At 42.0% G+C, this 102,367-nt stretch overlaps 17 protein-coding genes and 3 non-coding genes across 41 annotated transcripts; 13 read left to right on the top strand and 7 right to left on the bottom strand.

Moving 5' to 3' along the window:
* The first annotated feature begins 2,496 nt into the window (after positions 1-2,496).
* Positions 2,497-7,497, top strand: LOC120446192 (endoplasmic reticulum metallopeptidase 1). 2 transcript variants are annotated; one of them, XM_039627040.2, is made up of 11 exons: positions 2,497-2,781; positions 4,306-4,964; positions 5,027-5,387; positions 5,448-5,831; positions 5,890-6,070; positions 6,131-6,459; positions 6,520-6,619; positions 6,675-6,777; positions 6,840-7,032; positions 7,090-7,182; positions 7,246-7,497. In XM_039627040.2, the coding sequence occupies exons 1-11, from the start codon at positions 2,749-2,751 to the stop codon at positions 7,411-7,413; spliced, it is 2,604 nt and encodes an 867-aa protein (XP_039482974.1). In that variant the 5' UTR covers positions 2,497-2,748; the 3' UTR covers positions 7,414-7,497. The 2 variants fall into 2 exon arrangements, with proteins under 2 accessions (XP_039482974.1, XP_039482973.1); XM_039627039.1 differs by lacking the exon at positions 2,497-2,781 and adding an exon at positions 3,462-3,631.
* Positions 7,498-8,760: 1,263 nt separating this feature from the next.
* On the top strand, positions 8,761-12,491 carry LOC120445820 (endoplasmic reticulum metallopeptidase 1). Its single transcript, XM_039626437.1, has 7 exons — positions 8,761-8,828; positions 9,493-10,178; positions 10,251-11,182; positions 11,247-11,431; positions 11,488-11,631; positions 11,695-11,897; positions 11,957-12,491. Exons 2-7 carry the CDS (start codon positions 9,493-9,495, stop codon positions 12,405-12,407), a joined length of 2,601 nt encoding a protein of 866 aa, XP_039482371.1. The 5' UTR covers positions 8,761-8,828; the 3' UTR covers positions 12,408-12,491.
* LOC120445821 (endoplasmic reticulum metallopeptidase 1) lies at positions 12,435-18,541 on the bottom strand. 2 transcript variants are annotated; one of them, XM_039626438.1, is made up of 11 exons: positions 18,301-18,541; positions 15,199-15,875; positions 15,005-15,089; positions 14,824-14,944; positions 14,595-14,749; positions 14,149-14,532; positions 13,905-14,085; positions 13,516-13,841; positions 13,244-13,455; positions 12,904-13,186; positions 12,435-12,842 (listed from the first exon to the last, which is right to left on the bottom strand). In XM_039626438.1, the coding sequence occupies exons 2-11, from the start codon at positions 15,867-15,869 to the stop codon at positions 12,675-12,677; spliced, it is 2,586 nt and encodes an 861-aa protein (XP_039482372.1). In that variant the 5' UTR covers positions 15,870-15,875; positions 18,301-18,541; the 3' UTR covers positions 12,435-12,674. The 2 variants fall into 2 exon arrangements, with proteins under 2 accessions (XP_039482372.1, XP_039482373.1); XM_039626439.1 differs by lacking the exon at positions 18,301-18,541 and adding an exon at positions 18,150-18,168.
* A 2,747-nt stretch (positions 18,542-21,288) lies between these two features.
* Positions 21,289-26,036, top strand: LOC120446256 (endoplasmic reticulum metallopeptidase 1). 2 transcript variants are annotated; one of them, XM_039627128.1, is made up of 9 exons: positions 21,289-21,845; positions 22,900-23,567; positions 23,630-23,987; positions 24,043-24,607; positions 24,671-24,855; positions 24,918-25,061; positions 25,123-25,222; positions 25,286-25,680; positions 25,741-26,036. In XM_039627128.1, exons 1-9 carry the CDS (start codon positions 21,840-21,842, stop codon positions 25,906-25,908), a joined length of 2,589 nt encoding a protein of 862 aa, XP_039483062.1. In that variant the 5' UTR covers positions 21,289-21,839; the 3' UTR covers positions 25,909-26,036. The 2 variants fall into 2 exon arrangements, with proteins under 2 accessions (XP_039483062.1, XP_039483063.1); XM_039627129.2 differs by having other exon boundaries at positions 21,296-21,845; positions 25,744-26,036.
* Positions 26,037-27,244: 1,208 nt separating this feature from the next.
* On the top strand, positions 27,245-30,518 carry LOC120444865 (endoplasmic reticulum metallopeptidase 1). Its single transcript, XM_039624831.1, has 11 exons — positions 27,245-27,265; positions 27,336-28,030; positions 28,135-28,219; positions 28,278-28,398; positions 28,458-28,612; positions 28,665-29,048; positions 29,113-29,408; positions 29,467-29,536; positions 29,605-29,751; positions 29,809-30,294; positions 30,357-30,518. Exons 1-11 carry the CDS (start codon positions 27,245-27,247, stop codon positions 30,516-30,518), a joined length of 2,622 nt encoding a protein of 873 aa, XP_039480765.1.
* Positions 30,519-31,611: 1,093 nt separating this feature from the next.
* Positions 31,612-33,343, top strand: LOC120444817 (cytochrome b5 reductase 4). Its single transcript, XM_039624773.2, has 2 exons — positions 31,612-32,987; positions 33,039-33,343. The coding sequence occupies exons 1-2, from the start codon at positions 31,672-31,674 to the stop codon at positions 33,334-33,336; spliced, it is 1,614 nt and encodes a 537-aa protein (XP_039480707.1). The 5' UTR covers positions 31,612-31,671; the 3' UTR covers positions 33,337-33,343.
* A 5-nt stretch (positions 33,344-33,348) lies between these two features.
* On the bottom strand, positions 33,349-37,635 carry LOC120444816 (succinate dehydrogenase [ubiquinone] flavoprotein subunit, mitochondrial). 2 transcript variants are annotated; one of them, XM_039624772.2, is made up of 5 exons: positions 37,518-37,635; positions 37,293-37,383; positions 34,345-35,942; positions 34,139-34,289; positions 33,349-34,080 (listed from the first exon to the last, which is right to left on the bottom strand). In XM_039624772.2, exons 2-5 carry the CDS (start codon positions 37,347-37,349, stop codon positions 33,901-33,903), a joined length of 1,986 nt encoding a protein of 661 aa, XP_039480706.1. In that variant the 5' UTR covers positions 37,350-37,383; positions 37,518-37,635; the 3' UTR covers positions 33,349-33,900. The 2 variants fall into 2 exon arrangements, with proteins under 2 accessions (XP_039480706.1, XP_039480705.1); XM_039624771.2 differs by having other exon boundaries at positions 37,472-37,544.
* A 182-nt stretch (positions 37,636-37,817) lies between these two features.
* LOC120445378 (protein CTLA-2-beta) lies at positions 37,818-38,396 on the bottom strand. The gene is made up of 2 exons (XM_039625760.2): positions 38,239-38,396; positions 37,818-38,175 (listed from the first exon to the last, which is right to left on the bottom strand). Exons 1-2 carry the CDS (start codon positions 38,275-38,277, stop codon positions 37,975-37,977), a joined length of 240 nt encoding a protein of 79 aa, XP_039481694.1. The 5' UTR covers positions 38,278-38,396; the 3' UTR covers positions 37,818-37,974.
* Positions 38,397-39,718: 1,322 nt separating this feature from the next.
* Positions 39,719-70,597, bottom strand: LOC120447008 (protein hu-li tai shao). 10 transcript variants are annotated; one of them, XM_039628319.2, is made up of 13 exons: positions 69,261-69,650; positions 60,540-60,588; positions 53,028-53,154; positions 52,457-52,940; positions 51,677-52,388; positions 51,492-51,615; positions 50,346-50,456; positions 49,986-50,280; positions 49,842-49,922; positions 49,708-49,779; positions 47,872-47,940; positions 40,719-40,786; positions 39,719-40,519 (listed from the first exon to the last, which is right to left on the bottom strand). In XM_039628319.2, the coding sequence occupies exons 3-13, from the start codon at positions 53,121-53,123 to the stop codon at positions 40,406-40,408; spliced, it is 2,226 nt and encodes a 741-aa protein (XP_039484253.1). In that variant the 5' UTR covers positions 53,124-53,154; positions 60,540-60,588; positions 69,261-69,650; the 3' UTR covers positions 39,719-40,405. The 10 variants fall into 10 exon arrangements, with proteins under 10 accessions (XP_039484253.1, XP_039484254.1, XP_039484255.1 ...); XM_039628320.2 differs by having other exon boundaries at positions 39,719-40,513; XM_039628321.2 differs by lacking the exon at positions 47,872-47,940 and having other exon boundaries at positions 69,261-69,649.
* Trnas-cga lies at positions 56,411-56,492 on the top strand. Its single transcript has one exon. It is a non-coding gene; the product is annotated as a tRNA-Ser (tRNA).
* Trnav-aac lies at positions 56,806-56,878 on the top strand. Its single transcript has one exon. It is a non-coding gene; the product is annotated as a tRNA-Val (tRNA).
* Positions 57,231-57,303, top strand: Trnav-aac. The gene has a single exon. It is a non-coding gene; the product is annotated as a tRNA-Val (tRNA).
* Positions 70,598-70,694: 97 nt separating the features above from the next.
* Positions 70,695-76,200, top strand: LOC120445880 (calpain-A). Of its 2 annotated transcripts, none has more exons than XM_039626525.2 (15): positions 70,695-70,814; positions 71,693-71,877; positions 72,308-72,484; positions 72,547-72,623; positions 72,681-72,805; positions 72,870-72,990; positions 73,045-73,285; positions 73,344-73,574; positions 73,629-74,021; positions 74,092-74,210; positions 74,862-74,904; positions 74,957-75,098; positions 75,158-75,385; positions 75,442-75,771; positions 75,831-76,200. In XM_039626525.2, the coding sequence occupies exons 2-15, from the start codon at positions 71,704-71,706 to the stop codon at positions 75,914-75,916; spliced, it is 2,487 nt and encodes an 828-aa protein (XP_039482459.1). In that variant the 5' UTR covers positions 70,695-70,814; positions 71,693-71,703; the 3' UTR covers positions 75,917-76,200. The 2 variants fall into 2 exon arrangements, with proteins under 2 accessions (XP_039482459.1, XP_039482460.1); XM_039626526.2 differs by having other exon boundaries at positions 70,814-70,906.
* Positions 76,201-76,296: 96 nt separating this feature from the next.
* LOC120445137 (focal adhesion kinase 1) lies at positions 76,297-82,901 on the bottom strand. 4 transcript variants are annotated; one of them, XM_039625288.2, is made up of 16 exons: positions 82,860-82,901; positions 82,195-82,290; positions 81,428-82,130; positions 81,259-81,368; positions 80,963-81,198; positions 80,406-80,901; positions 80,212-80,344; positions 80,015-80,147; positions 79,809-79,953; positions 79,549-79,753; positions 79,350-79,489; positions 78,234-79,285; positions 77,933-78,022; positions 77,421-77,875; positions 77,256-77,366; positions 76,297-77,189 (listed from the first exon to the last, which is right to left on the bottom strand). In XM_039625288.2, the coding sequence occupies exons 2-16, from the start codon at positions 82,241-82,243 to the stop codon at positions 76,733-76,735; spliced, it is 4,515 nt and encodes a 1,504-aa protein (XP_039481222.1). In that variant the 5' UTR covers positions 82,244-82,290; positions 82,860-82,901; the 3' UTR covers positions 76,297-76,732. The 4 variants fall into 4 exon arrangements, with proteins under 4 accessions (XP_039481222.1, XP_039481223.1, XP_039481225.1 ...); XM_039625289.2 differs by lacking the exon at positions 82,860-82,901 and adding an exon at positions 82,695-82,848; XM_039625291.2 differs by lacking the exon at positions 82,860-82,901 and having other exon boundaries at positions 76,298-77,189; positions 82,195-82,847.
* A 221-nt stretch (positions 82,902-83,122) lies between these two features.
* LOC120445754 (transcription elongation factor SPT5) lies at positions 83,123-87,579 on the top strand. Of its 3 annotated transcripts, none has more exons than XM_039626334.2 (12): positions 83,123-83,167; positions 83,630-84,017; positions 84,083-84,207; positions 84,266-84,403; positions 84,461-84,911; positions 84,970-85,040; positions 85,097-85,263; positions 85,324-85,496; positions 85,553-85,806; positions 85,866-86,061; positions 86,119-86,842; positions 86,901-87,579. In XM_039626334.2, exons 2-12 carry the CDS (start codon positions 83,646-83,648, stop codon positions 87,467-87,469), a joined length of 3,240 nt encoding a protein of 1,079 aa, XP_039482268.1. In that variant the 5' UTR covers positions 83,123-83,167; positions 83,630-83,645; the 3' UTR covers positions 87,470-87,579. The 3 variants fall into 3 exon arrangements, with proteins under 3 accessions (XP_039482268.1, XP_039482267.1, XP_039482269.1); XM_039626333.2 differs by having other exon boundaries at positions 83,139-83,236; XM_039626335.2 differs by lacking the exon at positions 83,123-83,167 and adding an exon at positions 83,244-83,269.
* A 478-nt stretch (positions 87,580-88,057) lies between these two features.
* Positions 88,058-89,251, top strand: LOC120445872 (60S ribosomal protein L11). Its single transcript, XM_039626515.1, has 5 exons — positions 88,058-88,076; positions 88,141-88,187; positions 88,328-88,450; positions 88,532-88,829; positions 89,045-89,251. Exons 2-5 carry the CDS (start codon positions 88,182-88,184, stop codon positions 89,170-89,172), a joined length of 555 nt encoding a protein of 184 aa, XP_039482449.1. The 5' UTR covers positions 88,058-88,076; positions 88,141-88,181; the 3' UTR covers positions 89,173-89,251.
* A 138-nt stretch (positions 89,252-89,389) lies between these two features.
* On the top strand, positions 89,390-90,813 carry LOC120445870 (ADP-ribosylation factor-like protein 6). 2 transcript variants are annotated; one of them, XM_039626514.2, is made up of 4 exons: positions 89,390-90,181; positions 90,239-90,370; positions 90,428-90,556; positions 90,621-90,813. In XM_039626514.2, the coding sequence occupies exons 1-4, from the start codon at positions 90,004-90,006 to the stop codon at positions 90,785-90,787; spliced, it is 606 nt and encodes a 201-aa protein (XP_039482448.1). In that variant the 5' UTR covers positions 89,390-90,003; the 3' UTR covers positions 90,788-90,813. The 2 variants fall into 2 exon arrangements, with proteins under 2 accessions (XP_039482448.1, XP_039482447.1); XM_039626513.2 differs by having other exon boundaries at positions 89,390-90,370.
* Positions 90,814-90,877: 64 nt separating this feature from the next.
* On the bottom strand, positions 90,878-92,168 carry LOC120445873 (elongin-C). 2 transcript variants are annotated; one of them, XM_039626516.1, is made up of 3 exons: positions 92,060-92,168; positions 91,766-91,977; positions 90,878-91,164 (listed from the first exon to the last, which is right to left on the bottom strand). In XM_039626516.1, exons 2-3 carry the CDS (start codon positions 91,975-91,977, stop codon positions 91,023-91,025), a joined length of 354 nt encoding a protein of 117 aa, XP_039482450.1. In that variant the 5' UTR covers positions 92,060-92,168; the 3' UTR covers positions 90,878-91,022. The 2 variants fall into 2 exon arrangements, with proteins under 2 accessions (XP_039482450.1, XP_039482451.1); XM_039626517.2 differs by lacking the exon at positions 92,060-92,168 and having other exon boundaries at positions 91,766-92,045.
* Positions 92,169-93,150: 982 nt separating this feature from the next.
* Positions 93,151-97,471, bottom strand: LOC120444282 (tubulin beta-1 chain). The gene is made up of 2 exons (XM_039623797.1): positions 97,302-97,471; positions 93,151-94,584 (listed from the first exon to the last, which is right to left on the bottom strand). Exons 1-2 carry the CDS (start codon positions 97,356-97,358, stop codon positions 93,298-93,300), a joined length of 1,344 nt encoding a protein of 447 aa, XP_039479731.1. The 5' UTR covers positions 97,359-97,471; the 3' UTR covers positions 93,151-93,297.
* Positions 97,472-98,181: 710 nt separating this feature from the next.
* Positions 98,182-101,414, top strand: LOC120444281. Its single transcript, XM_039623796.2, has 4 exons — positions 98,182-98,478; positions 98,535-98,903; positions 99,254-99,908; positions 99,961-101,414. Exons 1-4 carry the CDS (start codon positions 98,378-98,380, stop codon positions 100,879-100,881), a joined length of 2,046 nt encoding a protein of 681 aa, XP_039479730.1. The 5' UTR covers positions 98,182-98,377; the 3' UTR covers positions 100,882-101,414.
* The last annotated feature ends 953 nt before the right edge of the window (positions 101,415-102,367 follow it).

Below are 102,367 nucleotides of genomic sequence, written 5' to 3'. Positions count from 1 at the left end.
CGCACAGCGCGTTTATCCCATGAGCCCCAGCTTCGATGCGCTATTAGCAAGGACTGAAATTCGATGAAATCCGGTCCTTTGTCTCCCAAAAAAACAGCAGCAGATGGAAAACTTTCCCAGGAGTACCGCCCCCCTTAAGGACATGAACTTTTCCCTTGACATTTTCCACGGTTGTAAACAATTGTCGGCATTCCGTTTTCCAGATCGCACGAAAAGTTTTTGGAAATCTATTCAAAGTATAACTAAGCAGATCCTAATTATAACAAAATTGTTTCGATAGGTGCCAATGGAAGTGAGCAGGCTAAATTGAAAACCAAGGCAAATTTAAATAAAAAACAAAAAAGGTCAACCCAAAAACTGGAAATTGTTTTCTTTTTTTTGTTTGTATTTAGAAAAAACTCTCCCTTGAGCCAACTACTTAGAACTTTAACTGGAAAACTTTTCTGGTTTTTACCAGTTTTTGTTTTGTTTTTCGTCCTTTGTTTTCCTTTATTATTCCTCTCATGTTCCACTTCCTTGCGTGCGCTTTGTTCTCTCTCCACATCCTGCCACTGATTTGCCGCTATTGTGTCATTGTCCAAAAATTTTATTATGACCCACAAAAGTAAACGGAAAAAAATAAGGAAACAAGAAAAAACTTGGCCGCTTTGTGGTGTGAGTTATTGTCGCATAGAGGACATTTTTGCATTGGGGGAATGGGAGATTTTAACGGCAGGCTAATGATAATCGCCTTGGTCAACGACCTGTAATCCCCGCAAATTACGGTTTTTATTTGAGAAGCCAAATCCGATTGGGGATATTTAACAGGAATCAATAAATTGAAACTATCATGTGCAAACCAATTTAAAAGTTGCAAACTAACCAATTTCGCTTCACCGAAGTTGGTTTTCGTAAACTTTTGATTACAACTTTTAATTGATTTGCAATAAATATCGGGCAGCTAGTTAAAGTTTGAATTCGAACACAACCCTCATTGTCTTTGCCGTAGAATTTCGTTATTGTTTCATTGGATGGCATAGACTTTTGGGTGAATTAGCATTAAATCACAACAATTTGCATGCGCCATCCGCGTTTTTAATCCAATATTCTCGCAGACACGATGAAAGTCAAGTATTTGAATACAAATGACACGCCGCCCTAAAGTAGGCAAGCATTTCACGTGTTTTTTGGCCCAACAATCTCGCGGCTGTTACTCACAAATTCAGTTCGTTTTCTTCAGCTGGCTCCGCATACGATTTGCATTCGCTGGGTGCTTTCCGCTTTTTGTATTCTTTTTTGTATTAAAAATTATATAATTTTATTTTTAGCTAGGCAAACGGAACAGGCAGAGAGATAGACGCACACATACACACACGCGCGCACATAGATACGCGGCCCCTTTCTTTACTCCAAGCACATTTTTAGTACCGTTAGGGATCCCACTTTGAGTCCTAGTTTATTCTTTGCGTTCTGCTTGAACTTTTTCCTTTGTAGCGAACACGACCAAAAGCTTCGAGCGTTGAAACGCGACTGAGACTTTAGTAGCAGCGGGACAAGCGGCTCAACTCAACGGTGGAGAATGTGGAAAGGAGAGAGGGAGAGAGAGAGAGTAGGCGGCAGCCCCCAAAATGAACGCGCAAAGAAGAAAGGCGCTGGATGGGTGGTGGTGGTGGTGGTAGGTACGCAATGCACGAGGACGCGCGAATTTGTGTCGAAAAGGCGGGCGAAGAAGCAGCTGACACACATTTCGCTTTGTTTTGGTTGTGGCCCCAAACCGGCAATTGATCTCACACGCATGCGTACTTTCTTCTCTCTCTCTCGCTTTCCTTTCGACTTAAACTAGCCACAAAAGACGGCAAAAAACTAGCTGGTCAGCTCTGATTGTGAAACGCTCAGGGAATTCCCTTACACTTGTTCCTGGGCATTCATTCTATCGATTATCCTTTTGGGCCGTGTTCCGGTGAACGCTTTGTTTACGAATTTCAGTGCCACAAGGCATCAATGAAGAAGTGAGTGCGCGAGTCAGTGTGTTAGTGAGTGAATGAATTCGCGAGAGCAAATGGCACACACACACACACACACTAATAGGTTACACCCACTTGGGTCATCCTTTTTAGGTTGAATGACACTGCGCCTAAGTGCCCCTTCCTGCTCTTCTTCCTTCGCCATTATTGCATTTCCCGTTTTATGGCACATGTTTTCCACGTTGTCCTCAATTCCAAACGGGATGCTCCCTCTGCACGCGTGTGTGTTTCTGCGTTTTTCACGTCATCGTTTTCTTATGCACATGCAGGCCAGAACTGTAAATGAGCAAAATTACCGTTCTTAGTCGTAACCTTTCATGTGTTCTGCTTTTCCGCTATTTGGCTGGCCAGTGTGTAATTGATTTCTTGTAGCCGCCCGAAAGTATGCAATTACAAGCAGATAAAAGCCGCTTCTGGTGCGATAGACGATCGAAACGATTGCTATCTTTATCGAGTGCCGCACACAATTGTTTTGTTTACCGCACACACACACATTTGGCCAAGTAAACACGAAAATATGCGCTGAGTGAAAAGTGTAAATAAAAACAACTAAGAACTGTCAACAAAACGCTGACCATTATTCTGAATAATTCAGTTAGTGCCGCAACGCTTTGTGGTCAAGCGGTATTAAAACCGCGCTTCGGGAACTTTGATCCCGCATTCGGCGGCCAAAACTCGCAGCGGCAAAAACAACAACGGCGGTTTCGCTACTACATAGATACCGGAAGAAGAAGAGCGGATCGGAATGAGCAGCGAAACGGAGGAGAAAAGATCGAAGGTACGGATGCAGATTTAGAATGCGCTTTCAAATGCGCAAAGTGCACTTAGAGAAATGAAGTACAAAATGTCAGTCGGTTCACAAAATCGTAGAAACTTAAAGAAAAATTCCGACTGAGTTTGCATTAAAGATTGCTCTCATGAATTTTTTTCAATAAAGAAAAGTATATTTTTCAGTCATCCAAGATAATATTAAAAAATATTCCTCATGTTTAAATATGAAGAGTATATACAAATATATAAGACATTAGATTATTTTCATAGTTCGTTAGAAAGGTGTACTAAACTGAAGCCATATGCTTTTGTCATACAAAAATAGCAAATTAATGTATTCATTTTTGTTAAGTGTAAAAAATAAGATAAGATGTGGGAAAAAGTTTGCACTCATAATGCTGGTGCTCTAATTAATTGATATATCGAATTGGTCAAGTTCAGAATTATGAACAATCCAAGCGGATGTTATGTAGGCATTCCTCGCAGTCCACTGTTAATGAAAATCCAGCCCCCACAACCCCCCTTTACCCTGAGTAGTTATAAACATAATTCGAACTGCGAGCCCAAAGATAAGATACGTTTTATAGTGCCGGAGAGAATAGAAAAGCTATCTCTCTCTGGAAAGAGGGAATTTGAGACCGGTACTTTAGGATAACCAATGCAGTGGAACGGTTCAGTAGAGCGTTGGACGCCGGCGCGATAGGTTCATCGGTAGATCTTGAGCAAAATACCGGACATCGTAATCCGGAAACATGAGTGGCAGTGAGAAGAATGTGCGGCGACGCGTCATTACGCCGACCAGCGATCCTACGAATATAGATCCATTGCTACGACCCCGCGGCTCCCAACAGTATGAGGTAAGCACCCACTTTAGGTCCTTGATTAGATTGCTCTTGGAACTGGAACTGGAATTGGGTGTGCTAATCAACGCCGATCAAAACAGCCGCAACATGAGCATTACCCATGGCTGCGATCCCAAAGAACCGAACGAATTCGGCGGCATGAGTGCAGTAGTTATCTGGAAAAAGAGCCGATAGTTAACGCACAGTGGATACCCTTGAGATAGCACCGCACCATTTCGCCCCAGTTGCACCCTTAGTCTACCTATCTGTCTGGCCTCGATTTAGTGAAGCAATTGCCAACACAAGGAGGTATACTATCCACCTATAACCAATTCGATTTTCGGTGGCAACAGGTTTTGCAACTCTTCCAACTGGCGGGCTGACCAGCGATAAGATAACCGTTGATGGATTAAATCTAACTTTCGACTTGATACCTATAGTCGATTCCAATTTCGAAATTGACTCATGTCTGGGAGCCAAACGTAGGTGTATCTAACTACGAAGTTCTGGGTAATATCCATTCGGTGTGAATGAAACCGTGCCGAAAGTGAGCTATCTTTAGGGTTCATTGGTAAATGTAAAAGGAATATATATATATAGTAGTTCCGAAAGAGATAAGTGCTCAAAGCCCACACAGGCATACTTATTCTTATTCTTACTTTATATAATCTATATCAACTCCATTTCAGGCTCAGCCCAATGGCTGTGAGCGAGCATTTGTCCGGGGCAACAAGATCAAGTGGTTCTGGGCACCGGCCTTCTTTGGATTCTGGCTGCTGCTTTATGTGACCATCTCGATCCCCGCCTGCCACCGCCTTCCCCGCCCGCTGACCATTCAGGATGAGGCCACGCACCCCGACCAGTTCATCGCCGAGCGCGCAGAGAAAAATCTGCGGGAGCTGGTGAGCCTGGGACCACGAGTGGTGGGCAGTCGACAGAATGAGATGGCCGCGCTGAAGATGCTGTCCCAGAAGATGCAAAAAATACGCTCCGGCACCGCCAACGATATTGAAGTGGATGTTCAGGTGGCCTCCGGCAGCTATGTTCACTGGTCCATGGTCAACATGTACCAGAGCATTCAGAATATTGTGGTTAAGATCAGTCCGAAGAATTCAAACAGCACGACCTATCTGCTGGTAAACAGTCACTACGATTCGGTGCCGGCGGGACCTGGCGCTGGCGATGACGGCTCCATGGTGGCCACTATGATGGAGGTACTCCGTGTGCTGGCCAAGTCCGACAAGCCACTGAATAACCCTGTTGTTTTCCTGTTCAACGGTGCCGAGGAAAACCCCCTCCAGGCCTCCCACGCCTTCATCACCCAGCACAAGTGGGCCAAGTATTGCAAGTAGGGCAAAGGAGCGCTTTTTATTTAGCCATCTCGAACTTACTTTCATTTCACCCGTACAGGGCACTTATCAATCTCGATTCGTGCGGCAATGGCGGTCGAGAGATCCTCTTCCAATCGGGACCCAATCATCCCTGGCTGATGAAGAACTACCGACGTGCCATCAAGCATCCCTATGCTTCTACCATGGGCGAGGAGCTGTTCCAGCACAACTTCATTCCCTCTGACACGGACTTCCGCATTTTCCGTGACCACGGATCGGTTCCCGGCTTGGATATGGCCTACACCTACAACGGATTCGTCTACCACACGCGGCACGACACCGCAGAGATCTTTCCCAGGGGTAGCTTCCAGCATACTGGTGATAATCTGCTGGCTTTGGTCCGACAGATTGCCAACTCTCCGGAAATAGAGAATTCCGCGGTAACATGACTGATGAAGATTTAAAGAGTTAATTATTAATTACCTGTTTCCTTGTTTTAGAAATACGCCAAAGGTCACACCATCTATTTCGATGTCATGGGCTGGTTCCTGGTTTTCTATACCGAAACCGAAGGTGTTATCTTGAACGTCATCGTCTCCTTGGTATCCATCGGTATTTGTGGCTACGCTATTAAGTTGATATCCGTCAACTCGGGCATAAAGCTTGAGAAGATCCTGAGGAAGGTTGGACACACCCTCCTCGTTCAGATTCTATCCGTTGTTGTGGGAGCCATCCTGCCAGTTCTGCTCGGTCTGTTCATGGATGCGGTGCATTTGCCTCTGTCGTGGTTTTCGAACTCCTGGCTCATCCTGGGTCTCTACTTCACCACATTCTTCTTCGGTTTGGCCATAGTGCCTGCTTTGTATTTCCACTGGACTAAGCAAGTAAGTATTTTTCGATTGAGATGTTTAATCTTTTGACTACATTTAAATCCTTTTTCAGGATAAGGTTCCCATTGGCCAACGGATTCAGCTTTTGCTGCACTGCCACTGCGTGCTTCTGTCCGTCCTTACCCTGATCTTCACCATCTGTGGAATTCGGTCTGTTTTTGTCCTGATGCTCAGCTGTTTGTTCTATACTGTGGGTTTGATCATTAATATTGCCACCAAACTGCACACCAAGGGTGAGTTGAACTCAATTTCTGCGTAGATTGCTTTTTAATAAATCTTTGTATTCCCATTAGATGTCGCTTGGGTTATTCCGCACATTGTTTGCACTGTACCACCATTTGTATTCTTCGCTTATTTCTCGCACGGATTCTTCACCACGTTTATTCCCATGTTCGGTCGTTTTGGAGAGAACCTTAATCCGGATCTGGCTGTGGCTGTTTTCAGTGTTGCTGTGGGCTTCCTGTGCTGCGGCTTCATTATCCCTGTTCTGCAGTTGTTCAATAAGTCGAAGACTATTATCTGCGGCCTGATGGGCATCACGTTATTGTGCTTCATCATTGCAATGACACCAATTGGATTCCCGTATCGTCCGGAGACGAATGTCCAGCGTTTCGCTGTCCTGGTAAGAAACTATAGTTATTTTCCATGGATAAGTAATAAGGATTTCCATTTCATTTTAAAGCACACCAAGCGTACCTTCCACGACGCCGAAAACAATGTGCGCCGTCAGGAATCTGGTTACTTTATTATGCCCCAGGACAGACGCACTTACACTGTGAAAAGTAAGGTTTACTGTTCAAATTTAAAGGGTTATTAATGGATTTGTTGCCTTTTAAGATGCGGTCATCAACATGACACAAGCACAAAGGATTGGATCCGATTGCGATAAAGAAATTAACTGCGGATTGCCCCTATACAATCAGCGTTGGCATAAGACCAGGTTAGTTTCTTATTCAAAAAGGTTGTATGAATTGGTAAACTAATGCATTGGGATACTTATAGAAAGAACAGCTTATGGATACCCGCATCGCCACCTGTTCTTGGCGAGAATGTGCCGACTGTTTTATTGCTAACCAAGAACACAGTGTCGGCCACCAGAATTCGCTACGAAATGCAGCTGAGTGGACCCAATCACATGGCGCTCTTTATTCAGCCCTTGAATGGAGCAAAGATGATGGACTGGTCCTTCCATCAGGTAATAATTAAATCCATGTCAAGCCTAAGTTCCATGTTTATATCGTGCTAATTACAGGCTCCCTTACGTCTGAGCTTTGAGCCACCTTACTTCATCTACTTCTCCTGGGGTGTCAATGGGGATCCCCTCAAATTCTGGCTAGAACTGGAGGTAAGTTATAGAAAACTGGCAAATGTTATTTGTTTACAAATATATATTTGCCATATTTACCAGAAACCCAACGGAAATTGGAACTCTACTACGGTGGAACTCGGTCTCGGAGGCCATTGGACCCATCACAAGGAACTAATAACGCCCGACTTTAAGAAGTTCCTCGACAGTTTTCCCCATTACGTGGATGCCACACCCTGGCCAGCTTCGTTTGAGAGCCGGATCTTCTAGAGAAGCTATCTAATGTATACCTTATTGTACCTTAGTAAAATAAATATCGTGAGAACTTTGTTCTTGAGATACGAAAAAACATAATGATTGATAAGCGTCACTTAAACCTAATAAGTTTTATTGGGCTATTGATTTATCGATAATTAATAATAACTAATCCCCTAAGCTATATGCGGTCAATATCAAAGTGTTGCGATTGTAAAAGTTTCGCCAATCTAAAGTTACATAACCCCTACACGTAGAATTTATTTTCTACATGATATGAGCGTAGAAATGAGGAATGCCGGCTATTCGATTAAGAAGAGTGTTTGTACTCTCGGTGTCCGTAAACAAAGTGACCAAAATTCCTATTGACTCGAATTTTATGACACCGTCGGGGAATAATCGGCAATAGATTTATAATTTATGGTCCAAAATGTCAGCCAGCTTGTGCCGCACGCAGAAAACAAATGGCAAAATCGCTCATCGCCCCCAAAAGAGAGTTATTTTTCATAATGTTCATTCACGGAAAGTGTGATGCAGACTGATTTTTGATTGTCAGATTAGGATTTGATAATTTAGTAAATACAAATTTAATAAACGTGGGACCAACATGTTGTTTAGGCTCTAATGTTCACAGTAGTAAATCATGAGCTGTTCCAAACTCGTAGTACGTCCTGCTAAGACATTTTTATTAGTATTTAGCCCCGCTATAAAAAAAAAAGAACCTAAGTTAATAAGAAATAACCAGTGCCAGACAGGTATTGTTATCAAAGCCGAAAATCTAATATACAGCGCCAAAAAAAGTTATAAATTTATTTTGGGTCAGAGGGGTTTACCACCGAGTCATGAATTTAATTCATGAATTTTAATGCCATTTTTTGCATTGTCTACGTCTCTTACTAAATTACTAACTTAGTACTGTAACTTAAATTATAATTACAAATTTGTGGGATTGCTTAGAAATTCCCACTTATATTTAATGTGTGTTCTTATCTAACTTACACGTTTGGAATTTATGTGATCCGATAAGACGGTCGCATATTCCAAATTAAAGGAGCAACCGATCTAAATTATTTTACGTACGTTTTATGTAGATTTTTTAGATTTTGGACCCCACCGAACGATCCACGCCGAACGTGAGTCCTAATCGCGTAAGAAACGGGGTCCATAAAGAAGTTATAAAGAGAAAAGGCTTCTGGTATCGCCTATCGCTGGATGTAATCGTTTTATGCGCCAAATTCGACGATTATAATCATAATATTTAATTATTATCGCTGCCATGGTGGCGATAAGAAATCCACGGCGCCGAAACTGGGCCCTACTTAATTCTTGGGAACCCGAACGGAGCGTCTTAGTTGCCCAACGGCTGGGCTCTGGTACGGTTGTATTTCAAAGTTTCGAATTCCGGTCCGAGAGTCGCGTGCGATCTGAAGGTTAGTGGTATGCCTAACCATATTTTACCGGACTTGAGCTGATTAAGATCGCAGAGTGTCCTCAAAGTGGTTGTGTTCCTTTCAAATATAAGGCTTGCTGTCGAAAATGTGAAGTCATGTCTGCTGATAAGCTGGCGAAAATCAAGGAATTCCTTACAAAGTGATATAATATAATATTTCCAAGAAAATGAGCCATTTTTCCTGAGCTTCGAGTATCCACAGGCGATAAGAAAGTTTATATCGGCCATATAATAGGACCTGGTCTTGTTATCGATTGCTGTATTTAGAACAAGTTTTCGTGACATTTTAAATTTTGGAGACCATAAACTTAAGTGCTTTGTAGGGAGCTAATGGCTTTACGACCTTTCTATACTCTCCAACTGGAGCAATTTATGATATTTAGAAAACTTTTATGGCTTCCATTTATTCGATCGAAAGACTACGATTCGGCAACCACTCATATAGCATGAGATAATTGTAAATTATTCGCGATCCTATATCGTAAGTGTGTGCCACGCGCGAATATCGTTTTGTTAAGTGCCTAAAAGTATGCAACGTTTTCTTAATACTCGAGTTAGATTTCCTTTGCCAAATTTTCAAGTTGAACGTCTATTTCTTGCCATGCTAATCTTGCGACCTATAACTTTCGCATTTCAACTTCCAGATGTCTTTCTCAATCCTTGACATCACAGAGGAGAAGGATGGCGGCAAGTCCAGGGATAAGAAGTGGCCCTGGTTCGGAGCACCCATTTACGCAGCCGCCGCCTTTGCTCTGTTCTATGCCGCCGTACTGCCCAGTTTCTACAGCTACCCGAAGATGCTGTACCAGAGTGAGGAGGCACTGCATCCGGATGAGTTCATCGGCGAGCGGGCGATGCGCCAGTTGGCCGAGTACTCGGCAATTGGCAACAAGATGAGTGGCTCCATCAACAACGAGGTGCACACGATCAATTTCCTGATGCGAGAGATCCAGAAGATTAAGGACGAGGCGCGTTTGGATCTCTATGACATTGAAGTGGACACACAGTACTCTTCCGGTGGCTTCCATTTGTGGGGCATGACCATTTCCTACACCAATCTCTCTAATGTGATAGTAAAAATATCGCAGAAGAGCTCAGACAACGAGAACTATCTGCTGGTCAACTCCCACTACGATTCGGAGGTGCAAACACCTGCTGCTGGAGATGATGGCGTCATGGTGGTTGTCATGCTGGAAACCCTGCGCGTAATCTCGCGCTCCGAAAAAACCCTCACACATCCCGTGGTCTTCCTTTTCAATGGCGCCGAGGAGGCTTGTATGCTGGGCTCCCACGGATTTATCACACAGCACAAATGGTCCAAGAATTGCAAGTAAGTTTTTTGTATGACTTCTAAGAGTAAAAAACGGAAATCACTCATCCATTTCCTCTCTACGAATGTCAGAGCTTTGGTGAATCTGGACTCGACTGGAGCTGGTGGCCGTGAGGTGCTCTTCCAAACGGGTCCCAATCACCCTTGGCTGGCGAAATACTACCAAGCCAGTGTTCCGCATCCATATGCTCAGACTTTGGCCGAAGAGCTCTTCCAGCACAACTTCATTCCCTCGGACACCGATTTCCGCATCTTCCGCGATTACGGCGGCGTTCCTGGCCTGGATATGGCCAGTGTGATGAATGGCTATGTGTACCACACCGAGTTCGATAACTTCAAGAACGTGGAATACGGCACCTACCAGTCGACCGGCGAGAACGTATTGCCCCTGATTTGGGCACTGGCCAATGCTCCAGAGCTGGATAACACCACGGCGTATGAGAAGGGTCACACCGTGTACTATGACTTCTTGGGCTGGTTCATGATGACCTATACGGAATCCGTGAGCATAGCCATCAATGTGGTGGTTTCTGTGGCGGCCTTCGTTTGCATCGGCACTTCTCTGTACATCATGACATTGGACAATGGTGCAGATGCGCCGAAGGCTGTGGTCATGAGATTTGCCATCATCTTCCTGGTCCAAGCGGGCACTCTGTTTGTGGCCTGCGGCTTGACCCTCTTGGTGGCGGTGTTTATGCAAGGTGTGGGTCTAGCCGAATCCTGGTACTACGGAAAATGGATGGTCTTTGGCCTGTACTTCTGCACCTTGTTCTTCGCCTTTGGCATACTTCCGGCCACTTATATCGGATATACGAAGAGGAAAACGAACATGAAGTTGGATCAGACCATCGCCTGCTTCATGCACGCCCAGTGCATCCTGCTGGCCCTGCTCTGCATCATCATGACCATCATGGCCATTCGCTCCAGCTACTTTTTCATGGTGGGCATCTTCTTCTACACGCTTTCCGTCCTGTTGCAAATAGTACTGAAGCTCACCCTGAAGAGTGAGTATTTGGACAAGATTTTCTAGACATCAGGATTTTTAAAGGATTTCTTTTGCCCCTTTAGAGAGCTACTTCGTGACAGTTCACCTGCTGTTCCAGCTGCTGCCCTTCTTCTTCTACACCTACATCTGCTATGCAACTCTGGTCACCTTTGTGCCCATGGAGGGTCGCGATGGCCCCGAAAGTACACCCGATATAATGATATCACTCTTTATCATTGCTACCACTATCAACTATGCTGGCTTTGTCGTAAGTTCATTTAGTTAACGATTTTGTTTCAAGATATACTAAGCATATCCTTGCAGATTCCCATCATGCACAAGTTCCGAAATCCCAAGATTGTGTTTTCATCGTTTGGTGTGATCACAATTATTTTCATCATCTTGGCTTGCACATCAGCTGGTTTTCCATTTGCGAAGCAATTGGCGCCTCAGCGTTATTATGTGCTGGTAGGTTTAAAGATACACATGTTAAGATACATTTATGAAACTTATCCTTTATTTTGCCATCAGCACACTCAACGCACATTCCACAATTTGGATGGCACTAGTAAGCAGGACTCGGGCTATTATATTCAGCCTGTGGATACACGACTCCATGAACTGGATGACACAACATTCAAGAACGCCGAGCCGGAAAGCTGGACGGCAGCCACCTGTGCCGCTGAGCCCTACTGTGGTCTTCCACTGTACAGTGGCCGCTGGATAGAATGGAAGTGAGTTGGTGATCTCAGCCCGTCCTAAGTCGGTAGCTCAACTTGTTCTTTTATCACAGAGACTCTGCCCGTTGGATCTACAGCTCGCCTCCCGTGATTCCATTGAATATAAACCTTACCCAGGTGTCGAAGAATTCCCTGGTAGGCAACAAGGTACGATATGAGTACAATCTGAGGGCCAGCGATCGCGTTATGATGTACATAGATCCGCTCGAGAATGTCAAGGTGACCGACTGGTCCTTTGACCACACACCTTTGCTGGAGGAGCACACACCTCCATACCTGATCTATGCCATATACTCGCAAACCGAAGAGCCCCTCAACTTTTGGGTGGAGCTCGAGCACGAGGAGAGCAACACAGATGGACCATACATGAAGCTGGTGGTATCCGAGCACTTCCAGTACCATCCCGAGCACTACACCGAGGAATTCAAAGAGTTCCTCGCAACCTTCCCGGATTGGACGTATACCACCGATTGGTTCTCGGCCCTCGAGAGCTGGATTGTATAGGCGGCGATGAGAATATAGACTCCAAAGTTGGCGTATCTTAATAAATAATTTATAGTATATTTTAATAAAATTACAAAGTAGTAACTACAGTGTTCTAATCGTTAATACTAATACAATTTAGGACGTGCCATGCTTATCGACACTTTGTTCGTTGGATTAGGATAAATGGTACACTTCATCATTAACAGTACCAGAATTAGGAGTAGCTGAGGTGTCATGGCAAAAATGGGATTGAGTTGAGTTCGCAAAGGAACTTTGAGCCTGCACTTAAAGCTGCCAACTGTTGTAGGATCCAAGCCAGGAGCTGACATGCGCCCACGGCGGAAACGTGGCCAGAAACTCCCGGAAGTCCTCCGTAATGTACATGTCGTCGTGTATTCGATGGCCCATCAGAGCTATTTTGAAAGTGCCACCCGACCAATTTGGATCATCGTGCTGGAAAAGAGGAATGAGTTAACTATTCCACTTATGCATAATCTGTAAGTATTTGTATTACCTCGAATTCCAGTGAAAACTGCAGCGGCTTGGGATCTAATGCATATGACCAGTACACGTAGTATGGAGGCGTTACATTCGCATCCAGCGGATCTTTAGTGAAGGACCAATCCACCAATTTGCTATCGTTTAGGGGTAGAATGAATATACTGGTGTGATCTGGCCCTGAGATCTCCAGATCAAATTTAATATTTGTATCCGATTTGCTCGATTTATCCAAAATAGTCAGAGTGGGAATATACTCCCTATTTGGTTCGGGACCAGGCACAAAATAACTATTGTCACTGGAATCAATTAAAGTAGTAAGTAAAGGTAAGTTATTTGATGTTATTAGAACTTACACTGCATTTAACCAGCGTGAGCTGTAAATGGGGAATCCGCACATGAGCTCCGAATCACAATCGATGCGTTCTGACTTGGTAAAGTTAGTATTCTCAAAGAGAATGTCATCCACGGTGTGTGGACGCCGATCGACCGGAAGGACGAAGTATCCCGAGTCCTTATGACTAACTGTGCTTGCAGCATCGCCATTGTGGAAGGTTCTCGCTGTGTGCTGTAAGTAAAGCTCATATTTAGAAGACTGGAATGTAACAATCAAAAACAAGAGACAAACCACAGCGAAGAATCTTTGGGGAGCCGTCTTCTCGGCGTAAGGAAAGGCAATCGGTGTTGCGGCAAATATGATAAACACTATCGTACAGATGCCAAACATTGAGATAATTGTCTTGGACTTGCGGAACAAACAGAACAAGGGCACCAGGAAGGGTGCAAATAGCAGCACCATCAGTGCCGTAAAGAAGCCCATCAGAATCTCCGGATTGGTATTACACTCGCGTCCCTGCATGGGCACAAAAACCACATAGAAGGCATAGCAGCAGTACGTGTAGAACATGAATGGCAGCACCTGGCAAATGCAGTGCGGTATGAGCCACAGGAAATCTGAATGACAATAAAGAGGTATTTAAAATAATAAAAAAACATATATAAGGTAGTGGGACTCACTTGTTTTGTGTGCTTTAGTGACCAAATTGAGCAGCACGGACAGAGTGTAGAAGCCGATGCAGAGCATTATGACAAAGGCGGAACGAATGCTATAGCTCACCATTATGGCGGTGATGATGGTCAGGATCAGGCAATGCGAATGCATCAACAGCTGAATGCCATAGCCCAGGGGTAAGCCATGCTAAAAAAAAAGAAAGTAGAATTACAAATTAATAAAGTTAAATTAACACTATCTTAAACTCACCTCTTTGGTTCGACTAAAGTAAATAGCTGGGACAATGCCCATGCCAAAAATCATGGGGCAGAAGTACAAGCCAAAGAGCATCCAGTTTTGCGAGAACCAGGACATCGGCAGATTCACCGCGTCCAGGAACAGGGCTATCGATATGACCAGACCAATGCCCAGAGCAACTCCAGCCACCTGGAGAGCGGCCAGAATGCCAAACTTGGCCCAAATCCGACGACGGAACATGCCCGTGCTGCTGGACATCATCCAGATGTACAAAACGATGGTGACGCACACCAGGACACACACAGTGATGTTGATGATGATACCCGTGGTCTCCGGATAATAGACAAAGAACCAGCCCATCATGTCGAAGAATATCATGTGTCCCTCGGCGTATTTCTAAATGAAGAAGATTCCTGTTGTAAAAGTATACTTTTTAATAGTAATATTATATAACCAACCGATGGGTTCTCCAGTTCCTCTGCGTTGGCCAGTGCCTTCACCAGAGCCAAAATATTCTCGCCAGTCAGTTGGTAAGTTCGTCGCGGGATGAGATTAAAGCGATCATATTTGGTATGGTACACATAGCCATTCAAAGTCTGCGCCATATCGAGACCTGCCGCCACCAAAAGACCAAAATACCAAAAGTCTTAGTGATTAGGCACATTTTCGTACTTCACTTTATATTACCGGGTATATGGCCGTAGTCGCGGAACACGCGATAATCGGTCTCTGAGGGAACAAAACCATTTTGGAACAATTCCTCTCCGATAGTGGAGGCAAACGGATGAACTATGTTCTTGCCGTAGTACTTAACGGAAATAAACAAGATTAACAACAATCATCATGTAAGAACTAATGGGAGATCTACCTTCATTAGCCAAGGATGATCGGGTCCGGATTGAAACAGGATTTCTCGTCCTCCACTGCCAGCCGAATCCAAATTGATGACCGCTCTAAAAAATGTAACATTTTCTATGGTTAAATAGGTGTAGTACTAAATATATCTAAAATCTAGCCTATAATAACTACAATACATCAATTTGGTACAAGGACTTCACTTACTTTACGTTTTGGGCCCAAGGATGTTGGGTGATGAATGCGTGGCTGCCCTGCAATGGATTCTCCTCGGCTCCGTTGAAGAGGAACACAACCGAGTAGGTGAGCGGGGTCTCGTACTTGGTGATAACCCGGAGAACCTCCAGCATGATCACACACATCATTCCGGCATCACCGGCACCCGAGCTACCCGGCACGGAATCGAAGTGGGAATTGATCAGAAGAGCCGCTTCACTGGTGGCATTCTTCGGCGACAGCTTGACCACCACATTCTGGATGCTCTGATAGACATTGACCATCGACCAGAGCAGATAGTGACCGGAGGCCACTTGGACATCCTTCTCGATATCGTAGAGATCCGTTCGAGCCTCGTCGATGATGTCACCTATCTCGCTGAGCAGAAACTGAATGGCCACCTGTTCGTTGGCCGCACTGCCCACGACCTTGGGTCCGATCTTGGAGAGCCTGAGAAGGGTGTTCTCCGCCCGCTCCCCGATGAACTGGCCCGGCTGCTGGCGCTCATCCTCGAGTGTCTTTAGCTGTGGCATGCGATGGAAACTGGGTATCACCACCAGATAGAAGAGCAGAAACCAGCATGACACGAACAGAGGTGCCCAGTACCAGCCGATCTTGCTGCGATTGTAGATGATCTTCATGTTTTCGTACTTTGATTTCATTGTGGCCTGAAAGGGGATAAAAATACAGTCACCAAAACTAAATATTATATTAAGAGTGTCGGAGTCAGTAACCTTCCCCCCACTAATTAAGCTCAATTGTCGAATTCCAATTGTGACGCATTCGGCTGATAAAGCTCTGCAGATATGTGTCACCACGGCTAATCGGTTCCATTTCTCTGGCGATGGGGAAAGGGCAGCCACTTGAGCGCTGAGCATCGATTAAATAATTAGGAGAGTCGTGATAAGCCAGTGCGATCGACTTGAAGCTGTCGGCAGAAGGACGGATTCCAACTGTTCAATATTCCATTGAAATCGATCAGGAAATATGTTGATAGCACATGGGCACAAACCTCGAAACATGAATGAGGTTCTTGTCTCGTGAATACTCCACATTATCGAATCAAGGCTGTGATTATTCAAAGCATCTGCCATAGATAATACTTATCGGGTATTCGAAGTGTCAAGTGGGCAGGAAATGAAGTAGGCTACAGAATCTTAAGTGCTCCAAAGCTTTTGTAATTCATATTTAAGGAATATGTTGGCGTTGAGTGTATACTCTTACTTTCAATGTTTTCCATTGCGCGTAGATACAAAGCGGAAAACATGTGTTCACCATTTGGCTCACAAAACAAAAAATGAAATAAAAGATCGCTGTTTAAATGAAAAGTAACGACAGGCGCAAATTAGCCAACGACATTGAAATGATGCAGCTTTAACCAAATAAACAATGAGTCCATATTTAAATTCGGCATTTGGGAATCTAACAATTTTGGGCGAATAAAACATAGGCATTCTGAACACATCAACATTGAATGAGACACATTTTGTAATTTTTCGGACGGTATTTCATGCTTATTTATAGCCAACTGGGCTATACTACATATAAGTATTATGGTTTAATGTTCACACATGTGATGCGGCTGAGTTTCTGTGTGGGAAATATTTAATAACAAATTTTTGTTTGTTTGCCAGTGCCGCAGTGAAAATACACTATTCCTGTTTTGGATGTTGGTGAATCAAAAGTGATTCTATAAATCATGATCAAATTCACATCTAATAAATACATCATTCTATAAATTAAGTCTTCAAAAATGTGTAGATTATTTATAAATCATAAATTTGTTCGGCATCATTCCCCCTTGTTTCACTGTAGGCTTAAGCCTTTTTTAGTATAAGCAACCCACCAAATATTACAAATGTGCGATCATCTCTTGAAATGGCCCACTAAACATTTCAAACATCGCATTTTCCGAGATGAATGTCCACCAAAATTAAAACTGACGACGAGTGTGTCCTAAAAACGAATAGGACCACTGGGTGGGAGGGGTAGAAAAACTACTGGCTACTGAGGCAATTAAGCGAAATGTTTTTATTTTCTCGATTTGCCGCAACTGAATGCAAAAATGTCATTGGGATTACAGTGCAACATCGACATCGCGACCCATTTTCCATTGACTTCTAGGTGACCCGCGCCGGCGGCAAGAAGAAGAGCACGATTAAAAGTGAGGCAAGTACAAAAACACGAATGCGATGTGCAAAAGTAATCTCCTCGTACTTCACCCCATTCGAAACGCTTATCGATTGAGCTAATCACTTTCCACCACAACAACAACAAACAAACAGAGGAAACTCTCTGTGCGGCAGCCACACCTACTTAATAACCAAAAAAAAATGTGGGGGGAGGTGGAATGTGGAACTATTTAAAGACAATTTGAATGGGGGGCATTGAAGGAAGTGGAGAATCCAAAACAAAACTTGCGTTGCAGAGGCGTCGGCGCAATCAACTGTGACAACAACAGCGGGTACGAAAAGCCGGCTAAGGCTACAAACAAATCAAAGGTCTGCGGACTATTGGATACCTTGTTAATGCCTACAGAACATTTGCAAAGTTCCGTTTGGCACTATAAAGTTCCTAATCGCGATTTCAGATTAAAGATTGAAAGAAGAGGCCGTTCTTGAGGCTTAACTGTTAGTGATAAAATGATCTTATGGGTGTCGAAACTACTTTTTCTTTCAATCTCAAACATTTCCACTCACAATGCAATCCCACAGTATAGAAACCACATCAACTTGCGACAAGAACCGCATTTGTTTGGACTCAACGCAGGCAGACGCATTGGAAAAAGAAAAGAAGTTGGAACGAAAAACAATCAGCAGGCACACAGGCACAGATACGGATACAAATGCGGATACAGATACAAATGCAGACGCAGATGCAGACGGCATTCAAACATAAACACACATAGAACGCGACACGCTGCAAGGGCTTGAGTCAATAACCTGCTGAAGAAAGGAAGTTGCGGCTGCACTTGCGGTTGTTTGTTGAAAGAAATGCCCCCGAAGAAGAAGAAGAAGAGGCAGAAGAAGAAGAAGAGCGGTAGAATTCTGGTCTCCTTCACTGCAAAGAAGCCTGGCAACTGTTGTCTGCTACCTTTTGGCCCGCTGCAAGAATCTTCCGCGTCTTCCGTCTGCGCGAAGACGATCACTTGCACTGTTGTAGAATCAGAATCGCCGGCACAATTAGTTGGCACTCGCGTTGTCTTATTAGCACATATGACCGAAAATAAACTGAAACTAGTGGGCGCGATGAGTCCAATGCGAGAATCCAATTGGAAACTGATTGGATCAGCTGATTGGATGGCGGGGCGTACGACTGTCCCCTTTGACGGTTGGCGTTCGTCTGCGACTGCGGCTGCTGCTGCTGCTGCGACTGCGGCTGCTGCACTGCGCTGCTCACTTGGCGACAGAGCTCTCTCTAGTCACTCTCTTGCTGCGGCAGGAGATTGGCATTGGAATTGGGATTGGGGTCACCAGATGGACGCTACTCTCTTTCTTTTCCGTTCGCTCGCACTCGCGTATGTCGCCTAATGTTTGATGTTTGACTAAAACTATCCAACTTCCCACTAACGGAATCGAAATCCGTGGTGGGCGTTCTTCCGTAGTTATACTTTCTTTAATCAAAAATTGGGGTCACCAAGGATGCATATCACTCTTACTCTCTCTTCAAACACTTGTATCAATTTTCTATAAGAATATCGGAATATCCTGGTAGACTGGAATATCCTTTCTCTCGCTCTCTTACACTCACTTGTAACTACCGTTGCTTGTGGCCTGTCTACAGATTAGTGATTAGTTATAAGTACGGAATCCTCTGGTAACCGTACTACCGTAATGGAACCACTTGCCGAACGGAGGCAAACTAAAACGCCGGACAATGCCACTGGCAATTTTATACGTGTGGGATTTGTTTGCGGATTTCGGTGCTCCAGGGCTCAAGAGCCACCGGGCTTATCACAAGTATCGAGTTATCAGTGGCGGACTGGCCAAAGGGGTGGGGAAAAAAGGTGGGGAGGACCATCGCCTGTTTCATCCGTATACGCATAGCGATTACATTCGTAATTGCCAGCAATCGAGACTAAGTGCAGGCGATTAGTGGGTATTAGTAGCAGCTCACTGTGATTTCACGGATTCCTCGAACCCAATTTGGAGTTGCGAAAAGTGACAACAGTACATTGGAGATAAGGATTTGCCAGACAAACGACACTTGAGACGAATTCCCCTTAGTCGACAAAAAAAAAATCGTTTGCTTTCGTTGCCAAATTTGTTTATAACGGGTGTTTTTTTTAGAGGTATAGAACTTTAAGTTGGCATTACTGTTCAAGATGGCGACCGATTTAACAGCTGTCAAGTGATTTATTCTCAGTTTGGTTTGGCAATTCGTCATGCGTGCTTACAAAATCCAACTCGTGCAAGAATTGAAACCAAACGATCATCAAGCAAGGCGTAGATTCGTCGAATGGGCCCAAAACGAGATTGCTGTTGTTCCCGATTTTTCATAAGCCTCCAAGATCTTGTGATTTAACACCGCTAGACTACTTTTTGTGGGGCTATGTAAAGTCATTGGTCTATGCGGATAAGCCACAAACGCTAAACCATTTGGAAGACAACATTCGCCGTGTTATTGCCGATATACGGCCAAATATTGGAAAAAGTCATTGCAAATTGGACGTCCAGATTGGACTACATCCGAGCCAGCCGTGGCGGTCATATGCCAGAAATCATATTTAAAATGTAATGCCACAAGATTATCTTTCATGTCAATAAAATTCATGTCAATCGAATAATCCATCGTTGTTTTATTGCAATTTAAAGTTCTATACCTCTAAAAAAAACACCCTATATTTACCCCACGGATACGAATCGCGGCTTTGTAATCTAAGGCAATTTGAAATTACACAAAAAAAACAAATTCACCGATATGAATAAATGGAAATTTCGTTGATAGGAATAAGGTTGCAGCACACTAATATTAGTTAAGAATTGTTAAGTTTCCTGGAAACGTGTTTTATGAAAACATAAGCAATCTAAACACTTGGGAAATACGCATTATAATTAAGTTGGTTTTCCAAAAGATAATGGAATACGTGCTGGGAGTTAGGTGATGAGATCAGTTGGGATTTTTGGGGTAAAATTATTTTGTTAAGTTATGTGTATCCTTATAGTTTCTATTTATAAGACTTACTGTAATATTGTATTATCTTAGCCATGAGAAATTACACGCGTACAACTTTTGAACTTATTTTCGGATTGATAAGGGGCATAACAACAAGTGGAATTCGTATTAGCTTTATTGAACCGTTTTTATGACTTTGTCAGCGATTAATTGGGGTGTTTACAAGTTTAATTGCCACTATCATATTGTACCTGGAAACCAACAGTAATGGAACTTAAAGCTATTTTGCCGCTTGTTTTTAAGATATATAGTACCTTTTTATACCATGAGCGTATGAAAATGTAATTAAAATACAACGACTTTCTCGTTCGATGTAAAATGCTAATAACACATTTGAAAATGCTAGCGTAGGGAAACCTCCACACTTTCTTCGTGGAATTCGTGGGTGTTTAGATACATTCAAAACTTGAGATACAGATAGGTAGCTAGGTAGCTCAATACTTCGGGCAGTCGAGCGAGAAAACGGTTGACATAATTTGATAGCCACCCGCCAGTTTCCCAGCTATCGAATCCACTCGGGCGGAACAAGCTGCAACGACAATTCAATACAATAGACAGGTGAATCTGAAATACATGCGAAAGCAATTCAAATACGTAAACAATCTGTTAATCAAGCGAAATCAGCGGAACCCAAAACCCTGAAGAGGATCTGCTGCTATTGCGATGTGGGGAAAAGCGAGACAGAATCTACAGCATACAAAGGTGGAATGACACATAAACGAAAATGGAATGAAATCAGCGACAATCGTACAACTGCCGGGCACAAATTAATTAGTAAACTCTCGTACACAAAAAAAAGGCGCAACAAGTGGGGCTGGAATTCGGATTGCCAATGGGTATCTGGGTATCTGGGTGTACCCGGGAGCAGCCATCTAATGCCAGTCAGTCGGAGGTACCGCCAGCGCAGAGTCACATCTCGGGATTACGGAAGCATTACGATATACGCCGTGCCATTAAGTTTCGCTATCCTAAAGTTTATGGACATCGTTCAAGTTCTAATTCGCAAGTGCCGCCGAAGCCGTGTATCTTAAGAATTGGTATCTGCACCCTTTACGATACAACTGGACAAGCTCCATTCGCCATAAAGATAAAAATCGGTTAGCAAATTGCTGCTGCCCCCATGTAGCTCAGTGAAATCTAATAAAAAATACCCGCCCGTTTTCCCCAGAACAACTACTTGTTTATCGTGCAGCTACTCCGATATCAAAGAATCACCATTACCACCAATATTTTTCCATCGTTGGCGAATTCCCCAGACCTTCAATGCCGCTGGCTCTCATATATCTTTAGGCGACCAGAGCGACTGGTACCTCAATTGGCACTCGAAGGTTGAGGTCCCCGGTTGCGGGAGAGCCAAAGGATTAGCAAAGCGGTGTTTAAGTTTTCTGGAGTCCTTTCGAAGGATATAACAACTGTGATATTCGAAATACCAGTGCTAACAAAAAACCTGTGGCAAAATGAGTGTACGTATTGCAAGTGAATATAGTGAATAATTTTATTTAGAAATTTGGTGCAAAAAAGGACGCAATGAAAGGATGCTGATAATAAACCAAGAAAGAAAGCTCTTTATTTAGCATTTGTACAGCTGCAATTAAAAAAGGAACTTAATAAAGTTTGTGATTTAAAAAACGTGAATTTAAATAACTGCAATCAAGGAATTTCAATTAATTAATGCAGATTACTATGCAAACAGACTCTGCGGATTTGTGAAGTGCACTAAATACAAAAATATTGTTAAATGCCAGGACACCAATCAATGTACAAAATATAGTCAAAAAATGTGAACCAAATTTAAAATATAAATTTAATAAAAATTTAAAATAAAAAGCAATAAAGATTGGAGATCGATTAAAACATGACCAACTTCAAAAAGGCCGCAACATAGCGAAAAATGCGAGTTTCCTAGCATGTCAGAGCGATAAACGCAGCTGTTACCTATTTATTGGGACATTATCGCTTTATGACAGCGACTTCGGCGGCTTTATGGTCCTTTACAATCTTCCCAATCTCCAAGTGACCACCCGTGAATCATGAATTGAACACGCGACGAAAGCACGATTTCTCCAACTCGAGCAATGTTTACTGAGGAAATCAAATGAGAAAATTAAGGAATCATGCCCGTGAAGAGACCCTTATCGATTAAGACGGATTGCGGGGCAGTAAAAGTTTATATTCCGGCTGATATCCTCGGCAATTCTCCGCCAATTCTGGCAGTTTGGAGGCGTCAGTAATGCCAATCGACTCGGCTTGCATAGAAATCTGCGGATTGTTCCAGATCGAAAGTCAGTTACCGAAAAAGCTATAAGTTAGCCGGGAATTTTTTGGATTCGGTTAGACAGGCAGCTGCCAGACCAAGATTAGATATTGCTTGGCCATAAAGCTTAGCTATTTGCGGGAAATCTTATAACTTATCCACTTGAACTTGAAATCGCACCTGTATAGTATTGATATAGAGACATGCTCTAGGATAATCCTAATTTCCAAAATGTACAAAAATTGATTCACTTTTTCTTCCAGTTCAACTCCAAGTACCACATCGACGTGGACTTCGAGGTGCCCAAGAAGCTGCAATGGTACTACGCTCCCGCCTTTTTCGGCTTTTGGCTTGTGCTCTACCTCTCGCTGGTCAACACCCAGATGAACCACATGCCACGCCCATTGACCCGCAGCGATGAGGCCAGTCATCCCAATTCCTTCATTGCCCAGCGGGCCGAGGACACACTGATTGAGCTGACCAGGATCGGACCACGAGTGGTGGGCAGCATGGCCAACGAGGAGACGGCCGTGGAGTTTCTGCGCGCTGAGGTGGCCAAAGTGGAGGCCGAGATGAGCGAACTGCTCGAGATCGAAGTGGATGTGCAGCAGGCCAGTGGAGCTTACATGCACTGGGAGATGGTCAACATGTATCAGGGCATCCAGAATGTGGTGGTGAAGCTGTCGGAGAAGAACTCGACCAACGAGAACTACCTGCTGATCAATAGCCACTACGATTCGGTGCCCGGAAGTCCAGGAGCTGGCGATGATGGTTCCATGGTCGTGACCATGCTGGAGGTGATGCGTGTGATAGCCAAATCTGGTGATTCACTGGCCCATCCCATTGTCTTTCTGTTCAACGGAGCTGAGGAGAATCCTCTGCAGGCATCGCACGCCTTCATCACCCAACACAAGTGGGCCAAGAACTGCAAGTGAGTGGGATCTTTAGCCTATAGTATTATATATATCCTTAATTGATTGCTACCCTCCATAGAGCTCTCATCAACTTGGACTCAGCCGGCTCCGGTGGCCGGGAGATTCTGTTCCAGTCGGGCCCAAATCATCCGTGGCTGATGAACTACTATCGGCATGTCCCACATCCCTTCGCCAACACCCTGGCCGAGGAGCTCTTTCAGGCTGGCTATATACCCTCGGACACGGACTTTCGCATCTTTCGCGACTACGGAGGTGTTCCCGGCCTGGACATGGCGTACATCTTCAATGGCTACGTGTATCACACCAAGTACGACAGGATCAACGCATTTCCACGCGCCTCCTTCCAGCACACTGGTGATAATGTCTTATCATTGGCCAGAGCTTTGGCCAATGCTCCGGAATTGGACGATACGGCCGTAAGTCTGGAGGAGATGTATCAAAAGGATGAATCTAAACACATTCCAATTGCAGGCCCACTCGGAGGGACACAATATATTCTACGACTTCCTCGGCTGGTTCATGATCTTTTACACGGAGACGACGAGCATCATTGTCAATGTGGTGGTCACATTGCTGGCTCTCCTGGGTGTCGGCATATCCATCTACTATATGTGTCTTCGCTCGGGATGCAGCTGGAAGGGCGTCCTCCTCCGGTTTTCCATCACCATTGCCATTCAGCTTGTCTCCCTGCTTTTGGCCATTGGTCTGGCATTGCTGGTGGCTCTGTTCATGGATGGTGTTGATCGTTCGTTGTCCTGGTTCACCTCATCATGGACTATCTTTGGCCTGTACTTGGCACCCATCGTATTCGGACTGAGCATCCTGCCCGCTCTGTATCTGGAGAAGACCAAGAGGGACCCCTTGGGCCTGGGATTCCGCATCCAGCTGTTCATGCACTCCCACTGCATCTGCCTGATTCTGATAATGCTCATCCTGACTGGACTCAGTATCCGATCGGCCTATTTGATAATGCTGTGCATTCTATTCGACATCGTGGCGCTAATTGTCAACTTGGTTACAAAGTGGCACCGCAAGGGTAAGCCATAGGTACTGTCTGAGATCTAAATGAGATACTTATTCAATCTAATCATCTGTACAGCCTATTTGTTTGCCATTGCCGTGACAGTTTGCCAGATCCTGCCCTTTGTCTTCTTCACATATCTGTGCACCGTGGCTCTGGTGACCCTAATGCCCATGCAAGGACGTTCGGGTTCATCGACAAACCCGGACATGGTTATAGCAGTTCTGGTCTGGGTATTTTCACTCATGTTTGCCGGTTTCATTGTAAGTTAATAAGCAATTGTACTAATTATTTAACCAAAAATCTATGATTTAATTTTGAACAGGCCCCGCTTATCATGTTCTTCCGCAAGACGAGAACTATAGTACTGTGCTTCCTGGGCATCACCATTCTGTTCATCATTATTGCTGTCACCAACGCAGGATTCCCCTACAAGGAAAAAACTTCTCCACAGCGTTACTCCTTGATTGTAAGTTTAACTTTCGTTAGTAGGTTATTATTAAGTAATTGTTTAAATATTGCTTTTGAAGCATGCCCATCGTCGTTTGCACAATGCGGATGGAAGTACTCGCATAGATGAGTCTGGATTGTACATTTATCCGCAGGACCGTCGTTTTGAGATTGCTCACGGTAAGCCTGCTATAAAAGGTTTAGATTTCGATTTTAAATAAGCAAATGAAATTGCATTTTTAGATGACATTGCTGCCATTGGAAAGGCGCACAAAGTGAGCGACTTTTGCGATGAGGAAATGTTTTGCGGCATGCCCCTTTACAATCACCGATGGAACAAAGCCCGCCAGTACAGCATGTGGATAGAAACGTCGGAAACGCCAGAGATACCCAGCGACTATCCATTGCTGGTGCTGCAGGACTCTAGCGAACTGGAGACGCCCACGCAGAGGAGATTCAACTTCACGGTGGCAGGACCCTCGCACATGGGCATATTCATTAATGTGAAAAACGATGCCAAGATACTGAACTGGTCCTTCAATGACACACTCATACGGGAGCAGGCGGAACCGCCGTACATGGTGTACTTCTCCTACGGACTGGACGACAGTCCTCTGGAGTTCACCATCGATGTGGAGGTTAGCGTGCTAACTACTAGTAATTATCTGCGTTACAGCAAGTTAATTGTTTATTTTCAGAAGACAACCTCAACGTTTGACACGCCGACCCTAGAGATTGGCATTGGGGGTCACTGGGTGACCCAGGATATCACTGCTATCGAAAAGCTGAGCAGCTACATCCAACGATTTCCGTCGTATGCCTACATTCAGGGTTGGGTTGGCACCTACGAGACCTGGTACTTCTAGGGCAATGCGAACATGATATTGCTACTGATTTACTAATTGTAGCCATTAAGCGTTAACCATTAACTGTATAGAATCTGATACAACATTACATATTTTATTAAACTACATTACGAATACTTTAATTACAATCGAAAGGCTTGATTTTTTTCCTTATCATTGCTCTAAGAGTTTGCTTGGCACAAATAAAACACGGAACCGTAAACAATATATATACATATGTATATGTTTAGAGAACATTTATTTGGGGACCATTCATTGTGTATATTCGCTCTCTGCCAGAAACAGAGGCCACTATCTATTGTTTTTGAAACGGAGAACTGAGTGGATTCCTTGAATATTAGCACGCATAATACGAGATTTTGTAAAGAGATCACTTTAGCGCGAGAATACGGATTTTTAATCGAAAAATTTAGAGCAAGATGATGCGTCTAAAGGAAATACGTTCTCAGTTGAATTGTTTACCTACAGAAGGGATGTGGCAAGCTGTGCGTTCCCGCTTCGATTCTTGTAAAAACAAGGTGTTTATATGGTGTATATACTTAAATTGTTGTCTGCTGTCCATGCAGGGCCAGCTATTACCAATCAACAGCTATTGGGTTGTGGTGGGTCTAGTTTGGGTCTTATCGCGGCGCATGAACTCAATAATCGTTTACAATCTTAATAGACTTTTATAGGTTCTATGCATATTTAAAATCATCAATTAAATCAGAATATTAGACTGCAATAAAGATAAAACACTAGGAAAAAAGCCAGATAGATTATGGGTGCAATCAGTAAAACCCCCGAATATTAAAAAAAAAAAGCAAATACACTTGCTTGATATAGAGAATTCTTATCACTGACTAATTGAAACATAAATCTATTTCCCAGTATCGAGGGCAGTTTTCAATGTTGGCCAAAAGTGACAAACCGAACAACTGATTTTTAAATTCATAGTATCATTTTGAAATTAAATGTATTATGTAATAACCGATTTAACAAAAAAAAGTAAAAGTGTGTAGTGATGTTTATATATACAAATTTCATTTAATTTTGAACATTTAACACATCTTAGCATATCAATCAATATCCATTTCCAATTCTCAAGCAAAAAAATGTATTTATTATTAGCCGACCTCGTTAGAATCTATCTTTATGATCTTTAACAGTTTATAGGTATTCATAATTTGCCTAAGCATGAACATTGCTCGAATGATAATAAATGCATTTTTATTTTTACGACTTTTCACTGATATCCTATGATTTTTGCGGTATAAAAGAACTTGAGCGCAGAGCAAGTAAGTCAGTTTGATTTTAAGGAGAGTAGTAACTTGAGCTCTTAAAGTTGATTAACAAAATGGGTGACAAAGACAAACTGGTAATGAGGAGTTTAAAAACAACGCGAAATTCAGAATTATCCTGAATACATTAACCTTTTTGTCCTACAGATTTCTGACGAGCCTATCGAAGATGACGTTCGATCGGTTTCCTCAAAAAAAATCCGAAACGAGGAGCCAAACCTGAGAGGTCCCTGGTATTTGGAAGGTGGTTTTCTACTGTTCTGGGCACTCCTGTTCGCGGCTGTGGTTTTGCCACTCTTTTATAGCATTCCCAGAGGTTTGACCATCGAGGATGCCAACAAGGGCGTCTTCATCGCCGAGCGGGCCCAAAACAATCTTTACAAACTAGCCGAAATCGGAACCAAAGTAGTTGGCAGTGATAACAATGAGAACAAAACGGTTGACTACCTGTTGGGTCTAGTGTCGCAGATACAGGAGAATTGCCTGGACGACTACTTCGACGTCGAAGTCGATTTGCAAGTGGTCTCGGGAGCCTATATTCATTGGACCATGGTCAATAAGTACCAGGGAGTGCAGAACATTGTCATCAAACTGAGTCCCAAGAATACGACGAGTACCACTTACCTGCTAGTCAACAGTCACTTTGATTCCAAGCCGACGAGTCCATCTGCCGGCGATGCTGGTCAGATGGTGGTCGCCATCCTGGAGGTCTTTCAAGTGATGTGCACCACCAAGCAAAACATCAGACATCCAGTCATCTTCCTACTAAACGGAGCCGAGGAAAATCCTCTGCAAGCTTCGCATGGCTTCATTACCCAACACAAATGGGCTCCATACTGCAAGTAAGCCCATTAGCATATCTATTACTTACAATTCTCTATATATGTATATTTGATTAATAACTGAATAATATATCTAATCAATAACTAAACAATGTCATTTCCAGGGTGGTTCTCAATTTGGATGCTGCTGGCAATGGCGGCAAAGATATAGTGTTCCAAACTGGGCCTAATAGCCCCTGGCTCGTCGAAGTAACTATCACTTACCAATTTTTCCGAATTCATTCTCTAACCATTAAACTTCTTATAGACATACAAAAGTAGTGCTAAGCACTACCTGGCTACCACAATGGCTGAGGAAATCTTCCAAACTGGAATCCTGCCCTCGGATACTGACTTTGGCATCTTTGTAACTTATGGAAATCTTATTGGTAAGCATTTGCATTTAAGTTTATTTTAATAGAATATTAATATACCATTTATCTTGAAGGTTTGGACACGGCCAAGTTCATCAACGGTTTCGCCTATCATACCAAGTATGATCAATTCTCCAACATTCCCAGAGGTTCCATACAGAACACGGGCGATAATCTGCTTGGTCTGGTGCGATCCATTGCTAATTCCACGGAACTGGATAACACAGCTGTAAGATGAGTTAACTCTCAATGAGTTATGGAACTAAGTCAATATATTTTAGGCTTATGAGACGGGACATGCCATCTTCTTCGATGTCCTGGGACTGTACTTCATTAACTACACGGAGAGCAATGGCGTGATTCTAAATTATGCCGTGGCTGGAGTAGCACTTGTCCTGATTTTCCTATCCATTTGGCGCACTGCTAGCATTTCCGATGTATCCCTTGGATACGTTCTCTGCTGGTTCATTTTGATCCTTGTACTGCAGATTATTGCCTTTGTACTGGGTATCGGCCTGCCCATAGTAGTAGCCTATGTGTTCGATAAGTACGGACTATCCCTCACTTACTTCAGCACTCCGGCCCTGTTGATCGGCCTCTACATTTGCCCGAGTCTCTTGGGACTGAGCCTGCCATCGTACTTTTACCTGAAGTTGCAAAAAAATGTAAGTAATAATAAGCGATTAGTTATATGAAATGTGCAATATACGAACTATGTTATCCTTGCAGAATAAGGTTGCATTTGCCCAGCAACTGCAACTGGTTCTCCATGGACACGCCACAGTGCTGGCTCTTCTGGGCATTGGATTGACCGTCTATGGTCTGCGTAGTGCCTATGTGACCACCTGGACACTCATCTTCTACGCCATTCCCTTGGCCATTAATCTGCTGACTACTCTGCACGATCGCGGCTTCTCGTGGACTGGTGTGCTCAAGATATTCCAAGTCGTTCCGTTCCTGTACAATAGCTATTTGATTTACTGTTTCATCGTGACTCTGATACCCATGATGGGTCGTTTCGGCAGGTGAGATTATACAGCATATCCATAGAGACAGTAGTTAATAAATCTTCTTATTTTCCAGAGCAACCAACCCGGATTTGATTATTTCGGCTTTGTGTGCTTTGGGAACCGTTTTGGCATTGAGCTTCGTGGTAAGAAAACTAAGCTTAAATACCTGTTTCAAATACCTATATTTATTTGATATTTTTGTTCATTTCAGATACCCCTAATTAACATGTTCCGACGCCCCAGCATGATCCTGTTCGCCTTGTTGGCCATCAGTGCTGTGACCATGTACACGGCTTCCTCCACTCAGATTGGTTTTCCCTACAGACCAAGGACCAATGTTCAGCGACTGCCCTACCTGGTTGGTAAACATAATTTCCTTTTAAGGATCGACATTTACGTTCTTATTGTTTCACAGCATGTACGACGAATCTTCTACGAGTACGATGGCACGGTTGTGAAGGATGACTCCGGCTATTTGTTCAACTTCCAGGATCGTCGGGGAGCAGCTCCCCTCAAGCTCTCCACGTTGAACATGACTGGATTGGTCAGCATTGCTACGGACTGCACTACGGTTATGATGTGCGGATATCCTCTATATGATCACCGATGGGTGAAGAATCGTCTGCAGATAATGTGGCTACCACGAGAAGAACAAATTGTTCCTCCCTCTGAGCCGAAACTTGAGCTTTTGGCCAAAACGGAAGTGGGAAACAATACAGTGCGCTTGGATTTCCGGGCAAACACTACAGATCACGCCAGTGTTTTCATCCAGCCCTATGAAGATGTTTCCATTGTAAACTGGACCCTACCTCTGAGTTACATTGGCCAACAGACGGCCTCCCATCTTTATTTCTCATATGGCAAGGACAACTCGCCATTGACTTTCTCTGTTGACTTTTATGTGAGTGCCGGGTGAATCCACATGTGTAGTACCTCAAGGTAATCTCTACTTATTTTTCATAGAAACTCGATGATGACTTCGAAGTACCTTTGGGCCAGTTCGGATTGTCCATCCATTGGATTGGCAACGAAGGCGATACAATAAGTCAAACTTTTGCCCAGAAGATCCCATCATTTGCTGCCCGAGTTGACTGGCCAGCTTTCTACCAGCGGTACATTTTCTAAGGACTTCGATCTCGATTCAGATAATAATTATCGTATTTTACACCGAACAATAAAATGAGCTGCTAGCATTGAATTATATTTTGATGTATCTAATTTACGGGTGGTCTACATTTAAAAATCATATTCAAGATTTTTTTCAATATATCAATATAAATATGTTCATGAATTTTCCTTTTAGCTGAAGCCATAAATAATTAAATTATTGGTATCCTCAAAAGCAATATTCCATTAATCAGTATAAGAGGTATGAGTGAGCTGGGACTTTCTTTATATATACATTATATATAAACATTAGTCATGAAACATAAACCCTAAAATTACATAATTTTTCTGTTTATATGTAAATAGCATGTACCCATATAATGCAAATTTTATGGACCAAATATATAGAATACATTTTATGTATTTTATAGCCCAACGCGTGTTCCATATAAAACTTTATGATAATTGATTTAACAATCGAATAGGTGACTCGATTTCTTTTGGTATCAACTAAAGGTGCGTTGCCCTGGGCCTGAGTACGAACCATATCTAATCATCTAATCACTAAGATCTGTGTGGGAAATCGAATTCGCTTATTTTACCAGATAGTCATATCTTTTAATGGTTATTGCACAAATTAAAATCCGTAGATTATTTAAGATCCATTTAAATTTTCATAAAGGAGGGTGGCTTGAAAAATTTGTTTAAAAAGGTAATACTAGAGATTAGTTATAAAATAATGTTAACTTTACTCGACTGTTACTCTAATAGCTAAATGGGGTGCATTAAAAAATTCTAAATCTAATATACAATTTTACTTTACGAGTAAAATTTTATAAGTATTGATTCCACTTAAGTGACTCTCGCAATGCAAATATTTTTTGTTTGCTCAAGCGGTTAGCCATACAATCAGTAAAAGCAATTAGGTTGTGGTGGGTCCGAAATCATAAAGATTTCTTATCGGCCAAGAAAAAAGGCGTGAGAAACTGCCGCAGACATTTAAATGACATGAATTTTTAAATAGAACCGCCAACATTCGTGAAACTAGTTCATTTTTATTCCGCCACTGGTTCCCGGAACCAAATGCAGAAAACAGCTGTTGTTTGCCTTCCATTACTCCTCACTAAACAGCTTGTTGATTTGCGCGATTGCCTTTTTTGTGGGCCTAACTATGTCCGATCCGTCCCTTAAACCACCCGCCAGTAACCAACCGCTACAGCCACCCAAACAGATGGCTCCTGCCGGATCCGTCGGTGGCCTCCAGTTGCCCGCCACTGCGCCGCAGAAGCTGAACTCCAATGGACCCACCGCTTCTGGATCGGCCACTGGTAATCCGCGCAACAAGTGCGCCCTGAAGCCGGGCCACTCCCTGATGAACTGGATACGGCTGTGTAACTCTGGAGCGGATCTCTCCGGCAACGGTGGACGTGTGGTGCCCGTATCGCGAACAGAATTGGCCCGGCACAACAAGGTCGACGACGCGTGGATGGCGATTCGTGGTCGTGTCTTCAATGTCACCCGCTACATGGACTTCCATCCGGGCGGAGTGGACGAGCTAATGCGTGGTGTTGGTCGCGATGCCACCAAATTATTTGATGAGGTGCACGCCTGGGTGAACTATCCACAACTGTTGGGCAAGTGCTACGTGGGACCACTAAAAGAGAATGAGACAAAACCCGCCAAAGATACTCCACAGATTGCCAATGTGATATTGAAACCACCACCACCGGAAATAGTGCCACGCTTTGACTGGATTCAGCAAAGGAGCGAACTCACCCTGATCTTCTACACACGCAGCCTGGCCAATCCTGGCCTGGTAGTTCGCCGGAAGGACCTCCAGCAACTGAGTATACGAGTACTAGTCCAGCACAATTGGCACAGCTTTGATTTTCAGCTGACCAACAGTGTCGAATGGCCTCCAAAGGTAGCGAAAATCGGTTCGGAGACGGGGAAAATTGAGTTGGTCTTGGTCAAGCAGGAAGCGGAACCATGGCCAACGTATGGAACACATGTGTCCAACAGATTGGATTCTAGCCGCTTACACGAAGAAACATTCGAGTATGAAGTAGTGTGCTGCAAGGATTTCAACACCGACTCCTTTGAGCTTAGTCTGCAAAGCGTTGGGCAGGACGTTCTGATGGTCCTGCCGGTTGGTTACCATGTAGATATAGAAGTCCCACTGGAAGGGCGAGTAATTCAGCGAAGCTACACACCTGTGGATCAATCCTATCTGCGTTTGGAGAACAACTTGTCATCGAGTTCAGAATGCTTACACTTTCTGATCAAAAGGTATCCCAACGGACCCGTCTCCACTCACCTGCAAAAGCTTCAAAGTCGTTCTCGCGTCCATTGGAGTGTGCCACGCGGATCTTTCCAGCTTTCGGATCTTACCGCACATAGGAACATTCTTCTCCTAGCAGCGGGAAGCGGATTAACGCCCATTCTGAGTCTAATTCAGCCCATCCTAAAAAGGAACACAAACCGAATGTAAGTTCTTCCAAATGAGTTTTGAAATGTACTTATTTTCTGCATTTGCAGTGAAAGTTTGAAGTTGTTATACTTTAACAAAACCACAGAAGATATCTGGTTAAAGGAGAAACTGAATGAATTGCACACCCACGACGAGAGATTCAGCTGCACAAACTATCTCTCCCAATCGGAGGATAATCCACAAAGAATATCACTGGAGCTGTTAACCCCTATGTTCCAGAAAAATCACCCGGAAAGATGTACTTATGTGCTCATCTGTGGACCAAGTGGCTTCAACACTGCTGCCGTCGATATTTTGAGTCAACTGGATGTCAGTGTCAATCAAATTCATGTATTCCGCGGCTAAGTGAAGTCATCATTTCGTTTCGCACTTAATCTTCAGTACATTTATTTAATGTATAGCAAATGTTTCGACTTTTGTTGTTTATTATTGTTTTTACACGTTTTCGTTTTAATAATTTAATAGGTTTAACAAATACTAGAAAAATGTAGTTGGATTTGTTTTCATTTGCTTCTAAACAGGCTGCGTCGTCAATATCGCCTCAGACCGAACTCTTTGTCTACTCACACACATTTTTCGCTTATATAATATTGTTAATAACCAACAACCAAACAGTAACCAAATGGAGGGCAGCGTACAGTGAAAATAAATAGAATCAGCGGAGTTATTTAGTTTTGTAAATTATATAGATATAAAGAAAAGCTGGATTTACATTTCATCACAAAATGCCCGGAACCGCTGCCGAGTTCCCAGTTACCAGTTGGTAGCATATTGCGACGCATTGGTTTGACGACTTGACAAAATTTATTTACTGGCGCCCACAAAGACGTTTAAGTAGACATCCGTACGAGTGATGCGTGATGGTATATGGGGTGTGTATGCGGGTGTTCTGCAACTCCAAGTCTTCATTTAATAGGAGCGAATCGCTGGTGGAACAGTAGAGACTTCGTTGTCCAGCGTGGTATCGATCACGTTTCTGTAGTCCAGCGTTATGTCTCCGTTGTCATTGCACACCCACGACAGCGTGTGCTTGCGCCAGTGCTGTTCCATGGGCTTCTTCTGCTGGCCTTCAAGGGGCTTGCTGAAATCCTGCAATAAATTTTGTTGCATTATAAACAGTTCAAGGGCTAATTGAATAGTAACTTACGTATTCATCCTCGCGAACCTTGAAGTCCTCACGGGCATGGGCACCTCGCGATTCCTTGCGCGCCTCAGCGCTCACAATAGTCATCTGGGCATTGGCCAACAAGTTCTGCAGCTCCAGCGTCTCCACCAGATCAGAGTTCCAGATAAGCGACCTTTAAAGTAAAGGAACGTTAAAAAGAAACCAAAATATACTTCATTAATATTCACCTGTCAACAACCTTGATGTCCTTGAACTGCTTGTAGATCTCCTTCATCTTGTTCACACCGTCCTGGAGGATGGGACCATCGCGGAACACAGCAGCATGATGCTGCATGGTCTTCTGCATCTTCAGACGCAGATCGGCGGTGGTGATCTGGCCGTTGGCATGGCGCAGCTTATCCAGGTTGGCCACAGAGGCCTCGCCAGCGTTTTCCTTGAGGGTGGGAGCAGGTGCACCAGGCTTGTTCAGTTCGGCGATAGTCTTGGCGCATGCACGTCCGAAGACCACCAGATCCAGCAGAGAGTTGGCACCCAGACGGTTGGCGCCATGCACCGAGCTGGAAGCAGACTCACCAGCAGCATACAGTCCCGGAACAATCACATCCTTGCCATCCTTGTCAATAGTGATAACTTGGCCGCGGTAGTTGGTTGGCACACCGCCCATGTTGTAGTGCACGGTGGGCAACACGGGGATGGGCTCGCGGGTCACATCAACACCGGCAAAGATCATGGCGGTCTCGGAGATGCCAGGCAGTCGCTCGGCGAGCTGCTTGGGCGGCAAGTGGTGCAATTGCAGGTACACGTGATCCTTCTCGGGTCCAGCGCCACGACCCTCCATGATCTCAATGGTCATCGAACGCGAGACGACGTCGCGGGAGGCCAGATCCTTGGCCACAGGAGCATAGCGCTCCATGAAGCGCTCGCCATTACCGTTGATCAGGTAGCCACCCTCTCCGCGGCAGCCCTCGGTGATGAGACAGCCGGCGCCGTAGATACCAGTAGGATGGAACTGCACGAATTCCAAATCCTGAGAGGGCAGTCCCTGTCGGGCAACCATGGCGGTACCGTCACCGGTACATGTGTGCGCCGAGGTGCAGGAGAAGAAGGCGCGTCCATATCCGCCGGTGGCAATAACCGTGTTCTTAGCGCGGAATCGGTGCAGTGTGCCATCTTCCAGGTTCAGGGCCAGCACACCACGGCACTCGCCATCCTCGAAGATCAGATCCAGGGCAAAGTACTCCACAAAGTAGTTGCAGTCGTAGCTCAGGGATTGTCCGTAGAGCGTGTGCAGCAGCGAGTGACCAGTACGATCAGCCACAGCACAACAGCGATGGGCCTGTCCGCCCTTGCCGAACTTCAGACTCTGTCCACCGAAGGCGCGCTGGTAGATCTTGCCGTCCTGGGTACGCGAGAAGGGCATGCCGTAGTTCTCAAGCTCAATGACAGCCTTGGGCGCCTCGCGCGTCATGTAGTGGATGGCATCCTGGTCGCCCAGCCAATCGGAGCCCTTGACCGTGTCGTACATGTGCCACTTCCAGTCATCTTCCTCCATGTTGCCCAGAGCCGCATTGATGCCGCCCTGAGCGGCGATCGTGTGCGAGCGGGTGGGGAACAATTTGGTGATCACCGCCGTGCGGAATCCCTCAGCCACCAGGCCAAAAGCCGCCCGCAAGCCGGCTCCTCCAGCACCCACAACGATCGCATCGTAGGCGTGATCCACCACCGGGTACTGCTTCGATATCTTGTCCGGATTCGCCGCCGAGGCCTGCTGGCGGCCGTGTGTGATGTGGTAGCTGCGCTGCACTCCAACGGCTGCGGCACGTTGCTGCAAGATAGAAATTGGGATGAGAGATCGATAATTGAAATTTTAAAATCGCACATTATCTTATTGCTAAGGTTTGAAAAGTATCTACCCCATTGTCATTATCATTGTTTCATACAGAATCTATATTATGGAACTGCAGATAGAAACATTTTCTTATTGGAAAGCCCAGCTTGTCAACAAAGCCATCAATTTATTGTTTGCCTTAGTCATTTAATCATAATTCACAATCGTTTGCGAAAAAAATTACGTAAACTCAGACTTAAAAGTTGACTGCCTGCGTTGTCATTACTCAAAATGCAGCCATAGTTTTAATAGCCAAGACTTTTAAAGTCACCCAAAATGTGAGTGAGTATGTTTACTCAAAATACATTAACAAAATTAAAATATAGTTTTGCGAATACCCACATTATTTACGTATCTGAAGTAGCTTAGTGTTATCTTATCAGAAATTCCAACAAATATTAAGGCCGGATAGTGCACAAAACGTAGTTGCAACCAAAAATCCGGGCATTAGTTAAAATTAAATGCAAACAGGTGTACATAATAATTAAGATGGCAGTTAAAATAGTTAAGATAGTATCAGGGAGAGTGTGAGAACTCTTCTGATGACGTCGACCAGATAAGAAGATAAAAGCAGAAAGAGCGACTTGCAGTGATAACGGCTTATGTAATAAACAAATTAAATAATTAAACTGGCATTTTTAGGAGGGGGTTTCTGGCGAAAGGGGGGCGGGGTAGATCAGCACGCTGATCAATTAGCTCCATTGTATAATCAGCTGTTAAGTTCCGTGACGTGCCTCCATCGCTCTCTCCCTCTCTCTCTCTCACACTCTTTCCTTTCCTCTCAATTGTTTTACTACATATTACTATCCTCTCTTGCACAAATCTTCCGATTGAGCGGTACTTATAAAGCTTTCCCAAACCAAGTGTTTCAACTGCATTTTGTTGCACGAAATGCCCAAATGCACGATATCGTTGATGCAAAGCAGAGTGTGGATAAAGGGGGGGCGGGGAGGCAACATAACATAACCTCGCTGGTGCACACACCTAGCTTTTCACCATAAAAGCAGGAAAATTGCAAAACACTTGATTGGAATGATATTCGCTATGTGGAAATTACTATAATCCGGCAGAGGGCACAGATTTAATGCATCTGGCCCCCACAATTTGCTCACAAATTACATAACACAAGTAAGGGCGGCGCGTTTTTGGCCAATTTGTGGGTCTTTTGCTGTTGTCACATCACGAGCTGCTGGGTTCTCTGTACAGCCGGTTGTATAACCACTATTAAATCATATTGTTTTCCACGGTGGAGCCGGGGGTTTCACTTCCAAAATGGTAAGTACTTACCATGGAGGCGACTGCATTTTTGGCCAAAATCGATGGCACACGCATGATTCCGGACATGTTTGGCTGGGTTGCGAGGTTCTACTGCTCGATTCTGCAAGAGATTGGACCGAAAACGATAGGTTACGCGCGTTGTAAGAAGGGGTGTTTGGTGTTGGTACAAAATAAAAATAAATAACTACGTGTATCGATGTGTCTATGTGATTGAAAAAGGAAAAGTTTACAAACTTTCAAATGTTGTGTGTGAACTGCCGCTCGTCGGCACTGCAGTTCGGTTCACTGACTCGCTCAATGAACGCTGAACCGGAACTGGTTCAGTGCGGCAGGGCGTTCATCGATTTGCAGTCCAAAAGTAAAAAGATACTGCGTACAAGCCTACATAAATTTTTGGAATGGAATTTTACCATCTCAGCTATATGTAATTATTTGCATTTTTCGTTCGGGAAAAGTAAACCATAGTTCATTGAACCATAACTCAATGAACTGTTTTTCTCCCAGCCAAAGTGGCCAGATCACAAAAAGACCAAATTCTTTGAAATGTATAAAACAGCTGATTTATTGTTTATTTGGGGGTGGATGAAACAAAAAACATTTAAAAATACAAATGCATATTTATAGAATTACAGAGAGATTCGTGTCTTTACAAAATGTCTGCTTAAAATGATATTAACTCGAGATTATGTTTCTAATGCGGCGGCACTTTTTTGCCACAACGCTGGGCAAATTCCTCGGGCGTGAGATCAGCCAAATGATTGATTCCCATTTTCCAAGTCACTTCGCCCCTCTCGAACTTCCGATTGTGTTCCTCAATCCGGGCTTTGGACTCGGCGTAGATCTTACGACGCATCAGATCCTCCTCCGCCTCGTAGTTCTTCTCGAACTTGGACTAAGGGAATCAAGTGATTTGTAGATATTGCGTCGCTTGCTAGGATATGTATATCGACCTCACCTTGTACTCCACCCACTCCTCATCTGAAACCAGGGACATCTTGACACTTGTAATTTTGGTGACCGACTAAATTTCGTTTTAATTTTGGGCTTTTATCACGGTTTCGCACTGAGTCACAGCATATAAACACAACAAAGGAATGATAATATATGCAGCTGATCAGAGATGCCACTTCGGTGAAAAACAAACGTAAATAACAGTGGGGCCTCGTTAATCAAAACCAAATATTCTTCAATTTGTTCTTGCGTTATATTCTTATTTCTCAAACATTTTAGATTCACCAATTTGTCGTATAAGCAAAATCTCAAATCTTCATCACTCGTAATTAAAATATAAAATATTTTCTGAGTTGCAAACTTTCCTATTAAGCTGATTGTTAAAATTGTGAACTAAATAAATTGGTCACTAATTATAAATCAGTCATCCTTGCATAATCGGAAAAGTAATTCCATTACAAAAAAATAATTCATTTCAAATACTTTTAAATTTTGTACAATTTTTCTTTATTATGTGTTTACTTCTTCGTGTGTTTCGTGTTTTTTCTTGTGTATAATACGATTTTAAATATATATTTATATGCATTTTCTTACACTCTAAACAAATTTTAAGAATAAACTTTCGGCTTTTCGTTCGCTTTTTTCAAAAGTTCTTTATTATTTGCACAGAGTGAGAATATTGACAAATTTCTAAGGTTAATCTAAGGACAAAATTATACAGACTTTTTCGCTTTAATAACGCAAAAAAGTTGCTAGAAATAAGCTTCTGTCGTTGCGCAAATATTCAGTTTAATTATACTTTATATTTTGCCGTTTTTTTCTTGTTTGTCTAAGGCTCAGCAATGCAAGTATTTTGTTGTAAAGAGAGTGTTTTTAATGGGAGTGGGTGGGTTTGGGTAGGAAAAGCAGAAACATTCGATTTATCTGGCATTAATTATCGGTGTTTTTGAGTTTTATGTCAGTTAATTTGAAATGTAAATGCGTTTAAATTGTGCCTTAAAATTTTACATGCTATGGCAGTCGTATATAGTTAATTGCAGTACTCGTTATTCATCGGTTTGAATATAAATGGGAAAGCGATTACAAATCAAGCACATCTACTTACAAAGGAAATGCTGAAATTTGATTCTTGGAGATAATTTTTGGAAAAAATCCAACCATTCTGTGATTGTGTTGTTTCTGCTTTCCTCAGAGTAATCGCATGTTTGAATGCGGGTGTAGTGTATTTTTTAATTTTCGTTTTCTTCATAATTTATTGGTTTTTATAAATATATATATGTATATGTATGTATAAACAATTTTACGTACATAAAAATATATAATTATTTATATAAAAAACTAATACAATTGCTGCATGTATACAATAATTATTTATTCGTTTGTGTGCAAAGTGTGGCTGCCCGGAATTTAAAACAAAACAAAACGAACACAAAACATAAAACGCGGTTTCACAAAACACACACACATATGCTCAGAATATCAAATTGTAGTTGTCATCGAATTTATTACGTTTATAAAAAATATTGCATTTAAATATTAGGCGTACATACGCATGTACCACGCTTGTATGTATGTATGTCTAAAAACAAAAGTTTGTCCTTGTTTCAAACAAATCTTTGTTTCCATCAGAGCTGCATGGGAATTTGTACCCTTTTCATCTGTTCATTTGCTTTACCATGTAATCATGTAATGTGTTTGCGTAGTTATTTTATAAGCTAATACATCTAGAAGATTTTTGCAAGTTACTTGTTTAGGACAAAGCGGCGTGTCGGATATTGCGTGTAAACCTGCGAAACTCCTCGTTATCATACAAATTGTTGTGTGAATAGCGTTTGTGTGTGGGGGGATAGGGGGTGGTGCTGCCGTGGCCATCGTATAAATTAAAAATTAGAATTATATTATAATAGATATAAGCTGTGAATGCGAATTGGGGCAGGGGATGGTTGCCATAGCCGGCATCCCCTTAGATGCATCTCGATCGATTTTAGCTGCTCATCCGTTGCTTGTGTAGGCCTCTCTCTCTTTTATGTAATTGTAGTGCTTCTCTTGCTGATCTGGCTAAAGTTTCCTTATTTTTGTTTCGTGGTTATCATTGTCGTTATTTTTCCTCGGTTCCCGCTGATGGTGGGAGGTGGTCAAGATTGCTACTCCTACTGATGGTCGGGATCAGTTTAGGCCTCGGCCTTCTTCTTCTCCTTCTTCTTTTTCAAAAACGATGGTGTGCGCAGACCCTTCTTCTTCTTCTTGTCTTTCTTGGGTGATCCGTCCGTGGAGACATCCTGGAACCGTAATAGAAATTTGCAGTGAGAATATCGGTTGCGCAGCGGTTAGTAAATCAAATGAGGTTAGCTTGAATCATGATGTTGTGCAATACTGGTTGTACACGATGAAGCGGCTACTTGCTAACCGTTTACAACCCAGCTTACTGCTTGTGAGAAGTTTGAGAAGTGATCGCAGATCTCGGATCCCATCAGATGTACTTACCTCTTTACTGCTCTGCGAGAAGGTGCTCAAGTGTGCCTCCGAATGATCGCCGTTTTGTACGTTTTCACCTGTTGCAAAGGGGTAAGAAAAAAGTCATTAGTACGATGTATAGCAGTGTAATTTGGAATGGGTCTCCTACAAATGTAACTCAGTGGACGCACACAAAATATTTGATATTAATTTTGTAATTACTTTCACCATATGGGACACGCACGAATAATAATCTAACTAAAACATGTACATGTACATGGTATTATATGTTTTGATTGGTGAGGGTGTATAAGTACATAAATGGAGTTTGGATAGACAAACAGTAGGACATGCAGCAGGATCAGCAATATATGTTAAAAAGCAAGCAGACATGCACAACCAAATACAGACATAAATAATAAATGAAATTAGGTTACCTGGGCACTGATTAAACTTAACTGATTGAAATGAATGCTTCGTGAGTATGAACACTTAACTTAAATCCTTCACTTTTATAATGAAAATTATATTTATTATATTTTAGTTATAAAAAACAAAAATCAAGATTCGACAAAAATTAAACTTAACAATTTCACAGATGTTTAAATGTACAATGGTTGGCTCAGATTCAGTTTTAACTTTGCATTTCCATATTGTGCTTAAGTTACAGTCTTAACATTTAAATTAAGAGAACAAAGAAGTAAAAAAATGCATTAGTTAGTTCGATTTTTAAATTTCCAAATTATCATCATTAAACTTAATCTAGTGGCTGTAAACAATCATTTCACTGTTGTCGATTTGTAAACATCATAACAAAAGCGAAGATGTAAATTATGTACATATCAAAATATCTAGGAGCTGGCCATTCCATCGGCCAGATGCGAAAAGCGAGCCCGACACTCGTGTATGATGGCCTTGTTGTGCAGCATGTGGGCCGTCACCACGCTGTTCAGCAGACGCTCTAGTTCCTTCTCCAGACTGCTGAGTATATCATTCAAAGGCTCACCCTCCGCTGGCAGTTGCGGAGAGCCTTGATCTTGTTTCGTCGACAGATCGGCCATTCCCACGGCCACATAGCTATAGGTGTGACACAACTCCGGTGCCGAGTTGCTGCGGTGCACCATGGATGATGTAGAAGCCGGCGCCGGTGGAGGCATCATTGCTGAAGAAGGCGTAGCTAGAGGAGCCCGCGATGTCGTCTGTTCAAGCAACTCTGCCTGTCGCTGCTTAAATGCGAGTTGCTGCGAAATGTAGTGGATCTCCTCGTCAATTACCCTCTCCAACTTGGCCCGAAACTCCTGCTCATGGGTGTGGACCGTTTGCACGCATTCGGCATTGCGCAGCGATACGTTGATAAGAATTTCGATGGTTGCCGGTGTGGTTGTCGGCGTGGGTGAGCTGCTCAAGGTCAACTTGACGTGCTTGCCCTGAGTGTAAGCCTCGGCCTCTTGACTGGACGAATCATTGCTGGTGGTGGTCAGTCGTGGGCGCCTGCCGGTGGAATCGCCAAGACCACTGTCGCCTGCACAGCGAAAACTTTCCTCCTGCTCGGCTTCTGGTCGCTCCCGATTCGTTTGATCCCTGTCATTGGCATCGGTATCCTTGGGAAGAGCATGGTTACTGGGTAGAAAGGTATAGCTGCGGTACAGACCGCTGTCCTGCTCCCGACTGCGCGGCATAGTGATGGCTAGGCCGCTCATCAGGGAGTCCAGCTCATCTAGACTGTCGTCTAGGCCACTGCTGGTGGTGGCGCTGTAGACCCGCTTCTTCCGCTTCGGAGGCGTAACTTCCAACTGAATGTGCTTCTCAGAGATGAAGGATTGCGATTGCGATGGGCACTGGGTTGGGTGCGTGGATGTCACCACATTCAGCAGCTTGCGGTTGTCCATGCTCAGTGTCGTGAGATCTATGAAGGATACAACCTTCTCGCGTTGCTCGGCCACAGTTTGCCAAATGGATTGATGTTCAGGATGCAGGAGAATGGTTGGTGACGTTATAAGCGGACAATTGAAGCCGAAATGCGAGATGGTGCGATACGGAGTTGATGAAAATCCCGAATTGGAATGATTCCTCTCTTCCGGTAACGATACAGATGCCATGGCATTGCGAACAGGAGTGCTGCTAATAACACCCGACTCATTGCCCATGAATCCAGCGCCACTTTCGTTATGCTGAATACTCATATTGCCATCGTGAACTGGCGGATAGTTGTGCTTGCTCACGGGCTCGACCTTGTGTATGACATAAACCTTCTGCATTAATGGAGCCATTTTGAAGCAGGCATGCATGTATTGACCAGGCGAATAAAGGAACGCATACTTTTGGGCCAGTTGAGAGATAAGTGCTAGAATCGATATATATCAAATGGCGGGTGTTGTGCATACAGAAAGTAATGTAGGTATGATTCCGAGCACCTGAACCTCCAAAAACGCTCACTATACAGACGGACACACACTGGACATACGACAATTGACGGGAAACTTATTCTAAAACATTAGGTTGGAATATTTACTACAAATACTTAATCTATGAGTTTTACTGCGTATATTTTATAAGTTATAAAATACAAAGTGAAAGAAATAATATACACCCGTAATAATACTTACACATTATATGTTTATGTATATATGTATATGTATGTAAACACCCAAGGCTATAACTATGTGTAATTGTTGTTAAAGTTAGTGAATACAAAACCAATAAGTCAGCCTTCTTTGAAAGTTCCTTTATGCCATATTACATTACAAAAGAAGGGGTTTTAATGATACAAAGTTAAAAATACAAAGGTAATCACAAGCGGTGTTAAATAATATAAAATGTTTTAAAATAAAGTATGTTTTCCGTTTCATTTCTTATTATTTTTAGTAAACTCTTCCTCAACTTCTGCCTTCACTTTTACTGGGACGTGGCCTCCTCACCACCTTCATCAGTTAACCCATTTTCAAAAAGTCCCCCAAACTCTGATAATTCCTCTGAAGTCTCATGCTTTATGGGCTCCACCTCGCGCACAAACATCTCCAGACCACGTACAATGCAAACCGTGTCCAGCGTCACCACATCCTCGTCCCCAAAATAAGGATTCTCTTTCGGTTCCCCCGCATCACCGAATATGCGAAGTTTTTCCATTGCCACTTTCGATGTCGAGGGTTGGTCGTCATTATCATCCGTATCCTGCAGCACACTATTTTCTTTTTGTGTTGTATCCAAAGGAATTTGAGGCGCATCTGATCCACCTGCTAAGCGTGTAAGTTCCAGCGATGATCCGTCTTCTTTGAGTTGACTACAGATTTCTGGACTTTCCAAAACGGTTGTACTCGGTTGTAGGTCGTTAACATGACCATCCGTTTTACGGCTAGTTTCCAAGACAACTTCTAGAGAATTATCGGAAGAACTATTATAAATCTCGGGCAAATGACGTCTTTCGGTGTCGCTCTGTGAAGATTCTCCCTCCTCTCGCGTGGTATCGTTGGCGCTATAGTACACAGAATTGTTAGTCGCATTCCTGTTACCCTGAGTTACAGGAGATTCTTTCTCAGCTTCATCCATTTGAAAGGTACTTGTTGAAATGTTATCCGAATTTTCACGATCTTCTTCATCGGGCACAAAGAACGTGCTACTGGAATGAGTCCTGTGCAGAAATTCATTAGATGAGTTTAGCTCGCGATGCTTGGCTATATTGCTACGCATAGGTGGAAGGATAACCAAGGGTTTGCGACGTTTGGCGAAGGGCGATGGTGGATTACCGCGAACGGCGTACACAGCCCGAGCACGTGGAAGCGTTGGCAAGGCAACCCATAGGCGGGCTCCGCTATCTCGCTGGCCACATTGAAAAGCACACACTGAGGATGGACTTGATTTGGCTCTAGGGGAAGTGACTGTGTTGCTGTTATGCTTTCTAATCGCACCGGATGCAATTCGTGGTCTGCTGGCATTGCGAATGTTCTCCTGAATAAAGTTGCGCTTTCTGTTCGGACGGCTTCTGCACACAAATGTTGTGGATGAGATGACTCGATCTAGGGGAGTGTTTTTATCTATATATTTCGGTTGTTCCTCCCCGTTCTTCTTTTGTTCGTCCTCCACACTTTGCTGATCCTCTGACCAGGATCGCGACATTCTGGGTGTTGGACGGGTAACAAGATGAGTATGCGCCATCAAACTGCAGGGAGCACTGATATTATGAGCGGACAGCGATGAGCCACTGGGAGTCAATGTGGTGTCATGTGGTGCATTTTTCGATATCGGTGTCCTTGGATTGGTGTATATGTGCGTATGTGTGCGAAATATCTCTTCGGTGACCAATTCTTGCAGCTTCTTTGGTGTCAACTTATTGCGAATACTATGATCAATCTTCCCAAATATAGGCTCCGATTCGTCTAGTTTTTCTTTCTCGATCCGCTGAAGAATCTCGCGTTCTAGAGGTGTGAAAAACTGGTTGTCTGCTTCTAAGGAGCGAACTTCTTTGAACTCTCTGATCTCAGTCTCAACCAAATGATCATTTTCATCTGAGTCTTTCACAACGTTATTGTGGTTGACGGTTACTTTAATTGTTTCGCCAGGAGCCTCTCGGAACTCAGCTTCCACGTGAAGATCATTTTCGTCCATGTCTTTGTCGTCGACACGATCCTTTTCCTTATCTGAGGGCTCATCTGGCTCCGTGGAAATGGGAGTAACAGGCTTTTCGTCGTCTCGCTTTTCCTCCTGTGCCAAACTATGGTTTAGTCCGTCATCTTCTTCGCTGCATATGGCGATACTTGGGCTTATAGACAAATCGAAAAGTGGTTCCTGTACGGACACAGTGTCATCGGCTGAAGTAATGCTCACAAAACTTATCGATCGTAAGAGATTGCCTATTTCGACTGGTGAACTACTGGAAGAAACGGGTGATGTTTCAGTGCGAATTCCTTGTAGTTTTTTGGTACTCTCCACCAGTTTTCCTAGGTTTTCGCCAGCTAATGTAAGACTTTCCTCGAACTTTTGCAGAATTTTTGGTAACTCATCACTTGGCTCAGTCATTCTTTCATCATTAACTCCGTCTACAATCTCGCCTATATCCTGGTGTAACCAATCATCAGTACTAAGAGTAACGACTTCCTGCCCATCGAGAGATATGTTTTCATAGGTCTGCATATGTTCTTTGGCTCGAATTTCATGATCTTGGCACAGCTCTTCGAACTCCGATTTGCGACGATGGCGCTCTTCGCGGCTCATCAATTTGCGGTCGATTTGATTGTCACCAGTCGAATCTCTTTCATCATAGACTTCGCCTAAAATATCGCCTTTATACTCGTATTCGCCATCATTAACACTAAGAGTCACGACTTCCCGCCCATCGAGAGGTACATTTTCATAGGTTCTTTGTTCTTTGGCCCCAAAGACATGATCTTGCCAAAGCTCCTCAAACTCAGACTTTCGACGCTGGCGCTCTTCGCGGCTCATCAATTGGCGTTCGACCTGATTGTCAGCAGTCGAAAAATGTTGATGAAACTCCGATGTGATGCAATGCTCGGTCAGCGGCTGTTGGGTAAACTCATCTGCATTACCCGTTATCATATTGTCCTGGGGCTCCAGCCAACGACCAAAGCTCCACACTTCTGTAATGTCCACGTGCTCTGCACGGTAAATTCTTCGAGGAGGAGCACTTGTTGCACTCGCTCCAGCGCTGGAGCATGCCTGTTCCACAACCAGTCCCAAAAGGCTGGTTTCGCTGTTAATGGGACGTGGAGTATAATTAATGTTAGTCGATTCTTCCGAAAAGTTAAACTTTTCGATTTGACTAAGGAAATTTTTGATGGAAGAGGAAGGGGAAGAGCTATTTGTCTGTGTGTACGCATTACATTGGACCCTCGGAGGTGGAGGCAACTTTGCCATTTGACCAACATAATCGTATGCCTCGGATAAAGTCGGCATTTGGCGTCGTTGCATGGGCGTGCTCCCGGCACTTGTAAGCTCCTCCGCACAACTACTAGCAGCTGTGGCAGTGCCAATCCTTTGCAGCTCGGGCTTGAGGCGCAGTAGTTTGTCGAAACACGCCTGGCACAATTGTTCATAGCGAGGCGTGGCGAAGATCTCCTCGTAGCTGATCCCTCGCTGCATGGGTCGGTAGCCCAAGGCATGATGGTCTCGCTCCTTGGGCACATGCTTATGCTCAGTGTGCGGATGCTGGCGTGGTGAATTGAATCCAAAATGGGAACCCGTGCGATACGGCTGTGGATACATAATATTCACATGTTGCAAAGGTCTGCGTGATGCGGTGGAGGAACCCGTGGCGCTAGTTATAGTGCATGTACTGGCGGTGGTGGCATTCGAGTGTCCAGCTCCTCCGCGATAGCAACTGGCCAGGTAGCCCAACTGCTCGCTATGTAGAGCCCGCAGCAAAGCGGAGCACACCTCTGGTTGGGCGCAGTGACTCAAAGAGCCAGCTGTCGCATAGACATAGGTATACAGATGATCCGGTGATGGTATAGGATCCGCGCCCTTGGTTGCAAACAAGTCACGTCGGCACTTGCTATTACCGGGTAAGTTTCGCTCATATAATTGGTTCTCCTTGTCGTCTACACATATCTGATACTCATTATTCTTATTTTCGCCTAGTTAAAGCCACATAAAGTCCAAGTGGGGGAGGTAAAGGAAACGAAAAATTGTAAGTATTTGTCACAATCTACAACAAGTACGGAGCCAGCATCTTAGTTAAGTGCGGCTCTCGAAATACATACATAATGCCAATACGTACTGGATAACAGATCCATAAATCTGAAAAACATATCCCATTTTTCAATGGCATACAGTCGCAGACCTATAAAGCATATCTCAAGATTAAGGAAACTGACAGTTTTATAATACTTTCGATTTGAAATAAGTTTCCTGTGCAAAAAAGTATCCTTTCTTCCAAAACCCAAAATGTAATGAAATTAGAAAACCGTAGTGAATTCTTTCAATGATAAATATCAACCTCATACTATAGCTAGTGTTTAGTTCTGGTGCATGAAAAATTTGCCATGGACTTGTGGATTATATAAGGGTTATATTGAGTATACACCATTAACAACGAACTGCGAGGGGGGCTAGTGGATTATATGGGGGATTATGTTGTATCAACGAGATTATATACAATGGGCGTTTAGCCTGAGTACATTGAAGGGTGTAAGTACTAGGGAGTATCTTTCAAATGGGTCTTGTTCGTTACCTCGGCCAGTTGGCGGCTTGCGATTTGTGGCTGTGTGAGAGCGTTCGCCGTTTATAAAACTAAGTGTGGCTAAAATAGTATTGAGAAATAAAATTATAAAATCATATTCAGCGACAGACGAATGCAAGTAAATCGCTAAACAAATGTGAAACAGACGTAATTGATGCCTTAAACTAGAAATACGTAGTGTTGCATGAGTTTTAGAGTTTAGTATCGATCAAGCATGCCTTAAACTATGGTATTTGGATTAGTGGTTGACTAATGGATGAGCTGGCTGCTGGGCAACTAAAGAAGCAATCAACAGAAAACAGCTGCAGTTTAAAACATAAGGATGGAAAATTGCAGTTAACACGGAGAAAACCGAACAAAACAGCAAGCTGCAATTTAAGTTCTTGGCTAACAGAGCATATTTTGATTCAGCTAAGAGCATTCTGCAAAAGTTGACATGGCATGTTGAATGTGGTTTAGTGTGCAGGTGGTTTATGTATTTGTTATACTGAACAAACTTTCTATAAACTATTGTCTTGATTTTTTGTTGACTACACACTAAACCTTTGGGGCTGCACTCACCTCCAACTCAAAAGGGTTTTCTTTTTAGACTGCATATTATTTAGTTATTTTGTTTTTGTGTTATAGAGCGCAGCAGCCGCAGAAGTAGTAGTAGAAAAGGTAGTATGTAGTAGTAGTGGTAGTGTAGTAGTAGTAGTAGTAGAATTTTGTGTTCTGTTGAGAGCTTCGGTTGCTTCTTGTTGTTGGTTGCTGGTCTTTCGTTTTTTTTTATACATTTTTGGTTTATTTTATTTTTAGCCTACACACACTTCACTTTCATATCAATACTAACTATTTTTTTTAATACACATTTTTCCTGTTCAATCTGCCAATTTATTTGGGTTTGGTTTTTTTTCCTATGTGAAATAATAGAAAAGGTCAAATTTTGATTTACAAATTGCCAAATTCAGGAAATGAAGCCAAGGTATAAATAAAACTGCAGCTTTTCTACTATAATAGGTTTCTTTTTGTTGTATCAGTTGGAATTGATGTGCTGTCGTATTGTTGAATGTTGAAATTATAAATCATTTTATGCACGCCGTACAACAGTTGGTTCCTTGGAAGTATTGTATAAATGTGAATTGTATTGCACAGTATTTAAATAATAGAAATGAATAACCAATTAAAACCTAAAAATTGAATTTCTAACAAAAACAACAATTAAATTGCTTTTATATAATGTATGTCTAAGCACTTTTAAGGTTTTTACAGAAGGGAGGTTGTGATAGTATCAATTGCTACAAGAATTTTTTTGTTGACTACATTAAGTATATAATTTGAAAGTGTTGGTATCCATTGAAATGTGTGTAGTTTTGGTCGTAAGTGTGTGTTGGTAATTATATAATGCAAAAATACAGCATAAAAAAAAAAAAAAAAAAACGAAAAGAGGGAAATGGCATAAAAATGTTATTAAATGTTAGGAATCAAATAAAATAAGAGTACCACAAGATAAACTAGGGAAATAATACTACAAGGGATTTATTATTATATTATAACTACGCAAAATACGTTATGAATATAGCAGCATCTTAAAGACTTAAAATATAAATCAAATTTATAATAGTAAACAAAAACCAAGTAAAACAAAAGATATAACAATGAAATAAACAAAATAACTGAACAAAAAAAGAAGTAAAACTTTTAAACTTCGATCACATAATGACTTGAAAGACATAACTCATGGACAAGTGTACTTGAAATGTTTTAAAGTGTGCAATGATTTAAGTAATTTTAATCATATATAAAAAAACAGGTAAATCACATATTTCAGTAGAAAACTGGACTTACCATCGCTCAGCACAACTTCCGCCTGCCTTGGCACTGGCGCTTGTTGTGTTTGGATCTCAATGACCTGGTGCTCTAAAATATCCACATAATATTAGTTTCTAGTAAACATGATAATTTGTAAATAGTAAACATACCGGTCTCGGGTTCGCTTTGTGGGTATTTCTTTGTCCCCGCCTGCAGTACCGCTTCGGATTCCGAAAAGTCTGTGTCGGTATCTGCAAAAATTGTTCAAAGCATTATAGGTAACTATTTGGCTAAACAAAATGGTGCTAACTTACATTCGCCATGCACCGATTTCTTTTTGCGCTCCACCGTGCGTTTGTATTCATTGAGTTCATCGTCTGTGACGTTGTCGAATGGGTTCTTAGCATACGGAGCCTTGTACACAGTGGCATTGTGCTGGAAGCCACGCTGGATGATTCCCTTGGAAGCGGCACCCATCATGACAACATGGTCGCCGGCCTGCGAGACCGTTGCATCCTTGAGCCGGCTCGCCTCGTCCCATGTCACGCCCTCCAGAATATGCGACTGTGGTCCGGCGGAAATCTTATCTGCCCGGCGGTTGTCCTTAATCTGTTTCAAAAAGCGCTCCCAGTTAATAACAAATTTCATATGGATTACAAGTTTTGAATACTGACTAGTTGCTGGACACGCTTAAATTCCCTTGGATTGGTTCCTGCAGGCACAAACTGGAGTGGATCTTCTATCCTCACTGGCGTTGAGTGGGTGGGGGAACCTTCAGCCACCCACTGTGATATTTTGTTTTATATTGTAAATTATGTGTTGTGTTGAGGTAGGTTTGGGGTGGTATTAATGCAAATAGAAAAGAAAGAGAAAGAAATTTGATTTTAATGTGGATTGAACACTAGGATTCATATCAATATGAGAAGATCTTAAAAATAAACATTCCCTTTAAACTGTTGGATCGATTTTTACACATAAAGTCGCCTTATGTGAATAATTTTACACCAGTCTTAAAATTAATGTTATATTTAGGCATTCCAGTGCACGTTTTTCAGATTTTTTTATATTTTACATGTACATGTGTTTGATCCATAAACATCCCTAGATAGGATTCAAATTCAATGATCAAATAAACATAAATTAACTAAAATAACAAGCATAAATGATTTTGTGCCTTGAATAACAATGAAAACAATCACAAAGAGAATAAAAGAAAGATAGCATAAAACATGCAAAGAAAAATTGTATGAATGAAAAATAATGCGGTTAAATATGAAATCATTAATTCAGTAAATAATAAAATGTTTTATTTATTAAGTAGTGATTAGTATTCATAGCAAATTTCTTTCTCTTTCTTTGCATTGTTTTAGCGCTATTGTCTTGTTTTTGAGGCAGCGAAATCCCTAAATGAGGCACAAAATCATCTATGCAAATTTGTATTTTTCTTTATTTTATTTATTTGATTAATGCACATTACACAGTATGTGTTTGCTTGCTAGCAAAGCACGTAAAATAATTTTGGTTTAGCACGAGTTTAAATTCTATTTCCAAAGTATATAAATATATAGAATTTGTATATTGATTACTTTCATTTACTTAAACTCTAAAAATTTTATGCGTGAATATTGTTGCAGCTTAGTAGCAAAGTTGAAACTAAATCTGAGTGCTAACGAAATGGAAATCATATATGGGTATAGTAAGTGGAATGTCTGTAAAGAGTTGGAGAAATCGGTTTCCAACAATTTCAACTATTTTCCCTCAATCTCCTTAAGGTTGGTGGTTTTGGTTTGCTTCATATCTTCGAAAGTAATGATTTCTACCTTTGTAATCTTCTTGGGATCCGGAGTGCCGGTCTCCAGAACCTCGACCTTTTGGTAAACGTTCGGCGAGTTGAGCCACCGGCTGCGGTCGCCGCCTTTGCGAATATCTCCTTTCTTCCAGATCCTAGTTGGAAAGAGATTTAATTAGGGATTGCTTTGGGTACAATTTTAAAAGATTTCCTTACCCTTGACGGAAGAGCTCCTCCTCCTCAAGAAGATAGCCCAGTGATGAAACAGCTGGCGGTAGTTCGACGTCGTTCTTAGGCTTGGGAGGATCCGATTTGATCAGTGGATGGCGGTAGATATAGCCAGTGCGATAGCCAGCATTATCCAGCATACGCATCAAGGCCTCGAATTCAGCACCACCCACACGCCACTTGGGCGGACTGCCCACCTTGGGTACGGCTTCAGCTGCCTCCTTTTCAGCAGAAGCAGCACCATCTTCGCCAGCGGCGACGGCGGCAAACTTCTTCTCCAGATCCTCCGGCGGACGGCGTGACTGCTCGTAAATGGCCTTGCGCGACTCCTCTGGAATCAGCACCAAGTTATCCAAACCGACGGGCAACAGCTTTAGTTGGGTCTCGCACGCCTGCACAATGTGACAGGCGGCGAAAAAGGCTTCCTCGATGGTCTCTCCGCAGCACAAAGCACCGTGATTAGTTAACAGAATAACCTTGGAGTTGGGACCAAGGCTGCGAACCAATCGATTGCGCTCCTCCTCGTCAAACAGGCCAGTATAAGCGTGAGTGGTGATCTCGCCCAGCACACAGGCATCCTTGGTCAAAGGCAACAGACCCGACTTTAGTGAGGAAATAGCCACGACTGGACTGCAACCGATATAGATGGCGCATCGAATGTCTGGACGGGCAGCATGTACCACCGAATGGAGGACAAAGTCTGCAAGAGTTAAAACAAATATATACATTTCATATGCATAATAATAGATTAAATTGTAAACCACTTACGACTCTTGTTGCCGCCAAAGTTGGTGGTGCCCTGCTCGACAATCTGTCCTTGCATGTCCACTTTGTTCAGCGCTGAGGCAGTGATCTCGTGGTAAAGCAGGCCGTATGGATTAACCAGGAAGTACTCCTGATCGACCTTAAGTCGGGCGGTGATCTGAGCCCCTAGACCCTGGGTCCAGCCGTACAGATCGAGCAGACGGAATGTGGCGGCCAGCTTGCACCGGAGTATCTTCTCGCCCTTGGCATAGCCCATGGACTCGACGCCGCGTATATCGTTGATGGGCACCATGCAGTTGCTGCTCTTGAAGACGTTGCCCACCCTGGACACTGGTACGCCCACAATGTCCGACAGCTGCTGCAGGATTCCACTAGCGCCAGCTCCTCCATCCCGCGCCGAGTCCACGATACGCTCGAGCTCCTCGCGGAACAGCTTCGAGCCCATTATAGCCTCGACTCGCTTGCGACGCTCCATTTCGCGCATATCCTGTAGGAGGAGAAAGTAAAGTGGTGGTGAGTGTTTGGTGGAGGGGTGGGTTGTTATCCAGTTGGGACTTCGACGGCCTGCACTTACCTGTTCAATATCCGCGGGACGTGCTTTGCTGTTGTCATCATCTTCGCCGGCAGTGGGATCTATGCCATTCTGTGGCGGTTGCTCAACTTCAGTCATGATGTATATCCCTTGTATTTCAGTTAAAATGCTGCAATTAAATGACGGAAAGGATTTTTCCCAATTTAGAATACGTTCTTCTTCAACTTGACGCTCAGCTGGAAAATTTTCGACTGACCTTAAAAACTGCAGGGCAGTAGCACCCAAAAAAGAGGGTGGCAAACAAGAGAGAGTGGAAAACGAAGAGAGTGCAATGCAACCACCCAAACGAGAGAGAGAGAGACCCTCAAAGAGCGGAAAATTGACAGGTTTCCCTGTGAATGTCAAAAAGTATTTTGGGGGAAAGCAGAGAAAGTGGCGGGGTGACAGAATGGACTGCCGCATATTTCCACTTTAGTTAATTTCTAATTTTGGCCAAAATAAATTCTAGATTTTAGGGGGAAATCTCTGGGGAAAACGATATGTACATCCGTATATTTTCCCATATCCACGTGCTGAAACGACAGCATAAACGGAATCGGTGAAATCTATTTTAAGATCTATTTGGCTTTTTGGGAAACCCAAAATTGATGCCTAGAAAATCAAAACGAAAAGAAGGAACTACTACCTCGATCACAGAACGAAAGAGCGAGAAACCAAAATAAACAAACCAAAATGTGTGCTGCTCTTTAAATGTTTAGGCGTGGTGCGTACAAATACCACGAATTTTAACCTTCAAATTGTTGTAACATTCACCAGGCGAATAGTTCTAAAGATAAATAAATAATGTCACGACTAAGATAACAAATCGAAAAACAATTTCTTGGCTCAGCCAAAAGTGCAATTCGAGCCAACTAAAAACGAACCGACTTTTTTCAATTCCTACACGATGACACACTTGAAGCAACAATAAACCATAATTAATGTGCATTATGCTGACCCGATTTTTTACAATTACACCCACTAGCAATTCTTTAGTTCTACGCGTAATTAAAGGCATAAAATGTGCCAATTTGGAGAGGAAATTGCTAGAGGCAATGGAATGAAGAGGAAAACTTCTGGAAAAGACTACACAGACAAAATTTGTTGTATCTTTGCTTTAAGTAAAAACATCTTGTTTTAAACATTTTTCTTTAAAGCTTTTCTGTTCCACTCAAATCAATTAATAAAAAAAAAACCTTAAAAAAAACTTTCTTTACATATTAAGATTTACAAGTTTTTCTGTGCAAGGTATAACCCATTCGTGGGCGGCACCTTTTGTAGTCAGCTTATTGGCTTAGGAAAAGAAAACCTGCTTACAAAAAGAGGAATGCACAATGAAATTGCATTGCAAAAGTGCATTGCCAAAGGCCTTATTCGCTGCTGACTATGCCATTTTGCTAATTATGACGTATTCGCAGGCAACGCGTGCCGCATATTTTAGTTGCTCTTAACAACAATATCGTGATGTTAGGGTAATTGAACTTTGCTGCCAAACAGAACCCCACCGCAATGTGCGTGGGTGGCGGTAGAAGTTTTTAGTTTTGCCAGAAATAAACCCGAATATGCTGAATAAACGCTTTTTAAGTGTGTCCACGCAAAACAAAAAAAAAAAAACGAAATGCAGACGAGCTAGGCAGTTTTGTGTGCGTCGGCGTTGAATAAACTTAACAAGCCAAAGACTTGAATTTTCCTGCGTGGGCTGATTCAGACTCCTCCGATTTGAGTTGGAGGTTGGAGGAGGTTGCGTAGGTGGCAAAATTTTGATTAAAGTAAAGAAAAGAAGAGTTCCTACAGACGACAATTTGATTTCTCACGCGCTGCAATAGCCTTAAAAGATCTCCAATATTTCATTGTAAACCGATTGAAGTTGCAGTGCAACAGATAAAATGTTGAATGGACCGAATAAATGCCCCACTGGTTACCGAATATAGTCAAAAGTGTCAATGGACAAAAGCCAATTGGAAATTGTATCAAAGCCTGCATAACATTTGGTTTGTTGAACCCTAGCAATGCCAGACAACTTCTTCAAATCACTCTTGATATTTTTTTCTCTCTGACCTTTTTATACGGAAGACAATAATTAAATTTAGGAGCAGCTAATGCCACAGCGACGTCATCCTCGTCGCCACCGTCGCGTCAGCGTCAGACAATTGTTGTTGACATTATGCAATTACATCACACTTGTTTGCCGCGGGACACACCCATGTCTTTCAATGGATAAACTATGCCGGCTCCGAAACCGGCAAACCGAAAACATATATAAGCACTTTTTATGTTGAGAAGATTGCGAAGGCAAGGCCGATAACACAGGTCTAGCTGCCAAATAGTTAACAAAACACAAACGCACATTCTGTCCAAGATAACATAAATAAAAGTCAGGCAAAATAAACTCTAACCAAACTAAGGATAAATAACTAAATACTAAATTATCTTTTACATGTATTGTTAGATCTATGAATATAAATTTCTTGTCATGGACTTGTCTTTAGTTTTTAACCAAAATACATACATTTCGCACTTCAATTTGCACAGCTCAAGCCAGTTGACCCAGAGAACCAAACACCCTCAATATTCATATGGTTTTCACACATATGCTGGCGTTAATTAAATTTCCCAAGTATTCAATTATCGCGCAACGGAAGAGATCTTACGTAATCTTCCACTCAATCGAGCGCAGACCAGACAGCTGTCCCATCGCCTCAAGTGCGAGATGTAAGAACGGCAGGCAATAAGGTCGCTCGCAAATGAGTTCATTCAGTTTTAATAATGCAACAAGTCACTCAGTAAGTCAGTGGAGCACATGGCCAGATTCAATGATGATGATGATCATGTGGAAAGATTTTATAAGCTACAGAAAAAAAAAAAAAAAAACGACCAGACCACTCCCATATGGCGGCGACAACAATAAATATTAGAAAAGTTACAGAAACAGAGAGCAGTAAAATAGTGACAAGTGTAAATAATAATAATTTGTAACCAGTCGCTTTTAGAGGCAAATAAAAATCTGTACATTCATTCTGCGAAATAGTTTAAACCCAGCCTAGATACTAAATCACTGCAGGCATAGTTTATTTACATTGATCTTACCTCTACAGTGGTTTTAAAAATAAATTGGATTATACTTTTACGGAGAAATGCTTATGATACTGTTGTATAAAATTGACGATGTGGATCACTAGGACGACTCACACACCGTGAAAATATATACGTTTTAATCTGCGAAACAGTGTCAATAAGAACTCGCAATGTTAGCAAGTCCCGCAGTAGAAGGTTTCGCACCAGACCAACCCCCAGATTTTCCAGCCAGCGCACCACGAATGAGTAAGAGGGCTGTGCTGCTCCGACGTCAGTTGGTATATTTCACTTTGGACGCGCTCGCTTCACAAGCAGTCGTGGCCGAGTGGTTAAGGCGTCTGACTCGAAATCAGATTCCCTCTGGGAGCGTAGGTTCGAATCCTACCGGCTGCGATAGAAGTTTCTTTTTACTTTTTTTTACTATGAAAACCAGTATATTTTTTCAAAAGCTACAGAAGTACTATAAAACGAAAAATTTTCTTAAAACTAGCTAGGGATAATAAAATAATACGGAACCCGATTCCTATTAATTTTTTTTATTGCACAATGGGCGTTCTCCTTGATCTGGATATTTGTTCAAATTATTTAGTACACTTCTCATTCATAATTTTTAAATTATTGTTGTTTCTGTTAGATGAATATTTTTCTACCCCTATTTGTTTGCCACACCAAAACTGTTCGCTTTTCGGCTGCCCGGCTTTCAGCTGTTTCCGTGGTGTAGCGGTTATCACATCTGCCTAACACGCAGAAGGCCCCCGGTTCGATCCCGGGCGGAAACATGTCGTCCTTTTTTTTGTTAACGTGACAATAAAAATTTTTTCTCCTCGTGGCTGCGTTATTTTTTTTATTAATATTATTATTTAACGTACTTTTTATAAATGAAGACACACAAATTTATCATTTTCATGTATTAAAAAGATGGCGAAGTAGTAAAGAATAATTCCAAAATCAAACGAAAAGGTGCAAAAAAGGAAGGAAGGAAAGGTGCAAAATAGAAGATATAGTTGCTAACTATAATCGCGTGAAACGGCCGAAAAATAATGTTTCGTTTAGTTTCCACTCGTTCCATATTGTGCCGACACTCTATGCATAAAATGTAGTATTGTGACTATGACTGCGATAGTTTCAACTGTTTCCGTGGTGTAGCGGTTATCACATCTGCCTAACACGCAGAAGGCCCCCGGTTCGATCCCGGGCGGAAACAGGTTGACTTTTTTTTTCTTACCTTGCCGCGATATTTATTTTTTTCTCTGCCTGCGGCTCCACTCTTAATTGTAAATATATCCGTTTAAATATAGATAAGCTAAATAACACGCCGTCTGCCATTCAGGGGCATATCTACGACCTGTCATCACCAAAATGTTTTCATCGCGGTTCTGGAGCTTTATCTCTTCTCACATTTGGGCATTTTACCGTCCGTGCGTGGAACTTCTTAATAAGGTAGTATCAGATCTTCTAGCCGGGGGAATATTCACATACCCCTCGCTAATTTTGTTTGTTTTGCTAACAAGCTGCCAGTTTGTCTGGCTCGTACCCGTCCGTTCTTCTTTCCTCCTCTGTTTTCTCCTCTACTCAATTTAATTTATTTTTTACTTTACTTTAGTTCTCAGAGTCCAGAGATCCATTACTAAACGTCTACTGAAAGTCGCGTGTGAGTCGCGTGTCTTGAATTACAAAATCCGCACATAAATCTCATCAAAATAAGCGCCAACGCCCATTATGTATGAATGAAAAAATAAAAAAAAGACTTGAGAAAAGTGCATAAATAAGACAATTGCTGCTTCTGGTTGAAAGAAAACAAAAGTTAAATGACAACAACAAGTGGTCAGGTTGAACGAAAGGAAAATGGTTTGTTTTTGCTTTGCTTTCGGGCTTGTGCATTTTGTCCGCCCTTGATGTAGAAAAAAGCCTTTTTTGTAAAGTCCAACCAAATGTATTTCTTTCGTTGCTTTGGTGTCTTTGACTCACTTGGCCAAAGGCCAGAAAAAAAGCTTGCCCAATTTGTGTATTTTTGATTCAAATAAATTTAGTTTGTAAAAGTGCCAAATAAACTTGAAATCTGCACAGTTGTTGAGCTTGCTTGACGTGGATGGTGGATAATTAATTAATATTGCTTGGTGAATGGTGAAATATGAATGAATTCATATGTGCCAAAACTTTTGGCACGGAAAATATAAATTTAGATTTACTTTCGTTAAATTTTGGTATTGAAATCAAACCAATTATCTTTATGTTGCTTGTTATTGTATTTGCTCATCATACAAGTTAAGTCCTTAAAACAATCTTGTTTGTAAAGTATGACATCATCGAGGACATTGTCGCACCCAAAACCTTCCCGACTCTCCCCAACAACTCAAATAAAACTTCATCCCCATTGGAATATGACGTCACTTCCTGTCATTAACTCAAAACGAAACGCAAACATAAACAGCCGAGCCAACAGAACCACCACCTCCCACCAAAGTGCGCCCACTCCAAGGATATTTTTACGAGCCGCGTGGAAGCATTTCCCGGCCGGCAAACCGTGGCGCCACCATTCCGGCATTTTGTGGCGCCGCCAACCAAATTGCATGGCAACACGATGGTAATGAAAATGCCGGCCACAAAAATTAAAAGCTGAACAAAAAAAAAATAGGAAATCAACACTGTAAGGACAATAATAAGGAAAGCCCAATCAGAACTTGGGCGTGTCGCGGGACAGGTATTGTCAGAAGGAATCGCGCCTCATTTCACTTGTCCCAGGAATTAAGGTGGATGATTGGTGGTTGAACTCTGGTGACCCCGACACGCGATCGGAGACCGCTGCGTGTTTACGGTTAGTTTGAGTTTCCGGGATAATCGATGGAATGCCCAACGACACACACATGTCCTTAGCGACAGTAACTTAATCTTTATACGAAGGCATATTTGCAATATTTAATGGGGTTTTAATTGCACTGCCGCCTACAGTCTACAACATCCGGTTAGTTTGGCAATTATTGAAGGTTTGAAAACTATCGACAGGAGCTCACATAATGATTATCACGGGTTGCTGAGCCTTTAGCCGCAATTACTGAAACCATTTTTAAGGGGTTTTTTAGTTTCTCAACTATATTTACATAATTGAAACGATCACATAAGATTTATCGCTGCAAAATATAGTTTTTTTACCTTAAACAAAGGCTGAATATGTTTTCAACATATATGTATATAGGGCGTAATAAAAAATAATGATTTACAATCGCAATCGACCCACAGCTAAAATTGGGAATCCCCATTGAATTTCTAATTAAAAGCAAGCGGACATTATCCAACTTCTTTTGCTGTATACTTTTCCTATTGGCTTTGCGGTGACCGTAAAACGAACCTAAGAGGAAACTTTTTACCCCGATTGCCAAAATGAAAAAAAAGAAATGAAAACCGAAGTTGGTCTTCGGTTTGGTTCAATGACCCATTTATGAAAGTGCTAGATGAAGGCAAAACAATCCAATCTTCTTTGCCGACTGTCTGTTTATTGCTCCATTTATTCGCCACTGAAAGCCAGTGTACCATGCCCGAAGGGTAAATCTGAATTTATACATAGTACACACATAGATATAATATATATATAGCATTACGCACATACTGAAATGGTCGTAAATGAAACAGTCGGTATAAAAAGCGCCAAGCAGACTCAACGCTTAAGTGGCTTTTAATTCAATTTCAAGCGAAGCAGAAAGAGAGCATAAAGAATGTATGATGTACCAGTACCAAAAAGTCCAGTAAAACAAAGGTCATCCTTAATTGAATTAGAGGTGAAGTTATGCGTGGCATGTAAAAAGTTTTGGAAGCACTGCTGCCCAGTTATCAAATGAGGTACAAAAAGCAGAAGATTTGCTTTTCAATTACTTGCCACGTAAAAATATACTTATATCAGTGTGTCATGTAATCAGTTAAAACTTTCTGAATCGGCTTATCGCACATAAAGGTAAAGAGCCTCGCCCCCATGACATCATCTTTAGTTGTTGATTATAAAATTATGAATACGAAATCTATGCAAAAAGAGGGAATAATCTTCGCTTGAGTGCCGTACAAATCATGTATTTCTCTTTGACGGTCACGGCCTCGATTAGTTCTCAATTAGTTCGGCAAACAATACAAAAAATAAAAAAAAATAGAATAAAAACCCGGAATACAATTAAATATCGCTCAAGTGTGGCGTAAGCGAAAAGTTCAAAGTTGAGAGAGGTGTGGCTTCCTCGTCTCTCTAAAATGAATTCAAACCTCTCCTCAGCAAACAAGAGTCAATAAAAACGAACGAGAGCCTCAATCACAATGATTGCAAAAACCAAAAGCAAATATGTACCGGCAGATAAAGTATAAAATAAGTCAAGAGAGGAGTCTCGAGTTTGTTTGCTTCGTTCTGTTATTGTTTGCTTGCTTGGCACTTGACTTATGGGCGTGCACAAGACTAAAACTCACCTTAAAATTGAATTTGTTGCGTCGTTATAATACTTTTATATTGATGTGCCTGCAAGGAATCATGAAAAAGAAATAAAATTAGTAAAATTGAATATAAGTATTTTATTAGGGAAAGTAGTTTTCACCATTAATAATGTATTAGCTTGAACATTAAATCTCGATAAGAAATAATGAATTTTAGTATTTACAGTATTGAAGAAATATTTTATAACTATGTCTTACAACAAAATAACAACTTGTGCAAAATCCCTATGGCATTCTATACTACTTTCAACTTAATGTTGTTTTTTTTTTGTTAATATACAAGTAAGTATTTAATTTGCTTGCCATGACAAAGTACATATTCTATAACATATTCTCCGAGCTGAGAGCATTTTCCCTTTTCTTGGCCGATTTTCTCGTCTTTCATCGCAAACAGAGAGTTTATTGAGATGCTGTGTCTACTGCTCGGCGGTCAGCGCCTCTTTTCGATGATGTCATGTGAATATTTTTAGTTCGCGCACGTTAAAATATTTTCGTACTACTCGTTATTTTATATTGCGCTTTGCACAGACACACACACACACACACAGATAGTAAACAATACAATCATATGAGACTCTCCCAGCAAACAAAATAAAATAATTAAATTATCGGGGGGTAGGCGGAAACCAAAACTGGATTCTTCGCCAGAGAAAAATCACTACATGGAAAAGCCAGAAAAATTTGCATACAAATTACTGCATTACGAGCTGATAAGCATATGGGTATGGCCGAATAACAATTCAATTTAATTTAATAACACCTTTCTTCGATGCGCTCAGGTGATCTTGCACATTTCACTTGCCACGCACAAGTGCAGACTGAAATTGGCCAATAAATACTCTCTAAATGTTTATGCGTGAAAGCCCAGACACGAAACTGCATTGCTAATGCAGTTTAGGTGCTTCTGGTGTTGATTTACAAACTCGGAGGATATAAACGATTATGTAAGCCGCCTCTTTCGTGCGCTACACAATTGTTTTTTTGAACCTCCTCCTTTTTTTTTTTTGTAATATTTCCTTTTTTTTTGCATTATGAATTCATTTATGCGGCAACACGTTTGCGCTTATTGTTGCTCCAGCTCAGCAATGATGTTATATGATGATGATAATGATGATGGTCTTTTTATAGAGCTTTATTGTGTTGCCCTCGTGTTTGGCAATGCTTCAATGCAGAGATGGTGTTCGAAAAACCAGATTTTTATTGACATTTTGGCCCAGAGTAGTGGGTTAGCCAGGCATTTAAAAGAGGAAAATCATCTGACTGGGAATTTAGAATTAAAAGTTTTAATGTTGACGGAAGAGCAGCAATTGCAGTGCCATTTATTGTATTATGGTCAGCCACTTGTCACGTTTGTACAGCCACAAATGCAAATTACACTTAATTCCATAGTGTTTGCATTAATTACAACAAATTGTGGTAATTTAAGAATACGCCAAAAAAAAGAGAACAACATAAGAACTCGTTCCCATTTCCCACGCCCACACAACCGGAGTGAACGAAATTAGCCTAAATTCCAATTTAAATTTAGTTCAGTCGGATCAGACCGCCATAATAACAGGCTTTCAATCACTTTCGGTCGACAGGGAGGGAAATATATACAATAAAAGAGAGGAGAGAAGATACAATTCAATTGAAGTTCAAGCGCAGCGCAGAAGAAATGCAAGTAAGAAATGTTAAAGAAGGCAAGAAATGCAGACACACAGCTCCATCATCATCTGCCCATCTTAACAGAAATTGTCTACATTTTTCTCCGCTTCGCTCCCCAACTTTTCGATATAATTATCCACATTGTTTTGCTTTTCCTTCTGCGGGTCGCCAGCTTTTAAGGCTGAAAAAACAACAGCAAACAGTGACAAACACAGTTGACTGCACTTCAAGGCATTGTTTGAGTATAGAGATCTTTATCTTCTACAAATTATGTGAGTTTAAATATTTTTTGAGTTCAAAGAGCTCTGAAAAATGTTGGTTGCTTTTCTGTTAAAAATACAAGTCGGTTTTACTTTTTGAACTTAACTCAATACTAAAGACTAACCGCAAAGAAGATAATTATTTTTTTAGTAAATGAAGATTAAGGTTTCAAGCAAACCCTTTAAAGGGTGTAAAAGCTTCGACATGCTGACAACTCTTTTTTCTTTTCTTCAAAGATTTATGTTGTGTTGGGGCAGTTTGTTGTTGCCTGATGCGGCGGCCGTGCTGCTTCTGCAACTGTACATTTGTTATTGCTTGTCGCTGTGCATGCTGCTGTCTCTGTATATCTCTTTAGCTGGGTTTCTGTGCCCCGTTTATTGTTGTTCTTGCTGTTTTATTGATGAGCTGCAGTTGTTTAGCCAGCAGCAACATCTCTCTTTTTTTTAATCTTGCTTATGTGTCTCTGTTTTGAAGCTTGGCACGTACGCCTCTTTTATTTATTTATGTGTGAGGGTTTTTAGGCTGGCTATCTCCCTCTCTCCCTTTCGCCGTCTCACTCTGTTGCATCTTTACATCAATTGGCTTTGGGGCAGAAACAGAGTAGAATTTATTTTTCGATTTTCAGGGAGCCATAAATATGAAGCACTCCGCTCTTGGACAAATTTGTTTTTCGTCTTAGCCAGAGTTGCCAGACTCGCAGGGAAACTCCACTGCAGGCCACATTAATCCAAATTATGCAGCTTAATCCTAACCATTTTCAAATCAATTAATCACCAGTGATGTGACGTCAGTGAGAAATTTGATAAGCACACGCTTAAGTAAACAATTTTCAGCTCCCAAATCAAAAGTCATTAGGACTGGTTGGACCCATCAAATGCATTTGCATTGACGGACACGCCTCAATGAAGGTTAGAAAGTTGGTATTTTTGTCTACTTGAAGTGCATTTCTTATCGTTTTTCTTTTTTGTTTTATTTGTTATTGTTTCGGGGGCTCACAATTTCGAATTTCCGTCTCATTTCCATTCCACAACATTTTTCGTTGGTTAGTTTCCTCAACAATTGTTTACAGTTTTAACTATGCACTTCCTCCCGTGAGAATGAAATGCACACAAAGAAAAAAAGAGTCTATTTGATTTTATTTTCGTTACTATTGAATAAGCAACTATTTAGAATTTTCCAAAGATGTTTTGCAGCTCAAAGAAGCTGGGTCCGCCAAAATCGAATTTTTGAAATTTGAAAGGTGGAATCGTTTGACCATCGTTTGACCATGTTTGACCACCAATTACTTTTTTTTGACCACGTCCAGTTTTGAAGATATGGATTTTCGAAAATTTTCGAAAATTTTCGAACTTCAAAAATTTGACTTTTTTGAACTTTTTTTTTTTTAAATCGCAATAACTTCGTTTGACCACGTTTGACCACCCTTTAGAATTTTGAAAAAACTTTTAGTTTAGAAAATATAAGCACTTAAGCAATTAAGCATTTTTCATACCCCAAAACTAAATATTTTCAAACAAAATCGTTTGACCATCCTTTAAAAATGCTTTTTATCGTTTGACCACCCTTTAAAATTTTTTTATTTCGTTTGCTTACCCTTAAAAAAAAATAAAAACGATTTCCCACCTCTTAAAACTAAATATTTTCAAAAAAAAACTTTTGACCATCCTTTAAAATTGCATTCTATCGTTTGACCACCCTTCAGAAATTATTTTTTTCGTTTGCTTACCCTTAAAAAAAAATAAAAACGATTTCCCACCTCTTAAAACTAAATATTTTCAAAAAAAAACTTTTGACCATCCTTTAAAATTGCATTCTATCGTTTGACCACCCTTCAGAAATTATTTTTTTCGTTTGCTTACCCTTAAAAAAAAATAAAAACGATTTCCCACCTCTTAAAACTAAATATTTTCAAAAAAAAACTTTTGACCATCCTTTAAAATTGCATTCTATCGTTTGACCACCCTTCAGAAATTATTTTTTTCGTTTGCTTACCCTTAAAAAAAAATAAAAACGATTTCCCACCTCTTAAAACTAAATATTTTCAAAAAAAAACTTTTGACCATCCTTTAAAATTGCATTCTATCGTTTGACCACCCTTCAGAAATTATTTTTTTCGTTTGCTTACCCTTAAAAAAAAATAAAAACGATTTCCCACCTCTTAAAACTAAATATTTTCAAAAAAAAACTTTTGACCATCCTTTAAAATTGCATTCTATCGTTTGACCACCCTTCAGAAATTATTTTTTTCGTTTGCTTACCCTTAAAAAAAAATAAAAACGATTTCCCACCTCTTAAAACTAAATATTTTCAAAAAAAAACTTTTGACCATCCTTTAAAATTGCATTCTATCGTTTGACCACCCTTCAGAAATTATTTTTTTCGTTTGCTTACCCTTAAAAAAAAATAAAAACGATTTCCCACCTCTTAAAACTAAATATTTTCAAAAAAAAACTTTTGACCATCCTTTAAAATTGCATTCTATCGTTTGACCACCCTTCAGAAATTATTTTTTTCGTTTGCTTACCCTTAAAAAAAAATAAAAACGATTTCCCACCTCTTAAAACTAAATATTTTCAAAAAAAAACTTTTGACCATCCTTTAAAATTGCATTCTATCGTTTGACCACCCTTCAGAAATTATTTTTTTCGTTTGCTTACCCTTAAAAAAAAATAAAAACGATTTCCCACCTCTTAAAACTAAATATTTTCAAAAAAAAACTTTTGACCATCCTTTAAAATTGCATTCTATCGTTTGACCACCCTTCAGAAATTATTTTTTTCGTTTGCTTACCCTTAAAAAAAATAAAAACGATTTCCCACCTCTTAAAACTAAATATTTTCAAAAAAAAACTTTTGACCATCCTTTAAAATTGCATTCTATCGTTTGACCACCCTTCAGAAATTATTTTTTTCGTTTGCTTACCCTTAAAAAAAAATATTTTCAAACAAAATTCAAATAAATCTCACAATTTTGGCAAAATACTCTCTCTTTCTCTTTCTTACTCCCAAGAAACGATTAAAGACCGGAGGTGTATTTGTATAGAACCAACACATGCATATAAATAAAACACACATACACGTTTTCGGTTCTGCTATCTGCACTGAAAAAATCAAATTTAATAAAAAATGAAAATACTTATTTTTAATGCTTATGAAAACCCCAAATTATGTTGGATAACAATATGGTAAAGCAAACACAATTGTTATTAAGTTTTCTGGGTTGTATGTATGTAAACCAATTTGCTAGCAACGAAACGTACGACTGATTTTTAGCTATGTAGCTTTTCAGTCGGACAGCGAAGTAACTGTTAAGCAAATGAAATTGTTGTTGCTCAGCATAAGAAACTAGTGAAGAATAAGCAGAATACACAATAATGTTTTTGTAATATGTACGTATGTATGCATTGTCAAGTACCGGCAAGTACCAAGTGTGCGTGTGAATTGGTGCCACAGCTTACTGAAATAAATTTTACATGAACCAGACAAACAAACAATTACGTTCTTGGGAGTAAGAAAGAGAAAGAGAGAGTATTTTGCCAAAATTGTGAGATTTATTTGAATTTTGTTTGAAAATATTTTTTTTAAGGGTAAGCAAACGAAAAAAATAATTTTTGAAGGGTGGTCAAACGATAGAATGCAATTTTAAAGGATGGTCAAAAGTTTTTTTTTGAAAATATTTAGTTTTAAGAGGTGGGAAATCGTTTTTATTTTTTTTTAAGGGTAAGCAAACGAAAAAAATAATTTCTGAAGGGTGGTCAAACGATAGAATGCAATTTTAAAGGATGGTCAAAAGTTTTTTTTTGAAAATATTTAGTTTTAAGAGGTGGGAAATCGTTTTTATTTTTTTTTAAGGGTAAGCAAACGAAAAAAATAATTTCTGAAGGGTGGTCAAACGATAGAATGCAATTTTAAAGGATGGTCAAAAGTTTTTTTTTGAAAATATTTAGTTTTAAGAGGTGGGAAATCGTTTTTATTTTTTTTTAAGGGTAAGCAAACGAAAAAAATAATTTCTGAAGGGTGGTCAAACGATAGAATGCAATTTTAAAGGATGGTCAAAAGTTTTTTTTTGAAAATATTTAGTTTTAAGAGGTGGGAAATCGTTTTTATTTTTTTTTAAGGGTAAGCAAACGAAAAAAATAATTTCTGAAGGGTGGTCAAACGATAGAATGCAATTTTAAAGGATGGTCAAAAGTTTTTTTTTGAAAATATTTAGTTTTAAGAGGTGGGAAATCGTTTTTATTTTTTTTTAAGGGTAAGCAAACGAAAAAAATAATTTCTGAAGGGTGGTCAAACGATAGAATGCAATTTTAAAGGATGGTCAAAAGTTTTTTTTTGAAAATATTTAGTTTTAAGAGGTGGGAAATCGTTTTTATTTTTTTTTAAGGGTAAGCAAACGAAAAAAATAATTTCTGAAGGGTGGTCAAACGATAGAATGCAATTTTAAAGGATGGTCAAAAGTTTTTTTTTGAAAATATTTAGTTTTAAGAGGTGGGAAATCGTTTTTATTTTTTTTTAAGGGTAAGCAAACGAAAAAAATAATTTCTGAAGGGTGGTCAAACGATAGAATGCAATTTTAAAGGATGGTCAAACGATTTTTTTTGAAAATATTTAGTTTTAAGAGTTGGGCAAACGAAAATATTTTTTTTTAAGGGTAAGCAAACGAAATAAAAAAATTTTAAAGGGTGGTCAAACGATAAAAAGCATTTTTAAAGGATGGTCAAACGATTTTGTTTGAAAATATTTAGTTTTGGGGTATGAAAAATGCTTAATTGCTTAAGTGCTTATATTTTCTAAACTAAAAGTTTTTTCAAAATTCTAAAGGGTGGTCAAACGTGGTCAAACGAAGTTATTGCGATTTAAAAAAAAAAAAGTTCAAAAAAGTCAAATTTTTGAAGTTCGAAAATTTTCGAAAATTTTCGAAAATCCATATCTTCAAAACTGGACGTGGTCAAAAAAAAGTAATTGGTGGTCAAACATGGTCAAACGATGGTCAAACGATTCCACCTTTCAAATTTCAAAAATTCGATTTTGGCGGACCCAGCTTCTTTGAGCTATGTTTTGCTCTTCTTTACTCTGTTGTTGATCACATCACAGTTTTTTTCTGTGTAGGTAGTTTGATGTCTCACTTTTTTTTAGCGGAAGCAACTGTTCTTGTATTATTTTTCTTTTTTTTACACTGGTTCTTTGCTTCACCTTTTCAGTATTCGTACTGCAAATGGAATTCAATACAAATAATGCCTCAACGATTTTCGGAAATTCTCTAAATGCAGCTTGCGGTGTGCAACAAAACCTCAATTGAAACCCTCAACCAACGAGTCACGTCTAATTTGCGAATTGAAAACGGACAACAGAGCAAGAGGAACAAGTGAAAACCATGATAAGGGGTGATAAAGGGGGAGGTAGCATAAGCAATGAATTATAAAAGCCACCGTCCATGTATTTGTATGAGTAAATTCGAATTAGCAACAAAAGCCAGCAAACAAAAAGAGCAAATTTTCATTTTTTTCCCCCTTTTTTTTATAAGCAATGTGTGCGAAATGACGTCATGTATCGCACAATAGGTAGCTAAGGCAAATGGAATGCTCGATTTTGATAGGATGAGTATATAGTACAGGAAGTAAGGTAAAATAAATCGGAGACAGTTTGAAATTGGTTGGAAGTTATTTCCAGGCAAAGGAGAAAGCCCTTATAGCTTTTAATCGTAATGTTGTGTTGTTGTAATGTGTTTAGGTATGTACTTGTATCGAAACAGCAATCTAACAAGAAAACGTAACCAGCGCGAAGGTTCTGATAAGATTGCGAGAGAACACAAATACAGTCAAACTTCTATGACTTGCACCATTCAAAATTCATAAGAAGTCTACGTATAAAAAAAAGTTGGAAATAAAGGAAAAATTAATATGGGCTCTGAGTGACAACAATAAATTTGAAAATCGAACCGACTGAGTGGCAAGAACTCACTCTTGCAGGCATTGGGTTGCACTGACAAATGGCATAAACAAGTTTCAATATTTACAAATCCGTTTATCACTTGTTGCTGCTTTTCGCTATTTACTTCGCTGAAAGGCGAGAGACCAAGGAGGAAAAGTAGGTCACAAAACTTGCCTACAGATGCGCGCCAGCAGGAGGATTTATTGCCCAAGTGCATTAGACACACAGCTAGAGATTTGCAAGTGGCATTCGCAACAAATTGCCAAATAAAAGATGAATAAAATCAGCTACGAAAATCGGAAAGTTTATTTTATAATCCGGACAAGCGCATAGAAAGTCGGAGATAGACAGAAACATGAATCATAAAGAAAGGAAAAGCACACGCACACACAATCACACCCACCCGAAAAAAGAGAAAGAGAAGAAAAGTGGCTAGAACATGAAGCTCGAACAGTGGTGTCTGAATGGGGGTCTATAGGGTGTGACCCCAAAAACTTCTACTGAAATTTCAGAGAAAATTGGAATTTAATTTTTGAATTATCTAAAAAGCATATATGTACATAACATGAATATATGTGTGCATATATGTACATAACCCCTGAATAAGAACTGTGGTTCCGCCACTGTCTATAAAGCATAACAACAAAATAGACACACAACACTCACACACACCGTGTTGCGTGAGCTTGACCAAACCCAAAAAACAAAAACAACACTTATTAGAGAAGCACAAAAGATGGCGTCACCGGCCGAATTGCCGCTCATCGTCATAACAGTTAAAACGAATGCAGGGCACGAGGGGATATTCACTATTTAACGGGATTATAACACATTATCCGGTAGATGCAAGAATACTCACCGGTACTTTTAGTATTCTTTTAAAATCGTTGATCCTCCAGTGGCCGCAACACAGGCACAGGTCACAAATACAACGGTCACCACACTCACTGTATGTGTTAGAGGAGAAACGCACGCGTTTTTTATATATGTATTCTCGCTCTCGCACCTCGGTTTTTGGTTTTCAGCCGCTAATTCGTACAAACACACATACGCCACAGAGGGAGACTATCGGTAAAAGGGGGAGGGAGAGGGTAAAAAATGTTTAAAAGATTTTACTTTTTATTGCCTCGAATGCAATATGTTTAAAATAAATAATTTTTTATTGCTTTGGGCTTCTTGCACTACACCAAGTAACTGTTAATATTTTATTTCAAAATGGCCGCATTTAACGGCACTTTGCACTATTAATTCTTTGAATTCAATTTTAGTTGCACCGCAGCAAATAATATTTATTCAAGTTGAATTGCCTACGAGAACTTAATCGAAAATCGTACGGACACGTCCGACGGGCAGAGCACGAATGAAGCGCAAAAGAGAACTGCGCACGGACAGAGACGGAGAACTCTCGGCTTCAGTGTTAGGCAACGTCAAGTGGAGATGTTGAAAACAACTAAACTGAAGTAACTTCCAGACAAACTGGCTTCCAAACGGGGTTAACTAAATTTGGTAAACAATCGAAAAGCATCAGTTTGTCTTGCAAATCACTCAAATTGCGCAAAAATGTGTTCAAGAGAATACGAAAAGAGAGCGAAGGAAAGTGGGAGAGAGAAAGAGAGTTCTTCATCCTGCAACGCCCAAATATACACGCTTGTGTGTGTGTGTGTGCGTGCGAGAGAGTGTGTGGGGAGGAATGAATATTTGGAGCAAAGCGCAGGGGAAAATAGCGGTGCAAGTCCTTTTCGCCACCTTGACCACAATCAAATACCGCCTTTTTTGGCGCTCTCTTCGCACTTTTAGGTATTCTTCGCACAATAACTATGTCAATTAAGCCGCACACGTCGATTATGTCATATTATTTATACGAATACACTTTCACACACAAGCGTCGCGCCATATACACACATCCGTGTCCATGCGTGTGTGTGTATCAACGGCGTCGCATTCTCGTCACCGGCAATGCCGTGAAAAAATCGATGGGCAATATGCTCTACGGGTTTATTCGCCTTTTTTTCTCATTTCGTTTAATAAAGTTTATCACTAATTTTAGAAGCCCACTAATTGGTTAATGGGTTCGATGAAACCACTGCTTACAATTTGTAAATGCTGAATTTCACGAAATTTCGCCCGCGTGATGTGTTTCGTTTTCGATATTTCGTACTACAAATTTCGTAGAGATGGGCAACTAGAAGGCATATCAATGTATCGATATTTGTTTGTACCGATATCAATACATTTATCGAAATATTTTTCTGGAAATGCTGGCAAATATCGATGTATTTAATATAAATAGGGATAGTAACTGAAAAATTCCGGCGTTACGCTTCGATAAAAATACCAAAACATTCGATAGCAGTCAGGTGTTGAGCTACAGATATAAATATTTGTAGTGAGTAAATATCTCCGTCTGGTGAAGGTACGCGGTTTCGTTACTTTATTGTTGTGGTGTGATTTTGGGGAGTGAAAGTGCGTGATTCGATTCGGAAATCGTTCTCTCAGCCAATCAAGGTCCATTGGGAAATGGGGAAGCTTATAATATTAGAAATATCAAGTGCCTATGACGAATCCTCTATTCTTTATGAAAATATGGTGGTCACGGGAATGAGCCAGGCCCGAAGAATGCATTAATTACCAAACCTGTTTGGTTTTCGCCGTTGAATTACCAATGCTCGCAAATACAATAACAGATGGGAGCCCATCTAGCATATTTCGCTCCAATTAAAGGCCAATTTACGAATGTCACACAAATATACCCTATGTTTGCCGTACATTTGTAGTAGTTTCGTGGGTCAATGTCAATATCCCGGCTTAATATGGATCAGAAACTAAGTCTAACTCCCGAATGGCGCACACCCTTTTGAGTCACTAGAGAATCTCATGCTTCCGAATGATGTCACACAATATAGCATATATGCGGATACATATATATAAATACAGCATTGTATATGTAGAAACATTTGAATTATATTTGGGTGCGAACCGAGAAATTCTTGTCTCCAAAGTATAATTTCCGTTTGCGTGAATTAAAGTAATTTCATTAAGTCCCGACTTCCAGTCACACTGGGAATATTAACGCTTCTGTAATGCTCGTTAAACCATATTTATGTCTCCGGGTGTGCTTTTAATGCCACTGCGAGGCTAATAAGTAAATATGGGCGCTATAAATATTGAACGTTGCTAACTAGACATCAAATGTTTGAACAATAAATATATATTAATGGGTTTTTAATCTTAGGCGGTACCTTACATTGCCAACTGACTTTAAACTATGTACATATGTATGTATATTTTCAGATAACTGCACGATGGACGACTTGAGGGGATTCTTGAGGCAAGCGGGACAGGAGTTCCTCAATGCAGCCGGGGAGGCTGCAATGGGAGCGGCCAAGGATGTGGTCGGATCGGTGATCAACGAGATCTTCATCAAGAAGGAGGCCGACACCAAGAGGGTTCTGCCCAGCATCAAGAACATGAGAGTTGTAAGTTGACCCACCGGGTTATCATCATTTACAGGGGGCTATACTAAACAAACATTGAAAACAATCCATTGAAATCTACATATGCATGTTAACAAGTACATATACATTCCACCCATCATTAGCAACCATTGCAATCTCAAAGTAGTAGTACGTTGTACTATGGGAACGTAAGTACCTACTCCCGTCATCCTTGTGGCATTGGCATAATTCCCCTCCAAGGATAATGCACTGCCAAAGTGTCGTACTGTGTTGTCCTTGTGTTGTTTTTCTTTCGCATGTAAAGTGTAAAACGCATCATTGTTTCTACAAACTCAACTCCACTACACAACTTTGTCGTGTACATACAAAATACCCTTACTCTTACTCATATTCTTACTGATGATACATCAACTTAGTTAGATTTATATCACTAATAGCACATATTTTTTAGCTGGGAGAGAAGAGCTCGAACCTGGGACCCTATTCCGAGGTGCAGGACTATGAGACCATATTGAACAGCTGCCTGGCCAGCGGTTCCCTTTTCGAGGATCCGCTTTTCCCGGCTTCGAACGAGTCCCTTCAGTTTTCCCGACGTCCAGATCGTCACATCGAATGGCTGCGACCTCATGTATGTTTTGGATATGAGCATCTTGCCTGATATTAAATATATAATTGCTTTTTCTAATACAGGAAATCGCCGAAAATCCCCAGTTTTTTGTGGAGGGTTACTCAAGATTTGACGTCCAGCAAGGCGAGCTTGGTGACTGGTAAGAATCAAGTCACAACTAGCAAAACAATTTTAAATAAATTCTAACCCTTTACAGTTGGCTCCTGGCTGCCACAGCCAATTTAACCCAGGAATCCAATCTTTTCTTCCGGGTAATTCCAGCGGAACAGAGTTTCGAGGAGAATTATGCTGGCATCTTCCACTTCCGCTTCTGGCAGTATGGTAAATGATTTATTAAACTGCACTCCTTTCCTTTTATTAAAATTTTCTTTTGAATTTTTTACAGGTAAATGGGTTGATGTGATCATTGATGACCGTTTGCCCACCTATAATGGTGAGCTGATGTACATGCACTCCACGGAGAAGAACGAGTTCTGGAGCGCCCTGCTGGAGAAGGCTTATGCCAAGTATGATTACATTATACCCCATATTTTTCGGCACTCTTAGTAATTGTTTTTTAGACTTCATGGATCCTACGAGGCACTGAAGGGAGGCAGCACTTGCGAGGCCATGGAGGACTTTACTGGCGGCGTATCCGAGTGGTACGACTTGAAAGAAGCTCCCGGCAATCTATTCACCATTCTGCAGAAAGCTGCTGATCGCAATTCCATGATGGGCTGCTCGATTGAGCCAGATCCAAATGTCACAGAGGCGGAAACTCCTCAGGGCTTAATCCGTGGACACGCTTACTCCATCACCAAGGTTTGTTAGCAAACTTGTGATAATTAGAACATTTAATTAATAAAACGTATGTCAACAGGTATGCCTTATTGACATAGTAACGCCAAATCGTCAGGGAAAGATTCCTATGATAAGAATGCGCAATCCATGGGGCAACGAGGCCGAGTGGAATGGACCATGGAGTGATAGCTCGCCGGAATGGCGCTATATACCCGAGGAACAGAAGGCGGAGATTGGACTGACATTCGACAGAGATGGAGAGTTCTGGATGTCCTTCCAAGATTTTCTTAACCACTTTGATCGCGTGGAGGTAAAACTATCAAAATTTCTTGTTAAATATACTATAACCTATGCTATTATTCAGATTTGCAATTTGTCGCCGGACTCACTGACGGAGGACCAACAGAACAGTGGCAAGCGAAAGTGGGAGATGTCCATGTACGAGGGAGAATGGACACCCGGTGTTACAGCTGGTGGTTGTCGCAATTTCCTGGATACTTTCTGGCACAACCCCCAGTACATTATCACGCTGGTCGATCCTGATGAGGAAGACGAAGAGGGGCAGTGCACCGTCATTGTCGCCTTGATGCAAAAGAATCGCAGATCGAAGCGCAATATGGGAATGGAATGCCTGACCATTGGCTTCGCTATTTACAGCCTGAACGATCACGAACTGGAAAACCGACCGCAGGGTCTGAACTTTTTCAGGTACAAGTCTTCCGTGGGACGTTCGCCGCACTTTATCAACACCCGCGAAGTACGTATATGGATATCTCCTTGATGTGGTTTTAATCCCTTAACATTTGCGTTTTGATTGCGTAATTTAGGTGTGCGCTCGCTTCAAATTGCCTCCTGGTCACTACCTGATTGTGCCTTCAACTTTCGATCCGAACGAGGAGGGCGAGTTCATCATTCGAGTGTTCTCAGAAACTCAAAATAACATGGAGTGCGTACATGTAGACAATGATAATGAGTTTGTATATTAGAAATAATGAGGGGTTTCTAAAACTAAAAGCTTCTAACGTGCAATATGTGGTATGTGACTATAGTATTCTTTAATCTCTAGTGCTAGTGAATGTTTAACTAGATTTGTTTCTTTACCCTCTACACATTCCTGACAGATAAGTTGGTTATGCCATTTTAATCACTCCTTATACGTATTTATCTCTGAGATTAACGCGTTCAGTATTTCACAAACTCGAAATATATTTCTTCTAGATAAATTCTAAAGTATTGTCTGTCTGTATCATGTTAAGAACTGATTAGGATCCATTTTCTTAAAAAGGGTGGTAGCAACTTAGTAAAATCTATTAACGAAGTTGAATTTTTCTGTTTATTTTTAACCCTTGTTTAAATTGTATTTTTGTCATGTAACAATATATTTATTAAAGTAAAAATAAAGGAAACTCCCACAACAACATTTTTTTTTTCCAAATAAACCAAATTAAGTTCATCTTGAAAATCTGCTTATCAATACTCATTAGGCCATTCAAATTCCTTGTATTGTACATAGTATTGTATTCCATTTGTTGATCTATTATCAAATTGTGTTCCGTTCACTTCAATATCAATCATTTCGCTTCTCACCCCCATCTAGAGAGAATGATGATCATGTGGGTTATGGCGGCAAAGCCGATACGGTAAGTTAAGTGTGCTTAATGGGATCGCATAATCAGAACTCTCGCTTTAAAGATAACGCCCGGATTCCCAACACCCAAGCCCGTTGATCCCCAAAAGGAGGGCTTACGACGCTTGTTCGACAGCATTGCCGGCAAGGACATGGAGGTTGATTGGATGGAATTGAAACGTATTTTGGACCATTCGATGAGGGACGGTGAGGCCGGAGATTGAATATGATCCCAAATGGTGTTTCAAAAAAGGATTTCCTTTCAGATTTACCCAAACCAGTGGTCTTCAACCGTTTCTCCAATAACATGGCATTTGAGACCCAAGCTGCTGGTCCTGGCGGAGATGGAGCTGGCGCTTGTGGACTGTTGTCCTTGATTTGCGGACCATTTTTGAAGGGCACGCCATTCGAGGAGCAGTTGGGCATGAATGATCAGTCGAACAAGAGGCTGATAGGAGATAATCCCTCAGATGGCGGTCCTGTAACAGCAAATGGTAAGATGATGTATGTCCTTTTTAAAATAGAACGAAATACAAGCGGGTCTTTGCAGCAATTGTGGATGAGACCCATGGCTTTTCCAAGGATGTGTGCCGCTCCATGGTTGCCATGTTGGACGCTGACAAGTCGGGCAAGCTGGGATTCGAGGAGTTTGAGACTTTGCTTTCGGAAATCGCCAAATGGAAGGCCATCTTTAAGGTCTATGATGTGGAGAATACGGGCAGAGTATCTGGATTCCAGCTTCGGGAGGCTCTCAACTCTGCTGGCTACCATTTAAACAATCGAGTTCTTAATGTTTTGGGCCATCGATATGGCTCACGTGATGGCAAAATAGCCTTCGATGATTTCATCATGTGCGCTGTTAAAATCAAGACATATATTGGTAATGTTAATGGTGCTAATTTAAATAATTGCAAATTCTATTGTAAACGTTTTTCTTAGATATATTCAAGGAGCGCGACACCGAGAAGAACGAAACAGCCACCTTTACTTTGGAGGAGTGGATAGAGCGCACAATATATTCGTAGAGGCGCGGTTTTATGTCTAAGCTAGCAATTCAACTCGAACAAACATTTACATGGAATCTCTTAATGGCTATCCGCAATATTTTTCTTTATATAGTACAAAACAAACTACAAACTACAAAGATTTCAGTCCACTATATAATCATGTCATTGTATGTATGTCGATAAGTGTTGTAACCGAATTTAATGACTTGTTGACCCAATAAAAAGATTTATAAAATTTGCATTTGAAGATATGAACTTGTAACTAGAGCCGATGTTAACTTATTAAAGAATTCCAAACCTTATATTTTCTAAAATGTTCTTTATTTATTGAGGTTGATAACGAGTATCTGAAAAATAGAAACAACGTTTTTTTTTAGTTAATCTTTTTATTTTTTTGTGATTGAACCTTGCACCAAAATAATTAGCTTCGAGTAAAGCTTATGATGGTAAACTATAAATCACAATATAAATGTCTTAAAACACACCCGAAATGATGATGAATTTAATTTTTTTGTTGTATTAGATCGAGTAGATTATCTATAAATTACTATTACTAGCCATCTTCATTCAAAAACGTGTCTTTGTTTCTTAAATTATTTTGACTACATGACGATGTGAGAATGCGGCCGGCCGAGTTGGGGTCTCGTCAAACTTTAGTGAGTAAGTATGTTCAAAGCTATGTATATTCCGTACGTAGATAAGCGAATTATCCGCTGAATTTTTCGAGTGATATACATATTCTGATATATATATATATGTATATTAAGTATGTACAGTAGTTAGGTCGTTAAGTTAATATCTATCTTCGCAAAAAAAACGCACAAGCTTTTAGAATTACGCGTGGCCGTGCAAGGCGGACGTATTGCAGTACATATGTTCCCCCGGACTGCCGAGGGTCTCCTCAACGATTCGTAAGGGTTCATTTGTCGACCTGGTGGTGTCCAAGCCAAGGCTCATTCCTCTCTGCAGACTACCACCGCCGCTCAAGTCGATGCTGGATTTTGGGTTTTGCAACTGCAATTGCGAGTTGAAGCTATGATGCAGATCATTATCATAAATTCCTGTGTTTTGAAGCAAATCTCCCGATGTGCTCGTCTTGATATATCCACCAAGGTCATTAACCGGCTCTGTGACAATAGAGCCAGAAGTTGACTCAAAACTTGATGAACAATTAGTTTCTTTTGTGGCGGATGGCGGGAATAGATGCTGATAACGTTGACGTATCGAATCGACGACATCAAACAGGTTTTTGGCGTCCATAGCCAATACGTGGGCAGCAGACAGCATACTCCTTCAAAAGAAATCAGTATTAGTATTCTTGAATATCAAAATTAGTTTCAATCACGTTAGCACTTACTTGCGATATTCACAGTCCAGCGTAGTGTCGCTATATTGCTGGGCCAATCGCATCGCTGAGACCAATTCATGCATGTCTTTTGAAAGTACCTGATGTGCCATTTGCACTTCCCTATAAACATTTAGCATTAAATAAATCAACTTTATAAACAACAAACTTGCTTACTTAAGGGCCTGCGCTGGAAATATGACAGATATTTTGTCCACCGATGTGAGTAAGTTTCTCAACTTGACGCCCACATTCTTAACCAGTTCCAAATAACCCTCGGTATTGGCTTTCTCGACACCTTGTGACAGCGCCATTATTGATTTGACCACCAGTGTGGTGGCGCAATAAACTTCATCATCTGCGCGGTTTAGTGGGCGACTTGAAACTGCACTGCCTAAATTTCGTGCATTTGGACCCATCTGTTCTTCTGCCGTTGTCAAGCTGGACAAATGATCCGCCGATGAGTGGTTCGACTTCAGTGAAGAGAGATTAGCATTTGGTGTCATTGGCCGCGAACTGGAGTTCGAGCAATCCGGTAAACTAGAAGGACCGGCTGACATGAAGTCAAGCTTAAACATTTGTGCCTGGTGATCATTGATCGATCCTTGAGGTATTGAGCAGGATCTCTGCCTCTGAAAATAGTACGATAACGAAGATCCATTTTTAAAAGAGTTTTTTTTCCTACTCACCAGCAATTCTTCTTGAATTAGCCATTCGCTATCGCTGTTACTATCCTTTTGCTGTTGTCTCAGTTTTTCGCCCAAAACATTGTGAATGCCCTGCAAATGAAAAGGATGTGTTTGTGTTACTTTCAGCTCAAATGTTCCTAGAATAACTGAACTAAAACTTAAACAAATCAAAGCTAACTTAAAAATGTTCCTAAATATAAATACAGTTAAAATGCTGTTAAGTATAAAAGAAACCAAAATGAAAGGAAAATAAAAAGGATATGCAAAAGCTTGGCTGCCAACGTGTCCAATAGGCCCAAACCTGATTTCCTATAGCTTCAGCTTGCAATGTGGCCAAGCAAGCAGCTCCTTCGGAAATATTAGGGCCAACTGTGAAGCTCTGTGGTCCCGAAGCCATCCACTGTCGCTCCATTTCTCTTTGTTGTCTAAGACTTTCGTCCAAGTTGTGTGGGGATATAACTCCAAAGGAATCAATTGTGCCGCATACAGGCATATTCGGCTGTAATCCCATGCAATCTGTGTTTGGTACTTGGCCCAGTTCAGCTGGACGCACATTAACCATTGGGCTGAACTTGGGTTGCTGCCTGGCGGACACACAGGTCTTGAGCCCAATGCCCCCAAAGTCGTAAATCTCCTCGGGAAGAGCATCGCATTCCATAGAGGTTTTCATCTGTTGGCGATAGGCATGGAAGTACGTGTTCCGCTCCATGCTCCTCGATCGCTCCGCTGTATTCGTGCAATTTGGTGGCGGCTTTGTATTGTAGAAAATTAGATTTTGAGCTGACATCAATGATTGGTGGCGTTCCAGGCTGCCGCCTTTAGAGTGCATGGCTTTTGCTGGTGGTGGTGGGTGCCTCTCTAGGCTGCCATAAAGGCTATATCCGGACACCTTGGACACAGAAGGGTTAGAAATGTTTTCGGCTTGCAGGTGTTCCTCTGTTTGAGGTGGACAAACGACGAAGCTACTCTTTGAAGGCAAACTACCGGTAAACATTCCTGCCTGGTGTGAGTTGAGGGATTCATGGGGATTAGCAGAAGCAGTAAGAGGGTTAGCCATTTGACTAGCGCTGCTATTAGCTGAAAATTGGGACCTAATCCTTTCGGACTCTGCGATGGGGTCAAGTTTTAACAAATCTGCTGCTGGTAGCTTAGTAGTCTTAAGCGAAACATTCGGATTGGTGTCATCTAATCCTACGGCTAATGTATTAAATACCGAAGCTGGTGTGGTGTACGCCGCTGGATTTATGCCTCGTTTCTGGTTCTCCATCATCAGCTTGGCCAGCACCGCGGGATTTTGCGCAATAATATAAGTCTGAGGTAGCCCCGTTGTTTCAGGCATTAAACCAGTAATGTCTGCAAATAAATAAATTAATAATTAGAATACTTTTTATATGCTTACATAAATAGTAATAATTACCAGGATCGTGGATCACCCTTGAAGGTTTTGATGGCGGAATGTCGATGTCATCACTGCCAATCCAGGACATGGAAGCCACTTTTCGTTGCTCCCGCTTTAGTGTCTCCGATGAATTAATGCTGTCTTCAATAAGAATTTCACTAGGAAATAAAAAATATATTGTTAAATCAGGTATACACTTGATTTTAAAATAACTTACTGGAGAGTTTCCTTAATCCGCTTGAAATTTGGTCGTTTGAGAGGCTCGTATGCCCAGCATTGGGACATTAACGAATATAATCTAGGCGGGCAGTTGGGAGGCAATGGCAGACGCTCTCCGTTTTCGAGCTTTAATATAACATCGCTGTTCTTGACGCCTTGGAAAGGCTTAACACCGAGCATGAGTATTTCCCAAATGCAGACACCTAATATAATTACAGGATAAGCAATAGTGTATTATAAAAAACATATTTCACATACCAAACATCCAAACATCACTAGCAGTGGTAAATCTTCTAAAATTTATTGACTCGGGCGACATCCATTTGATGGGAAGGGCAACTGTGGGTGTTGAGTGATAATACGACTGATCGGAAACCCAACGTGATAATCCAAAGTCAGCCAACTGCGAGTTTAGAATCAACTTAGTAAATCTCAGACATAAGCAAATGTGCATTAAATATTACCTTAACACACGTTGGTGAGCTGACAAGTACATTACGCGCCGCAATATCTCGGTGAACAAACTTTTTGGATTCCAAATAACTGAGAGCAGTTGATAACTGATAGCAGTACTTCAGTAGCGTTCCGTGGCTTAATCTAATCGAAATAGTCAACGATTGGGTTATTTAAATCAAATTATTTAATTATGCTTTAATATCACCTTTCGCTGTTTGTCTTCAAGTAGGCACGCAGTTCACCCAATTTGGCCAATTCCATGACTATCCAAATGGGCATAACGCTGCAAATGCCAATTAGGCGAATAATATGCGGATGATCGAATTTTTGCATAATATCTGAAATTAAAGATGAATCTTAGGAAAATGCATGGAAAATACATGGAAATATAAGACTTACAAGCCTCGGCAAGAAAGTTTTCGGTTTTTTCGGGATCATCGTTAGCTTTACATGTCTTTATTGCCACTTGAATAACGTCTGGCCTTGCATCGGCATTTCTTTGGTCACTATTGCTATTTTTCCCATTTCCTGCAGCGTTCTTTCCCTTGCCCAATTTCGGAAGCGTATACGTGCCTACATAGACATCACCAAACTGACCCACACCAATTTTAGCGCTCGGCGTAATGAGGGCTCTGTCCAACTCATAATTCCGAACGGTGGGCGTAGAGTAGTCGCCCTCGCCTTCCAATAATCCAATCTCGGCATAATCATCGGTCAGCATCGGTTTTCCCTGGCTTGAAGTTGATTTATTAGACCCCAGCGTCGCATCGTTGGGCAATGCTTTTGCGCTATCTTCGTTCGATGCGGTTGTCTCTCGATGCCAAATTGTGAACTCTAGGTCTTTTGATAACAGCCTGCAGTAACCGTCAATGAGGTCAGCAATACTCTCAGCGGTCTGAAAATAACAAAAAACAGCGTTAAAATATGTAATTTAGGCAATTGAACTGCAAACTCACATTAATACCATTGCATGTTATAACCAAATCTTCCACATTGTTTGATGCTGATATTTTGATCTGGGTTTTAATCTTCTGGCAGTTGCAATTAAAGTTCTGAAGCTCTGGTTCTGTGGTATTCTCGCCAGACTTGGACAGTTTTTCCTTTGGTAAAGTGCACGTTTTAATGGAGACCACATCTTTAAACTGAGCCACGTTCGTCAAGCTGGCCTGAGGATGAGTCTGGTAAGAGATTCCTGGAAATACAGAATATGTTTTTAGCAAGATATTTTATTGCATACCTGGGAAATAATTACCAATGTGAGGACCGACGTGTAGAATTCCAGAAATATTCCACGCCGAGCTCAGGGTTACCGCGAACTGCTCAAAGTTCGTTAAATAAATATTCTTCAGAAGATCAAAGAACCTGTAACAAGAAACGAAATATAATCGGGACACGTGACTTTAGACTGCAGGAATGCTCACCGCGTCAAGTACTCAATGTCGTTGTAATTGTAGACCTTTTTGTAACCGACTTGGATCAGTTTCTTAAGATTCTTTGGCTTTGATGTGGCTATCACAGATTGAGGAAGAAAACTTTTAAATCCGATTTCCTTTTCAATGTAGTCAATGTGCTGCTTCTTGTCAGGTGCTTTCACTGTTATGTTCTTGAAATAATGACGAATGCCCAGACAGCACAGTTGCACCGCCACTTCCGTGTCGATGGATGTGACATTGGCTTGGATAAAGTCCTCTTTCACCTGATTGAAGTAATAGAAGCATGTGGCCTTGTCCTCCTCGAAGAGCTCCTGAATATTATTTGGCACGTAGCGCACTCTGAGCTCCACTCGCCACACCCTGTTGTCGGTGATCCTTCGGCCGTGCTCCAGCAGAACCTCGTCCAACTCCGCCTGGTTGTTGGGACAGTCGACGTTGGAGCAACCGGGCGTCAGGATGTGCGACAGGACCTTCTGCATCGAAGTGCTCCTTGCTAGCCAGATCACCTCCTTGGTGATCATGTTGAGCATGCGGCAGGCATAACGCTGTATGCTGGGCGTCCGTCCATCCGTGCCCAGATCCTCGACTGTGCGACGGATCACATGGAAAACGGTCTCCTTGACATTAAACCGAACAGCCTTAAAGCTCTTGTTCGGCATATGCACATGGATGAGATACTCTTCGGAGTGTGCTGGCGAGAAAAATACGATTTCAATTTAGTGTTATGAGGGGCTGTGGGCAAGTGCATAACTCACTTTCATTTTTGGTGGGCGGCGGTTGACTGGTGGCTCCCGCGGTGTTCATGGTCCACAGTTACCGCACAGTGGGCGATTCCGGATAGAGGTTTCAACCTGAGATACCAGAAGCATATGTTACGGCGGATATCGATTGCATGACACAATAGCTAGCTAACTGGCGGACTTCCTGCGAATCTTCACAGGTGGAAGAGAAGAGAGACTTTCCCACCACCCAGTTGTGTGTTTTTTTTCGGTTTCGGTTTTTTTTTTCGCTTTCGTCTGCTTTATGGTGTTGTGGAACCACACCTTACTGCCCTGAGAAACCCACTTGCACGCCCACACTCTCTGCCGACGCCAGAGTTACGGGCCGTCGATCGGCGGGCTATATAACCGAATTCTTTAATCTGGTCGGGAAAGCGAGAGATTCGTTATTGCCAAACTCTCGGTTTATGGAAATACGGTCTGTGGTAGTGGGCACACACATGCACATCCCCGTATGTGCATCTGTTTATACATACAGTCTGCGCCAGATGTGTGGGGTTGATATGGTTATTTTATGGATTGCACGGAGAACCTTGCGGTGTTTTCACTTCAACGCCACATTGTCGATTCAAGTTATGGAAATTATGCTTGCCCGCTGGCTTTTATCAGCCAGTAATGGTTATTTTTAAAAATATGATTACTTATTTCTCCGTAGTAGCCAGTGTGACCGAATCCGTATGCTGATAATAAGCCAGCTGGGCTGTTCCCGATTTGGAACCAGTTCGCTGAAGCAGTTCACATCTTCTGTGGGTTTTATTCCAAATAATTGCAATTTTTACATTTATGTTTTTATAGCGGAGTAAATGCTTTATATTGCCTGTTTATAATAACTTAAATTTAAGTTTTTGAATTACTGTTAGGTCACGGAGCCAGTTCCCTCTTTGGTATTAGCCTTTTTATCGCAAGCAATCGATAACACCATACTTACGGCTGTGTCACCACTAGCGTGGTAAGGAGTACAATTTTTTAGCTTTTGCACAATTTGCTACGAGAAATATAATTAAACATAAAGAAAATAGTACGTACTGGCTTTGTTACATCTTCGCAGCAAGTATAAAATGCCTACACCCTAATATATATTGTGAATAATAGTTGGATATATGGAAACCACTGTGTTTGAACTTCGTTGCACTCGCACACGTTTACAAATTTTGTGTTTTACTAGCAAAAAAGTAAAGTGCGAGGATTTGGTAGATATAATTAGATTATATTGCATTCTAACCAGTATTATCTATATAACAATGGAAAAAGAAAAGATCCCCACCCAATCTAGTTTATTTACTCGTAATTACATATGTTTGTTTGTCCGCAAGAGCACCTGCATATCAAAATTGGCGGGGTGCTCCACTGCACATATGCATTGTTACCATATCAAATGGATTGTTATCAAATTGGTTTGCTTTTCTTTCAGACTCACATAGACCATAATGTCGGACTCGGAAGTCAGTAATATGTCGGATAGCGGCTCCGAAGATGGATCAATTTCCAACAAGTCGCAACGCAGTGCCCGATCCAAGTCACGGTCGCGTTCTAGGTCCGGGTCCAGGGGATCTCAGTCCGTTTCCAGGTCCAGATCCCGCTCTCAATCGGGTCACTCTAGATCCGGCTCTGAATCTCCACAGAGACGTAACAACCGCGACAAGAGCGATGAATCCGGTGAAGAGGAGGAGGAGCCGCCAGGCGAGGACATCGATTCCGAGGAGTACGATGAGGAGGAGAACGACGATCACCCAAGAAAGAAGAAAAAGAAGGAGCGTTTTGGTGGCTTCATTATCGACGAGGCCGAAGTAGACGATGAAGTGAGTCTTTATAACAGCTACACTTGTTTTATCCATCTATAACAATGATCATTCACTAACTATAGGTCGATGAAGATGACGAGTGGGAAGAGGGTGCCAATGAGATTGGCATTGTGGGCAACGAGATTGATGAGTTGGGTCCCACGGCCAGGGATATTGAAATTCGACGACGAGGCACAAACCTTTGGGAGTAAGTTAGCGCTTAGAAAAGTATCCGGTCTCAATCTAATTGGTTTCCTATACTCTAGCACCCAGAAGGAGGACGAGATAGAGGAGTACCTTCGTAAGAAGTACGCTGATGAGTCCATTGCAAAACGCCACTTTGGCGATGGCGGTGAAGAGATGTCAGACGAAATCACCCAACAAACCCTATTACCCGGCATCAAGTGAGTTCTCAAATCCTTTCCAGGCTGCAACCATTACATTCTATGTACTCCGCGCAGAGATCCCAATTTGTGGATGGTGAAATGTCGGATAGGAGAGGAGAAGGCCACCGCACTGCTTCTAATGCGAAAGTTCTTGACCTACCTGAACACCGATGATCCATTGCAAATCAAATCCATTATCGCTCCAGAGGGCGTCAAGGGATACATTTATCTGGAGGCCTACAAGCAGACCCATGTTAAAACTTGTATTGACAATGTGGGCAATCTTCGGATGGGCAAATGGAAGCAGGAAATGGTGCCCATCAAGGAGATGACGGATGTGCTAAAGGTGGTCAAGGAGCAGGTTGGCCTCAAAGTCAAGCAATGGGTGCGCCTGAAGCGTGGTCTCTACAAGGACGACATCGCACAGGTGGACTACGTGGATCTGGCCCAGAATCAAGTACACCTTAAGTTGCTTCCTCGCATTGACTACACACGCATGCGAGGAGCTTTAAGAACAACAGCAACGGTAAGGCGATCATAAACATTTAATAAGTGATAATAAGAACCAAACAATTACTCAACAGGAGAGCGACGATAGCAAGCGCAAGAAGAAACGTCGCCCGGCAGCCAAAACTTTTGATCCAGAGGCAGTTAGGTATGTCCATTCCTCAGATGTCATTTCACTCAAGAACTAATCGATGTTTTGTTTAGGGCAATTGGAGGTGAAGTACACTCTGATGGTGATTTCCTGCTCTTCGAGGGAAACCGATATTCGCGAAAGGGATTCCTCTACAAGAACTTTACCATGTCGGCCATTCTCTCAGACGGTGTAAAGCCCACTCTAGCCGAGCTAGAACGCTTTGAAGAATCTCCAGAAGGTTAAATATGAAAATTTTAGCTTATTGTGGTAATATCAACTTAAAATTTTACTTATGCAGAGGTAAACTTGGAAATTATGGGCACAGTGAAGGATGATCCCACTTCGGCGCACTCATTTTCAATGGGCGACAATGTTGAAGTCTGCGTGGGAGATTTGGAAAACTTGCAGGCCAAGATTGTGGCTATTGACGGCACTATGATTACTGTCATGCCTAAACATCAAGATCTGAAGGTTTGTAACAGCAAAAGACAAATAGAATCAAGTAATTAGACATGTGATTTTTGCAGGATCCTTTGATTTTCAAAGCTAGTGAGTTGCGCAAGTACTTCAAGACAGGAGATCACGCCAGGGTATTGGCTGGCCGTTACGAGGGCGAAACTGGCCTCATTATTCGCGTTGAGCCTACCAGAGTAGTGCTCGTCTCCGATCTGACCAATCACGAGTTGGAGGTGCTGCCCAGGGACTTGCAACTGTGCTCGGATGTGGCCACAGGTGTCGACTGTCTCGGCCAGTTCCAATGGGGAGATTTGGTGCAACTAGAGTAAGTTTACAAATGTGATTACTTGTGAATCAGGTCTAATAACAATTCTATCATAACAGCTCCCAGAATGTGGGCGTCATTGTGCGATTGGAGCGGGAGAATTTCCACGTCTTGGGCATGAACGGCAAGTGCATCGAGTGCAAGCCAACTGCATTGCACAAGCGACGCGAGAACCGCAATACTGTGGCTCTGGATGCCGATCAGAACCAGATTCGCCGACGTGATATTGTCAAGGTGATGGAGGGACCCCATGCAGTAAGTTATTTGATGTAAGCGAATTTAGGGCATCTTTAAAGGCATGCCTTCTTTTAGGGACGTTCCGGCGAGATCAAGCATTTGTACCGCAGTTTGGCCTTCCTTCATTGCCGCATGTACACGGAGAACGGTGGCATATTTGTGTGCAAGACCAGGCACTTGCAGTTGGCTGGAGGAAGCAAGACGAACGTTAATAATGCCGGCACTCTGGGTGGCTTGGGTTTCATGTCGCCGCGCATTCAATCGCCAATGCATCCATCCGGTGGTCGTGGAGCTCGTGGTGGGGCACGTGGTGGACGAGGTGGCTTCCGAGTGACCCGTGATCGCGAGATCTTGGGTAAAACCATTAAGATCAGTGGAGGACCCTACAAGGGCGCCGTGGGAATTGTCAAGGATGCCACTGAGAGCACGGCTCGCGTGGAACTGCATACCTCATGCCAGACGATTTCGGTGGACCGGAATCATATTGCCATTGTGGGAGTCACCGGAAAGGAGGGCAGTGTCTCCACATATGGACGCACCCCAGCTCGCACTCCCGGCTACGGAGCACAGACGCCCAGTTATACCGCTGCCGGTTCGAAAACGCCGTTGGTGGGAAGCCAAACGCCCAACTGGGATACGGATACTCGTACTCCTTATGGCACAATGACGCCATCGCACGATGGCAGCATGACACCTCGCCATGGCGCTTGGGATCCAACGGCAAACACAACCCCAGCCAGGAACAACGATTTCGATTACTCCCTCGAGGAGCCCAGTCCCAGCCCTGGCTACAATCCCAGTAAGTACTTCGCTTTCGCATTGTTCCTTACATATTCTAACGCTATCGAATCTTTAAGGCACCCCTGGCTACCAGATGACTTCCCAGTTTGCTCCGCAAACTCCTGGCACTCTGTACGGATCGGACAGGAGCTACAGTCCATTCAATCCCAGCCCCAGTCCTGCTCCGTCGCCGTATCCCGTTGGCTACATGAACACGCCGTCGCCATCGACCTATTCACCTAATACTCCGGGTGGCATACCGCAGTCGCCGTACAATCCCCAGACACCTGGAGCCAGTCTGGACTCCTCGATGGGCGACTGGTGCACTACGGATATTGAAGTTCGTATTCACACGCACGACGACACCGATCTCGTGGGGCAAACGGGCATCATCCGCACCGTTTCGAACGGTGTGTGCTCCGTATTCCTGCGCCAGGAGGACCGCAGTGTGTCCATTGTCAGCGAGCACTTGGCGCCAGTGCCACCAAACAGTGGCGACGAATTCAAGGTCATCTACGGCGAGGAGCGCGAGTCCGTGGGCAGAGTGCTGTCCAAGCAGGAGGGCGATGTCCTTGTGTGCAAGATAAACGACGAGGTCAAGATGATACCGGTTAACCACCTCTGCAAGATGAAGTCCATCGACTAAGCTCCACACACGGATTGATGCCACACACTTCAAAGTTGACGAACCTTCGATGAAATATACAGACATTATTACTAAAATTAATAATCCAAATAAACTATTATGGACGTTTACTTCAAGTTTTTAATTTATATCCGTAAAAATGCGTTGTTAATTATTTTGGCGGCATTAATGCAGCGGTGTGTTTAAAGCACAATGAAATTAGTTAGTGGGCAGAATTTCAAACAATTTGAGTTTAAAAATTTCGGCTTTGGATTTTGCGCTCTAAGCCAAAAAAAAACAAATTTACAATAACAAATCAAGAAATTTCAATAGCATGCCTCGAAGTAATTTTATATATATTCTTTTAAAAGTAAATAAACTTAATTATCTGCCACATTTAATCGTCCAAAAGAATAATGAAAAGATCAAAATTCAGCTCTTAACAGTGGGGGAATACCCCATTTATTTCCATTTGCCATGTTAAGCGCTAGTGATGGAACGGCGAGCGCACAACAGCACGATAGTCCGATAACAGCACTACAACAGCACGTGTCGTGCGTTATTTAGGCCCATTCGTGCGCTTCGGCGCGGCCACACTAACCTTTCCTTCTTTTCTTACAAGTTTCCGGTGAGTGCTCCGCGTTTTTTTGCTGATATTTTTATTTAACCACTTTTTAACCGTCCATTTGCAGCGAGGGATACCTGTGAGCAGCTTTCACTCCTACATACCACAATGGCGGTACGTTGACCCACAAACTATGCACGCATCGACATATTTTCAACCATATTTCTTGGCATGCAAAATGTGTACGCTGTGTGAGTGGTGTGTTTACGATGGAAGCACAAGAAGTGACGAATTTCCTTTGGTTGTTTTTGCAGGCTGTTACCAAGAAGATCAAGCGCGACCCCGCGAAGAACCCGATGAGGGATCTGCACATCCGCAAGCTCTGCCTGAACATCTGCGTGGGCGAGTCTGGTGACAGGCTGACCCGTGCCGCCAAGGTAAGATTAGAGCAAAACGCTGGAAAACCATGATCACTGGCTAACTGGAGCACTTCGTGTCCGCGTCTATCATGCAAACAGGTGCTGGAGCAGCTGACTGGTCAGCAGCCAGTGTTCTCCAAGGCCCGCTACACGGTGCGTTCGTTCGGTATCCGCCGTAACGAGAAGATCGCTGTCCACTGCACGGTGCGTGGCGCCAAGGCTGAGGAGATCCTCGAGCGTGGCCTGAAGGTGCGCGAGTACGAGCTGCGTCGGGAGAACTTCTCCTCCACCGGCAACTTCGGTTTCGGCATCCAGGAACACATCGATCTGGGCATCAAGTACGATCCCTCCATCGGTATCTATGGTCTGGACTTCTACGTCGTCCTCGGCCGTCCTGGTAAGCATCCGTCTCCTACGTTCCCAATCGCGCACTTAATTAGGTATCTCTGCCAATCGAGGCACTGATGCTCAGTGAATGTGCGCATAGCAAAGATGTGCTTAGTTGGACTTGCTTCATTCCATGCGAGGCCACACGGTACAATTTCGACAGCGTCTCCAGGATTTCCATTAAGTAAATAGATTACTTATTCTTCACTCTTATTTTTCTTGCAGGCTACAACGTGAACCACAGGAAGCGCAAGTCCGGCACTGTCGGCTTCCAGCACCGCCTCACCAAGGAGGATGCCATGAAGTGGTTCCAGCAGAAATACGATGGTATCATCTTGAACACCAAGAAGTAGAGGAGCTCTACCCGTAACCATGTTTTTTAAGAAGAATTCTACAATAAACCTTGGCTTGTGTCAACACGTAAAACTCGTAGTTCTGCTCTACATTATTTATCGCCAATAGTTTTAAATGAGTGGATTGTGTTTCGCGCTATCTGGAGACAAACAATTGCTGGGATTCTTTATCCGGTTTTAAGTTTGAAGTTGTTAATGGATAAAAGTACTACGTGTTTATAGTATCTGAATGAAGTCGTTTGGATATCAGTTATGGGCATTAAAGATCTTAAAGTTTATTGTTTATTTGATCATCTTTAAAGTAATTTTTTGTACTATTAATGAATTGTGTTAATACATTTAAATAACAAAACTTTTGTAACTAAAGCAACAAATCCTTGGAAGTTTAAAAATAATTATGTTTTGCCAGTGCAACTGGTTTTCTATTAGTTAATTCTTTATCAACAAAATCACTGCTACAAATTAGAAAACAATTCTCTTTTTAAAGAAGTATAGCCTCAAAAGCTGAATGTCAATGAATGTCGCTGGGAAATCCTTCTGTGCGGGTGCACTTACGACCAAAACTATTCCATCTTGGGCATGATGGGTGAGGTCCCCCTGCTTTTTACCGAACCAATACTCAAAGTCACGCCTTAGGTGAACTTGAAAATTTGTGGGGGCGAACAAATCGGAATCGGAAGCGGCAGCCAAAGTTGAAGGTGGCCATAAGTTTCAATAAATCGATGCCAACACCTAGCTGGTTGCCATGGCAATTGAAAGTCCTTTGCAGGGCCAAACACGTCAGGAAAATCGCCGTAAACAAAATAAAATTGATGCCTGTCCGCCAGTAAAATGGGAATGTTGCACAATTTGGCCGACTTGATAAAGATTAAAAAAGATAAAATGACGATACTGGTGCTGGGACTGAACAACAGTGGCAAGTCCTCGATAATCAATCACTTCAAGAAGTCCAGCGAACAGACATCCATTGTGGTGCCCACAGTTGGCTTCATGGTGGAACAATTTTACAGTAAGTGGTCGCGGAATCATCATCAAAGCATTCAACTAATTTATCCCCTTGGAGCAGGCATGTCGGGTGTGTCCATAAAGGCAATCGACATGTCCGGTGCGACGCGATACAGGAATCTTTGGGAGCACCAGTTCAAGAATTGCCACGGAATCATATACGTCATTGACTCCAGCGATCGCATGAGATTCGGTATTGCATTTGCAAATTAACAATGCCCGCATATCCATCTCAATGTTTCCATTTTAGTGGTGGTCAAGGATGAGTTGGATCTGGTGCTGCAGCATCCGGACTTGAGCAACCGCATTGTGCCAATCCTCTTCTATGGCAATAAAATGGACATGGAGGACTCGCTATCCAGTGTGAAAATAGCAGCAGGTGCTTGTCTTAAGTTACTCAAAAGATAATTATGATGTCTTATAATAATGTCATCTGCATGCAGCGCTTAGATTGGAGAACATTAAGGATAAACCATGGCACATCTGCTCCAGCAGCGCGATATCCGGCGAGGGTCTGGGCGAGGGTGTCCAGTGGCTCATCCAGCAAATGCGTTTCGCCATGTTGAACAACAAAAATGCCGCCAAATCCAGGTCCAAGCACTCCAAATAGAACTAGAATACGCTCTGCACTTGTCTTGATGTTAAATAAAATGCAATGTTTTTTGAGAAAAAGCAAAGCGCATTACAAATCGATCAATCGTTTAGGAAATCAACAGAAATTTATTTTCTCGCAGGGACAATCTTCTCGTTTCATTACAAATTAACATGGGCGAATTACGCTTTACGCAGTCTAGCCCTCTTTCGTTCACTTGTAAATAATGTAAATTCAAATTAACCAATATTATTTAGCAGTCTAGGAAATTAGCCGCCATCAAAAGTTCTAATGCGATCTCCGGAGCGATCGGGAATTCGGGTATTTCGGTAGAACTGTTGGTGTAACGCACTTTATAGGTGAAGTACATGCAGACCTTTTGTAGGACGTGGGATCTGAAACGAGTTAATAGTGTTAATAGTAATAGAAAAGGTATTTTAATGGGCTAGGACTAGTACAATAATTTTCATACAGACAGAAATGAAATACGCGAATTCTTAAGCACTTGAATTTAGAAGTTGCTTTAGTTCAAGAAATGATGAATAAGGAGTTGATTATGGAAAATTAATACCTTACACTTTGTTTCATACTTTGTAGGATATTATAGGTTTTCAGTACATATCACATATCAATCAAAACAAATATCAAATAAACATAACTTCCTTTATAAATGGCTAACGTTTGACAACAATCGATGCCGGACTGTGTGCTAATCTAATGCGCGCCATTGTGCCCGAGATTACGTGTAAAACGGACTGATTTGAATCATTGCGAGCGATCTGTAATCCGTGGACTTTAGTTGGGTGTGCTGTATGTACATGCATGCACCCGTGAAACTGCGTACATATGGCGTATGTACCGTACATCTGTGCAAATTTGTCGCCGGTCAATAGGTCACATAGACATAGATCGCGATGACTGGGTGCCGTGAAGGTGAGAGCCGGTGGAGCAAATGGGCTTGGGCCTGGGCCTGGGAAGGAGGCCCAACATACTTACGGTATCTCCCGGAAATGCACCTCGTTGGCCTCGTTCTCGGCAAACTGACCCGGTCCGGACAACATCGCCCGGATTGTGCCGGAGGTGAGAGCGTGCTCGCGTTTGACGACAAATTCGTGGCCGTCCGAGGAAATCAGCTTCACGTACATGGCGTCCGGACCCTCGCATCCGCCGTAGATCTTGTCGCCGCGCTGCTCGTCCATTGCTATCATCTTTAACGGGGGGAAGCGGCAAATCGTTGATGGGATTAGCACGGATCGCGAAAATCGCCCTATTATTTATATTTTATCTTACTTGTCAAATATCAGTCAGTGACACTCACACACGGCCGCACGAAACGCACACACACACAATCAATACACACTGTGCACACTGTTTTCGGTGGCCCTGGCAACGCAGTGTTGCCAGCCGATAAATAATCGATTTTTAAATATTTTACTTCTATATTATTTTTTAATGAGTTTTTTTTGCATTTATAAATAGAACAACAATTTTTAATTTTTAGATTAAAACCATATTACCAATATGTAAGGTTATATGCTTATTAAACAATTCAGTTTAATCTAAGCTAAGAAGAATTAAAATTTTTAACTTTAGATTAAATTTAATCTAAGCTTTATTTTGCATTTGATATTTTATTAATATATATTCCAATTGGCAAACAAAGCAAAAGCGAATGTGCTGCACAGAAATAGTAAATAGAGTTATTTCAACCAAGCAATTATGCTTATTAAAGCGATTTAAGGTTATGATTCATGACTCATAATTTATGACACATGCAAAGTGGATTTTGAAGTTTTGAATAAAAACAAAAAAACACCCAGCCCACCTTCATGGGAATCGTGTGTGGGAAACTATAGCGATAAGTCCACTATAAAGTATATATATTAATTAGATTTATTGCATGCAAGGCCGACTGAACCACAATGGTACGTAGGCGCACTTCCTACGTTGAATATACCATGTCATGTCCTCTACAAGGGCGAACCACTTTTGTTTTTGCAACATTCGCTCGAAAGTTGAGGTAGGTTGCAAATCATTGTCAATAAATAAAAGAGTCTATAAATAAACCAATGCTGCGAATGAAATTATCAATCATCAAAACATACCTATGTCCAAAACAAACACAGCCGGTGAAAAGATTTCTATTGTTTTCAGCTGGGGGAGAAAAGCCCATAAAATAAACACAAATTTGCAGTGTGAATTCAAACAAAACGCAAAGTAATGCTGTGAGAAAATGTAAAACAATGTACAAATACTTTTCTTCTGTCAAAACGAACACTCATAAGCTTGTTAACATTAATACTTTCTTATACGAAACCCAGTTTTCACAATGATATCTCTCTTATTGTTTATAAGAAACCCCAATAAAAAAGCCATAATTGTTTAGACTTGTGAACAAAATTGGATCCGACTTTATTGATTACGTTGTTAAGAGAACAAATCTATTACAACTGAATTCATTTGTTCTCGTTTCATTTTTTTTTTTCGCAAAACATTGATCGAAAATTCGATTGATTTCCGATTCGAATTTAGTTCTCGTCGACCTCAGCCTCCTGCTCCTCCTCGAACTCGGCGTCCTCGTCGGCGGTGGCCTCCTGGTACTGCTGGTACTCGGACACCAGATCGTTCATGTTGCTCTCGGCCTCGGTGAACTCCATCTCGTCCATGCCCTCGCCGGTGTACCAATGCAAGAAAGCCTTGCGCCTGAACATAGCGGTGAACTGCTCGGAGATGCGCTTGAACAGCTCCTGGATGGCGGTGGAGTTGCCAATGAAGGTGGCGGACATCTTCAGACCACGGGGAGGGATGTCGCACACGGCGGTCTTCACGTTGTTGGGGATCCATTCGACGAAGTAGGAGCTGTTCTTGTTCTGGATGTTCAGCATCTGCTCGTCGACCTCCTTCATGGACATGCGTCCACGGAAGATGGCGGCGACGGTAAGGTAGCGTCCGTGGCGTGGGTCGCAGGCGGCCATCATGTTCTTGGCATCGAACATCTGCTGGGTCAGCTCGGGCACGGTGAGGGCGCGGTACTGCTGGGAGCCTCGGGAGGTCAGGGGAGCGAAGCCGGGCATGAAGAAGTGAAGACGTGGGAAGGGAACCATGTTGACGGCCAGCTTGCGGAGATCAGCGTTCAGTTGGCCGGGGAATCGCAGGCAGGTGGTCACGCCGGACATGGTCAGGGAGACGAGATGGTTCAGGTCACCGTATGTGGGTGTCGTCAGCTTGAGGGTGCGGAAGCAGATGTCGTAGAGAGCCTCGTTGTCGATGCAGTAGGTCTCGTCCGTGTTCTCGACCAGCTGGTGCACCGACAGGGTGGCGTTGTAGGGCTCCACAACGGTGTCCGACACCTTGGGCGACGGCACCACCGAGTATGTGTTCATGATCCTGTCGGGATACTCCTCGCGGATCTTGGAAATCAGCAGGGTTCCCATACCGGAGCCAGTGCCGCCGCCAAGGGAGTGTGTGAGTTGGAAGCCTTGCAGGCAGTCGCAGGATTCGGCCTCCTTGCGGACAACATCGAGCACTGAGTCCACCAGCTCAGCGCCCTCTGTGTAATGACCCTTGGCCCAGTTGTTGCCGGCACCCGACTGGCCGAACACAAAGTTGTCGGGCCTGAAGATCTGGCCGAAAGGTCCCGATCGCACGGAGTCCATGGTGCCGGGCTCCAGATCGACAAGGACAGCGCGGGGCACGTACTTGCCACCGGACGCCTCATTGTAGTACACATTGATGCGCTCCAGCTGCAGGTCGCTGTCACCGTGGTAGGCGCCGGTGGCATCGATGCCGTGCTCATCGGAGATGATCTCCCAGAACTGCAAATGAATAATGGAAGTTGAGAATTCGGGATTAGTGTCAGGGATTGCAGGTGCTGTACAAAATTCCTTGTGAGCGTGAGTCAGCAGGAAAATCGATTTTCTGGGGGTGTTTTCTAACTCAATCTTAAGACAATGTATGAATGACTTGCAATGAGTCACCGCAGCAAATCAATAGTAGTAACCTTTTTCAAAGCCTAGACCATCTGCTGCTTAAAACACGTAAAACGGAAATATATGGGTAGTGTGTGTTTAGCTTCACAAAAATCGCAAGAGAACGCCCATTTCCATTTGCACAAAAAACACATTTCGAAATGTAGCAATAAAGAAAACTTTTACTAATCACTGAAACTCCAATGCTGCAATTAATTTGCTTAAAATTTCATTTCATACTCAGTGAAAGTTGATGCATGTGAAAGGCAATGTTTTCTGTTTTCCTTAACTCCCCAAATACAGAAACCTTCTCGAGCGAAATGTGTGTGCTGGATAGTGGAAAAAGTCAGTCTATATATAACTCTTTATTGATTGGAAGAAATGGGCACAAGCAGCCGATGTACATATATACGTATGTCATGTCATGTCTGGGCTCGGCTGTGTGGTTTTGGCCACCCATGTACGCCGCCATCATAAACTCTGTGTATGGGCCGAGCTCCGATTAACATAACTTATTCGCTGCCATTTTTGGTGCGTTTCCACCACCACGACCAACAGCAGCACACCAACGATAACGTCATCTGGCGTGGGTTTTCGTTTCGTTTTGGATCTCGAGGCGCAGCTGTCATTGCGTTCCGCCGACCGATCTCACTCGAATCTTCGGGCGTGGGCTGAAACCTCCAGTTGTATGACTACTATCATCTGTCTGTCTGTATGTCGTCTACGTGCTGCCCCCACGCAATGCCGGCGACCTCAGAGCCGGGCTCTTGCCACCCCAAAAGCCCCCCACTTCCGATGCGGCTTACATCACCGGTTGGTTCGGTTCGGGTCTCGCGACCCACTCTCGTTTCTACCAGACGAAGACGGAAACGGAGGAGGAGCAGTGGGTACCACTTGGAGAGAGGCGTTGGCGTTGGCTGTTTGCTGAGAGGTTGAAACTGCAGCTCAATGCTCCAACTGGCGACCATCTGGCGCATAAATCGTCCGCTTTTGAGGGCATTACGTCACCTTAACTTTTTGCGATTGTCGTTGTTTATGTCGCGTAAACAAATAAAAACAATTAACTGAAAATAAGTCCCTACAATGGTATTGGAGGAAATGCGTGGTTGACACTCGTTTAGCGAATTGGCACCGTCATACCGGATTCTATGTATATAGAATGTATATATAAATACAGAAATGCCCATTTGTAAGCCGGTCGGGTCGAAAGAATGAGGAGAGAGAGAGAGAGAGGGAGAGCGCAGGATTGAGAGCCATACTTGGGCACAACAATTGTGATGTTGCAGCTGCTCGGGTTTTAAGGCGTTTCCGAGGGTTGTTTTTTTCAACCCATGCCCATGCCCAGAAGCCCAGGAGCCCAGGATGTGGGTATTGATTTTTCGGGCAAGGACTAGAAAGATTCGTCATCATCAACATCACCTTCGTGTCCCGTTATCCACACGCATGTGCAAGCACCGCCCTTCTCCGTTGCGTTGTGCTTGTGTGCGTGAGGAAACTGGGATAGAGACAAACAGATGGCAAATTCCTCTATATAAGGTCATGTCACCTTGCAGACTCCCAATCTCCCTACTGATCAACGTAAAGTTTCATTTGGGCACATTCTGACCGAATGCGAACTGAAATCTGCCTATACTATAGTCATGAATAGAAAATAGAAAATTGTTTCATTTCGTGATAAGATAGAGAAGTCGCTGGGGTAGCGCAAATTAAAGAAGGCAACAGAGTTTGGAATGCATGAAAATCGATAGAACAGCTAATGCAGCCTACGTACATATATCTACATACTTATATCCCATCTATGTATAAGATCAACTCTTATACGCTCTGCGAACCGGTCAACGGCGACCGGTTCAGCCATTTTAGGTTAAAATGACGTCATGTTTTCTCTTTAAAAGACGCATAGCGGCAAAAAAAAAAAAAAAAAGAATAAAATGAAAAAAACCGGCCGACGCTCACACATACAAGTGAGCATTAAACTCTTGTGTGCGTGTGTAGAAAAGCTATCGTGTTTTGACGATAGAAAAGTACCCTTCACCATCTGGGCAGTGGAATGGCTTTCACAACCGGTGAAAAACTATGAAAGTCTTTCGCCCAAGAGAAAATGACTCATGCATGCAACACGCACACAGACATCTACATAGCCACCAGCGACGGTGTAATTGCAGACACACCCAACTATAATTACTTACATACATATGTGCACAAAGTACATATGCGAATGTCAATGGCCCTAAAACATCATATCGATCGGAATTTCGGGCGTAACAAACTTCCGTTCTAAATTTTAGACCCAAAACGCCAAAGTGAAACAACAAATTTCAAGCATCTTTGCGAAATCGGACAAATATTCGGTATATACAAACACAGATGCCGGGACTCAAAAAGACCACTGCACGCACACACACACAACTTGGTATACATAAATGCAAATGTGTAAGTGTGAAAATGCCGGCCTCAATACAAATTTTTGCCACATGGACAGCGAAGTCGTGCAAAAATGACGCCATTTTGGCAACTGTACTCTCGTTGGGAAATGAATGGAAAATGCAAATGGAAAAACTTACCTTGGCGCCGATTTGGTTGCCGCACTGACCAGCTTGAATGTGAACGATTTCCCTCATTTTGTATTTGTTTTAGGCTTTTGAACTTTTAACTTAAAATTATCTTTCGCTTATAGCAGTCGAACACAACACAAACTGTCCGCTTCACACACTTGGAAAAATTAGTGCACTCGCTGTTTAGAGCGCGGGCTTTTATACGATGGGTGCAGTGTGACCATACAAATTGTTCAGAAATATACTTGAAACACCATTTTCAGGCTGCGAATATACCAAAAATAAACAATTTGCCTGCCATAACATTAACTATTAATAATGTAAATGATTAATTTTATAAAGTTTAATTGAAAGGTAGTTAGCTAATTGAAAAATAGATTGAAAAGGAATATTTTTAAGTCTTATTTTTTACATTAAACTTAGTTGAAACTTTTATTTGCAGTGCGAACGTGTTAAGCTCAAAAATGAACACCAGATGTAATCAAAATTTCAAAAATTTAAGCAATTAACATTTTCTTTCAATAATTTGAATACCATAAATTAGAATTCAAAAGTAATTTGTTTTTTATAATGATTGTTATTTGCGTAGAAATTATACCTCAGATAAACAGATCCTGTAAATTACAGCGACAACAAATGTTTAACAATAATTTTTATATTTTTACTATAAACTATTGACTGACTGCTTTCGAAGTTATCATATTTATTTCTTCAGAAAAATCAATAAAGGTGGATAATCTTCATTCATAGTTTATAAAAAATATTTATAAAACCAACTTACAGTATTTTAGCAGTCCTACCACCTTAACATTTGGGCACTGTTCCACCTCGAAGGCAAGATGACATAGGACGCCCAAATTAGAAACTATCGCTTCGGCTAACCATTGCCATCACTAGGAGTTCCGCGATATTATTTTGTGGTTATTTTATGCGCGCGCTAATGCCGACTTGCATGCCGGCGTTGCGTTGGTTTGGAAAAAGTGGATTTCTAACTGACATCTGGATAGTTAAGTGACTCCATGACCCGCAAAGGCACCAGCCAGACTGCATAGATAACTGCGCGAGATTACCAAAATATTAAAGAGATGCTAACCCTACTAATTCCGCTGGCGGCGACTGCCATACCTGTTTGTGCCATTCTCTTTGTAGCCGGCACGTTTCTTTTCAAGGCTTATATTAGCATACGGTGAGTGAGGCATCGCCTACTACTAGTCCAGACTAACTAACCCGCACCGTCTGCAGATCTCGCTACGATGCACGGGTGAACTGCTGGTTCTGCAATGGCAACGCACGAGTTCCCTACCAGGATCGCAACAGTTGGACCTGCCCGTCGTGTGAGCAGTACAATGGATTCACCAAGGACGGCGACTACAACCGGGACATGACGTCGCAGCGGGACTGCAGCCTCGGCTCCCAGAAGAACAGCTCCAAAGGCAGCTCCAGCATCTGTGCCAACTCGTATTACTCGGATGTCCTCACTGCTCATCCTCCAGCTCCCAAAAACGGCCTGTGCGACCAGTGCAACGAGGCGCAGCGCCTGAAGGTGGAGAAGCTCTCGCAATTCGAGCCTAAGAACGAGTCCCGATTCGATCAGGAACTCAAGGTTTACAGGTGAGCAAATTAAATTGGCAAAGTTTTAAAAGCTATGACGATACGCATTATATTTTTATTATTATGGTATTTTTTTAACTGAATTTGTTTGATAAAAGAAGTGTACCGTGTTAAAGTCAAGCAAATATGATATACAAATGCCCTAATACAATCTAAAAGACACGTATCTACATTGGTATGCAAATCAATGACGGGAAAACTAGATTATCTTCTTTCTATAAGTAACTCAACTTATAGTGTACATCTAATAATACATAACCTATTTCATAAGTATAGTTAGAACATAATAATTTTATATAATGGCTGGTGGGCACAAGTTTATATATAATAATAATTTGTATTTTCCGTAGAGAACGACTGGAGAAGCAGTTTCGCCTGTGTAGCAGCTGCGAACGACATGTGAATAAAGTCCTGCACGAGAAGAAGAAAATGGTGCTGAGCTCCAAGTTCTTGAACTACATCATCAAGGGAGCATCGCTGCTCAAGCAGCCGCACTTCAACCGATTGGCCAGTGCCCAAAAGCAGTGCAAACTGCAGCGATACCGCGCTCTGATGACCATCCTGACTGTGGTCAACATTGTATGCCTGCTGTGCCGGCTGCCAAATGCAACTGCCATTCAGTTTACTTCATACCTTGGAAAATTCTTTGGGCTAACCTTGTTCTATGCCTACTCCCATGTTCTGGCCTTCTTTAGAGTGGTGACTTCAGGAGTGGGACTTTTCCTGGAACAGCGTGAAATGACAGCCAAACTTTTATTGTACGGCCGCACCTTTGGCAAACTTTTGCTGTATTCGCTGGGCTTGAGCCAACAGCAAGTGCAGCAGGCAACCTTCGCGTCCTGCTTTATTGGGCTCTACCCATATGCCATGCTGGCCCTGTGTTTCCTGCACAAGATTTACGACGGATTGAAACTTACGCGATTCACCATTGCTCTACTGCTTTGGAGTGCGTATGCCATGGGAATCGAGTTCCTGGATCCTTACATCAATGGAATATCTTTTATAGTAAGTGAGTTTACTTATATCTGAACCTTGTTTAATGAAATCCTTTCTACAGCTAATGGGAAGTATTGTCACCCTCATTTTGTTGGCCACCAACCGGACCAATCTCTTAAGCCAAGTGAACCAGGACGAGGCTGCCTGCGAGAGCTTCCATCGCCTCTGTGCGGATGAATGCGATGAGGAAACACTAAGCATGCTCAGTCAGCAGTTAAGTGGATGCAGCGATATCAGCAATGGCAGTCTGTCCATTCCCAACGCTTCCGTTTGCCACTCACCCGCCCCCACGATTTCCCAGCGAACAATCCAGGCGCCTGCTTCTCTGCTGTCACTGGACTCGTTGCATCTGTCGAAGCAACGGATGGAACAGCAGGCGGCTTGGTCTTCGAACTATGGAGGTGCCTCTACAGTAGTTGCCCCGCGAGCCCAGCCAGCGATGATGTTCCAACAGAAGCCCATGAGGCCATTAGAGTCACAATGGTATCGCCATGGACCAAGTAACCTGGCCCAAGGCCATGCTTTCACTAGGTCTACGCAAAATCTGTTAATGCCATCGCGTTTGCCACCCATAAGCAGGAATGTCGGCGGAGCTGATGTAAGCGCCTGGGTGGCAGCCAATCAGAGTGTCAACCAGGATCTGAGCACTGCCAGTCTAATGAGACATTACGAAGAGAAACAGCAGAATCAACTTTCCCGCACGTCGTCTCAATCTTCCGGATTTGAGTCGCAGGCACGTCCAGAAACCCAATGGGGAACCGCTGCTCCAACTGTAAGGGACTACGGCTGGTCCGAAGCCCGTGAGAGTCAGCGAAATCTCGCAGTTTTTCCGCCAATGCCATCGCCCACACCCACAATAACGCCTAGTGAATATCAATACTCGAGGACAACTCTTCCGCAGCAGCAGCCAACTATTCAGCCAGGGGATTTACTTAGAAAGTGGATCGAGAGCAGCTCAAAATCCTCACAACCAATCCACTAATATGGGATATAAGGTCATAAATATCTAGAAGAACTTAGAAAACTTATTGCATTTACAAAGACCACAAGGAGCATTGGGATTGTTAAAATGCTGGAAAAAATCACCGCCAGTTAGCAAATAATACAAATTTGACTTAACTTAATTATCAAATAATTTATTTTTGACTTTCAGTTTTTAAGGTTTCTTTATTCTACTAATGGTTAGTCCTCCCTTTACATATAAACGACTGGATAAGTACTGTTTAGCTAGACATTATTAAATCTGTGTACCTCTAAGTGATGGTTTTCCATATAGAAGCCTTCAGAGAATTGAGAGCCAGGGAGAAGGTAATACAAATACTACTTAATTTTAAAGGGAGAAGAGAGCTTTGGTATCTTAGTTATTTATTCAATTGAAGACGATCATTTAAAGTTTGTTTTTATCGTTAACTGAACTCAGCAGAAGCTTCTGCACTTTTGTGACTCACATAAACTAGATAAATTGTTTATTATACAAATACATATTTTTTGAAATAAAAGTAAAAAAACAAATAATATTTTTTGTTGTTCGTCATTAACTCATAATTCATAAGTAAAGTTTTTAAAATTGAATAACAACAGTGACGTTTACCATATGTGTTTTTTAATCTATTTGAAAGTAAAACGGTTTCAGCAAATGATAGTATTTCTCTTAAAAAATGATTTATCGTTCTCTTTGATTTCAAAGCACGTTCTCTCTTAGAGAAGTGCTGCCAGACCTGCTAGGGAAGCGGTTTAGAAATCAAAGTGGCCGTTTCCGCAGTTGGGATGGCAGCTCAAAAAACCCGCTATTTGCCCCTGAAAGTATGTGGTTTTCTCTTCAAGCAATATTGAATGTCTTAATTTATTTATTTCTGAACTTAGTTCTCTTAATTTTATTAGTTTTTTGTATAAAATATAAATAAATTGGCCTATGGGTTTAAGTGAACTTATAAATTACGTACATTGTGAAGTCCATATCCAGTTTCGAAACATGGATTTAAATGATTATTTTAAATTGATAGTTTTTCAATTTCAGACTGTGGGGCGCGGTTGTTAGGATGAGAGCAAGCGGCCTTTTTAGTATATTAGTAGCCACAGGGGAAAATTATTAGTATTTTTGGAAGTCCGTCTAGCTGGCAACACTGCTACAATATGGCTGCCATATCGTAATGTGAATTTTTTTGAGAGACCGAGACGTACATACTTTTGTTGCTGCCAAAGTGGATATAGACGGAGGAAAATAGTAATATTTAACTGCGTTGCGTGAGCGGGACAATCGTCGTTTGCCAATTGCGGCCACCGCTTATATCGGCTAATCGGCTATCAATAATAATAATAGTAATCGTATCAATATCAAGTTACCCATTACCCATCGCGGATACACATTAGTTTTGCGAAGGGCAGAGCAGCGCAGAGCATATAGCGAATATTTCCATTTGTTGCCAACAAGACTGTCGTTGTTGTTGTTGTTATTGTGGCTTTTTAGT

Source organism: Drosophila santomea, chromosome 2R, assembly GCF_016746245.2.
Source record: "Drosophila santomea strain STO CAGO 1482 chromosome 2R, Prin_Dsan_1.1, whole genome shotgun sequence".
Lineage (NCBI taxonomy): Eukaryota > Metazoa > Arthropoda > Insecta > Diptera > Drosophilidae > Drosophila > Drosophila santomea.
Note: the sequence above shows the minus strand (reverse complement) of the source record. Positions and strands in the feature narration are given on the sequence as shown.

What these genes read in the sequence shown, in the direction of transcription:
- LOC120446256 (XM_039627128.1), top strand. An exon ending in TACAAAGTGGCACCGCAAGG is followed by an intron (nt 24,608 to 24,670) that starts GTAAGCCATAGG and finishes TCATCTGTACAG; the next exon opens with CCTATTTGTTTGCCATTGCC. An exon ending in AGTTCACCATCGATGTGGAG is followed by an intron (nt 25,681 to 25,740) that starts GTTAGCGTGCTA and finishes GTTTATTTTCAG; the next exon opens with AAGACAACCTCAACGTTTGA.
- LOC120444816 (XM_039624772.2), bottom strand. Translation starts at nt 37,349, where the DNA reads ATGTCCGGAATCATGCGTGTGCCATCGATTTTGGCCAAAAATGCAGTC. An exon ending in GACATCAAGGTTGTTGACAG is followed by an intron (nt 34,290 to 34,344) that starts GTGAATATTAAT and finishes TTTACTTTAAAG; the next exon opens with GTCGCTTATCTGGAACTCTG. An exon ending in AGGTTCGCGAGGATGAATAC is followed by an intron (nt 34,081 to 34,138) that starts GTAAGTTACTAT and finishes AATTTATTGCAG; the next exon opens with GATTTCAGCAAGCCCCTTGA.
- LOC120445378 (XM_039625760.2), bottom strand. Translation starts at nt 38,277, where the DNA reads ATGTCCCTGGTTTCAGATGAGGAGTGGGTGGAGTACAAG. An exon ending in AGGAGTGGGTGGAGTACAAG is followed by an intron (nt 38,176 to 38,238) that starts GTGAGGTCGATA and finishes TGATTCCCTTAG; the next exon opens with TCCAAGTTCGAGAAGAACTA.
- LOC120444281 (XM_039623796.2), top strand. Translation starts at nt 98,378, where the DNA reads ATGCTAACCCTACTAATTCCGCTGGCGGCGACTGCCATACCTGTTTGT. An exon ending in AAGGCTTATATTAGCATACG is followed by an intron (nt 98,479 to 98,534) that starts GTGAGTGAGGCA and finishes CACCGTCTGCAG; the next exon opens with ATCTCGCTACGATGCACGGG. An exon ending in TCAATGGAATATCTTTTATA is followed by an intron (nt 99,909 to 99,960) that starts GTAAGTGAGTTT and finishes TCCTTTCTACAG; the next exon opens with CTAATGGGAAGTATTGTCAC.
- LOC120445820 (XM_039626437.1), top strand. Translation starts at nt 9,493, where the DNA reads ATGTCTTTCTCAATCCTTGACATCACAGAGGAGAAGGATGGCGGCAAG. An exon ending in CTCAGCGTTATTATGTGCTG is followed by an intron (nt 11,632 to 11,694) that starts GTAGGTTTAAAG and finishes TTTTGCCATCAG; the next exon opens with CACACTCAACGCACATTCCA. An exon ending in GGCCGCTGGATAGAATGGAA is followed by an intron (nt 11,898 to 11,956) that starts GTGAGTTGGTGA and finishes CTTTTATCACAG; the next exon opens with AGACTCTGCCCGTTGGATCT.
- LOC120446192 (XM_039627039.1), top strand. Translation starts at nt 3,527, where the DNA reads ATGAGTGGCAGTGAGAAGAATGTGCGGCGACGCGTCATTACGCCGACC. An exon ending in ATTTCCACTGGACTAAGCAA is followed by an intron (nt 5,832 to 5,889) that starts GTAAGTATTTTT and finishes ATCCTTTTTCAG; the next exon opens with GATAAGGTTCCCATTGGCCA. An exon ending in AATTCTGGCTAGAACTGGAG is followed by an intron (nt 7,183 to 7,245) that starts GTAAGTTATAGA and finishes CATATTTACCAG; the next exon opens with AAACCCAACGGAAATTGGAA.
- LOC120445754 (XM_039626334.2), top strand. Translation starts at nt 83,646, where the DNA reads ATGTCGGACTCGGAAGTCAGTAATATGTCGGATAGCGGCTCCGAAGAT. An exon ending in ACCCTATTACCCGGCATCAA is followed by an intron (nt 84,404 to 84,460) that starts GTGAGTTCTCAA and finishes TACTCCGCGCAG; the next exon opens with AGATCCCAATTTGTGGATGG. An exon ending in GGAGATTTGGTGCAACTAGA is followed by an intron (nt 85,807 to 85,865) that starts GTAAGTTTACAA and finishes CTATCATAACAG; the next exon opens with CTCCCAGAATGTGGGCGTCA.
- LOC120445872 (XM_039626515.1), top strand. An exon ending in GGCTGACCCGTGCCGCCAAG is followed by an intron (nt 88,451 to 88,531) that starts GTAAGATTAGAG and finishes TCATGCAAACAG; the next exon opens with GTGCTGGAGCAGCTGACTGG. An exon ending in CGTCGTCCTCGGCCGTCCTG is followed by an intron (nt 88,830 to 89,044) that starts GTAAGCATCCGT and finishes TTTTTCTTGCAG; the next exon opens with GCTACAACGTGAACCACAGG.
- LOC120445137 (XM_039625288.2), bottom strand. Translation starts at nt 82,243, where the DNA reads ATGAACACCGCGGGAGCCACCAGTCAACCGCCGCCCACCAAAAATGAA. An exon ending in GCCGCCCACCAAAAATGAAA is followed by an intron (nt 82,131 to 82,194) that starts GTGAGTTATGCA and finishes TTTTCTCGCCAG; the next exon opens with CACACTCCGAAGAGTATCTC. An exon ending in TAATTCAAGAAGAATTGCTG is followed by an intron (nt 77,876 to 77,932) that starts GTGAGTAGGAAA and finishes TACTATTTTCAG; the next exon opens with AGGCAGAGATCCTGCTCAAT.
- LOC120445880 (XM_039626525.2), top strand. Translation starts at nt 71,704, where the DNA reads ATGGACGACTTGAGGGGATTCTTGAGGCAAGCGGGACAGGAGTTCCTC. An exon ending in GCATCAAGAACATGAGAGTT is followed by an intron (nt 71,878 to 72,307) that starts GTAAGTTGACCC and finishes CATATTTTTTAG; the next exon opens with CTGGGAGAGAAGAGCTCGAA. An exon ending in CGGTCCTGTAACAGCAAATG is followed by an intron (nt 75,386 to 75,441) that starts GTAAGATGATGT and finishes GGGTCTTTGCAG; the next exon opens with CAATTGTGGATGAGACCCAT.
- LOC120444865 (XM_039624831.1), top strand. Translation starts at nt 27,245, where the DNA reads ATGGGTGACAAAGACAAACTG. An exon ending in ATAGCCCCTGGCTCGTCGAA is followed by an intron (nt 28,220 to 28,277) that starts GTAACTATCACT and finishes AACTTCTTATAG; the next exon opens with ACATACAAAAGTAGTGCTAA. An exon ending in TTCAGCGACTGCCCTACCTG is followed by an intron (nt 29,752 to 29,808) that starts GTTGGTAAACAT and finishes ATTGTTTCACAG; the next exon opens with CATGTACGACGAATCTTCTA.
- LOC120445821 (XM_039626438.1), bottom strand. Translation starts at nt 15,869, where the DNA reads ATGAAATCAAAGTACGAAAACATGAAGATCATCTACAATCGCAGCAAG. An exon ending in CACTAAAGCACACAAAACAA is followed by an intron (nt 13,842 to 13,904) that starts GTGAGTCCCACT and finishes ATTGTCATTCAG; the next exon opens with ATTTCCTGTGGCTCATACCG. An exon ending in CCCAAAGATTCTTCGCTGTG is followed by an intron (nt 13,456 to 13,515) that starts GTTTGTCTCTTG and finishes CTTTACTTACAG; the next exon opens with CACACAGCGAGAACCTTCCA.
- LOC120444282 (XM_039623797.1), bottom strand. Translation starts at nt 97,358, where the DNA reads ATGAGGGAAATCGTTCACATTCAAGCTGGTCAGTGCGGCAACCAAATC. An exon ending in GCAACCAAATCGGCGCCAAG is followed by an intron (nt 94,585 to 97,301) that starts GTAAGTTTTTCC and finishes ATTCATTTGCAG; the next exon opens with TTCTGGGAGATCATCTCCGA.
- LOC120445870 (XM_039626513.2), top strand. Translation starts at nt 90,004, where the DNA reads ATGGGAATGTTGCACAATTTGGCCGACTTGATAAAGATTAAAAAAGAT. An exon ending in CAGCGATCGCATGAGATTCG is followed by an intron (nt 90,371 to 90,427) that starts GTATTGCATTTG and finishes TTTCCATTTTAG; the next exon opens with TGGTGGTCAAGGATGAGTTG. An exon ending in CAGTGTGAAAATAGCAGCAG is followed by an intron (nt 90,557 to 90,620) that starts GTGCTTGTCTTA and finishes ATCTGCATGCAG; the next exon opens with CGCTTAGATTGGAGAACATT.
- LOC120445873 (XM_039626516.1), bottom strand. Translation starts at nt 91,977, where the DNA reads ATGATAGCAATGGACGAGCAGCGCGGCGACAAGATCTACGGCGGATGC. An exon ending in GTGCATTTCCGGGAGATACC is followed by an intron (nt 91,165 to 91,765) that starts GTAAGTATGTTG and finishes AACTCGTTTCAG; the next exon opens with ATCCCACGTCCTACAAAAGG.
- LOC120447008 (XM_039628315.2), bottom strand. Translation starts at nt 53,123, where the DNA reads ATGACTGAAGTTGAGCAACCGCCACAGAATGGCATAGATCCCACTGCC. An exon ending in GTCCCGCGGATATTGAACAG is followed by an intron (nt 52,941 to 53,027) that starts GTAAGTGCAGGC and finishes CTCCTCCTACAG; the next exon opens with GATATGCGCGAAATGGAGCG. An exon ending in GAAATCGGTGCATGGCGAAT is followed by an intron (nt 49,923 to 49,985) that starts GTAAGTTAGCAC and finishes CAATTTTTGCAG; the next exon opens with ATACCGACACAGACTTTTCG.
- LOC120444817 (XM_039624773.2), top strand. Translation starts at nt 31,672, where the DNA reads ATGTCCGATCCGTCCCTTAAACCACCCGCCAGTAACCAACCGCTACAG. An exon ending in AAAAGGAACACAAACCGAAT is followed by an intron (nt 32,988 to 33,038) that starts GTAAGTTCTTCC and finishes CTGCATTTGCAG; the next exon opens with TGAAAGTTTGAAGTTGTTAT.